The 143,226-nt window shown below is 44.2% G+C and overlaps 4 protein-coding genes across 5 annotated transcripts; 2 read left to right on the top strand and 2 right to left on the bottom strand.

Annotated features, from left to right (window-relative positions):
- Nucleotides 1–27,847: 27,847 nt before the first annotated feature.
- On the top strand, nucleotides 27,848–44,814 carry SPOUT1 (SPOUT domain containing methyltransferase 1). Its single transcript, XM_054997910.1, has 12 exons — nucleotides 27,848–27,927; nucleotides 30,106–30,148; nucleotides 32,168–32,284; nucleotides 33,189–33,348; nucleotides 34,904–34,993; nucleotides 35,696–35,745; nucleotides 38,056–38,186; nucleotides 40,359–40,431; nucleotides 41,616–41,714; nucleotides 42,012–42,114; nucleotides 43,246–43,393; nucleotides 44,327–44,814. Exons 1-12 carry the CDS (start codon nucleotides 27,892–27,894, stop codon nucleotides 44,435–44,437), a joined length of 1,161 nt encoding a protein of 386 aa, XP_054853885.1. The 5' UTR covers nucleotides 27,848–27,891; the 3' UTR covers nucleotides 44,438–44,814.
- A 904-nt stretch (nucleotides 44,815–45,718) lies between these two features.
- ENDOG (endonuclease G) lies at nucleotides 45,719–51,581 on the bottom strand. Its single transcript, XM_054997935.1, has 3 exons — nucleotides 50,970–51,581; nucleotides 48,368–48,477; nucleotides 45,719–46,781 (listed from the first exon to the last, which is right to left on the bottom strand). The coding sequence occupies exons 1-3, from the start codon at nucleotides 51,498–51,500 to the stop codon at nucleotides 46,496–46,498; spliced, it is 927 nt and encodes a 308-aa protein (XP_054853910.1). The 5' UTR covers nucleotides 51,501–51,581; the 3' UTR covers nucleotides 45,719–46,495.
- Nucleotides 51,582–53,601: 2,020 nt separating this feature from the next.
- Nucleotides 53,602–80,904, bottom strand: TBC1D13 (TBC1 domain family member 13). Of its 2 annotated transcripts, XM_054997554.1 has the most exons (13): nucleotides 80,771–80,904; nucleotides 75,116–75,189; nucleotides 72,123–72,163; nucleotides 71,431–71,492; nucleotides 68,902–69,001; nucleotides 68,601–68,683; nucleotides 68,284–68,443; nucleotides 67,386–67,596; nucleotides 66,840–67,003; nucleotides 62,340–62,500; nucleotides 61,810–61,867; nucleotides 59,693–59,781; nucleotides 53,602–59,381 (listed from the first exon to the last, which is right to left on the bottom strand). In XM_054997554.1, the coding sequence occupies exons 1-12, from the start codon at nucleotides 80,791–80,793 to the stop codon at nucleotides 59,716–59,718; spliced, it is 1,203 nt and encodes a 400-aa protein (XP_054853529.1). In that variant the 5' UTR covers nucleotides 80,794–80,904; the 3' UTR covers nucleotides 53,602–59,381; nucleotides 59,693–59,715. The 2 variants fall into 2 exon arrangements, with proteins under 2 accessions (XP_054853529.1, XP_054853528.1); XM_054997553.1 differs by having other exon boundaries at nucleotides 53,602–59,781.
- Nucleotides 80,905–95,103: 14,199 nt separating this feature from the next.
- On the top strand, nucleotides 95,104–142,743 carry ZER1 (zyg-11 related cell cycle regulator). The gene is made up of 16 exons (XM_054998278.1): nucleotides 95,104–95,212; nucleotides 113,764–114,057; nucleotides 115,511–115,661; nucleotides 118,082–118,512; nucleotides 122,154–122,330; nucleotides 123,200–123,314; nucleotides 124,783–124,929; nucleotides 126,200–126,373; nucleotides 128,181–128,396; nucleotides 128,825–128,866; nucleotides 131,700–131,819; nucleotides 133,493–133,608; nucleotides 135,901–136,089; nucleotides 137,135–137,232; nucleotides 138,143–138,245; nucleotides 139,374–142,743. The coding sequence occupies exons 2-16, from the start codon at nucleotides 113,900–113,902 to the stop codon at nucleotides 139,429–139,431; spliced, it is 2,295 nt and encodes a 764-aa protein (XP_054854253.1). The 5' UTR covers nucleotides 95,104–95,212; nucleotides 113,764–113,899; the 3' UTR covers nucleotides 139,432–142,743.
- Nucleotides 142,744–143,226: the final 483 nt, after the last annotated feature.

Raw genomic sequence — 143,226 nt, 5'->3', positions numbered from 1 at the left:
ATTCTCTTTCATGCATGGAGACCGCAGGTCAGAGTCTTTCTCAGTTAAATCTACCCCACAGGGTGGTTGTGAAAATTGTATTGGAGGAGAGAAGAACCATTTGTGTTCCCTTGAGATTGCTGGAGGAAAGGCAGGCAGGCTAAAATGATGGAGCAACAAGTATTCCAAAGCTTGGGGACCACCTCCAGATTTAGCCAAGCCGCAGTAGAGAGAGAGAGATGAGGACAAACCCTGTCCCTTCACCTTCCCTCCATATTTTGGCAGCTGCCCAAGAGGGTCTTCCTGATCCCAGCAGAGCCTCCGTCTTTGCCCTGCAGAGGACCTGGCCTCCTGCCCCTCCAAAGACACAACCACGAGGGGCCGTTCTGGACCGGCCAAGACCGACATGCACTGCCTGATGAAGGCCGTCAGCTGTACGGCTTCATGTTCGGCCTGTCAATGCGCCTGACTCTGCTGACCCTCATTGAGAAGCCACTCATGAGGACCCTCCAGAAGATCTAGGATGCCCATCACCTGCTGCATTGCTTGGGCGTTGTCTGTGGGAACAGGAACCCATTGGGGCATTTGGGCAGCATGGATTAACGCTTGCCGGGAGGGATGGATACTGTGCAGAAAGTCCTACATATGTACGTACTGACAAGTCTCAATTAATTTACAACAACTGCAGCAAGGGGCTTTCAAGGCAAGAGGGAAGCAGAGGTGGTTTGCCCCTGCCTTCCTCTGCAGAGTCTTCCTTGCTCCCAGCCAGATACCCACCCTCCTTGGATTCTGAGATCTGACAAGATTGGGCTACACCATGCCTACTTCCCTCCTCTGGAAATTTGACACAGACTGAAAAACACCTGTGCAAAATTTGCAAAACTACAATATGGGTTCTTGTTTAAGAAACCCCAAGGAAGACTTGGGAGGGAATCCTATACCAATCATGGGTATTTGCATGGAGGAGGGCAGTTCTGTGCTTCCCAGATCTGGTTTCCTCAAGAGTTTGGGTTCTGGTGTGGAGGGGGGGGGCGTGAACAGAGGTGGAGCGTAAAACCCAAATGAGAACACAGGGAAAGGTGGTATGGCATTATTGTCACTTACGTGTCTGCATCTTCTCTTCCCACTAGCAATAAGAGAACAGAAAGACATCCAACATAAGATCTGTGCATTTCTCCAGTTTGTAATCTTGACCTGCCACCGGCTTCTCCCTGCAGGTTCTCCTGCAGGCCACCCAAGAATCCCTGGTGTGCTTCACCGTACATGAAACATTCATATCTCCGGATAGCTGCAAGTTTGCAATATTTTCAAGCAGTTCCTGGACTCGTTCTTTTTTTTTATTGGGGGGGGGCAGCTCTTGGCTAATGTGCTCTTTGAATGACAAGTTTTGATTCACCAGGTTAAAAGGGGAGGGAAATAAACAGAAATTTTGAAAATCAAATGGTAATCAAAGACCATGAATGATTTTGGGATCTGGAATTCGTTCGACAGGAACAATTCTTGAAATAACCCATCGAAAGTGCGATCTGAAGGGCTCTAATTTTGGGTCGGAGGCAAAGCCCAGACTGATCCAACCAACATACCTTCCTCCACTCTACAGGCCTCCTCCGTTCTTCCGGCTCCACGCGTCCCCTGCAAGAAAGACAGCTTCCCCTTAGTTCACTCCGCACCCCTTTTGGAACCCTACAGCACAGCCGTCAAGGCTTAGGTGGGAGGGGGTCCGATTGGTTTCCTTCTAAAGACTGTTAGCCAGGGCATATATGCTATTTAGCTGTAGTACAGGCACCTCCCTAGCGCTAGGGAGTTTTGAGTTCAAATCCTGATTCTCTTTCATGCATGGAGACCGGAGGTCAGAGTCTTTCTCGGTTAAATCTACCCCACAGGGTGGTTGTGAAGATTATATTGGAGGAGAGAAGAACCATTTGTGTTCCCTTGAGATTGCTGGAGGAGAGGCAGGCAGGCTAAAATGATGGAGCGACAAGTATTCCAAAGCTTGGGGACCACCTCCAGATTTAGCCAAGGCGCAGTAGAGAGAGAAAGATGAGGACAAACCCTGTCCCTTCACCTTCCCACCTTATTTTGGCAGCTGCCCAAGAGGGTCTTCCTGATCCCAGCAGAGCCTCTGTCTTTGCCCTGCAGAGGACCTGGCCTCCTGCCCCTCCAAAGGCACAACCACGAGGGGCCGTTCTGGACCGGCCAAGACCGACATGCACTGCCTGATGAAGGCCGTCAGCTGTACGGCTTCATGTTCGGCCTGTCAATGCGCCTGACTCTGCTGACCCTCATTGAGAAGCCACTCATGAGGACCCTCCAGAAGATCTAGGATGCCCATCACCTGCTGCATTGCTTGGGCGTTGTCTGTTAGAACAGGAACCCATTTGGGCAGCATGGATTAATGCTTGCCGGGAGGGATGGATACTGTTCAGAAAGTTCTACGTATGTACGTACTGACAAGTCACAATCGATTTACAACAACTGCAGCAAGGGGCTTTCAAGGAAAGAGGGAAGCAGAGGTGGTTTGCCCCTGCCTTCCTCTGCAGAGTCTTCCTTGCTGATCTCCCATCCAAATACCCACCCTCCTTGGATTCTGAGATCTGACAAGATTGGGCTACACCATGCCTACTTCCCTCCTCTGGAAATCTGACACAGTCTGAAAAACACCTGTGCAAAGTTTGCAAAACTACAATATGGGTTCTTGTTTAAGAAACCCCAAGGAAGACTTGGGAGGGAATCCTATACCAATCATGGGTATTTGCATGGAGGAGGGCAGTTCTGTGCTTCCCCGATCTGGTTTCATCAAGAGTTTGGGTTCTGTTGTGGAGGGTGGGCCGTGAACAGAGGTGGAGCGTAAAACCCAAATGAGAACACAGGGAAAGGTGGTATGGCATTATTGTCACTTACGTGTCCGCATCTTCTCTTCCCACTAGCAATAAGAGAATAGAAAGAAACCCAACATAAGATTTGTGCTTTAGTCCAATTTGTATTCTTGACTCTGCTACTGGCTTCCTCTGCAGGCTCTCTTGCAGGCCACCCAAGAGTCCCTTGCATACTTTGCTGGCACGGTACACAAAACATGCCTATCTAGGGATTCTTTCAAGTTTGCAGAATTGTCAAACAGTGCCTGGATTCCATGTTTTTTTACTTGAGGGGGCAGCTTTTGGCTATCTGATGAAATGATCGCTTTTCTCTACTATCTCCTTTAACTTTTTAATCTTATCTACCTCCTTGAAATCCTGAACAGAGTTCCTCTAGTCTGAATCCATTGAAAACAACGGAGTGACACCAGTTTGCGGAGGAGGGCACTGGTCATCGGGCATCATAGCTCATTTCCTAGCTTTTGCTGTCTCTTTTTTAATGTGCTTTGTTATAATGAGAAGTTTGGACTCACCAGATTAAAGGGGGAGCGAAATAAACAAAAATTTTGAAAATCAAATGGTAGTCAAAAGGTCGTGAAATATCTTGTGATCTGGAATCTATTCGATATGGACAATTATTAAAATAACCCATTGAAAGTGCAATCTAAAGGGCTCTAATTTTGGGTAAGAGGCAAGGCCCAGAGTGATCCAAGCAACATACTTTTTTCCATGATGCAGACCGCTTTCTCGCTGCTGGATCCACAGATGCTCTGCAAGAAAGAAGTCTACTCTTTATTTCACTCAGCATCACTTTTGGAATTGTACAGCACAGCTATCAGAGGTTAAGTGGGAGAGGGTACATTTGGCTTTCTTCTAAAGACTCTGGCAGAGTCTCCAAAACGGGAAAAAGACCACCACGCTTACCGCATATTTTGTTTGGGAGAGCAGCAGAAGTCAGTAAACCACAAGACCCCATCCCCAAATGGAAGATGCTGCAGTGGGCCAGAGAGGGTCCCAACTGGAGGGCCCTGCTGCTATGGGGCAGTCCGGCTGGGTCACCAGAAACAGACATGTCCTTTTCCCCCCTGGTATCCAAGGGGAATGTATACATGCCTTTCCCTGGGAGATCACCATCCAGGTCACAGCTTAACCATTCAACTGTTTTTTTCTTAAACAGAGGTAGAATTATTGACCTCGAATATTGAGGCAGTTCACTACCATTTCTCTACAAGTTTAAACCCTCAAAGAGAGGGCTCTAGGGACGATTCAACAAGTTTGAGAAAAATTGGCCTTCACCATGCGCAAGGTGATCAGGATCCCAGGTGGGAACTCAGAGCCCCACTATGTGCATTTGGAGCTGGTCGGGAACACTTACCCATCTGCGCTTGGGGCGCTGGGCCACCTGTGGCCTTCTTTCCATCTTCCTTCTGAAAGGCAAAGAGAGCCTCCTGGGTAGAGTCCAGAGCGCCACGAGGCCAGATGGTTCCTGGCACTCAGTTTCTCTCTACCTTCCTCCGTCCCTCCCTCTCATGTGCTGATTTCTACTGATCTGTGTGCACAGACAGGCACCCCATATCACACCAGATGTCTGTCTATGGCCTACGTGGCGTTTGGGATAAAGCCCAGGCATGGGGTCTGTGCTTGTGGATGTCAATCGTGTTCCCTTTCTGGGACTCCTCCCATCACTCGGCCATGCCAGTCTCCATTTTTATTTGAATATGCAGCCATTCTAGGGCTGACAGAAAAGCCCGAACCCATTTCAAGTCAAACCTTGAATGGATGTTGTAGGTTCAGAATCAGAATCAGAATCAATGCCTGAGCGTATCTGCCGCTAACGCAGGTTCAGGCATTCATCGGCATGAATGCCCAAAATGCTGAATGCGTCTACAGTCCATAGGCCACTGCAACCAGGACTTTCCAAGGTGTTGCACTGTCTCAGAAAAAGCCAACCCAGGCAGAGTTCCACAGGCATGCTTCACAGTCACGCAGCCTCCTCGCCTCGGCACTGACTGTACTTTGGAGGGGCTTCTGCTCAGTCAATTAAGCTCGCATGGGAGACATTCCCCATAGATTCGGTCTGTCCATGGGAAGCCATATATGGAAGAGCACATATTTTATATGCAGGTGACCAACCTCCAGTTAAAGGATTGCAGGTAGGAGCAGTTGGATTACACATTCATTTATTGACTTAATTCGTATTTACCCCACCTTCCTCCCCAAATAGATTCCAAAGCAGTTTACACTGTATGTGAAAGGAAGGGCAGGCAAAGATCTCACTGGACAAGAAAGGCTTCTTAGACATCTTAAAAAACAGAGAGGGAAAGATAAAACATGGTACCCTTTTTTTGACAAAGCCAACGCCCCCCCCAGCTCCACCTCCAGATCTCCAGGAGTTCCCCAACCCACAGCTGGCAAGACTGGCTTGTGAGCCTTGTGCCACACGTCCTCTTAGAGATGACTGACCTGTGACAAAGGTCCCTGCAGCAGACGGGAGGCTGAACTAAGTGCTTTGGCTCAACTATGCACTTGCAGCTATCTGCTGGGGACTCCATCCTGTGTGTGTGGGGCCAATCTGGATCACACAACATTTGTGCATTTTGCTGAGCTGGAATGGCCCCAGAGAGCTACTAACTGCCTCACTGGGTGCTGATGGTCTAAAAGCGAGTTCCACTGGGGGGCAAATAGCAACTCTTGGGAGTTTTTCAGGTCAGATAAATTGGGGGGGGCACATTCTCTCATGTGCATGGCATGGTCCCAATCGCAGGTGGCTTCCAGCACTCAGCTCCAGGCGCAAGTCTGTTGACAGGCCACAGGTGTGTTCTGTGAACATGGTTAACAGGGAATAGGCTAGGCTTGCCAACTCTGGGTTGAGAAATTCCTGGAGATTTGGAGGTGAAGTCTGGGGAGGCACTCCAGTGGGGTATAATGCCATTGAGGCCACCCTCCAAAGCTGCCCTTTCCTCCTGGGGAACTGATCTTCCATGTCTGGATGTCGGTTGTAACTCTAGGAAAATTCCATGTCCCCCCTGCAGGTGGGCAGCCTTAGAATTTGCTCACAGAACTTTCCTGCTTCTTTAACTCTGCCTGAGACTCCTACAAGTTTCTTGACTATTCCGTAACATTTTGATCACTGAAAAGAGATCATGCTGGGGGGGCGTGGCGTCGCAGCGGAGAGGAATGGACGCATGTTGAGAGCGCTCCAGCCCTCCCGACCCAAAACCTCGATAATAATCACTACAAAGAAAATTAATCTGGAAAAAATAATGCTCACAAACTCTACAAAGAAAAAGAAAAACAATCCGAAGGCGGTGAAAGACTTACAAACGTTTTTTGCGGCTTCAGGAGGGCCGGCGGGGAAAGAACGCAGCGGAACGGAGGAGAACAAAATGGCGGAACTCACTGCAAACGAAGATATTATTAAGGTAAACCCCTCAGAAAGCTGTCTAGACCCCCAACTTGCGAAATTAAGGCAAGATATTGTGGACCAAATGGCTAAATTAATCAATCCTATCACTACACAACTCACGGACATAAAAAGAGATCTACAAACGGCTAATCATAAAGCCGATAAAGCTTTGGATGTGAGTGTGAAGACCCAACAAGATGTCGCCGACATGCAAAATATAATTACGGAACAGCAAGACAGACTAATGAAACTTGAATTAAATGCCAGGCAAAATCATGTTAAGATACGGGGGATAGATGAACAGTACACGCACAATACAGATCTTACATGTTTTATTGCTAACTGGCTAGCTAAACAATTAGAGCTTGAGGAGGGAGTTTACCCTTACATCACAAAAGCCTACCGAGTGGGACCTTACCAACAAAACAAAAATAAGGATCGCCCGAGGGATATAATTATCGAGATACCCGACCAAAGGACAAGAATGAAAATAATGGAGACAGCCAGAACACGGGGATCATTCAAATGCGAAGGCAAACTGATATACATCTTCACTGATCTTCCAAAGGAAATACTTGCTAAAAGAAGAGATCTTAAGCCAATCTCTGAGGCTCTGCAAAAAGCGAACATGAGATACAAATGGCAAGATCAATGCAAACTTATGGTCTTTCACCAAGGCAAAAGATACATGGCAACTGATATCGATACGGGACTAGAGCTACTGAATGCAATCGGACTGGAAACTCCGATGGAGACGAGCAAACAAAATCAGAAAAGAAAACCTTCGGAACTATTATCTCCCCAGAAAGGGAGCAAGATCCCAATTAGAAACACTTAAATCTTCTTATTCCGGACTCTCAGCAAGTTGGTAAAAAGGAATAATAATTAAGTGACTTGATTAAATATATGGTAGTGTGCTTGTAAATAGAAGTATAAATACAGAGGTTTTTGGGGAAGGGGGGAGGAGCCCTTAACAGAGCTCACATAGTTTCTTTTAGCTCTCATAAGTGGATGAAAAGGGAGGTAGACGTCCACAACCGGTGAGTGAAGGTAACTCACCAGTTTGAGAGAGCTAAACTTGAAAAGTCTTTAAAGTATAAAGGTGATTTTCGGGAGGGAGGAAGGGTGGGAAGGGGAAGGGGTAGGGTTAGTTAGTTAGTTGCACATATTAGCTAAATAGATTTATATAACATTAATAAAATCAATAATAGAAAAAATAAAAAAGACAAAAGAAAATAAGAGGGTAAAAAAAATCAAAAATCAATAAAACAAAAAAAATCTATATAGATAATTATTATAGCTTATTAGCATAGAAGAGAGGAGCGGAGGGTATAGGACAAGGTAGAGGGTTAGGGCGGACATAGGGAAGGGGAGGGGAAAAAAGAAAATTATAAAGTAGAGTAGAGATTGCAACAAGCTAAAGGAAAAGGAAAGGAAATAAAATAATAGCAGGGAAAGAAAGGAAGGGGAGATAGTATAATAATACAGTGTGCAAACACAGAGAGAAGCTGTGTTAATACAAGGAGGTGAAGAGGTATAACTTGTTAACATCTGAAAGGATTGAACTCTAGGAAAGATCTATTGTGTAAGAAATAAGAGAAGTCTTTAAACTTTGGTATTTGTACATAGACCTAAGGAGTGTGGTTTAAATATAGAACTTAAGAAAAAGCTTTATAAGAAATATTATTGTGATATTCTAATTATTATATTCATAGCTATATCGTAGCAACTACTTAAGGAATTACAAGTTAAGTTACGAAATTGGTACATTGCTTGTTTGTTAAAACTGACATTGAACACTTACAAACCACTCAAAAAAGGGGGGGGGAAGAGAAGAGAGAAAGAGATCCAGAAACTATCTCTTCTGCTGTTTATTAATTAAACAACAAACAAACAATCAACAACAACAACAACAACAAAAAACAAAAACAAAAAAACCAGTATTGAGAAGAAAAACTGCATACAGCTAAAAGGATCCCATTTGTACTAGGAATTTAAATCTAACACTACTTAAGACATATAGTGAATTTAGAATTTATAGAGGTAAGGGGAAAAGGGAAAAAAAAGGGGGGGAGAAAAAAAAGCACTAGTAATTGTTACAATCAAAACGGAAAATGTGCTTTAAAATCAAAGTTTTAACTTTTAATGTTAGAGGTTTAGGCAACCCAATTAAACGAAGGAGAGTAATTTCAAAATTAGCCCAAACTAGATCACAAATTATATTCCTGCAAGAGACCCACCTACGATATAACAATACAGACTCATGAAAAGCTAGGTGGCTACAAACTTTGCTTTTATCTTTCCCCAGGATTCAGTGCTGCTTTCTTCCACTAACAGCCACATTATGTATATAGCACTGTGGATTTTTGGCTCTGAGCATTTGGCACTATGTATATGTTGGTCTTCAGACGTACCCCCTTCCTGCATTGGAAAGTCATCAAATTTCAGACAAATATTTAAACTCTCCTAACCACCTTCTCATTTTCAACAAATTCTGTCTCTTTTTCTTATTACTCAGCATTAGTTTGAGAAACAAGAAAGGGAAATGGATGAGAAATCTGACACTCTTGTAAGCCCTCTCGGGTTCTTAGGCAGTAACTTAAGCAGCTGACTGAACATTCCGATATTTCTCCCTGCCCTCGCATAGATTTTGGGGGGGGGTTGTTCCTTTAAACTTGGCTTTCTAAACACTGTGATCGCCTCACTGTAGGCATACTTTTTCTGTCCACACAGCATGACCCTGACTCTAAGGGCAGATTAATATGTTTATATTTTATATTCTTATTGTTTTATATTTCTATGTTTTATCTTTGCTGTACACCGCCCTGAGTCCTTCGGGAGATGGGCGGTATAAAAATTCAATTAAAGTAAAAGTAAAGTAAAGTCAATACCACGCAGCTGGAAACTCCAAATCAAGGGGAGTAGCCATATTGATTGCAAAGGATTTACAATTTCAACATATTAAAACACTCAAAGACAAAAGAGGCAGATATATCTTTGTTAAAGGGAAAGTAGGGGAACACACACTTACGTTGGCTGCATTATATGCCCCCAACATGAATCAATTAAATTTTATAGAAGAAGCAATGCAAAAATTGATTTCATTTCAGGAAGGATATTTAATAATTGGAGGAGATCTAAATTATATAGTGAATCATCAATTAGACAAATCAAACTTCAACAAAATACACACGACAAAAAAAAATAAACCAACAAAATTAGCAGCTATTCTACAGAAATATCATTTAATAGACACATGGAGGCATTATCATGAAGGACAAAAGGACTATACATATTTCTCACAAAGACACAACACATACACTAGAATAGACTACCTTTTAAGCTCTAGTAATATAATAGATAAAGTAGAGAAAATAGAAATAGGGAGCAACACAATTTCAGACCATGCATGGGTGGCCATGACATTCAATCTAGGCGTTAGAACACAGAACAATACTCAATGGTGCCTACCAAAACACTTATTATTCAATCAATTTGCAACTAGAGAAATTGGGAAAATAATAGAAACAGCTATTACAGACAACTTATCACAAGAAATTGAGACACACATATTCTGGGACACAATTAAAACAGTGACTAGAGGTCATACAATTGCCCTCGCAGCTAAAATTAATAGAGAAAAAATGAAACAAAAACGTGAGTTAATGAGTAATATAAAAGCATTAGAAAACAAACATAAATTAACAGGCAGTAAAAAAATATATAGGGATCTCTTAACACAAAGAAAAATTCTAGAAACCTTGGAAAGTCATACTGTATACAAAAATTTATTAGCTATCAAACAGACACATTGGAACAACACACCTAAAAATCTACGCATTCTAGCAAATAAAGTAAAACAAAAGAGAACACAAAACAACGTCAACAGAATACATAACAGTAAGAACGTAATGCAGTATAAACCAGAGTCAATTCTTAAGGTCTTTAAAGATTTTTATACACAATTATATTCCTCAAAAAATCCGGACCAAACTAAAATATCCCAATTTTTAAATTCACTAAAAAATCTTAAGAAATTAGAGGTAGAACACCGTAATCTCCTAGAAAAACCCATCACTATCCAGGAGACAACAGATGCAATTAAAGCTGCTAAAAATAACAAAGCTACAGGGCCGGACGGATTTCCGGCAGAATTTTATGAAAAGTATATGAGCTTGTTAGCAACTCATCTAACTGATTTAGCCAATTCGATTCTGGATAAGAGTATAATGCCACCCACATGGGAGAGAGCCGACATCATAGTAATCCATAAACAGGGAAAAGATCCTCTAAAAGCAGCATCATATCGTCCTATTTCATTGCTTAACCATGATTATAAAATCTTTGCCTCCATTATAGTAAATCGTTTAAATACATTTATATCCAAATATATACACACAGACCAATCAGGATTTATACCAAAAAGAGACATTACAGACAACATTTTCAAAACACTAAACTTAATAGACCACTGCAACCAAAACAATACGGAAGCCATCTTTTTATCGCTAGATGTCGAAAAAGCCTTCGATTCGGTAGAAACATCATACCTATTTAAAACATTGAGACATATGCAATTTGGAGAAAATTTTTTGAATATAATAAGAGCAATATACCACCGACCCATAGCAAACATCAAAATAAATGCTATGAACTCAGAAAATATCTTTATTAAAAGAGGTACAAGGCAAGGCTGTCCCCTATCCCCTCTCTTATTTGCAATAGCCCTAGAACCCCTCTCAACTGCCCTTAGAGAACACAGCCAGATAAAAGGAATACATGTTGACTCCACAGAATTTAAAATTAGCTTGTTTGCAGACGACATGATGTTATATTTGACCAAACCACTTAACTCATTGTCCTATCTTTCATCTTTACTCATAAAATTTGGAGAAATATCAGGACTACTAATCAACCAAACAAAATCTTACTATCTTGCCATTAACACCCACAGCAAAATGATCCAACAAATTAATAAAATATATAGTTTCCAATGGTCCCCAACACATCTTACTTACTTAGGAGTTCAAATCACCCCCAACTTGACAGATCTGATAAAATTGAATCACCTCAAATTAATAAATCAAATTAAACTAGATATTATCAATTGGAATAAGATAAAATGTACGTGGTATGACAGATTCCATTTAATAAAAGCATTTATATTACCAAAATTTCTTTTTATGTTCAGAGCACTCCCTCTCACTATTAACAGAACTCAAATAGCTCAATGGCAAATACTAATTAATAAATTTCTTTGGCAGAACAAGCATCCGAGAATCGCATTCACCACTATGAGACGGAAATCAGTAAATGGTGGTTTTAATTACCCAGATTTACATCTGTATCAATCAGCAGCAAGACTGGTCAACCTCTTGCAAATGACCTCAAACTCCCCTCAACCAGATTGGGTTAAGATCATACGACCTCCTTCACAACTCTGTGACATAAAAGATATGGTTTGGAATAAACCAAGTAACAGGCCACAAAACTTCAAAAAAAGCTTCTTGATCCCATCTATCTTAAAGACATGGGACCAAATCAAGACCAAAATCGTTCCAAAAATATCCAGATTCTCTACGTTTATTAATCAAGAATGGTTTAAGCCAGGTTGGGACCAATCACTTATCACAACTTTACAGCAAGCAAAAATGACTAGATTAATTGACATCGCCACCAAATCGGGTCTCCTAGAGAAAGTGGATATAGAGAATAAAATGAAACAGACACTACATTGGTTTAAGTACCTACAACTTTCACACATGGCAGAAAATATGGTCGTCTAGAATATTCACCTCAAAAATCATAGTAACTAAACTACAAACATTTAAAGTGATTCACAGATGGTACCTGACACCCAAAAAGCTAGCACAAATATCAGCTAGATCATCCCCAAAATGCTGGAAAAACTGTGGAGAAGAGGGAACCTTTGCTCATTGTTGGTGGGAATGCAATGGAATTAGACAATTTTGGGAGGAGATACTAATGAAAATTAAAGACATCACTAATTATAACATCCCCTTTGACCCGAAAATGATCTTTTTAGACTTGTGGGAAAATGTACACATCCCTACAATCAGAAAGGAACTTGTTGCCTCATTCTTTATAGCAGCTAAGAGTGCTATAGCGACAGTATGGAAATCAAAAAGACTACCAACTATTGAGTCCTGGTTCTCTAAAGTTTGGAACCATTTCATATTAGAAAAAATAAGCAATGACATACAAAATGCAGAACACTTCATAGAAAATACTGGTTTTATTGAAAAATGGCTCCCATTTCTGGAATACATAGAAGAGAATAATCTGCAACCTAAATCAAAAATTTTACAAGTTATGACAAACAATGGATATCTCTCTTTCTACTAAATTAATAGTATAATAATGTAAACACATGGTTATATTTATGACAACTAATAAGAATACAAGAATATCTCTGTAGTGTATACTGATCTTATAATCAGCTTTGTAATGATGTTTACTGTTTGTAAGCTATTAGTTGCAACAAATGTTTCAATAAAATTTATTATATTTCAAAAAAAAAAAAAGAGATCATGCTGTCAAGGCTGTTTGAAAAATTTGACGACCCGGGGCCTCTACTCCCAAGAGAGATGGCTGTACAAGTAAACCTATCTAGGAGGATCCTTTGCCCTCAAAGGTGGGAGGCAGGGTGGACATCTGACTCTGGGAAGGGCAATCTGCAAATTATGCCAAAGTAGTTGAGTTTTTGAAAATGGAAAGAAGCCTTCGGCTACTGAAATTCTGGGCAGAGAAGCAAAGAGAAAAATCAGTCGTTGTCTCTGGAAATTTTTTCCTCTCAAAGTTTCCCATTAACACACAGGTGTTTTTTACCGGTACTCCAGGTCTCTCCCTAGGGCTAGGGAGTCTTGAGTTCAAATCCTGCTCCTCTTTCATGCATGATGTCTGGAGGACAGAGTCCTTCTCAGTAAAACCAACCTCACAGGGGTGTTATGAAGGTAAAATTGGAGGAAAGGAGAACCATTTGTGTTGCTTTGAGATCCCTGGAGGAAAGGCAGGCAGGCTAAAATGATGGAGGGACAAGTATTCCAAAGATTGGGGGCCACCTCCAGATTTAGCCAAGCCGCAGTTTACGGAGAACGATGAGGACAAACCCTGTCCCTTCACCTTCCCAACTTATTTTGACCTCTGCCCAAGAGGGTCTTCCTGATCCCACCAGAGCCTCCGTCTTTGCCCTGCAGAGGACCTGGCCTCCTGCCTCTCCAAAGTCATAACCATGATGGGCCGTTCTGTACCGGTCAAGACTGACACGTCCCTACACTGCCTGATGAAGGCCGTCAGCTGTACAGCTTCATGTTCGGCCTGTCAATGCGCCTGACTCTGCTGACCCTCATTGAGAAGCCACTCATGAGTACCCTCCAGAAGATCTAGGATGCCCATCACCTGCTGCATTGCTTGGGCGTTGTCTGTGGGAACAGGAACCCATTTGGGCATTTGGGCAGCATGGATTAATGCTTGCCGGGAGGGATGGATACTGTTCAGAAAGTCCTACATATGTACGTACTGACAAGTCTCAATTAATTTACAACAACTGCAGCAAGAGGCTTTCAAGGCAAGAGAGAAACAGAGGTGGTTTGCCCCTGCCTTCCTCTGCAGAGTCTTCCTTGCTGGTCTCCCATCCAAATACACACCCTCCCTCGATTCTGAGATCTGACAAGATTGGGCTACACCATGCCTACTTCCCTCCTCTGGAAATCTGACAGAGTCTGAAAAACACCTGTGCAAAATTGGCAAAACTACAATATGGGTTCTTGTTTAAGAAACCCGAAGGAAGACTTTGGAGAGAATCCTATACCAATCATGGGTATTTGCATGGAGGAGGGCAGTTCTGTGCTTCCCAGATCTGGTTTCGTCAAGAGTTTGGGTTCTGGTGTGGAGGGGGTGGGGGCGTGAACAGAGGTGGAGCGTAAAACCCAAATGAGAACACAGGGAAAGGTGGTATGGCATTATTGTCACTTACGGGTCTTCTTGGGCACCTCCTCTTCCCTCTAGCAATAAGAGAATAGAAAGACATCCAACATAAGATCTGTGTATTTCTCCAATGTGTAATCCTGCCCCTGCCCCTGGCTTCTCTCTGCAGGCTCTCCTGCAGGCCACCCAAGACTGCCTGGTGTGTTTGGGGGTCATGGTACACGAAACATTCCTATCTAGGGATTCCTGGAAGTTGGCAGAATTGTCCAACAGTGCCTGGATGAATTTGTTTTTTTACTAGAGGAGGCAGCTCTTGGCTATCCGATGAAATGATCACATTTCTCTATTTTAACTTTTTAATCTTATCTACCTCCTTGATATCCTGTACAGAGTTTCTCCAGTCTGAATCCATTGAAAACAATGGAGTGACACCAGTGTAACTCTGCTGAGGAGGGCACTGGTCATTGGGCATCACAGCTCGTTTCTTAGACTTTTGCTGTCTCTTTTTTTAAACATGTTTTTTTAATGAGAAGTTTTGATGCACCGGAGTAAACGTGGAGGGAAATAAACAGAAATTTTGAAAACCAAATGGTAGTCAAAGGCCGTGAAGTATCTTGTGATCTGGAATCTATTCTTTATGGACTATTATTGAAATATCCCATTGAAAGTGCCATCGAAAGGGCTCTAATTTTGGGTAGGAGGCAAGGCCCAGACTGATCCAACCAACATACCTTCTTCCGCAATGCATCCCACCTTCCGAGCACTGCGGCCCCAGATTCTCTGCAAGAAAGAAATCTTCCTTTTATTTCACTCAGCATCGCTTTTGGAATTGTACAGTACAGCCATCGGAGGACGGGTGGGAGAGGGTACACGTGGGTTTTTCCCAAAGGCTCTTTGCCAGAGCCCCCACAACTGGAAGACGCCCACCACACTTACAGCATATTTTGTTTGGCACAGCAGCAGCTGTGGGGAAACCACAAGACTCTGTCCCCATATGGAAAGTGCTGCAGGTTCAGGGGGGCAGAGCTGGGCCCAACTGGAGGGCCCTGCTGCTATGGGGCAGCCAGGCTGGGACACCAGAAACGGACATGTCCCTTTCGCTCCCAGCATCCAAAGGGAACGTATACATGCCTTTCCCTGGGAGATCGCTATCCATGTCAACTGTTAATTAATTAAACAGAGGTAGAATTACTGGCCTCTAGACTTGAGGTATTTCACTACCATTTTCCTACCATTTTGAAACCCAAAAGAGAGCCAGGACCTGAGGGGGGCTCTAGGGATGATACAACTGGTGTGAGAAAAACTGGCCTTCTCCTTGTGCAAAGTGATCAGGATCCCGGCTGGGAACTCAGAGCCCCACGATGTGCATTGAGAGGTGATCGGGAACACTTACCCATCTGCGTTTTGGCTGCTGGGCCATCTCTGGCCTCTCTTCCTTTTTCCGCCTGAAAGGCAAAGAGAGGCTCCTGGGTAGAGTCTCCTCGACATGCAGCCTCCTCGACATGGGCACTGACTGTTCTTTGATGGGGCTTCTGCTCATTCAATTAAGCTCACATGGGAGACATTCCCCCTAGATTGGGTCTGTCCATAGGAAGCCAAATGTGGAAGAGCATATATTGTATAGGCAGACGGGTCTCCTCCTGACCAACCTCCAGTTAAAGGGTTGCCAGTAGGAGGAGTTGGGCAAGATATTCAGTTATTGGCTTACTTCGTAGGTACCCCACCTTCCTCTCCAAAGAGTTCCCAAAGCAGCTTACACTGCACTTTATCCTCCCAACAACCTTCTAAGGAGATGAGACTGAGAATGTGTGACTGGCCCAAGACCACTTGGAAAGCTCCCGAGGCGGAGTGAGGATTCGAACCTGGAACTGATGTAATGGATTTCCACCATATACTTAGTAAAGGGGTGGCACTGTGCTTGGTTGGAGGTGGGAAGGCAGGCAGAAGGCTGCTTTGGGCATGCAGACTTCAGAGAGCCTGGCAGTCTGGTGTCCTGCCCTTTTATGCGAGCCTTAATTTTAAAATAAATGTTGCTCACGCAGGGGCAGGAATGAGAGTTTTGCCAGCCAGTGCAGAGAGTTTGGGGCATGGTAGGGTGAATTTACCTGGTAGAAGGACTACCAGGGCGATACCAAAGTTCTAAACTGTCTAGAACACCCACAATTGGCTCTACCTTCTTAGGCTCAAAAGAAATTGACCGGGTGTTACCAGGGCAACCACCGAGTTCTAAACTGTCTAGAACAGCACCAATGTCTGCCTCTTCTCAGGCCAGAAACCAAATGACCAGTATGTGAAAGCTCAGGCAGGCTGGCAAAGACTTTACTTTTAGACATCTGATCAAACAGAGAGGGAAAGATAAAACCTGGTAGCCTTATATTCACAAAGTCACCGTTCCCCAGCTCCAGATCTCCAGGAATTCCCCAACCCTCAGCTTGCAATACTGGCTTGTGAGCCTTGTGCCACACATCCTCTCAGAGCTGACAGACGTGTGAAAAAAGTCCCTGAAGCAGACGGGAGGCTGAACTGCGCGCTTTGGCACACCTATGCACTTGCAACTATGTGCTGGGAACTCAATACCGTGTGTGGGGGGCCAATTTGAATCACAGATTCCGTGCAGTTTTCTGAGCTGGAATGGCTCCATAGTTCTACTAACTGCCACACACAAGGACATATGCAATTTAGCTGTAGTCCTCAAGACTTAGAAGTCTTGAGTTCAAATCCTGCTCCTCTTTCATGGACGGTGAACAGAGGTCAGAGTCCCTGGCCCTTTTCACACTGCTTACCTGCTCTTGGAACGTTGCAAAATATCGCTCCAAAAACGCAGAAGATAACGTCTTCTCACGAGAGTTTTGCATGATGTCGCGCAAAACTCTTGCGAGAAGATGCTATCTTCTGCGGTTTTTGCCCAATATTTCGCAATGTTCCGGGAGCAGGTAAGTAGTGTGAAAAGGGCCCCTCTCTGTAAAACCTACCCAACAGGGTTGTTGTGAAGATAAAATTGGAGTAGAGGGGAACCATTTGTGTTGCCTTGAGATCCGTGGAAGAAAGGCAGACAGGCTAAAATGATGGAGGGACACGTATTTCAAAGCTTGGGGGCCACCTACAGATGTAGTCAAGCTACAGTAGAGAGAGAAAGATGCGGACAAACCCTGTCCCTTCACCTTCCCACCTTATTTTGACCTCTTCTGATGGTTCTCCAGAAAGTCTATAATGCCCCTCACCAGCTGCGTGGCTGGGGTGCTGTCCACTGGAGCAGGAACCCATTTGGGCGTTTGGGCAGCGTGAATTAATGCTTCCCTGGAGGGATAGATACCGTTCAGAAAGTTCTACATATGTATGTACTGTCAAGTCTCAACCGATTTACAACTCCTCCAGCAAGGGGCTTTCAAGGCAAGAGAGAAGCAGAGGTGGTTTGCCTCTGCCTCCCTCTACAGAGTCCTCCTTGCTGGTCTCCCATCTAAATACTCACCCTCTGTAGCTTCTGAGATCTGACCAGACTGGGCTACACCATGCCAACTTCCCTCCTCTGGAAATTTGACACAGACTGAAAAGACCTGTCCAAAATTTGCAAAACTACAATATGGATTCTCCTTTAATAAATCCCAAAGAGGACTTTGGAGGGGAATCATATATCAATAATGAATATTTGCATGGAGAAGGGCAGTTTTGTGCTTCCTGGATCCGGTTTTCGTCAAGACTTTGGGTTCTGGTGTGGAGGAGGGCCGTGAACAGAGGGGAGAGTGTAAAAGTGGGGACACAGGGAAAGGTGGTAGGGCATTATTGTCACTTACGTGTCTTCCTCCGCTGCATCTCCTCTTCCCTCTAGCAATAAGAGAATGGAAAGACATTCGACATAAGATTTGTGCATTTCTCCAGTTTGTAATCTTGACCCGGCCACTGGCTTCTCTTTGCAGGCCACCCAAGAGACTCCCTGGTGTGCTCTGGCGAGATGGTACACGAAACATTGTGGCTGCCCTCCAATTGCCCATGGGTCTCCTTGTAGTCCGGCAGGGCAACCTCCACTACCTCCTGGGCCGCTCGGGGTGATAAGAACGTGTGAGGTTTGTACGAAGAAGGTCCCGGTCCTTGGGGCCTGACAGCCTGGACAACCGTAGAGGAGTGGAAAGGGAAAGGAATGAGAAACGCTTGACTGGGGGCTGGGGCCTCCCCTGCCACGGGGCTGCTCACTGGGGCTCTTGGGCACATTTCTTTTGGTTTTTAAACTGAATCCAGACCTCCCACGTGGAGGCAAGATTCGGGACTTGGTTGGTGTGGGGACAGAGTCTCTCGCTCTTTGGCAGACACAAGGGGGACTTCTGAGGACTTGGGGGAGGGGCTAAATCCCTTTCCCCAACCAGCCCTCCCTCCAGAGACCGTTTCCTCTCCCCCACAAGGGGCTCCACTTCCCTCCTTTCTCTCCCTGCTTCTCCCCTCCTCTGCCTCCTCCCCTCTCTGTCCCTTGTAGCTGCTGGAGATTTCCTGCCTGGTTCCAGCAGCTGCTCTCCTTCACCATCACATCTTCCTCCTTCTCCTCTTCCTCTTCTGGGTGCTATTTTGGGTTGCCAAGTAGCCCAGTATGTGGGGACTTCCTTGCACTTTGGGGGTGTTGCAGGGGGTGGCGTGCCGAAGACCCATCTGTTCTGTACTTTGGGTGCCATTTCCTAAAGAATCAGCCTGAGTACAACACCGAGTTTTCTTCTTCTTATTTTTATTTCCACTTTTCAGCAGGCAGAGGGTACAGTCATTGGCCGAACACCCACCGTTGGCAGGAATGTGGCATGGCTACCTATGCAGCACCTGAGTTCTGGGGGTTTATTTTGCAAGCTCTGCTTATCCAGAAAAACAACTTTTAATGTCTGGGGAAGGGTAGCCCCTTTTTAGCAATTCAGATGTTTGTTCATATCTAGAGATCCCTGCAAGTTTGCAGAATTATCTAGCAGTGCCTGGACCATTTTGGTGTGTTTTTTTTTACTAGATGGGGAGCACTCGTTTATTCAATGGAAGGATCACTTATCTCTACTGCCCTCTTTTTATCTTATCAATCAACTTGCAATCCTGTAGAGTTCCACCAGTCTAAACCCATTGAAAACAATGGAGTGACACCAGTGTAACTCTGCTGAGGAGGGCACTGGTCATTGGGCATCGCGGCTCATTTCTTAGCCTTTTGCTGTCTCTTTTTTTTAACAGGTTTTTTTAATGAGAAGTTTTGATGCACCAGAGTAAAGGTGGAGGGAAATAAACAGAAATTTTGAAAACCAAATGGTAGTCAAAGGCCGTGAAGTATCTTGTGATCTGGAATCTATTCTATATGGATTATTATTGAAATATCCCATTGAAAGCGCAATCGAAAGGGCTCTAATTTTGGGTAGGAGGCAAGGCCCAGACTGATCCAACCAACATACCTTCTTTCGCAATGCATCCCACCTTCCGAGCACTGCGGCCCCAGATTCTCTGCAAGAAAGAAATCTCTTTATTTCACTCAGCATCGCTTTTGGAATTGTACAGTACAGCCATCGGAGGATAGGTGGGGGAGGGTACATGTGGGTTTTTTCCAAAGGCTCTTTGCCAGAGCCCGCACAACTGGAAAACACCCACCACACTTACAGCATATTTTGTTTGGCACAGTGGCAGCTGTGGGGAAACCACAAGACCCCATCCCCATATGAAAAGTGCTGTAGGTTCAGGGGGGCAGAGCTGGGCCCAACTGGAGGGCCCTGCTGCTATGGGGCAGCCAGGCTGGGACACCAGAAATGGACACGTCCCTTTCGCTCCCAGCATCCAAAGGGAATGTATACATGCCTTTCCCTGGGAGATCACTATCCATGTCAACTGATAATTAATTAAAGAGAGGTAGAATTAATTACGGGCCTCTAGACTTGAGGTATTTCCCTACCATTTTTCTACCATTTTGAAACCCAAAAGATAGCCAGGACCTGAGGTGGGCTCTAGGGATGATACGACTGGTGTGAGAAAAACTGGCCTTCTCCATGCGCAAGGCGATCAGGATCCCGGCTGGGAACTCAGAGCCCCACGATGTGCATTCAGAGGTGATCGGGAACACTTACCCATCTGCGTTTCGGACGTTGGGCCATCTCTAGTCTCTCTTCCTTTGTCTTCTGAAAGGCAAAAAGAGCCTCCTGGGTAGAGTCCAGAGGGCAAGGATTGCAAATGGATACCTCCCTGCGTCCCTCCCTCCCTCTCATGTGCAGTCTTCCACTGATCTGTGCACACAAACAGGCACCCTATACCACACCAGAGGTCTGTCCACGGCCTACATGGCATTTGGTATCAAGCCCAGGCATGGGGTCTGTGCTTGTGGATGTCAATCGTGTTCCCTTTCTGGGACTTCTCCCATCACTCGGCCATGCCAGTATCCATTTTTATTTGAATATGTAGCCATTCTAGGGCTGAAGGAAAAGTCCCTAAACATTTCAAGTCAAACCTTTAATGGATGTTGGTTCTGAATCACTTTAAACCACATTGGAAATGCATCAGAAATGCAGAGCTCCCGAGGGGCACCCCACTGGCCAAGTCGCATGTCCCCTGCCTGTATGGGACTGTCTGAGTGCATCTGCTGCGACCGCAGGCTCAGGCACTCATTGGCATAAGTGCGCAGAATGCAGAATGTGTCTACAGTCCATAAGCCACTGTAACCAGGACTTTCCAGGGTGTTGCACAGTCTCAGAAATAGCCAACCCATGCCGAGTTTCACAGGAACATTAGACAGTCACACAGTCGCCTCGGCATGGGCATTGACTATGCTTTGGCAGGATCGTTCAATCAAGCTTGCATGGGAGACATTCGCCATAGATTGGCCATATGTGGAAAAGCATATATTTTGTATGCAGGCAGTCCCCTGACTAACCTCCAGTTAAAGGATTGCAAGTAGGAGGGGTTGGGTAAGATATTCAATTATTGGCTTACTTCATAGGTCCTCTCCAAACAGTTCTCAAAGCAGCTTACGCTGTACTCCTTTCCTCCACTTTATCCTCCCAACAACCTTCTAAGGAGAGGAGGCTGAGAATGTGTGACTGAACCAAGACCACTTGGAAACTCCCGTGGCAGAGTGAGGATTCGAGCCTGGAACTGATGTAATGGATTTCCACCATATACTTAGTAAAGGAGTGGCAGTGTGTTCTGGAGGAGGTGGGCAGGCAGGCAGAAGGCTGGTTTGGGCAGGCAGGCTTCAGAGACCCTGGCAGTCTGGTGTCCTGCCCTTTTATGCGAGCCTTAACTTTTTAAAAAATGTTGCTCACGCAGGGGCGGGAATGAGAGTTTTGCCAGCCAGTGCAGAGAGTTTGGGGCAGGGTGAATTTACCTGGTAGAAGGACTCTCTTGAACAAAACCTTCTGACTGCTCGCTTTGTCCGATCAGCCAAAGTGAAGCGAATGGGTTTGGATGCTGCGTTACCAGGGCGATACCAAAGTTCTAAACTGTCTAGAACACCCACAATTGGCTCTGCCTTCTTAGGCTCGAAAGAAATTGACTGGGTGTTACCAGGGCAACACCCAAGTTCTAAACTGTCTAGAACAGCACCAATGTCTCCCTCCTCTCAGGCCAGAAACCAATTGACTAGTATGTGAAAGCTCAGGCAGGCTGGCAAAGCTTTTACTTTTAGACATCTGATCAAACAGAGAGGTAAAGATAAAACATGGTAGCCTTATATTAACGAAGCCACCCCCCGCCAGCTCCACCTCCAGATCTCCAGGAGTTCCCCAACCCACAGCTGGCCAGACTGGCTTGTGATCCTTGTGCCACACGTCCTCTTAGAGATGACAGACGTGTGAAAAAAGTCCCTGCAGCAGACAGGAGGCTGAACTGCGCGCTTTGGCACACCTATGCATTTGCAGCTATCTGCTGGGAACTCAATACCGTGTGTGGGGGGCCAGTTTGAATCACAGATTCTGTGCAGTTTTCTGAGCTGGAATGGCTCCATAGATCTACTAACTGCCACACACAAGGACATATGCAATTTAGCTGTAGTCCTGGTACCTCCCTAGGACTTAGAAGTCTTGAGTTCAAATCCTGCTCCTCATTCATGGACGGTGAACAGAGGTCAGAGTCCCTCTCAGGAAAACCTACCCAACAGGGTTGTTGTGAAAGTAAAATTGGAGGAGAGGGGAACCATTTGTGTTGCCCTGAGATCCGTGGAAGAAAGGCAGACAGGCTAAAATGATGGAGGGACACGTATTTCAAAGCTTGGGGGCCACCTACAGATGAAGTCAAGCTACAGTAGAGAGAGAAAGATGCGGACAAACCCTGTCCCTTCACCTTCCCACCTTATTTTGACCTCTTCTGATGGTTCTCCAGAAAGTCTATAATGCCCCTCACTAGCTGCGTGGCTGGGGCGCTGTCCGCTGGAGCAGGAACCCATTTGGGTTTTTGGGCAGCGTGAATTAATGCTTCCCTGGAGGGATAGATACTGTGCAGAAAGTTCTACATATGTATGTACTGTCAAGTCGCAACCGATTTACAACTCCTCCAGCAAGGGGCTTTCAAGGCAAGAGAGAAGCAGAGGTGGTTTGCCTCTGCCTCCCTCTACAGAGTCCTCCTTGCTGGTCTCCCATCTAAATACTCACCCTCTGTAGCTTCTGAGATCTGACCAGACTGGGCTACACCATGCCAACTTCCCTCCTCTGGAAATTTGACACAGACTGAAAAGACCTGTCCAAAATCTGCAAATCTACAATATGGATTCTCCTTTAAGAAACCCCAATGAAGACTTTGGAGGGAATCATATACCAATAATGAATATTTGCATGGAGAAGGGCAGTTTTGTGCTTCCTGGATCCGGTTTTCGTCAAGACTTTGGGTTCTGGTGTGGAGGAGGGCCGTGAACAGAGGGGAGAGCATAAAAGTGGGGACACAGGGAAAGGTGGTAGGGCATTATTGTCACTTACGTGTCTTCCTCCGCTGCATCTCCTCTTCCCTCTAGCAAGAAAGGAATAGAAAGACACCCGACATAAGATTTGTGCATTTCTCCACTTTTTATCTTGACCCGGCCACTGGCTTCTCTTTGCAGGCCACCCAAGAGACTCCCTGGTGTGCTCTGGCGAGATGGTACACGAAACATTGTGGCTGCCCTCCAATTGCCCATGGGTCTCCTTGTAGTCCGGCAGGGCAACCTCCACTACCTCCTGGGCCGCTGGGGGTGATAAGAACGTGTGAGGTTTGTACGAAGAAGGTCCCGGTCTTTGGGGCCTGACAGCCTGGACAGCCGTAGAGGAGTGGAAAGGAAAGGAATGAGAAACGCTTGACTGGGGGCTGGGGCCTCCCCTGCCACGGGGCTGCTCACTGGGGCTCTTGTGTACATTTCTTTTTGTTTTTAAACTGAATCCACACCTCCCATATGGAGGCATAGGTGTGGACTTGGTTGGTGTGGGGACAGAGTCTCTATCTCTTTGGCAGATACAAGGGGGACTTCTGAGGAGATGGGCTAAATCAGTGGTTCTCAACCTGGGGCCATATGGCCCCTCAGGGGGGCTCAGGATATTCCAAGGGGGCCACAGGTAAAAATTGCATAAAGGCGGGGCCACGGCACGAGACGAGGGGGCCACAGAGGGAAGTGAGAAGTGAAGAAAACAGAGAAGTGACCGAGAAAAGAAAACAGAAAAGACAGTGTGTGGGGGGCTGTTTCTTCATGCAAGTGTAACCCTGAGTCCACTAGGGGGAACTAAAGAGCAGGGGTATTCCATATAAGGAAGAAAAAGCGCCATTTCCCCAGAGTTATTGGGAGGCCTGAAGGACTCCAGGTTTTGTTATAAACCTACATATTTGATATTCTATGTATGAGAATTCCTATACTTATGTTGATTGGCTATCAGTTGGTATTTCGATGGTTGTTGTGAATGTTTGTAATGGATGTTATATGAACCTTCTGAGAGGTATTGGGGGGCCTGAACTGCCCTCCAGCTTTATTATAAAAGCATGTATTCATAGGCCAGGGCTACGTGGAACTCTTGAAGGAGGAACCGACGGACCAAGACAGCGCAGAGGGTCAAGTGTGTTCCCCTTCAAGGGACTGTAGAAGTCAGAAAGGACTGAGCCCCTGGTCTGGCTGAACACAGCAGGCCTGAACTGTTACATGCAGGGCTCATTTCGAGGGGGAACACGCCGGCAGTTCCCCAAAGAGGTCACATGTCAGGTGGCCCCGCCCACCTGACTTTTGGTCATTTATGGCCTGTTTCAGCCTGGATTGGGGCTGAAATGGCCCGGATCGGGCCTCTGATGGGTGGTGGATCACTCTCCCACTCTGCAGCAGCCCAATCCTGACCATTTTGGGCCCCTTTTCGGCCATTTTCAGCCCCTTTTTGCCATTTTGGGCCCAATTTCGGCCCTGAATGGCCAGGATTGGGTCCAAACAGCCAGGATAGGTGATGTCAGGGGGTGTGGCATACGCAAATCAGTTATGCTAATGACACACTTCCAGTGATGGAAAGGGGCGTGGCATATGCTAATGAGTTATGCTAATGAGTTCCTCCAGCTCTTTTTCTACGAAATGACCCCTGTCCATAGCCACAGACTGAACTACAAAAATCATGCACCCACCACTTTGCGGCAGCGCCATTGTGCAAAAATATGGTTGGAAAGCATGGATCCTCTGGATTTTTACACTGGGTCACTCAAAACACACCATACAATACAATGGCATGCCCATAGCTGTGAAACTTCTTTCAGAGTTTAGCAACAAGCAGCATCTGTTTGCAACTGCAGTATGTTGGGTGACTGGAATCTTCCTACCTCTACTAGTCAGCGATTGCAGCGCATCTTCCCCTTCCACCGCTGCCCTTCCTCTGGTGAGCAACTAAGGTTGCCAACTTTGATTTGGGCTATTACTGGGGTGGAATCTGAGGAGCACGAGGTTCGGGGACGAACCTCAGCAGGGCGTAATACCATCGTGTCCACCCTCTCAAACAGCCATTTTCTCTAGAAGTCAAAAAGAGCAAGAGTCCAGTAGCACCTATAAGACTAACAAAATTTGTGATAGGGTATGAGTTTTCATGAGTCATAGCTCATTTCTTAAGCTCCTACCCTACCACAAATTTTGTGAGTCTTCTAGGTGCTACTGGACTCTTGCTCTTTTCTACTGTTACAGACAAACAGAGCTACCCATCTTGATTATCTCTAAAGTAACTAATTTCTGTAGTCCAGGAGTTGTCCAGGGCCCACCTGGGGGTTGGCAACTTCAGCCTCGGGGCAGCATATACAAAGCCTACTCCTGGCTGCCACTGTCTTGTGAGATAGCCCGGAGGGTTAGCCAGTGAGCTTCACAGCTGAATGGGATTCTGAACCAAGTCTCGGGTCCAGTAGTACATTAAAGGCCAACTAGGTTTCCAGGGTATGAGCTTTCCAGAATCTGAAGGGAGCTCTGACTCTCGAAAGCTCATACTCTGGAAACCTAATTGATCTTTAAGATGTTACAGGACCCGAATACTACAGACCAACACGGCTACTCACTCATCAGTTTGCTTCTGATGATGAAATCAGTTACTTCTGATTATGAGACAACCATTCATAGTCTCTATTCAGTCCCAGCCTGACTGAGTCAAATTTACATATGAATTCCAATTCAGCAGCTTCCCCTTGGATTTTGTTTTTGAAAGGTTTCTGTTGAACTACAGTGACCTTTAAGTCCTTGATGGAATGTCCTGGTAGACTGAAGTGTTCTCCCACTGGTTTCTGGATGTTGCCATTTTTAATGTCAGATTCGTGTCCATTTATTCTTTTGTGCAGAGGTTGACTGGTTTGTCCAATGTACAGAGCAGATGGACATTGTTGGCACATGAGGGCATATATCACATTGGAGGATGAGCAGCTGTAAGAGCCAGAGATGGTGTAGTTGACGCCATTGGGTCCTGTAATCGTATTTCCTGGGTAGATATGAGGGCAGAGTTGGCTTCTGGGTCTGTTGCAGGGCCTGGTACCTGTGCTGGTGACTCTGCTAGCCGATTCATGATTGTAAGTGAGAAGTCGTTTAAGGTTGGGGGGCTGGCTGTAGGCAAGGAGAGGTCTTCCACCCAGGGCTTGTGAGAGTGAGGTATCATTTTCCAGGATGGGTCGCAGGTCACTGATGATACGTTGGATGGGTTTGAGCTGGGAACTGCTTGGGGGAACGGATGAGAGGAGAGAGATGTCTAACTCTGGATGGAGCGGGAACGTAGTCAGACCCAAAGGGGTACATGGCTTGGAGGCCAGTCTCTGGGAGGCCTGCAAGCAGCTCAAACCTGTAGAGTTAAGATTTTTAATATTCCTTTTATTAGAAGGGCTTATAATTTTTCATACTTTCATATACATATTCTTAGAATGAATTAATAGTGCTTGCAACCCCCCCCTTCTCTCTTTCACCGTTCCATCTTTGCTGAAAGTTGCTTCAGAACATAACGCCAAAAATGTTTCTCTTTTCTCAGTTGCCTAGGGAACTTAGATAAGGCCACACATTCTTTAGGCTATTGTCTCATGAGAAGGAAGAAATAGATACAAGAAGAGCACATTCACTCCCTATATCTATAACATTTGATTCTAAGGTTTGGAAGTCAGCAAGAAGTGAGAAATTCAAAGTCAGCAAAGGATAGTGACCAAATAAGGGGAATGAAAAGGTTACATTGATCGCGAGACTAGTTAGAGAACTGAGTAGTAGCCAATCAAAAGAACTGTAGAGATCAGATGTATGGAAAGGACCAATTGCAAATTGTTCAGCAGGTAGTGTTCCTTTTGTACTAGAAAAATGTCTTTAAAACTGCTTGTAAGCTTTATGTTCTTTGGTACTCATGGCTCCTTTGAAAGCTGGGTACCCATATTGCAATATTCAGTACAATCATTGAAAAGATCCAGAGGAGTTAGCCGTGTTAGTCTGTAGTAGCAAAATCAAAAAGAGTCCAGTAGCACCTTTAAGACTGACCAACTTTATTGTAGCATAAGCTTTCGAGAATCACGTTCTCTTCGTCAAATGCATGGAGGGCAAGAAGAAACTGGTCAGATATATAGGTGGAGAGGGGAGGGCGGAGTAGATGCAAACAGCAGCTTCTGATATGGAGTAACCGACTTCCTTAACAGAAGCAAATCTGACGAAGAGAACGTGATTCTCGAAAGCTTATGCTACAATAAAATTGGTTAGTCTTAAAGGTGCTACTGGACTCTTTTTGAAACTGATCTCCCTATCAGAAGCTACTGTTTGCATCTACTCCGCCCTCCCCTCTCCACCTATATATCTGACCAGTTTCTTCTTGCCCTCCATGCAGCTGACGAAGAGAACTGTGATTCTCGAAAGCTTATGCTACAGTAAAGTCGGTTAATCATTGAAAAGAAGCACTTGTCTGTCGCCTCCTTTTGCTTTGAAGAATCTGGGTAAGGGCAGAAGGGCACTTTTGTGTAACAAACCCATCCCACCTTCGATAGGTTTGAGCTGGGACTCTATCCCCTAAAACTATCAGCCGTATATTACAGCCCACTTGGATAACAAAGGCAAGTTTTTCCCCCAGGCAGAAAATGAGCGGCCCTTCCTTCCCTGCACCCACAGCGCGGAAGAGACAGAGCTGGAAGCAGGACACGCCCCCCGCCTTTTATCGCGTCTTTTAACCTCCTCCCCTACGTGACGTCACAATGCGGGCGGGACGACGTCGCGTTCTACTCCGCCCTTTGATCTAATCCGGCCAAGCCGCCAAAAGGCAGCCGAGACGGAAGCGGCAAGAGTCGGTCGCTGGGAATATGGCGGAGAGGCGCGGCGTGAAGCCCTTGCGGGAGGTACACGTGGGTTCGAGGCGGCCGGAGGGTGCCGCTGGCGCTCAGCCGGTTAAAGGGGTGGAGGGGGGAGCCTCGGTTGGGGGAACGGATGAGAGGAGAGAGAAGCCTTAACTCTGGATGGAGCGGGAACGTGGTCAGACCCGAAGGGGTACATGGCTTGGAGGCTAGTCCCTGGGAGGCCCGCCAGCAGCACATGGCGTATGAGCCCTGCTCGCCGCGGCTGGGCTTGCGAGGTAGACTGCCCTGGGACACGGAAGTTCCATTCTCAGCTAAGAGCAGTAAACGGGTTGCGAAATTATCTAAGGCTGAAATGGCTTTCTATGGGGAGAAGAGATGCACCGTGTCCCGGCGATCTGTTTTCTAACAGTGCCCAGCCTTTAGCTCAGCCCGTACGACGGCAGCAGCTTCTCGCTCTTGTCTGTCTAACAGCAACTGGTCATTCAAGGGAGAAACAAAAGAGGTCTCAGGGTATGATCATAAGGCGTTTTCTTGCAAGCCTATTTAAAATAGTACCGATGTCGGGTTGCCCTCTCTTTCCTTCCGAGGAGCACCAGCAAAACATGGAAGGATCCCCTTGAAAATACAAAAGCAGTCTCTGTCCCATCTGGCACCTTCATTTTAGTGGAAAATTACCAACCAAGGAGTGTGACTTTCCTTAGAGTGGTTGTGAGGATAGAATGTGGGAAAGAATCATATGTGACGCCTTAACTTCTTTGGAGAAAAGTGGGATAGATATGTGGCAGAATTAGGGTTACCAACCTCCAGGTAGTGACTGGAGATCTCCCGGAATTACAACTGGTCTCCAGGCCACAGCAGTCAGTTCACCTGGAGAAAATGGCTACTTTGGGGGGTGGGCTGTATGGAATTATGCCATGCCAAGGTCCTTTCCCTCCCCAGACCACACTTTCTCCAGGTTTCACGCCCTATATCTCCAGGAATTTCCCAGCTTGGAGCTGGCAACCCTAGGCAGAATTGCATATTTTAGAATTGCGTACCACAGAACTCCAACTGTCATTCTTATCCAAGGGTATTCTAAATACCAGATCCTTCAACTGAATAAGGTAGATGAGAGTAGCAGGCAGAGCATAAATTTAACCACAATAGATAAACCTTCACATGCAGGGACAGCCTGCCTTTAAATAATGGGGAATGGCTTGATGTGGATGAAGGTGGTGGTTTTGTCTGAAAGCTACCCTAAATCTATTTTTTTTGTATGTGTTTTACTAGTTTTCCATATAGATAACATTAGAAAATAGGAAAAAAGAGAAAGGATACAAAAAAAATTCATTAAGCTTGCTTACATTAAAATTCTAGTTCTCCATATCTCATACTTTATCCTACCAGATATTTGACTGTGGTTACTGATACTTCATTAAAATATTGCCTTACTACATTTTAGTCTCTATATTTATCTTTAATCCAGTTGTAGAAGGGAGTCCATAAAGCAGAAAATCTTCTTCCATTTGTCCTTTCATCAATGTGGTTAATTTGTCCATTTCATTATCCATTATCTTCGCTATTAATTCTTCTTGTGGAGGTATTATTTGACATTTCCAGTAAGATGCTAATAAAATTCTGGCCTCTGTTACACCATGAATTGTGAAGCAGTTCTATTCTTTGTTCATATCTGGCATACAGTTTAACAAAAATGTCTCTGGTTTGAAGGTAATTGAAGTCTGTAGAATAGTTTGCAACAATGTGTGCCCCATTATCCAAAATCTATGCACCTCTTTACAGGACCACTACATATGAAAAAATGTCCCTGTATGTTTCCCACATTTCCAACACTTATTTGACATGTTGAAAGCTACCACAAATCTATACAGCTCAGGTTTGTCTCCTCTGACTGGTAGAGGCTTTCAGGGGTCTGAGGCAAGAGAAAGATCTTTTTCAGCTCTATCTACTTAAGATGCTGGGGATCAAACCTGCGACCTTCTGTGTGCAGAGCCACAGTCTGAAAGTGGAGCTGCTTGCAATGTGGAAATAAGGAGATTTGAATTTCCCCCTACCATTGCAGGGATCCGTAGAGTGCCCTAGTTGTAGGGCTGGGCAATGGATCACCTTCCTTGATGCACAACAAGTGAACTCATCCAAGTGGGTGTGCCAGGAACACCCTTGTATTGCAATTGTATTCTATTGCACCCTAGTTATTGCACTTTCTACCGTTGTCTTCTCTAGGGTGAAGAAAGAAAGATTGACTGGCGCAAATGGAAGCAAGAAAGTAAGGATGTTTGTTGAGTCCCTGGAGCTGTTCTTAGATTTTAAATTTTTACAGTTGCAGTTTGTTTTGTTAAAAGCAAGCTTATTTTTCTTACGAGGTGGCCAGTCCACCATGAGGCACATTCAGAACCAGAAAATGACCTTTTAGGCAGTGTTGTGGGTTTTCCAGAAGACTTGGCTTTGTTAAATTTTAGAGAAAATTATCCAATGCCCTTAGTAGAGTGTAATGTAACTTTTTAAACTTATATTTCGTAAACAAAAATGTAGAAGTTCCCCGTGTAAATTTTATGTTCCAGCAGCAATGAAGATGTGATCTGAAATATTTGATTTGGGGAAAAAAATTAAGTGTGGCTTAAATGTTCTATTCAAATAAATTCAAAACTTTATGTAGAAATGATAATAATAATAATAACATTATATACCGTCCTTCAGGACAACTTGATGCCCACTCAGAGCTTTTTACAAAGTATGTGATTATTATCCCCACAACAAAACACCCTGTGAGGTGAGTGGGGCTGAGAGAGCTCTGAGAGAGCTGTGACTAACCCAAGGTCACCCAGCTGACTTCAAGCGGAGGAGTGGGGAATCAAACCTGGCTCTCCAGATTAGAGTCCCGCGCTCTTAACCGCTACACCAAACTGGAATGATACCTGTAAAAAATTAAAGACAATATAGCATGTACATTATTTAAACTTAAGAGAGAGAGAGAAAAGACCAAAGGCACAGAAAACTGTCGCCACACTAATTTTACACTTCCAAAAAACTGTGCTTGCTGTGTCTTGGCAGGGGTTGTCTTATTCATCTAATTCAACAGAATGTAACTCTCTTCCCTGGAAGTCATTTGGACCCCTTAGTTTCACTGTCGCTCTCCACAGCATCACTTGCTTTACTAGTTAGTTCCATATCAGATTGGTGACTATAATATCCTTTTCCACCATGTGAGAAGATTTTAGCTTTGGGTTTGTTTTGACCTTTACAGTTTATTGGATGAATGAATAACTTGATTTTTAAATTTGGGTTGTTATATGTACTTGTGGTTTCATTCCCTCCAACTCCCGTTTTCAGAGCAATACATACATGTCTGTCGCTCACAATTCCTAGGGATAATCACCTAAAAACATTCATTACAATTTTGAAACTGCAGGCTTGCCCAATGTTGTATTGACCTTGACACCTATTCACTGTTATTAGTTTTATCAAACTGTGACTCTTCAGTATTGGAAATTTTTCTGCCCCACATTTCTTCTTTTGAGTATATTTTAAGTAAAATTTAGGAAAACAGTTGCTATTCGATGTTCTTTGGTGCCGTTAGATAGAGAGGGGAAAGGTGCCGAAAAGGGCAACCACAACAATCCAGGAGCCAGTGTGTCTTCCCTGTGAGGAGAAGCTGAAGAATTTGGGGGTTCTCAGTTTAAAAATTGGATGAGGAGGAAACAACATAGAGGTTTATAAAATGTTAAATAGTGTGGAGAAAGTGGCTAGAGAAAACTTGCTTTCCTTTTCTCAAAGTACTGAAACTTGGTCAGTTGATGGGCAGGCCAAAAAGTACTTTGCATAACGCAGAGTTAGCCTGTGGAACTCACTGCCACATTTATTATTTTATTTTTTACCCTTTTATACTGTCTGTCTCTCAAACAATGCCTGAAGTGGTTTACAGCATTAAAAACAATAAATATTATTTATTAAAACTAAAAAAAAACACTACAACTGAGGGGTACACAAAAATGCAACCAATCGTAAAAGAAATTAAAAAAAATGGATGATGTCTGCTAGCTTGGGTGGATTCAAATGGGGATTACACAGATTCATGGATGAAAGATCAATTAGTGGTTTTAATCAGGAGACATTTGCGGGGGTTGAGTGCTTAGACAGAGCATCAGATCCTTGTGTGTGGGGGGGGGAACCCTAGTCTTAAATTTCCTGAGTCCCATTAATTCCAGTATCCTCTACCTTTTGAGTAGTGTTTAAATCCCACTCTCTATCTTCATTTGTTTCTTTTGCCCTTCCTTTCCTCTCCTAGAAAAGGAGGAGAAGAAAAAATGGAAAGAGAGAAAGCTGTTGCGAAAACTAGAAAAGAAGAGAATGCAAGAGCTGACAGAGAAACAGAAAGAAGAGGTGAAGCCGGAGGAAGAGAAAGGTAGCTCTTCTTATGAATATGATGGAGCTTGGATTGAGTACCTGTTTATTTAGGGGAGGGGCTGCCACTCAGTGGAAGAGCATCCGCGTGGCATGCAGAAGGTCTCAGGTTCAGTCCCTGCCATCTCTAGCTAAAAGCCTCAGGGAGCAGGTGATGAGGAAGTCCTCCACCTATAACCCTGGAAAGCCACTGCCGATCTGAGTAGACAGGATTACCCGTGAGGAACCAGGGGGCTGGTTCAGTATAAGAGAGCTTCATATGTTCATCACCTCCTGGAGAGAGCGGGGATAGTATAGTGGTGCAGTGGAATAGTACAGCCCTTCCTTAAATCCCTCTGTTGGCTCCCCATCCTCTCCCAAATCCAGTGTGAAGTCCTTGCAGAGTGCTCCATGGCCCTGCCCTCCCTCTCCACTTGAATCCCAATGTATCCCGATCAGTATCCTTTGCTACATCCGTTTCACTTCCCTCCAGCTCTCACAGAGGACTCTGCCCTTTGCAGACCCTGATGCCTCAAACTGCCTTCCAGAACGTTTGCACGAAGTGGCTTCTCTTGCCTCTTTCTCAAAATTCTCCTGTTCTGGCACTACCCCTTGGATCTCACTCCCCTATGCAAGCCAAGCTGAAATACATGTGTGGCTTGAATGAACGCATTGCCTCAAGCCTCTTTATTCCTGCCTTCACCTCTTTCCCTTCTCTTACGTCAAGTTTTAGATTGTAAGACGCTCCGAGGAAGGGGCCTGCCTCATACTGGTCTGCAATGTGCCAAGCGCATTAATGTGCTTCCTAAGACACTGCTTTGAACGGAATGCCAGTGTGAATGGTCTTTTGGTGACTGGCTTGAAAGGCTGCTGTCATCTTAATGGGGATTCTGACTTTGCAATCTTAACCACATCTTGTTTCCTAGGGCGCCACTATACGGTCAGCGTCGCCCTTCCAGGCTCCATTCTCAACAACGCGCAGTCGCCAGAGCTCCGGACATACCTCGCCGGTCAGATTGCCAGGGCCTGCGCCATCTTTTGCGTGGACGAGATTGTGGTGTTTGATGAGCAAGGAGAAGATTCAAAGTGAGGAGCCACCCTGTTTAGTTACTGAGGTGAACCTTGGTCCCAGCCCATGTCAGTTTTTTCGTTCCTTTCTACAGTTTTCTGCACGGAACACAGAAAGGAAATGGAATCTATGCTCCAGTGTGCACAGCAGGCATGAAACAAGATTCCATATGGTCAGAGGCTTCTGGCTGACTGTAATCTGTTGGTTCCATGAAATGCTATGCATTTGTTATGAGCCTGGGCCTTTGTAGTGAGGCCTTCGGGGAAGCCTGTGCTGGAGTGATTACGGGGCCTATATTTCCCAGGTCCCGTTTGGACCCTGTGATTGGTTAACGGGATTTAGAGGGGGAAATTGCACCAATAGAGAAGTAGGGGGGTGGAAGGGATAAAAGGCCTTGCCACAGTGGGAGGGGTTCACTGCTAGGGAGTACAGCTGAGGAGAGGCTGCTGCAGAGTTGCCAGATCCAGGTTGGGAAATTCCTGGAGATTTGGGGGGTGGAGCCTGAAGAGGGTGGGGTTTGGTGAGGGGAGGGGCCTCAGTGGGGTATAATTCAAAGCAGCCATTTTCTCCAGGGGAACTCATCTCTGTTGCCTAGAGATCAGTTGTAATTCTGGGAGATCTCCAACTATCACCTGGAGGCTGGCAAGCTTAGGTGAGATGGTTTAAAGCCAGTCACCAGGAGACAGCTAGGAACAGTCTAGTTAGACGAGGTAGGGTGTTTTGTTTTGTTTGTTCACCAACCTTTATTGTTCTCCTTATTCTACAGAGTTTGGAACATCAGTTATTACTAAACCCTTTAAATAAAATTGTTTATTATTCTGCCTGGGTCCTCACACCTTCCGAGGAAACCTGTACAGAGTGGTGGCAGCCCACAGAGAGCTTCCCTGGTCCCTGCCTGCTGTGACAGCATTGGTTGGAGAACCCAGTTCTAGACCCCCCTTTGTATTGCTGGTGACTTGTTCCCTTACTTATTTGTTCTCCCTCTGGCAGCATGGGGATCTTTCTTGCCACTGCAAGGGGGAAACAAGGAAGTCGCTGCTCTGCAACTTGTTGATACTCTTGTTTGGCATAAGAGGAATCTCCAGGATGCTGGAAGCCGGGAGGGGGCGGGGACTGGAATGAGGACTGGGAATGATTTGTTAGAACCAATAGCCACTACAGAGTGGTGGTGGCTTCCTGTAAACTGGTCCTCTATTTTCCTTCTGTTGTATCACATTGGCTACGCACAAAAATCATTAGGAAGTCTTGGATCTGAATATAACCTTGGCCACAAACCAACTAGATAATCCTGAGACAAGCTGCTTTCTCTCCGCTCCCCGCCCCACCAATCTGTGATGGCAATAATGTCCTACCGTATAATACATGTGGTGCTTTAAAAATGAAAACGTGCTGTATAAATGAGATTAAATAATATAATATTTCTCTGCCAAACGGCCCAGATTTGGTTATGTGCCAGATAAATTTGGAGCTTGGCATTTTCTCATGCAATGGGCTCCATGATGGAAACAATCTCGGTGTGTGGTTGGAACAGAGAACCTGGGATTCAAGGGTTGTGCTGTTTTGCCCTTTCAGGACTACAGAAGGAGAGTTTGAGGGGGTCAAGAAGAGGGGGCAAGCCTGCGTGCAGTTGGCCCGGATTTTACAGTACCTGGAGTGTCCCCAGTAAGTCCCGCAGGAGAGCTATGAATAAACAGTTTCAGTATTACCGAGGGCTGCTGAGCTGAATGATGGTTCCGGACGGAAACTGGAAGAAATTAACATCTTGGGGCAGAGAATGGTGCTGTTTCAAAGGTTTGGTTGGTTTGCCAGATGATCTTGGTTGCTGTTTCTATCAGTATAAGAAGAGTCCTGCTGGACAAGACCACAGGAACATTTGTTTTTTATGGAGCTCAACCAGATACCCCTGGAAGTCTGCAGGCAGGGCGTGAAAACAATAGCTGCGGTTTGTTTCTTGGCAGCTGGTTTTCGGAGGTGCACTGCTTCTGAACACGGAGGTTTTATTTAGTCATCGTGGCAACAGATCTTTTGTCCCATCTCCTTTTAACAACCTCTAAGTTAGCAGCTGTCACTACACCTTGTGGCAATGAGTTTCATATGTTCATTATCCATGCATGATGTATCATGAATTGACTGCCCATCAATTGCATTGTATGGTGCTTTAAGTTTCTGTCATATGGGATAGGGAGAAAAAGTCCTCCATGCTGTGCATAATTTTATAACCCTCTATCATATCACCCCTCTAAACTGAAAAGCCCCAAATGTTTAAGCCTCTCTTTGCTAGAACCGTGCTCTGACCCTTTTGCCACTTTGGTTATCCCCAATAAATGAAATGTGGCTTGCTTGTTCTTTTTTTTTTTTTAACAGATACCTAAGGAAGTCTTTTTTCCCAAAACACCAGGATCTACAGTTTGCAGGTAAGGTTTGCAGTCTTTGCTCTAGGCTTTACACCAGGGTGGATTAGATTTAAATCACTAGTCAGTAAGGCTAGATTTAAATCATGGTTTTCTACATAAAGACTCCTCACACTTAGCTTCTTGTGCTGATCTACTGCCAACAATCTTCTATTCATTGAATTTTTTGAAACAGCACTTAAGAGGTAAGGGGTTGTTTCCATGTACAAAGATTTGCAAAGGAACAATGGGATTAAGGTCTTTTTCTTAACTGTGTATGTTTATTTTAAAGTACAAAGATTTGCAAAGGAACAATGGAATTAATGTCTTTTTCACAACTGTATGTTTATTTTATAACCTTTTTGCTATGAAGAAGAGACGTGATATCTGCAGACACAAATTCACAGCTTTGAGAACTGTAAAACCAAGCATCTGTGATAAAATCTTCTAGATAGAAAAATTGCCCAATAATCTTACAGAAACCTCTGGACATTGTGAATGGGTTAATGGAATTTGTTTACCAAAAAATGTAAACATTGCATGAGGCTACATAATTAAAAACTAATCCTTATTTCATGATGATAACCTTTGGACTATAATGTATCTTAAACAGAAAACTCTTTAGACAGATTTTTCCTCAAAAAACATTTTATTTAAAAAAATACAATTTAAATAAAAAAATCTGATTTAAATAAAAAAATCCATTTTTAATTTTTTTTTAAAAAATCATTGATGTTTATCCACCCTGCTTTATGCAGTCTCGAACATACATCTTACTAGACAGTGATAATAATTCCAAGATTTCTGTTCCGGTTTTGCTTCATGGGCACTCGCCAATCTTGCCTCCTTCCTGCCTTGGTTTCCGCACCAAAGTGCCCTCTTGGCCCTTCCCAACTCTGATCTCCACCTAATTCCCGGATTAGGCCCCTTTTCTGTGTTAATTCTTTTTTCCCTCTGAGATTCAGGTTTTTAGTAAATTCTTCTATTCGTGACCCAGCTTGACCGGCTCCTCTCTTGCTCGTGATTCTCCTTTTCCCTCCCTCTCTGCATGTTTATCAATCTCTGACTGCCATCTCACTGGCCAGAGATTGGGTCATTTCAGGGTACAGGCACAGCAGTTACTAAACTGTAAGCTCACTGTGTTCGTAGCAGGAATCAGCAGTAGTCCTTCCCTAGAGAGCATCTGGTACCAGTGGGTAACCTCTGGTTCCTGGCCATGCGATAAACCTAGGGCTGCCAGTCCCCTGGTGGTGGCAGAGGATCCCCCACTCTCAGCCTCTACCCCCTGCCACCACTCACTTGGCCGGTGGGGGGAAAGGGCCAGGGAACCGGCGCCAGAGGCAAAAACCCTCCTGGGCCACCGTGCCGTGGGCATGCTCCCAGTGGGCACGACAACTTCATTTCCAGAAATGATGTCACCGCACCTGCTGGAAGCGTGCACATGTTTTGCTCTCGCTGGGAGTGTGTGCATGGTTTGCGTGCATGCAAGAAGATCAGCAGGGTAAGTGCCAGGTCATCCCCGCCTCCTGCTAGGAGGGTAAGAAGACCTGGAAACCCTAGATAAACCAAAGGTTGCCGACATGGCAGTCACCAGCACCTATCCTGGTGCCCACCCAGAGTTTTTAGAAAGAGGGGGGTCAGGTGGGACACCTGCCCAGCAGGCTTTTGATTGCTCATTGGTGATCTGATTGGTTGTGCAGATTAAAATAACATTGTTTTGGTGGCAGCTCACTCTTTCCCTGTAAAATTCTTTCCCCCTCTCTGGCTTTTCTTTCCCTGTAAAATTATTCCTCCTGTCCTCTGCACTTGGGCTTCCTCTGTGTATGTGATTGGCTGCACCTCCCACAGCGGCCATTTTGTGGCTGTGCTCCCCAGCCTGTGTCAGAATTCCAGAGGTGCCCACAGGTTCAAAAAGGTCGGGGACCCCACCATAAACTTGTCTCTTCCAGTTAATAGGCTGAGTGATCAGTTCTTTCTCCTGGGGAGGGTAAGGGTAGAAGGTTGATCCGGAGTATTTTGTCGCCCCAGGCTAGGGACACCAGCCCTCTCCTGGGCTTGCGCCGCTGACAGCCAGGTCCAAGGCAAGTCCCTGCAGCAACTGGGCCTGGCAGCTAGCAGCACCTCCTCTGCTGCTGATGCCCGAGAGCAAATCAGACCCCTGTGGAGAATCGGTGCCCTTCCAGCGTGCATCCAAGCAGTTGCTTGAGTAACTTGGCTGGAGAACGAATGCACAGTGACTGTGGGATAACACTGAGGCAGTGTCTGCCTTGTACATTATGATTCATAGCCTTCAAAATCCATTTGCACGGCTACATATTTCTGTTCTCGTTTCAGGACTCCTGAACCCTTTAGACAGTCCCCATCATGTGCGGATAGACGAGGAATCGGAGTACCGTGAAGGGGTGGTTTTGGCGCGGCCTACCAAGCCAGGCCGAGGGTCCTTTGTTAACTGTGGGATGCGGAAGGTAACGCACGGTGCAATGCTCTGGCCCCTGATTTTGAACCCTACAAGCCTGCCCAGCCGTGATCTAAGATGAGTTGCTGGTGCCCTGCTTTGCACACTCACAGTAGCACAACTGAGACTGGCAGGTTTGCAAGATGCGGCTTTTTTAGTATTCCTTGCCCCAGGAGATCTTTCAGGCCCCCCAACTTGGGCCTTCTGGACACTGGCAAAAGCCATTTTATTTTGGAAAGCCTTTGGAATGTTTCATTCCCCAAAGCTCTTTCCATCTGTGGATAACTGCCGATATGGCAACTGCTGCTTAAAAAAACAAACTTTGCTGTTTTTTAAAACTATTAACTGCTGATTTGATGACTGCTTTTACTGTAGTGCTAGCTACTGTTCTGAATCATACAGATTTTTTTTTAAATGCTTCATGGTTTTATAATATTTTAATCACTATTTGGCCTGCTGGGGATACATACATTAGGCAACCTGTATGCTTCCTTCAGTGGGACAACTGGGGTGGGGAGTCTGAGACTGGGGAAATGGCACGGTGGGGAATAGCTGTGGTCCCAGTTTGAATGGCGTGGTTGGCCTGTAACTGCTATTTACCTGTTTAAAAACAACACTTGACCCGTTTGCTGATCCAGCATCTCATTTTACCGATTGTAACCTTCACTGCCTGGGTCCTTAAGACCAGCCAAAACAGGCCTCCTACTGGGGAAGAGTGTTGCCCCCCCAGACTGTTGTCATCTGGTAGCTGGCCCCCCTGCTTCACAGATGTATCTTTTTTAAAAAAATAATAATTTTTATTGATAATACTTATTCTCCGTACAATGATTAAACAGAATTTGTACAATGTAAAATACAACTAACACATTACAAAATTCTAAACTTTTAAAATTCCCAGTTTCAAAATTACAACATTCTAAAAATTTCAAACTGTCAGACTTTCATAATTACAAAATTTCTGAGAGAGTTGATAACTAGTACATAACTATGAAAAAGTTTGCAAAGTGATGAAATACATGCAGAGGAGTTAGCCGTGTTAGTCTGTAGTAGCAAAATCAAAGAGTCCAGTAGCACCTTTAAGACTAACCAACTTTATTGTAGCATAAGCTTTCGAGAATGTCAGATGCATGGAGGGCAAGAAGAAACTGGTCAGATATATAGGTGGAGAGGGCGGAGTAGATGCAAACAGTAGCTTCTGATATGGAGATCAGTTTGCTTCTGTTAAGGAAGTCAGTTACTTCTGATAATGAGATAACCATTCAGTCTCTATTCAATCCCAGCCTGACTGAGTCAAATTTACATATGAATTCCAATTCAGCAGCTTCCCGTTGGATTTTGTTTTTGAGAGGTTTCTGTTGAACTACAGTGACCTTTAAATCCTTGATGGAATGTCCTGGTAGATTGAAGTGTTCTCCCACTGGTTTCTGGATGTTGCCATTTTTAATGTCAGATTTACAAATATTTTAAACCTATTCTGAAACCTGAAAGAACTTTAGACCTGGATGAGAATTGCTACTTTCTAGATACTCAAAAAAATGGAAACTACTTCTCCACAAAATTTGTACTATATGGAAAATGCTCTGCCTGATAAATCTTATCAGCCAATTTTTCAGAGATAAAATTATCCCAAATTTTTGTGAGCCAATTTTCAGGGACTCGCTTAGACTTCCATAAGGTCGCAATGGCACTCTTTGCAGCAACCAATACAGTTGCTATAAGGTCCCTACGTACCAAAGGAATGTGGACCGGGTTTGTTTCCCATTGATCAAGGAAAATGATTTCTGGTGACAAGAATGGAATAGCCTGTCATTATTTGGATTTCTTTAAGGATGTATCTTATAATATGCAATATAAGCACGACCGTCCTTTTCAGACTTTACTGCACTGATACGTTTTAATCTAATTTACGCTATCTCTTTTTATTGTATTTATTACACTCTGAGCCCGCTTGCAGGGAGAGTGGAATATAAATTGAATAAAATAAATACCAATCAAGAAAAAAAGCTGCAAACCCAATGGTGCCAAATGGCATTTGACCAAAGCCATTGGGTAGAAAAGTTATTAAAATAGTTGTGACAAATGTGACACGGAACAGAAAGTGTGTGTTGTTCTACAAAAGAAGATAAAAATAGGTTGGTTTAACATCTGTGCTGTCTCAAACATACTGCATTTCTTTTTGCAGGAGGTGCAGATAGACAAGCAGCTGGAGTCTGGCCTTCGGGTCACGGTGCGGCTTGAGAAGCAGCAAAATCCTGGTAATTATCTACAGTCTATCCAAACCCTGTGCACCTGGCATGGGCTTTCGGGGACCACAGTTCTCTTTGTCAGATGCATCTGACGGGGAGAGCTGTGGTTATCGAAGGCTTATACTGCATTGGAATTGGATGGTCTCGCTGTTTTACTGCTACAAACTAACATGGCAAACTCCTTTGAAGCCTCACACCAAAAGGAGATGTTTACATTTACTAGCAAAGGAATGTTTTGGTTGCATCCTCCCTCTCCCCCCCCCCAATTGCATCTTCTCTCTCCTCCCCTCCTCCCTCCTCCTCTTCTATATTTGACCAGTTTCTGTACCATGCATCTGACGAAGAGAACTTGATTCTCAAGAGCTTATGCTACAATAAAATTGGTTAGTCTTAAAGGTGCTACTGGACTCTTTTTGATTTTGCTACCACAGACTAACATGGCTAACTCCTCTGCATCCCAAACCCTGTGCACACCCAATCATTTGAAACTTGAAATATAAAATGTGTGGGTCAGATAGACTGGAAATTTAGTTCAAGCTTGGAACTAGGAGTAGGGAGAACTTGATTCAAATCCTGATTTAAGTTCACTGGGTTTCCTTGGATCAGTCACTCATAGATTAATCTGCCTCACAGGGTTGTTGTGTATAAAATGGAGGAAGGGGAACCACCCAGATCACTGGGTGAGACGCAGAGCCACCCTGAGATAGTCGGAAGATGGCAGCACACAGCAGGGTCTTTTCACTGGTGGCTTCAATACCTTGGATCTGGCTCCTTCCTTTTTGTCTTTTAGGAGGAGAGTTTAAAGTGTTCTTCTTCCCAGAATCTGGGTTGGCTGATTTGATCTTTGGTTGCCAGGTGGGATTGACTGGATTGTGTGTTCCTGCCAGTTTTCTCTTTTGATGCCTGGGTTGTTGCTCTCTCGGTTTTATTTGGACATTTTTCATGGATTGTAACAGCGTTTGACAATTTAAGCTGCTTTGACAATACTCCCTGTACTGAAAAGAAGGCTGCAGATATTGCAAGGAAGAAATATAAAATAAATGCATTGTGACAATGTGGCATGGGGTAGAGGGAAACGAACTGGTGTGCCAAGGAACAGGCCATGCTTATTGGCGTCCAGTGATCCATCACTGCTGCAAATTCTGGTGCTTTTGGCTAATTGCACGGTGCTGATCTGTCCACTTCCCTTCCAGATAGCAAAACACAGAAGGGCACAGTAGTGTCCTCGCACCAACCCCGAACCGTTTCAGGCCTTTACTGGGGTTACAGCGTTCGTTTGGCTTCCTGCCTGAGTGAGTACGCATCTTGTTTGACTTCTCTCAAATTACCATTCATGTCATAATAAGGCTGGCATATTTGCCATACTTTCTTTGCTTCCCCTGGCAGGGGAAAACACCCAGATATTTTTAGGAAAAGCTGAAACCGTAGTGGCCTGTATCTGACTGCTCGGGAGGGGTTGGAAGCCTTCCTGCAGCCTAAGGAGCCATCCTCTGACTTCAGTGACTGATCTGGTCACCGGCTCAGGGGGTCAAATCTGTTGAACATCATTGCCCGACAAACGATTGGAAGGCTTCTGTCCGTTTCTCCAGGTGCCGTGTTCGCGGAATGCCCTTTCAAAGAAGGCTACGATCTCTCCATTGGGACCTCTGAGCGGGGGACCTCTGTGGACCACGCCACTCTGCCTTCTTTCAGGTAACCAGACGGGGTTCCTTGGTTATCAGCTGTATTCCTCGTTGTGTCCTCAAGCAGGGCCGGAAGCCTTAGTGTGTCTAGCAGGCCTCTTTGTTTCTTTTTATTTATTTATTTTTTATTTTCAGAACAAAGAGGGGTACAAAAGAAGAAAAGGGAATAACAGGGTCAGAGGAACATTAAGATTTTGCACTACAAGAGTTATAATGCACTACAAGAGTAATAATAAAATAGAGAGTACACAGAACATACCTTAATCGGAGTTCATCAATTTTATATCTCCTATTTCAACTCATGTGTGTCTTCTCAAACTAAATACGATCTTTTCCCTATAAAGTATTTAATTGTAGATCAACTAAAGGTCAAAACAAGTGGTCTCCCTGTACATTCTAACTGTTATATCTTAGTATGGTCTAATACTTCTATACAGATCGTTTGTCTAGCTTGACTATTTTGCCAAAGTTCCATATCATGCATTCTACCTCATCACTGATATTTAACCAATTTCATCTTATCAAAACCTATCCAATCTATAACAATATAGCAGGATGCCATCTTATTCTGGTTTCTAAAACTAAGACAATTTATGCATTTGATCCTTTGTAAGCAAAATCCCCATTTCTCTTCGAATTCTCTCATTGGTCTTCTGTTTAAATAGCTTGTTAATTTTGCCATCGCTGCATATTCTGCCATTTTCTCTCTCCAGATTTCCTTAGTTGGGCATTCATTTTCCTTCCATCTGGTTGCAAATATCACCCTTGCCGTAGTAGGCCTCTTTGTTTCTTCTAGGGCTGGCTGCAGATTTTGACAAGGCACAAACCGTTCACAGACCCTTTCCTACTCGCCTCACATCATAGACATGTTTCTTGTGGCTCTGATCTGGCCACCCCATCACAGATCCACATCAGGGAATGAAATGCAGCTTCCTTCTTGTCATGTTCCCGGGGCTTCTGGACCAGTGGGGGAGGGAGTGCCTAGAGCAGGCAGCGGAATGTGGTTATTTTGTGCGGTTCTTCTGTGCGGTGCTTCCTCTGCCGCCTCTAGTCAAGGGACCAGCATCTCCCGTCAAAGGTGGGCCCTCTTGCCTTGCTCTGGGAACCATCCTGATCCCAGAATTTTCTGTCTCTCTTCCAGCCATGCTCTGATCGTTTTTGGTGGTTTGCAAGGCCTAGAAGCTGGTGTGGACGCCGACCCAAACTTGGAGGTCTCTGATCCGAGCACCGTGTTTGACCTTTATTTGAACACCTGTCCGGGACAAGGCAGTCGCACCATCAGGACTGAGGTATTGCATTCTCTGTCTTACCCTCTCTTGTGAGCTTGGGGCGGGATGTGGAACAATCTGTCTCTGGAAGGACTCACAACAGTACTAAAGATTGTCACCCTTTTTGGAGTAGGCCACTTAAAGGTAAAGGTGCAAGCACGGAGTCATTACTGACCCGTGGGGGGATGTTGCATCACGACGTCTTCTTGCAAACTTTTGTTACGGGGTGGTTTTCTTCAGTGATCTTTATCATGGCCAGGGCTTTTTTTCTGGGAAAAGAGGTGGTGGAACTCAGTGGGTTGCCAGCACAGGGGGCAACTCTTGGCGGGAGGTGGTGCCTCTAGTACCACATGTGCGCTCGCAAAGTGCACGCATGCTCCCAGGGCCAGTGACGTCACTGACGCGGAGGGCAATCTAAACTCCCCTCTGTCTGGAGATCAGGGGGTGGGGCCACCAGCCATGTGTCCATTATCAAGAGGTTCTGGAACTCCGTTCCACCGCATTCCAGCTGGGAAAAAGCCCTGATCATGGCTATGTAAAACCTGACAATATTACTAGCCCCATACTGCAAGTGAGGGAAGGGAGGCTGAGAGGAAGAGAAATTAACTTGTCTAATGCAACCCTGCTGACTTTTGAAGTGAGCAAAGCAAAAATAAGGTTCCTCCGAGTCTGGAAAGCTACCCAATGAACAAGAAATACCTCCGAGGTACACTAAAGATAAATTGAGTATTTTTTTTAAAAAAATGTCGAACCACTATAGTTTCACCACAGGGTGGTTACTTGAAACCTCCAGAGATGCAGTTCACAATGAATCAATCCTTTTTCTGTTGTTCTCTTGTAAATTGTGCCTCTTGTAAAGGCCGTAATCCTCTGGGTCTTAGCTGGGGCTGAGTGTTTCGCACATCGCCTGTACCAATCCATTTCTCAAGGCTGCTGTTCTGAATTTCCTTTTAGGAAGCAATACTCATCTCTCTGTCAGCGCTAAGGCCCCGGATCGATGAAACAGCAAAGAAAAGCAGGGGCAACGGAAATGAAGCGTCCCAGCCAGAAAATGTGACAAGTTGAATGCTTCCTGTCTCCCCCCTACCCGTGTCTTTGGTGGCTAAGCTGAAAAAGAAGGCAGTGGGGGACTTAACTTCCCCCAACTGCTTGATCATCATTCCCACCACCTCTAAGGGCCAGGAAATAGGCCAAAATGGGCTGGTATGGTGGAAACAACGGATCATCCAGATGCAAACCGAGGAGGAACTGGGTGAACTGTGAAATCGGCCGAAGAAATGAGAAAGGTTCTGTTTGGAACAGCAGCCTGTACTTCTACGTCTGTTATTCAGGCACCGCACTCATATTTTGCATAGTCTGCCATGCAGACTTTCAAGGAACATGGAGTTTTAAAATAAAGCATTTTTGGCATAATCAAATACGGTATTGCAGAAATATCTTAATAAAATGGGCAACTTTTAATATACGTGATGTTTTGGGATGAACTGTTTTCTGACTTGCAAGAAATGAATGATACTCCGTTGTTTCCTTTAATGAGGGAAAGGCATGTACATTTCTCTAGTTGTTTTAAGACCAAAGTTTGATCTCGTGGGCTGTCATGGATGCCGTCCAGAGAGGACGGGATTGAGATGAGAGAATTGCACTGCTATTTTATGCAGAGTTACTCTGGTCTAAACCCACTGAAAGCAATGATGAAGTAACTGCCTAGGACTGTCCTGTAATCTGGTGCAGGACATTTCATCAGTTGTGGCAATGGCTTCAGTTTGTTAAATAAAGCCTCAGAATTAACCAGGAAGTCTTCAGGGCCACGTCTTTCCTCTCTCATACTGAGCAGAAAGAGAGAAGGCCCATGTGGTTCTACTGTTTTTGCCTGATCTAGACATCAAGCCTCACCGATTTGTTCTGTTGCCAGCAAACTGAGGATTCTAAACTACTGTTTTTAACACTGCTTTATTAGGTACGAACCACAACTTTGTCGCTTCATTGGATGTCATGACAAACTGGTTTGTCCTGGGCTACGAAGCCCACGCTAGGTGCATGGCTCAGGAAGCTCGGGATTCCTGGCTTGTTCTCATATGGATGCAGCTGTGTGTGAACATGAGCAAGCTTGCAGTGCTGCCCCCCAGCCCCACTTCTACCTTGTTTGGGGGCAGAAAGGCAATCCCACCTTCAGCTCTTTCACAGGATGCTTATTCATGGCTTGGCGTGTAGGGAAGGGAGTTCTCTTATGTGCCTGAAATCATAATGTAACATGTTGGATAAGACTCATGAAAAGTAATATACACTACTCTAAAAACATATATTTTTTTTAAAAAGTAGACTCTTTGCAGGCCAACTGAACCCATGTTCAGCATTTTCACTTGATTTTATTTAGAACAGCATTTGCAGGAACTGGTAGCAAAATCAACTTAAGTTCTATGGGCAGAGCTGCATGCTCCCTTGGCCAGTTTGCTACGGTCACACAAATGCAAAGTCCAAAGACATATGGAAGCTTTGGCATGTCTTCCAGGTCTCCCCCTAGCTAGCTGCTTTACTTCCACCAAGCTTATTTTATGATTTGGAGACCAGCTGCAATAAAAATGCACAGGGGGAGGGTGTGTGTGTGCTGAGCAGAAGCAGTGAGAGGGAGACAGAGTTCAGCACTCCCCGCCTGAGCTGACTGGCTCCTGCAAAAACTCACGGAGAGTTCAGAACTGCAGCTGCGTCTCATGACATCTACTTCTGCCCTGCTGTCAGCCACTAAAAACAAAGTTGCTTTCATCCCCCTTTCAGTGGTACCCTTAAAAGAGCAAATTGCTGTTACATGGGGAGCAAATCCCACCATGGTACAGCTTTCTCAGGCCTGCCTCCTCCACTGCTGTAGAACCCCAGACACCTTCCTGATAGGGAAGCCTGACAGCTGACACCACTATCTTGAAGCCTGTGCCAGACGGAAGAGCGATTTCCCCCCTGCCCCGCCCCAACAGATCCCGGGCAGATCTGGGACCAGCAGTCGCATGTTGCAAGGTCTCTCTAAAGGGCAGCTGGACAGAAAATTAATTCCACATTAGTACCAAACCAAGTGCTACAGCAAAAGTGTTTGGCTCAGTGGCAATGGCTGTCCGCCATCAGTTTTGGGGAAGATTAGGTCTTGCTGCCGGCAGTGATAGCTTTCAGGTTGCTCGTCCTCTTCAGGATGTTGGGGACAAAGAGCAGGCCCGACGCCCGTTCAATGCTCTCGATGGGAACCAGAAACCGCTCGAGCGGGAGCGTCTCATCCACAGGGCTGTTGGGCATGACGTAAGAACGCAGCTCTATCTCCCCGCCGGGCTTCTCCAGAATCAGCACTTTGAAGAAGTGAGTGGGGACAGCCACGTGGCTTTTGCCGATCACCTGGTACTTCACGTACATCTTCCCGTCTGCCTCCATCCTGCACAGACAATAGCAGGTGAGAAGCCATGGACTCAAAATCCTCACTGCTGTCAATATTGTGGAATTAGAATTATATATACTATAAAAATCTTATATAATTAAAAGGTATATAGAATAAAAGTTATGGAGTTAGAATAAAATAAAGTTGGAAGGAAGTAGAAAGAAAATATACTTGTTGGAGATTTCAAACCATCTGCTACGTTTAGGATAAGTGACCAGGGGAATGTACCAGCCTGTAGGTAGTTGGTTAAAATTGCCTTGGTTATTGTACCAAGATAATCAGATAAGGGGAAAGTTAACGAAGTCATAAGGAGAAAATAGGTCAGTTTGAATATATTAGTTAAATAAAGATCAAAAATATTAAAAGGTTAAGGAGTTGGTATATTAACATAAGATGACATAAGGGTTTGTGGTTTATGTATAACTGATATATTAACATAAAATGTGTAGGATAGTGTAACGTAAGAAGAAATCGACTAATAAGGAAAGGACAACCAATAGGGACTCAACCGATGGGAAAGAGACACCTCTGATTCAATACTCGTGTCCAATAATAAATAAGTGGTGACTGTGCTATTGATTCTTTGAGTTCCAGGAACCGAATGACGACTGGAACGCCATTGGTTGCAATAAACTTTGCCCTCTTAACCTACAAAAGCTGTGTGTCCCTTAATTGGGGAGGGTACCCACGGTAGAAAGGCAATATTTTTCCAACAATACGACTGGATGAGAGGGGTGAACTCATCCTATTCCACAGCACCTTCATAAATAGCTAATGTGTCATTCTAGAGTGAAACTGATTGTGTGTTTTCATCAAGTCAGTGCAACTCAAAAGGACAGGCCAGCATCAAGGCTCAGCTTGATCAGGGATCTGCTGTGACCCACAGCCTAGCAGAAGGGCTACTCCGATGGGAAGCAGCACGGTACAGAGGTTAGAATTTTGGACTAGGATCTGGGAGGCCCAGGTTGGAATCTCCACTTTGCCATGGAAGCTCGCTGGGCAACCTCAGCCTAACCTTCCTCACAGGGTTGTTGTAAGGATAATACAGAAGAGAATGGTGTGTGCTGTTTGGGGTCCCCATTGGGGGGGAAAGGTGAGGAATAAATAAAAACTTTTGTCAATTAAATTATACAATTTCAGTGTGTTAGATTGTTCATCAGCATCAGACACAGGGCTTTTTTTCAGCTGGAACGTGGTGGAACGGAGTTCCAGAACCTCTTGAAAATGGTCACATGGCTGGTGGCCCCGCCCCTGATCTCCAGACAGAGGGGAGTTTAGATTGACCGGCGTGGAGGGCAATCTAAACTCCCCTCTGTCTGGAGATCAGGGGGCGGGGCCACCAGCCATGTGACCATTTTCTCCGAGGGCAACCCACTGAGTTCCACCACCTCTTTTCCCAGAAAAAAAAGCCCTGATCAGACATAACCCCTTAGCTGGTTCAAAAGAATGGTTTCCCTTGAACGTTGGTTTCCTGGTTCTGTGGCAGGTCTTGATGATGCCTTTGCATTCTGAGCCATTCTAGAAGATTGCAACTAATGCGATTGCTTGATAAATTAGCTATTTAAAAACAAAGTCATTTTTACCTGGGGAGAAAAAGTGGTCCAGTGCAGACATAGACATTCTTGTTATATTTAGTCAAGCTCCTGCTGTACTTCTCCAGGTTGTTCCAGGCATTCTGGTTCAGATGAGGATTCTAGAAACGAAATAAATTCCCAAATTGTCTAGCTGAGTATCAAAAGTAGAAGTGGCACCAATAATTTAAAGAAGGTGAAGAGTAAAGCTTGATCTACGGGTGTCAAAGAATAAGATGACAGAATGGACTATACCATCGTGTGGGGGGGAAGGCCTCTGCAAATTGAAAGCTAGCTAGCAGGGTAACAATACCGGCTGCAGCGATGAGTCTATTTGTGGAGGAACAGAGATTTTAATCTCTCTTCTCTTCCCAGATGTTTTTACTTCTGAGCAGGTTTGCAAAGTTTGTTGTATCAAGCTTATGATGAGTTTCAAAAGAGTTAAAAGTTATTCATGTTTTGAGCAGAGAACTTTCCAACTGCCCTTAAGATAACATTCTGCCACTAAGGACAGATCTGAATTAAATTTCTGGGGCAGACTCAGGTGGACGGGGGGTTGCCCTTTATACATTCCATCTGTGAGAGCTGTGGGCTGGAAGATTTTCTCAAATGGAAATATTTCCTATGCTTAATTTACCATTGATAAAGATTGTTTTATAAAATTGGTAACAATGAAGGAATGTCATTGCCAATACAATGACAGTTGCAGTAAATGGTTTTCAGGTGATTGTCCCCGGGATTGGTTTGAGAGAATACATGTGTATTTTATTGCTCTGTAAATTGTGTGTGTGGTTGATGTCAACCCCAGTACCTATATAGAGCTGGAGCACCCTCCCTATGAGAAAAGAGGGCTAAAGGGCCTTGTTTAGAAAGAAGACCAGGGCTTTTTTTCCTGGGAAAAGAGGTGGTGGAACCCAGGACCGCACAAAGACGTCACTTTGGGTCAGCTGGAACAAGGGGGGAGTTTTTTAAAGTTGTGCAGAGGGCAATCTCAACTCCCCTCTGTCTGGAGATCAGGGGGCGGGGCCACTGGCCATGTGACCATTTTCAAGAGGTGCCGGAACTCTGTTCCACCACGTTCCTGCTGAAAAAATGCCCTGAAGAAGACAATTAACGGGGGATATCAGAGAGGTTTATAAAATTATGCACGGGGTAGAGCAAAAGGAACTTTTCCCCCTCCCTGTCTCACAATAAAACAACCAAGGAGAAGAATCTGATGGACACAAAACAAAAAACATCTTTACTCAACAATAAATAAAATTGTGAAATTTAATTACAGCTAACGGATTAATTTAATTAATTTAATTACAGCTACGGATTAGCTACTGAACGTAGTCATATAGGATGGATTGAAATTTGATTTCCCTTCATTCTAAAAAAAATTAAGTATTCAAATCCTGTAGCCACTTTTTAATGAGATCTGTGGATTTTTATTATTTTTAATGATGTTCATTATTTATTGTATTTAATTGTGTTTTTTATGATGTTGTGTGACCCACCCTGAGCCTGCTTGAAGGGAGGGAAGGATATAAATCAAACTAAATAAATAAAGAGCCAAATCCTTGCTCCCCAGCAAGGAGTTTTGCCAGCCAGAACTAACTGCTGTAGATTTTTTCCAACAGTCCAACACAGCTCTTAGCAACTGGTGGGACTTTTGGCCGTTCCTCTTAATAAACCTTCCAATTGATCAGAACTGATCTAGACTTGATGTGAGTGGTAGGGCAGAATGGGCTTTATCATTTCAGGAAACGGGGGGGGGGGGGTTAAAATATCACAAACAGCGTTCAAAATCTAAAGAACCATCAGTTACTGACCCAAGACAGCTCATGGCTGAATGCTGACCCCCCCCCCTCCAGTAGCACAGCTCATTCTAAGAGCAGGACCACAAGTGACAAAAGGCACAGATTGGACACTTGTCAGCTTCCCTCAAGTTTTGATGGGAAATGTAGGCAGCTTGGCGGAATGTTGGACAAGTGACAGTTGAAAAGTCCATTGGACAGCAGTCGGAGAGCCAAGCTGCAAGACCAGGACGCCTACATTTCCCATCAAAACTTGAGGGAAGCTGACAAGTGTCCAATCTGTGCCTTTTGTCACTTGTGGTTCTGCTCTAACTCTTCATTCAAGTGGTGCAGACCAATGAGGTCCCACCATTGCATTCTATGACGCTTTATGGACGGACATGTGGGCACTTCTCCGAGCCCATGCAAAACCCCAGTGAGGTAGGCTAGGCTTAGTGAGAGTGGCTCAAAGAGTTTCTCTACACAGAACATCTTACACAGGGAAGCTCAGGGACACTCAAGTGACTTAAGAGCCAAGCTACAAGTGACGCCTGACACAGGTTGGACACTTGTCAGCTTCCCTCAAGTTTTGATGGGAAATGTAGGCGTCTTGGTCTTGCAGCTGTAAAACCAGAACATTTCCCATCAAAAGTTGAGGGAAGCTGACAAGTGTCCAACCTGTGTCAGGCGTCACTTGTAGCTTGGCTCTGAGCGAGAACAGCCAGCCCCATTCATCAAGAACTTTACCTTCCACCAGAGTTCGCTCTCCACCAAAGCAAAGGGAACAAAATCTGGTTTGTCTGCCTGTGGGGGAAAGGAGCAGCTCCGCGCCATACCTGGGGGGCGATATTGCTCAAGTAGAAAGTGTCCAGCATGGCTTTCTGGCTCCACTTGTGGTTGGCGGCGGCGGCCAGATGGCCCCGGTCGAAGCCGCTGCCCCGGTAATCGGCGTTGGTGGCCCGGTGGTACTCGTGCACAGAGTCGTCCTCGCGGAAGTCGCAAGCGGCGCGGTCGGAGCCGCCGCTCAGGCCGGCCGCGTTGAGCTGCTCCACCACCCAGAGGGCGCTCCGGTTGCGCGGATCGTAGCACAGCACGTAGGAGTCCCGGCTCCGCAGCTGCGACAGCCCCGGGAGGCCGTACTTGGTGAGCTCCCCACCCCGCGTCGCGTCCGCGGGCGCCAGCGGCAGAGGGGTGGCGGCGGCCACTACCGGCAGCACCGGCAGCCGAGCCAGCAGCCCCGTCGCTGCTGCTGCCTCCTCTGCCTGGCGCTGCTGCGGCCGCCGCCCGGTCAGCCCCACTCCGAGCCCCAGGCCGAGGGCCAGGGAAGCGGCCGGCGCCAGCCACCGGCTGCTCCAGAAGCGCTTCATCGCGGCTGCCGGTTGCAACCCCTTCCGCGAGGCCGGGGGCTTCTAATTAGAGCGAACGGAACGCGCAGCCTCCAACGTTCTCACCGGAATAAAAAAGGATACAATCTCACCACCTTTGCTAGGAGGAGGGCGCCCCGTCTCCTCTCGCGAAGCCGTCTTAAAAGGGCAATGGCTCTCAGTGGTGAGCTGCTGGGGCCCCTGCTTGGAGTTGACGGAGAAACTTTGGGGAGAGAATGAGCGCGGGCTACTTTCTTACTTCCAAGGAAACGCGCGCAGGATCGGGCTGCATAGTCAAAACCTCATGTTGCCTTGTGAAAGAGTGCCAGAGCGTTAACCTGGACAGGTTGCCAAGCGCGGGGGCAGTGTCTCTAAGGCAGCATTGCCCCGTTAAGGCTCCTGAAATCGGCCCAGCCCGGTGACTCTTTCTGTCCTTGCAACACTTACTAATGGGGGGAAAGGAAGAAAACTGATTGACCTGAAGCGTGCTAGAATGGGTAATTCCAAAAACCCCAACCCAAAATTGGTTTTTGTACCAACATCATAGTCTTACTGTTTACAGTAAGCGGGCCTTTCTCTGAAGTAGTCCTGGAAACTGAAATTTCAGAAAGAACTCGTAATTTGTTATGTATAGCTTTTTATGTAGATCCCTGTCAGGTAAGGATGAAGGAACCGGCTTATGTTTAGCATACAGAAAACTGAAAGGAACTCTGTGGGAAGGGCCGTCCCATGGAAGAAGGAGTTCTGCTGCTCTGGAGGGCAAGCCTAAGTCAAACAGGGTAAAGTTAGAGGGTGTTTTCTTCACTATGCTGGGGGTTGGACTGGATGATCTATAAAGCTCCTAGCAAAGCACTTGCCTTAACTCAAAAAGTTCTTATTTTGGTTCCTCCAAGTTGGAAATTTCTTTCCCTGTGAATTAACGTGCCTGTTTATAATTTCTGTGGGAATAGTTAAAAAGTTCCTAACAACCTCCTAACCTGTGCAGCGTCCTAAAGCGGCTCAGAAGAATTGCCTCTCCTTTGCAGATTTGAAGGTGTGGGCGGAAGGTGAAGGCTGAAGCCCAATGCTGGTTTTGAAGAAGCAAGCCCCCCTGGGAGCAGTAGTATTTCTAGTAAAGCAAAGACAGGTAGAACTACAGTCTTGGCAACAGCACGGAAGATGCCTGCGTCTAATAAGGGCTTTCCTGGCTTACACGCTATTTATGCTGCTGATCCCATGCTTAGCCGCTTCAACTGATATAGCTAGAATTTCCCATTCTGAGAACACTAGCCTCTGGCACCTTCAGGGAGATGTGGACCGACTGTAGGCTTCTGGAGGTGTTTTCTGTAAAGGTCATCCTTGTCTCATGTTTTTGAAATGAGAACGCACTCCGTCTTAACAGTTGGACACAACTTATCCAGGAACAGACCGTCTCCAGTTCAAGTAACTCAGGCGGGTGGCTGAGGAATCACTTCTTGTCCGAGTACACCATAGTGAGCTGTGGAATATCCCACATGCCATTCCCGGGTATGTTTCAAGCTCAAGAAAACATTATGCGCGGCTGGAGGGGGAGCACTTCCTATGCACAGTGATCCTGAGATGAACTGTGGCCTTATGGAGCTCTAAAAAGCAGCTTTCTGCACCTGCTGTGTGCCCGAGGAGACAGCGAGGCCCACGGGAACCCAGAACTGACTCATTCAAAACTTAACATGTAGTCTCTCAAATAGCGAAGACCTGTCGACATGCAAGAGATGTTCAGTGTACATTGTTAAGAACATGTGAAATTTAAAAACCAGCTTGCTGGCCTAGATCAATGACCGTTTACTAAAGCATTTTTCCAGAAATCAAGAGGTGTCAATTGGACCACAGGATGGAGATCAGGCAGGGATCCAGCAGTGGAACATGATCTACCTTCCAGCTACCCTCACCCCTGCCTCTTCTTCACTTGCAGGCTCTGCTTGTATTTCCTACTCCAGAAAAAGGGAGTCCACATTGGTATTTCCTGCTTGCTAAAACTAAACATGGTGTAGGAATTATATTGTTCTGCTCGCTATTCAAATACTAGGTAGCAGCTGCCCCCTCCTCTCAAAATAAAAGCAAGCCACAATTTATAAAAGATGTTTATTCAGAACAAAAACAGTAAGGATGAAGCAGAATTCTTGACAGTATTGTGGCTCATCAATTAACAGAAACAAAGCTGCATCTTTAGCAAATACAAAACACATACACATCCCAGAACTACTTTCATAGCATAAATGGCTTCACTTTCTAGTCATCTCAATCGGCACTCAAACCAACCCCAAATATTACCTGCACAAGTGCCAGCATTTGAGATGTGACAAAATATCCTACCCAGTAAAATGCACTGTCATGATGTTGCTCATACAGGTTGAAAGTTGACACTTCCCTGAGACAGACAACTAATTAACATCTGCAGGTGGGAGATCTGTCTCCATGCCTTGTCACTCCAGAAAAAACTCAAATTCATGCAATTGGTGGATACCCGGCAGGCCCTTACAGTTTCTCTCAAAAAGGTTCCCCTTTACACCCCCCTCCCAACAAAGAAGAGGCAACTGGAGATCTGGAAAGACATTCCCGATCTGTGGTTCAGTCTACTGAGCGTTTCCCACCTAAATTAAATGCTTGAGAACTTATTTTTGAACCAAAGATTCCCATACCATGCAACTCATTCCTCTTAAAATAATATTGAAAGTCTGGATCTGCCAAATTTCCCCCCAATCATAAACACACACACAAATTAGATGTCATTTGCACATGCCACAAATCCTGGTTTACCATTGGCATACAGACCTTAAACGCTCTACCTAAACAGCACGTATCTTTCTGTTCCACATGTGATAGACTTCTGAAATGTTTACAGTAGCACCTTTTACAAACTTGAAATGTGGAAATGCAGCCACACAGACTGAAGGAACGGCGGAGGGTCTTCATAGTTAAAAAAAAACACTGCAAGCAGACTTGATATAGAAAAGTGGGGAAAAAGGAGCAACACCTCCACTGAACTCAGAACCACTGCTCTTCAAAGAAAAATGTTTCTTAAAAAACTGTACAAAAGAAAGACCCACCGTAAGTCCCCCTCCCCCACCACAAAACATTTTAGAAAAAAAATCTTTTTAAGTATTGAACATTATTCTTGGGTACCTCATCCACGTGTTACAGAAACACCTGAGTTTTTATTCTGTTCGGTGGTTGAATCCTGAACAGTTCTTAGGCCACGTACTGGCTGTCTCAAGACCCTTTTTACCAAGACCAAAAGTGCACATGACACAAAGTGCATCGTCTGCCACCCAAAACAACCACCCTTTTCCCCACCCCACCTTATCTGATACAACTAATCTATGTTTTAGTGTTGCAGTGCTGGAAGCCCCCCACCAGCCAATGACGTGCAGCTGTGGCAGCCACAGATTCTGGCCCACTCATTTCTTCTTTGCCTCAAGGGTCAGTAACCCAACATAGCACATGCATTCTCCTTTCTCCTCTGGTTTAAATTTAATCCCCTCCCAAGGAAGAAGGTGGGGCAGGGGGGAATCTGTAAAAGTGGCAGTGTGATCATGTTTTGTAGCGTTCCAGGACAAGGCCAGTGGATCCATTTTGAAAGCAGTTCAACGGGCCTAGTCCTTCCATCCCCCTCAAGAGCAGGGTGGTTGGCTTCTCCAGAGCTAGAAATTTCACAAGGCACTACGCAATACTAGCTAGATGGAAAGCAGGGGCGAAACCTGCAGGGAAGAGTCCCATACCGATCTAGCCAACCTGCTCCCACAGCAGAGCAAATCTGGAGTCGGGTCAGATTTTCAATCATCCATGATTATTTCACCAGCCAATGAGTTAGCACCGTGGCTTTTAGGAAAAACCACAAGCACAGTTAACTGAGGAAGACTCGCAACCGATGAAAAATGCTTGTGTGCTCTCTGCAAGTTTCTAATTCTGTGACAGACTATCAAATCACTTTACAAATATACCCTGGGAGATTCTTAAAGCAATGATTTTGAGGTGGGAGTGGGGAAAAGGGAGAACAAAACTGATCATTTCAGCAACTTCCCTTTCAAAAGTGATGAGAACTGTAGTCAATAGCCTTTTGAACCAAAAATGGAGACATCTGTTGCTATTTAAAACTTGCCTCTTAAAATAAAACTAATTGCATCAGATTGAAATTAATTCAGACACTCCTTTTATTACCCCACCATTTTCTTGTGACATTCAACTTATCAAATGAGTTCTCTAAATGCTGAAGCACAGTTTCTAAGTCTCATAACACATCCTAGAGCGACTATCCAACAGAACCAATGATGAATCAAGATTTAAAATGAAACCTAGTTAAACCTTCATGTTGCTTCTGGAATTTGTTTTCAACCAAAAACAAAACGCCAAAGGGGCAAACGCAGATCTCTTCACACAGATGGCTCGAGTCATTCTCTAACCCAAAACGAAGAAGGGGAACCCTTTCTGTAGCTTCTCTTCTCAACCAGCCATTCAAAATTAGGAACAGGTGCTTTCGTCAGGGGGCTAAGATTTCTTTGTCAGTTTTACATTGCACCCGTCTTCTGAACTCACCCACTTCCCATTCCTTTGTTCTTACACTAACAAGCGTTTTTTTAAATCCCCAAAGCAGTTCCTGTACAAGGCACGGCAGTGTGTTTGGCACCAATAAAACTTCCCTCCTGGCCCCATTCATAGGCTTTGTTTTCTACTTCTTCTCGTGTGCTTTTAGATCAAATCCTGTCATTGTGGTTAAGGAAAGTCTTCTGGACAAACACCTGCTGTGTAACAATTCAGAAGGACCATTTCATGACTTCTGAAGTTTCTCCAGGACAAAGCCTCATGCCCATATTACCAAGAACTTGGCTGCAAAATTGGAACCAGATGCTTGAGGAAAAATTGGGGGGGGGGCTTTACCGTACACATCCTGGTTTGTAGTAAGCCAAATGAGAATGTCACAGCAAGCATTTCTGCGACAGGTTTTTTTACACAAACAGCCTGCAGTTAAACAAATTTCAGGATTTGGGAGTGTAAAGAAGTTCTGCCCAATGACATGATCTCACCAGTTTCCATTTTTCTGCTACAGAATCCAAAACATGGAATTCTCCATTCCATGGGAATTCTCCATTCTCAGGGAAAATTAATAGCTGGTCCAGGAAAGAAATGAAGCATGGAGAACAAGCTGGGTATATACTTTTTAGCAGAAATTTGATTTCAGCAAAAAAAAGGAAGCAGGTTCAGTATTTTTTCAAATATTACCTACAGATCTTGTTAGCAGCTGATTTCACTCAGAACAGTTTCACTCAGAATAAAATGAGGATTTGGAAGTCCAAAATGTCAATAACTCACCACCTGACCTAGTTCTTACAGAGTACCACTTGAGACTGCAGGTGGCAGCTCACATCAGAATGCTCCTCTATACAAGAACGGCCTCCATATCAGGGAGAATGATACAGGCCAGAGTCTGTCTCCTGGACAAGCTAGTGATCAATTGCAGGGTTTCCCCTTTCTGCGCATGGAAAAACATTCCGTATATGAACCGCACCTGCAGTCTCAGATGCCAGGCACGGGTCAACAACCTCAGTAAAAAAGCAGTTCCAAACTCTGTTGCTTCAGGTGTTGATTTTGACACCCTCCATGCTCATCTTTTGTTTCTGATTTGCAACCTGCAGTGCAGGCAATATCCCACTATACTCATGGGGGCATTTAACCCACCCTGGGACCTCCAGTTGTTGTCCTCCAGCATAAAAACCTTAACTAGCCCCTTATTAACAGAGCATGCTGTTGTGTGGCTGGACACAGGCATCCACCCCCTTCAAAAGAGGTGTCTCACTTCCCTTGGTATACACAGTCTTTTATCATTTCAGTTTTCTGCCTAAGCAGAGTTTTTGAAACATTACAAACATTTATGAAAAGGGAGAAGAGAAAGGTGCCCCTTATCCTAACTCTTTCAACTCTCTCTGTAAAGGGCTGTCATCTTGCCTGCAGCCTGAGGCTTATAAGAGTGGCCAGGTACTAAGCTCACATTAACTCCAAGCACAAAGACAGAATGCTAATCAGGTCCTTGATCTTCACCAATTTCCTTAAACTTTTGCAACCTTTGTCTAAGCAGAGCAATGTTGGAAACAGGAAACCAAGCTTAGAAGGTAGTGCTACTGCTGTCTGGTACCAGATATGGGGGGGGGGGACGGACGACTACACAACAGGTGTTCCCTCATATCAAAGTGCAAGGACATAAAAGATTCAGGCTGTATCAGACGAGGACACAGAAATGAAGCCATGCTACCACACTCGTGGCAAATGTCTTCCCTTGCGAGAGGGTAGCTTTACACTTAATCAATAAAGGCTGTCCCAACTTCTCTACACCATCAAGGGCAGTGGGGAGTGGGGGGTTAGAAAGACCTAGAACTGCTCTAAACTCGTTTGGTCATCCCTTCAAAGCATCTGCTTTTTATATAAGCAGATTTAATGCTAATTATATTAGGAAGTTACTGTGGTTAACAGATAACAAGGGAAATCATGCAGAATAGCTGTCAAGGAACCCATTATATGTATATCAAGAAGTAAACTTTTCAGATTTTCCAAAGTTGTGTGGGACTACTGAAGGGCAGGGGGAAGAGTGCTGAGATGTGATATTATTTTGAAACATCTACATCCTGCATGTGAGCGTTAACACCTGCCTGTTTTCACTCGGGGTGCAATCTTCTAGACCCTTCTTCTAGCTGTTAGCTGTCTTCCCAAATACCCTCAGCAGGTTACCTGTGTAGCCTCCCACTTATGACCACACATGGCCATGATCTTTAACAGAAAAGCATAGGAACATCCTTGATTAATGCCATACAAACCTGAGGCAGAGACTTAACTTTAAAAAATGTGATTGATTCTGTGCCCACTCCCAACTCAAGGCGAGGGAAAAAAATAGTTACAGCAACCTTCCCTTTAACGTTGCCAGTCCGGTGAGTGATCCACCACACAGACACTACAGGCAACAGCTAGCTCAAAATTTTTCAACAGCAACGGTCTGATGGTTGTTCTAAGGCAGGGGGTGATAAAGCTGATCCAGCTTCATTCTACCCACATCTGCCTTCTAAGAATAGCCAGCATCAAAAGAGGAAAGAAAGGGGTGGGGGGTTCTTCTGAGGTCCAGATGGTCCTATGATAGCTGGGGACTAAGGACTCCTTCTGTAAATCAAGGAACTCCAAGTGTTTGTGAAACATGACCAAAACTTATTAAGACAAACAAAATGGCCTTCCAGATGTTTAATGCTAGTTGGAATCCCAGTATTTTCTAAGGGCATCTGAGAGGGAGAGAGAGACCCATGTGTTTCCTATTTATCTTTTCTTCTTATTCTCCTCAGCAGTCAACCTAGGGCTTTCTCTTTCGTCACCTATAGTGACTCAGAGAACAGGGACTCTCTCTGAAATGTAGTGGTGGTGGTTTCTTTTCTGTGGCTGGACTGGGACTTTCTACTTGTTGCTGCTGATTAATAAGCTGTCCATATACCTTTTTTTAAAACTGCTGTTCCTCACTCAGTTGTTAAGGGCTTCTTTTGTCAAGACTGACATTTTGGCCCATGTTTAAATGATTCAGGGAAGCCAACAAATAAAGCATCACTTCTGCACTGGCACTGTTGTCAAAAAAAAAAAAGGAGAGGAGAGGAGAGGAGAGGAAAAGATACATCGGAGGCAATCAGCTTTCCTTGGGGAAATGCAGTCATGCCACCCCTTTTCAAAGTTTGGGAGGGGAACCAGATTCTTTTTCACACAGAAGAGGATTCCTGCAGGTCCTCAGACAGACGATGCTCGCTCTTTCCTCATCCAGTCAACTTCCGCTGGTTCCCAGCCTATCCCACGCAAACTCCAGAATGTGTTGTGCCTAAGGACTTGCTTCCGTATCACCATTAGCTGCTGTAGATTCCATAAAAGATTGAAAAACAAGTAGCTTGTTTTCTGTCGTCTCCACACCTGGAGACATTTTTTAAAAATTACAGAAAAAAATCTTTTGCTCAACATGGAGTCATTTCAGCAGATAAGATCTGAGAGACCCAGAGTGCAGAGTTTGACTAAACTGAAGATCACTCTTTCAGTAATTAATAAATAAGAGTGGAAGGAGTCTTCCTCCGGAGGCAGACAGTTGAAATACAACGCCAGGCATTCCATGGATGCAACAGCAGCTTCCACCTACACAATCAACTGTCAAACACTTCTCTCCAACATACCATGAATCCTGAGGAACTGGGGGCTACTTGGAATCCTGAAGGTCTTTTGCCTTCTTCAAAATCAGATGAACATCTGAGATGGGGTAATCCTGCATTTAAGACAAAGGATTAAAATGAGAAGTCACATGAGGGGATCGCTTTTCATCAGCAATATTCTAGGATTTGGAAGTAAAGCCAAGCTGCCCAGAATTCAGAATAGTCCCATTTGCTGTGAGTAGAACTAAGCCAAAAAGGGGATGGAGGGAGCACACCCTTCAAGAACGTTTTGGAAGCATCATAAAGTGCATCACCTGCTTCTGTGATTTTTCAGGATTGCACTGAAAGGGGGCAAAAGTGTCAGATCAAGAGCAGGGGCAATAGGTGACTACATTGGCTGGGGGAAGCACTGCCTGCCGTCAACCATGCCTAGCCAGATCGTATTGATTATGCTGAGCTGTGACGTTACTTCTATAAGAGATTCCTAATTCACTGGGATTATTCTAGGAATTAAAAACGTGCCAAAGTAGCAAAAGAAAAAACTGCAGAAAAGTGGTGGCTTTGTTTGACTGTCGTAGCAGAATGAGAAGAACAAAGAGGTTCTTGTGGCTCTAAGAAAAAAAATTATTTCTGCATTTGTTTTCAAGGGCCAGAGTCCACTTTGTCAGACGCAGGGCAGCAATGCACGTTGTGGGGCAGGGAAAGGGGAGGTGACCATGAATAATCTTTTCAGGAAAAAAAATCTTCCAGCCTGAAAGCTGAAATAAGCAAACACTCCATGTTGCCTATGTTATGGAGCTGGAGTTAAAGCATCTTTGCCACCTGTACCTTGCATTAAAAATGCCCCGCTCACTTCAAAACCAGGGCTTTTTTTCAGCAGGAACGCGGTGGAACGGAGTTCCGGAACCTCTTGAAAATGGTCACATGGCTGGTGGCCCCGCCCCCTGATCTCCAGACAGAGGGGAGTTGAGATTGCCCTCCGCGGTGCGGAGGGCAACCTAAACTCCCCTCTGTCTGGAGATCAGGGGGCGGGGCCACCAGCCATGTGACCATTGTCTCCGAGGGCAACTCACTGAGTTCCACCACCTCTTTTCCCAGAAAAAAAGCCCTGTTCAAAACTATCTGGTATTTATGGCCAGGATATATACACAAGAATTGCTTGTGGCTCCACCACTATTGACTATTGGAGGGTCCTTGTATTACATCTTTAAATTGATGACCGAGCCATCCTTTGCTGTGGTTGACCCTCCATTTGGAAATACTCCTCAAAAGATGCATTTTGGCATCTCCCTTACCACCTCTAAAAATGACTTAAGGACATTTTAATCTCATCAATGCTTTACAAAAAAATCTACTGCCCCTTTCCTTTATGCTCTCATTAAAAAAAATACAGCAATTTCACAAGCACTCATGATTTTCACGATTAAGTTTCATTCATTTAAAAAAAAATCAGAGTGGGTTGGGGAGGAGAGGAGAGGGATGGGGAAGAACTCTGTTTAAATAAGACCAGCAAGAGAGACCCTGGCGGTTTAGGTCATAATAACCTGAGTGGTTGGGTGAAGCTTCATTTTAATGGATTATGCCTGAAGTTCTAGTTTGTCTCACTACAAAAACCTACAGGCGCATCAAACATTTCATTGGCACAGAAAAGGCACAGACAGATGCCATCAAAGGGCAGTATCCAATGCAACACTCTCTTCCCACAAATCTTCAGTATAAATATATGCAATTCTGCAACCCGTCCTCCTGTGTTTTAGCCCTTTGTAGCCAGTTGCTCTTTTCCCCTCTACAGCTGAAGGGCTTGACCGCTGCCTACCTACTGCTACCAATAGTATGCACAATTGGGAATAATCACGTAACTCCATCTGCAGCCTCTCTTATATCATCCTGAGTGACACTCTTATGTCACTGGACATTTTCATATCTAAAGTGAAGAGACAGAATGGCATCCTTTTGCCTTTTAAAAAAAGACGCATTAAGTTGAAAAATAAAGCAAGCTCTGGAATTCACTACCTGAAACGATTTCTTCAAGTTGCTTTGTACTAAGGCCAACTATCCCGGGGCGGGTGTGCCCCATCAACTATACAGAGGACAGCCATTTAAAACGTTACCTGCTCTTTGATAACTTGGCTGCATTTTACCTGTAAAAGCCGCATGTTCAGAGTAAAATCTCCTTCCAGTAATTGGTCCCGGATGAGCCTAAGGGGACAGAGGGGGTGGGGAGAAACCCTAGCGTTATATTCTTGTGTAATATTCAACACATTCTTGCTTCTTTAGAATCAACAAGATGGCTTAGAAAGAGAGTGGAAAAAAAGAGTGGTGGGAGTGGAAAAAAAGACTTTGATTTCTAATAATCTGCTACTGGGAAGGATTTTCCTTTTTTTAAGATTCAAACTGGGCCCCCAACGGCCATTTGTCTGGGACATTCACTGTGTATCTCCCACTCTTCTAAAACAGGCCCCCTGGCAACTTCCCTTTTCAGGAAGCAGGGGCTGGGGAAGATCTTTTCTCTCTGCAGGATGCTCTGGAGAGCTGCTGCTTGTCAGAGCAGACAAGACCAAGCCAGATGGGAGCAGTGAGGGCTAAGTCTTTCAGGAACGTCCTCCGAGTTACGTGGCTACTGAAAGGGCACGTCACGAGAGCCATCCACGAGGGGTCTGCAAGCACTCACGTCAACATGGCGCAGCAGACAAGCAGCAGGAAGTCAAACCGGCTGTCATCGGCAAAGAGGGAGTCCCAGATGCGGATGACGTCCGGCAACAAGAACTCTTGGGACAGCAGCAGCGTCAACCAGCGGAAGGCAAAGAACTGGGGCTTGATGTTCTGCTCTTGCTATTTCACAGGCAGGAGAGAGAAAGGGATGGAGTCAACAAGGCGGTTCAACTTAGGGGGGTGGGGCAGGCAACGTCTGAAGTAGAGGCAGTGGATACCAAGAAGAGAAGGGGCTTTTCGGTGGTGGGGCCCAAACTAAGGAACTCTCTCTGTAGGCCAAGGTATTTTGCATAGCGCCACCATTGCTAACATGTAGATGCCATCTGATGGTCATTCTACTCTTTTGTAAGATCTTGCTGCTTTTATCTTGTACTTTAAAGGTTTACAGCGGAGTTTCATATACAACACAAAAATCTTTTACTCTGTAAGCCTGCTTTGTGTTTCAAAAGGCAAGGCATAACTCTCCCAAAGAAAGATATACTTACTCATTCTTGGCTGATACTCAATAAAAAAGCCACATCTTAAAACAGGGGGAATCAAAACTCTGATTACTCCCAACAAACTCTTCACATGCCAAGAGGCACAGCCTCACTCCAGTTAGTCCTTCCACATTTCCTCACAATCTCTCTAATAGTCAGACACATCCAGCCCCCCCCCCTCTACTACTTGACTGAAGCTGACTCCTTACAGACCTCTCTGTTGCTTCTCCTTCTGTCTAAACTCCCCTTCTTCTCTCCTTGTAGGCATGCCCTACCATAGCCAACTCTTCCGCTTTTTAGTGCCAGGCTATGACTGGCACTAAACACATAAACTAAACTTTGACTTTCCTAGCATACACAGACACTGTTGACTTAATTTTGCTGTGATTTCTTTGAACTAAATAAAAGCCATAGTTTGGCTTGACAGCCAGCACTGGGCTAACCTCACCACCATCCCTCCTCATCCCAACATTAACCATGGATCCTCCAATCATAACCCACAGTTCTTTCCTACACTGGAAATTAATTTGCAAACATAGTTGGAGGGAACCTAATTTGAGTTAGATAGAGTTTGTGTATCAATGTATATGCAATGCAGAACCAACACCGAGCACTGTGACAAGCAAAAGGGGGAAATTATTCTGGAGAGGTCAGAAGAAGTGGGGGGAAGAATGGATGGGGCTGTCTCCCCATTTGCAAACCACTGCTTGCATTATGCCTGCACTAGATTTTTGGATTGCTTCCCTCAATTAAGTTTCAGAGGACATATGCTGAACCCCAAAGGGCTCTCTCAACGGTCTCCAATTCTCACTGTACTAAAAGGCAATAGCAGTCAGTGGCTGGAGAGCACCCTCTGCTAGAATGCCTAAAAAAAATCTGAATTTGTGCACAGCTGAAAGTCAGCTACCATTCTATTCTGCCTGACGAAGAGTTCCATGTCACTTGAAAACTTTGCATCCTCTTTGAGGTCCCTTTTACTAAAAATGTTCCTGGTCCTCTTGAGTTTCTTAAAGACTGCACAGAACTGCTGTTCTCCACGAGCTATTCTCTACGCAGTTAAACTAAGTTTCCATTTAACCACTACACCTCTTGAGAGGAAGCTTGTGGTTTACAACCAGTAGCGTTTCCTTCCCCCTCAAGCTTTGAGAAAAAAAATAATTCTAGAGATCACTGGACTTTTCTCTGCATGGTAAAAAGAACCTTTGGGTCAATTCAAATCACATTCCCCTCACCATGCCACAGAGAAATGTTGCAGCCAAGAGATTCAGGCAAAACCCCTTTTTCAGAGAAAACTCAACACATTCCAATTTTGGTAAGGTAAAACTTGCCATCTTCTAGACCATAGGAGTCTTCCCCTAAACTAGAAGGGAGATAGTGAGGCCTGCATTATACATCCAGGAAAGTAAGGGGGAAGGATCAATAGCACCACTTCAGAAAGCGGGGGGAGGATCACATTATGGAATATCTCCCCTCCCTTAAGAACTCCCTGCAAACAGAAAGCCTGCACAGCAAGCAAGAAGAGCAGGTTAAACCTTTCTTTATGCTGTGTTAGTTTTCTATCTGCAGTCAGGTTTTTTTATGCGAAGGAACCTTCAAAACTGGAATCTACCACGCACTGACCATTCTGCAACTTTATCCTTCTGCATGTACTAACTTGGCCTCATATTATCTTGTGGCAGAACTAAGTGGAGCTTCCCCCAGAGCCGGTTTGGGGAGCCCTTTGCAGGATGCCTCCACCCCCAATAGAAGGCAGGTGCAAGGTTCCAGTGCCCCATGGCTGAGTGAACAAAAAGAAGTACAGCTGCTCCTAGCTGTGCACATGCATACCAATGCTAGCAGTGGCATGTAGCTCCTGCTCTTCCTGCTCGGAAGTGGCAGCTTCTTTTTCCTCTGCCCATCACTCTAAGGAAGGGGAATAAGGGAATGGTGGTGGCTGTCACAGGGGGCAAGTCACAAGTTGACAGAGGGATCACTGATGGCACCAAGGGCCCAAGGCAACCCATTCACAGCAACGGGCATGGCTGCTTCTAAAGAATGGCTTCAGCTTGCTACACGTAGGCCAACAGCATAAGCAGCTACTTTAATATCCTCACACTGCCAAAGAGGCTTGCTGGGTGACCTTAGGCCAGTCATATACTCTCTGCCTCATCAGCCTTGCAGGGTTGTCATTAGGATAAAATGGAAGAGAGGAGAATGAGGTAAGCCACTTTAGGTCCTCGTTGGGGAGAAAACTAAGGTATAAATGAAGTAAACACACTAGGTGGCAAGTGTTCATCTGAATTCATGTGGCAGCCCATGGAGATGAGTACTGGACAATAAAGACTAAGTGGCAAGGATGTTAACAAGCCATAATTACGGTCTCCATTCTAAAAACATTTATGTGTCTAGCCGATCAGGTGTTTTCAATGTCCTTGCGTCTTTCTACATTAAGTTGTCCACCAAGGAACCTCTGTACATCTATTACGGAAAATCTGCATGCAGCAGAACGGCATGTAAAGGATTCAAGGGCACCCCCTTCTCAAGCTGGGTACTAGCAATCACTGTGAAGCCTTATCACTGCTCCATGGGAACAGCGTACTCAGAACTAGCATGTACCTATCAACTTTATCCTTTAAATGTAATTCACCATTACCGATTGTCATTTGAGGAACATTCAATAAGCTTCTGAGGAACTCCAAAATTTACCACAACAGAGTAGGTAAAAGGTAAAGGTAAGTCCCCTGTGCAAGCACCAAGTCATTACTGACCCACGGGGGGACGCTGCATCATGCGGTTTTCTAGGCAGACTTTTTACGGGGTGGTTTGCCATTGCCTTCCCCAGTCATCTACACTTTACCCCCAGGAAACTGGGTACTCATTTTACCGACCTCAGAAGAATGGAAGGCTGAGTCGACCTTGAGCCGGCTAACTGAACCTAGCTTCCGCCAGGATTGAACTCCAGTTGTGAGCAGAGCTTGGGCTGCAGTATTGCAGCTTACCACTCTGTGCCACGCGGCTCCTTTATAGTTAACAATTTATCCTTTACAGTTAACAATTGAGTTACAGAGTTCTGTAACTCAATTGAAACATCGCAGTACAACCTATGGAAGCTATTAGCCAAGATTTTTAAACAGGACTACCTCTGAACATGGAGGTATGTCATCAGTTGCCAAGAAGGAACAGCTGTTGGCTTGCTTGTGGTTTTCTAGCTGGCATCTGATTGGTACTGTGAGAAACTGAATGCTGGACCAGCGATCAGATCCAGTGGGACTCTCCTTAGATTTAAGGAATTTATACACACATTTCAATGCCGTTTTAATATTTTAAAGGTTCTAATGCTTTAATGTTTGCCACCTTATTTGGGTGGAAAGGCGGAATATAAATGTTTTAAGTAAATAAACAAGGAAGCGTAGCTATGATTCAGAGCCATGTCTGAAATGACAAAGCTTCGTTTGCACTTTGCTGATAAACCAGAATCAATAACCCCAATTTAAAAATGGTCTGCAAATCATGGTCTGCGCTACCTGTGGCGTGAAGCAACAAGATATATTTATGGCCATCATTCTGCCTCCACAGTCTCCCTGTTTCACAGACCTGCCAGGAAACGTATAAAGCTGAGAGGACAGAAACTGAATGAGGACAAATGCTTTGCCTCTTTTATGTTCAGAAGATCAAACTAAGTTGGGGACAGGCAACATTTTTAGCCCAAGAGCCAAAACTTCAACAACTTCTCCTTGTGAGAATGTTGGCAGGCCAGCAAATGAAGGGGGCAGGGATGAGGACCACGCTTGCTCAGACACACTGGGAGCAAAGTGAGCTCCTGCAGTACTGCTGGCATCTCAGGGATTTGTCCTGTTCCCTCATGTAGTGACCCGGCCATATAGACTCAGCCCAGCATGTTTGCCTGCCAAAAGTCTGGGTACAGTTAACACAAACCATGATTTGGTGTAACATCTGAACTATGAAAGCCACGGAAGTAGTAGTTTGGCATCATTCCTTACCAATTTCATATAAAGCTCCATATCTTTCTCTTTCAAAGTGGAGTAGACCTTCTCCATTTTGTAGGTGATGCCACACTGGGAGTCATCCAGACTTTTGATGAAGTTATCCCTGATCTCAGACATGAGGTTGGTGAAACAGAAGAAAGTATCTGCCTCTGCATGCTCTGTGCAGGAAACAACAAGTGTACCTTTTAACTTACAAACAAGACATAACTGAGGTCCCCGCTTCTGGACTTAACTAGCCAGGCCACGCCAATTCATGCTACTAAAGCATCCTTTTTGGACTACTGTAATGTGTTCTATGCGGGGTTGCCCTTAAGGACAGTTTGGAAACTTCCTTTAGTGCAAAAATGCAGCTATTCATTTCTAGAGTGGGACAAACATCTATGAACATTAGTCCCATTCTAAAACTGCTTCGCTGGTTGTTTATTTCTGGGCAGATAAAGGTATTTAAATAAATATTTCAATGATAAAAGGAAACTGTTAGTTTTAATTTATAAGTGTCCAAAAGAAAGACTATGCCAAGGAAGAAGCTGTTCCTCTTACCTTTCCAATCGCTGTTGGTGTCTGTAGCAAAGGTATAATAAAGAGGCCCTACTATTTCATTCATTCCTTGGACATAGGCTATTCCTGGGTTCAGCTTAGCGTAGATGAACAAGATTCGCTCCACTACTTCCCAGTGAGCCTCACAGCCATTGGGCAAAACCTCATACTCACTCAGCGAATGAGGTGCCGATGTTTTAAGAGGGGAGCTCACCTGAGAAAGAAAGGGGGAGAGGAAAAAAGTAAGTTTACACTACAATAAATCTTCAATTTTTAAAGTGGTGTTTTCACACCAAAATGAATGTGTTAATCTTTAAAATGATACAGGAATGTGTTTTTTAAGCAAGGGGAATCATGCTGACCATCCTTGGCTTCTTAAAAGTATTTCTCAGTCTGGCATGTTTCGCAGATGTAACCTAGAACCAGTTCAGAGGTTGCTGAGAAGGTACTATTTGTGTATTTGAGACAGCAAGGAGACACACACATATACCATGACTCTGAGGATACAAGGAGGCCTACCACCAGCCGCCACTGCTGCATAGGAGAAGGAAAGCAGCTCTCTCAAAGCAAACAATAAACATTCCTCCTAAGGACTGATTTTAACATCTCAGGTGCTTCTCACCAAAGAAAGCCAAAAGTTTTACATTTCCGGTTTGTATTTCCATTAATCCCCCTGCCTTTGCTTTTCCACATATAGTGACAAGTCTGAGGCACAAAAAACATTCCGCCCAGAAATTTCCATATCCAAATACGGGCATCATTTTGTCCAGGAGGGCCCCCCTAAAAGCGGGAAAGCCAGCCAGCCAGTCCCCAGGCCAATTGTCCAATAGAACATCCCTCCTTCTGCTCCTTTATCCACCTAACTGCTGCTCGGCTGTCTGCAACTGAAGATCCTTCTTACATTGGTCACACCACTCCGGTTTCGTGCCACTGTCTGTGACTTGAGTGTTGTCTGCTCCACTCGCTTGCGAAGGGTCTCAAACTCATTCTGGGGGTCCAGGATCAACAGGCAGGGGTATTCGGTTGGACGCTGGAAGAATGCCATATCGGGATATAGTCTCCTGGACAGGCAAAAGAATTAATCACTTTTGGAAAGTGTGGATGCTGGAACTAGAGTAAGGCTGTGCGCCACCAGACAAACGGTGACTGTAGGATTCAATATTCTGACACTACATGTGGCAGAAAAGCCCACAGTTCTCCCCAGCTGCTCACACACACCTGACATCTTTGTCTATCTGCAGCAGCACCTCGTTGTCCTTGAAGTAAGTGTTCCACCGACTATCTGGATTCGGGTTCAGTGGCTGCACAGGAGTATTTCAAAGAGGCAAATTGCAGAAAAGACTGTCACATGAAGCTGTCCTATACTGAATCAGACACTCGTGGTTCTCTTATTCCCTCCCCAAATTTAAAAAACAACACTGTATTCTTCATGCTCCAACAGGCTGTTGTATTGGTGTCACATAATTAATTGTACAATTTAGCCCTAATTTGTACTAAAGTTAATGGGCACGTCACTTACGTGATCTTCTAAGGTTACATCTTCCCTGGAGACCCCAAGGTTGGCTTTGGCTATCCCAGGCTGTATAATCATTTCCTTCAAGAACTGGGCGTACAGCTCTCTTAAAAGAGAAAAACAGAAGAGTGTTTTGGGGCCGGGGGGTGGGGGGAGACCCATAGCAGATTTTAATCCAGTATCATCAGTTCTCTCCTTGTCAGTCTGCCAAGTACAAAGCAGCTCAGACCGAAGCATGGTTTATTACTGTAATGTACTCAACACTATTTAAATGTCAGAGATGCTAAATGAAGCAATGTGCCATGACGGAAGTGAGCTGGCCAATGCTTCAATATAAACTGGGTAATTATTTTTCCACGCAAAATCCAAAATACAGTGTGTCAGGATTTGGGGAAGGAGGCGCTTATCAAAACCTACATTATTTAGATCATACATGCTCAAACTCCCTCATCCCTTGGGCACTATCATACAGCTGGGGCCAAAAGCTACCTTTTTACAGTGCAGCACCCTGTGACAGAGTATGCAAAGAGAGACCTTCTCATCACTTGTACAGGCAGGGAGCACAAAGGCTGTGCCCAAGTATAGTCCTAGTAGCACGGCACACCTCTTATCTGGATAGGGATTGAGTGGCCAAAATTCAAAATGCATAGTACAATACCTTAATTTTAGAGCCATTTCTACTGGACAAAACCATTTATTCCCTCTTGAAGCCACCTGTGTTAAGTCAGCCAATCACCCTAAATACTTAGCAGCATTAAATGACTTCCATATCCTTCCTGTACCTGCTTCAGCTGCCAAAAAGGTTGTTAACAGCCGCTCCAAAGCTCTGCATTAGCAGAAACACCAAAATGTCTGTACTACAGCCAGGACAAATGCTTTAGAGATAACACCAATGCAAACTGGCCTTGGAGACAGGTATTAAGAATGACTCTACAATATATATTCACCTTTCAAAGTGAGAAAATTGAGTCATTAGATTTAACACTTCCATACCGCCTTCCTTCACAAAACTGTGACCTCAAAGCAATTTATGCAAGCACATGAGCCAAAGACTTTTAAAACAATCCAAGTAAGAAACTAAAACTATCTAGAAAGTTTAGCATGCTGACCAGTGGGGAGGAAGACTCCTCTCCTTTGTGGCCAGAGTTCTAGGCCAGTTCCATTAGCCCCCAAAGGGCAGCTGTCAGTAAGTTCACAGGAGAGGCAAACACACACTCCCCTTCCAGAGAGGCACAAATGATGCTTCCTCTCTATTCTTCTCTGCCATTTCCTCTCAATTACTGTGGCATCTGGTGCAGCTCCAGCAAAGCAGCATTTAGGATTAAGAGCTGCTCCTCCAAGAGCTTTGGTGGCCTAGTGCATTGCAGTTGGTTCAAGGGAGACTCCTACACTTAGGGCCACACATCTGGACTTCTAACTCTTATCACCAATGTCACTCAACCAAAATGCTAAAAGTTACTGTAATGATTTCAGGAAATGGGTGCATGTGTCTTTAAATGCTTGGTTTGGGATAGGTGAAGAGTGGGGGGTGAAAGAGAGGAATGAGTGAGCGATATGATTGGTTGACTGAGATTGTGGGCGGAGTGAATGCAGTTTAGATGGAGTGAGAGAGAGAGAAAGGTTGGGAGTCAGAAAAAAGCAGGCTAGCTGTGTGCTGCCTGAATATGTTGAAGTGTTTTATGAAAGAAATATAACCTGTGTGGAACCTGAACTGAGCATGTTTGTGAAAGGACACTCAGTCAGGGAAAGAGAGGCCAGCTGTGTGCTGCCTGAGCAGGTTTCATATTTCTGTGAATGAGAGTCAGAGAAGGAGAGGCTAGCTGTGTGCTGCCTATATTGGAAGTATTTGTGAGAGAACTATTGAGTCTAGTGAAGGAGGCTAACTGTGTGTGAAGCCTTAGAAGAGATCTGTGTGAATGAGTTTATACGAAGTAACATTAAGGACTAAGAACTACTTTTATGAAACCAATACGCGTCTTGAAAAATAAACATTTCTTTTGTTTTGTTATATCCCAGAGTAGCTGTCAGTGTTATATCCCATTCCTACCCTCAGGGCCACATAGAACCACGAAGAAGCCTGACGCTTAGTAACGTTACCAAAGGGAAAACTTAATTAAAACATATTGGAATATAATATTCCTGGTGGCAGCTAACTACCCAGAGGGTGTAAGGGGAAGATTAAAAGAAAAATCTACCCCCCAAAAGTAAAGGTCATAACAGTTACCTTTGCTTCTAACTATTTTTATAAGAGCTTTGGTTTATTATTATTTTGTTTATCATGCCCTCCTACCGTGATTCTTAAAAACACTTAAATTTCACTAACAGATTAAAACTCAACTGATGAATCAACTAGAAATTCTATCAGCTGCCCTAAGAAAAATTTACCTAATACTCTTCTGCTCAACTTCTGAGGCTAACTACAAAATTAAGACTGCAGCTGTGCCTGTATTCAGGGGGCCAGTGTGCTAGCCTCAGCGCTGCACTCCTATCCATACGCCAAGAAGAGAATGGAGACGACAGAAAAGATTAGCTCACCTCTGTTTCTTCAACAGAGAACTCCATAAGGCCCTCTCCACAGGGAGGTAGTTCAAGAGGATCTGTGCAGGAAGAACCACACAGGGCTACATTCAGACTTCACAATAAACCCTGGCTTGCAAAAATTAGTTTACTGTAACAATTGTGCATAACAAAACATGGGCTGTGGGCACTTCCTGGTTTGCCTGCTTCTTGCCTCTCGGCAGGAAAGATCTTCCCTATACGGCTGTGCCTTTGGCCAAAAAGCATAGTGCTAGTCAATAAACTGTAGCCTGTGAATTTAAATGTCACAATAAACCACAATCCATAGCAATTGTGATTAACAATTCATCTACAAACCCTAGTTTGAAATCCTGGCTTGGTGCCAACCAACTACGCCCACTGTCCGCATTCACATATCAGAAGCACTTTGCATTTGATCATACCTCAGTTTATACACTGTGGCTTACTGGAATTTCTGAATGCAGGTTTTTTTTAAAAAAAAATGCTGAAAACAAAACTGGTTCATTCAGGCAAGGCCCTCTCTCATAGCCTCATTTATAAAAATGGAGTGTGTCTGAGGATTAACTCAGAACTTCATTAAACCCTTAGAAATGGACAAAAAAATACCTGCCCACCCCTTTACTAAACCTTCACAAAATACAAAGAGATACTCATTCAGGATACAAAGCAAGGCCTCCATTAAGGCCCACCTTCCAGCACAGACAGCGCAATCCACCTTCAAAAGGAATCCCTACAATACAAAAGAAATGGCATCAATTAGAAATGGATACACCTTGCCATTTCACGCTACTATGTTACTACAGGCATTACTAACAAGGATGAAAAGTTGCGGTGGATAATGATCGTTTTAGAAGGGGGTTCTGACAGTAATCTGCTGCTGTGCTTAGCAACTGCGAAAATTCACTTATTAAAAAAGCTAAGCGGGGAGAACAAGAAATATAGTGCTCAGGCAAGAGGAAATATCATTAACTAGCAGCAAAGCCCATTATGGGAAAAATACAACTGGCTCTAGAAAGGGCAGGGTGAGCAAGTGGGCATTCTGTCCTCCTCCATCACTGATCCCGGCCAGATGAAGGCGGGGTGGGTGGGCATGGCCACCTCCTCTGCGCCTGATCCCAGCCAAGTGAAGGGGAGGTGGGCATTGCCTCCTGCTCCATGCCTGATCCCGGCTGGGTGAATGAGAGGCAGGCACTGCTACCTGCTCCACTCCTGATCCCGGCCGGTGAAGTGGGGGTGGACATTGCCACCTGCAACTCTCCTGATCCTGGCTGAGTGAAGAAGGGACAGGCATTGTCTCTCTGTGCCTGATTCCAGCAGGTTGAATGGGGGTGGACATTGTCTCTTGCTCCAGCTGGGAGAAGGCAGAGGATGGGCATTGCCACCTGCTCCCCTCCTGATGCCAGCTGGATGAAGGTGGGGGGTGGGCATTGTCACCTGCTCCGCTCCTGCTCCATGGGTGAAGGCGGAGGTGGGCATGGCCCCTTCTCTGCTCCTGATCTCAGTGGGTGAAGGCGGGGGTCAGCCATCACCCCATCTGCTCCTGATCCCAGCTGATTTCAGCCTCGGCTTCCCACCACGGAGTGTTCTCTGGATAATTTATATGCATTTATCACATTTTTATCCAACCCTTCTGCCGAGGAACTCACAGCAGCATATGTGGATGGTTCCCTTTTCATCCTCACAGAAACCTTTTAAGGTAGCTTACGCTGAAAGAGTGACTAGCCCAAGGTCAGTGGGGATGTAAACAAGCGCCTCATTGGTCTAAGTCCACTAATCTAGCCATGTCACCACACTGGCTTGCTCTTAGATACAAACTCAGTAGGGTAAGGAACATGTCCATTTCTTCAGACAGTTTTAAAAAGCAGAGATTAAGCGCAAGAGCTTAAGTTTGTAAAATGTTTGGGGGTTAAATATTTATAGAAATAGTAACTCAGTGACAGATAGGATGGTCTTTGGAAGATTTTGGCACCTTACACAGATTTTTAGATTCCCTGTTAACTCTCTGCTAAGTGTGTGCAGGGGGAGGGTAACAGTTGTCAATGAAGCCAATATCTAAACAGTTCCTGTGTGCAACAACATTTAGAATAAGGTGGCCAAACTATACAGCCGGCCTATAATTCTCTTCTGAAAACATTTGAATCACCAACATAGATTAGGTAAAGGCTTTGAGAACAGACTGGTGTTTCTTAACTAAGTAAATTGGGACACGGAGGAGAAAGAAGGAATAGTACAGACACAGACATCAACTCCCTGGCTACTGAACTGATGACCAAATACACACCTAGTTTGACTAAAAAATCAGCTAGGCAGACCAAGCAGTTTTGCAACAAGGAGTGGAAAATAGTTTGGTTTATTCCAAACTCAATTAATTTTCCATGAAAGCAATAGTCACACATCACTGCCTCTCACCTGGTGAATCCTTTCCACTTTGGCCAAGGGAACAACAATAATGGCCTCCCTCCCTGGCATCTGTTCTGGAATGCTGCTTTACTGATGTCACAGATGCATCTTTAATTAATTAAATTTATACCCCCCCACTTTCTCCTCAATGAGGTCCTAAAGCAGCTTCCATGGTCCTCTTCTCCTCCATTTTATCCTCACAACAACCCTGAGAGGTAGGTTGGACTAAGTGTGTGTGGCTGATGCAAGGTTATGCAGAAGACTCCATGGAAGAGTAGTCTCCCAGATCTTAGCCTGACACTAACCACCACAGTACTCTGGCACCCTAGAAAGCAGTCTCATATTCCATTGTAACTAGGCTGCTGCCAAAGTCATATTAAAGCAGGAACTAGTGGGAAAGGGCATCCTCCTCCCCCACCGCCCCACCTCCCCTGCCATAGCAATCGGCTGCCGAAGCCACCAAATAGGTGGGTGAACAGAAGGGAGTTTTTCAGACTGCGTTGCAATAGAGCTGGGGAAGTACTCTTTGGTCAGACTGCTCCCATTGGACAGGATGCAAGCATGACACGGTACGTTTTCTAAACCAGGAAATTACAAACATCAGCATTTCAGTAGAAATGGCCTGTACCTTTAGAGGCTGCACTCCTTTTGCAAGAGGTCTACCCACTTGACCCTCCTTTTTACAAGAAAGCAATTTTCAGAATTATACTAAGAAATTAGTTTCCAAGCTTTCTTCAGGAAATAATTTCCACATCTGCTTGTCTGACATGAAAATCTTGCATGCGGGCCTTAGAACTTTCTGTACACTCTTGGGAGTGCATGCTCCATGCAGTAACAGGCCAAGCCTATCAGGTCGCATCTCATATGAACTCAGCCAAGCATACATATTCATTATTTTGTATTTTTGGTGGTGGTGGGGAGACCTACAGTAGTGGGCAAAATGCCTTTTCAGAGGAAAAAAACAAACAACGCTCTGTTAAGCCATCAGACAGTTACCTTCTACATATCACAACACAGTCCAGGCCCCATCAGTATCTGTAGCCCCAAGGCATGGCTCATAAAAACCACAGATAGTTATCTCCAAACCCTTGTGAGAGTTATTTGTGAATCACTAGCATCTCCAGAAAAACTGTTTCTGTTCTGATTAAAGCATCATCTTTGTGAGGATAAAACAATTGCAACTCATATCTCCTGGCAAGTGATCAACCCAGCCTTAGGCTGAGCACTGAAACCTGATCTGTGCCACTGCCTGTAACAGCAGGAATATGCCAAAGTCATTTACCGCTAAAGCAAAGTTCACGGAGCTTCTGCGGCGTAATCTTGGGTTCACTAAGGATGTCTTGAAATTCTGCAATTCTAGAGGAAGAGGAGCACAAAACAAAGACAAAAATATAAAAACAAATGCATGAACTGCCTGCTTGATAAGGAGAACAATGAATTGTATTTGTGCAAATGTCTAACACATTTTTAACTAGAAGATGTTAGATTAAGAGCCATCATTATTAAGCAAATTTATGATTTGAGCTAAAGGCAAATACGGTTTTCTTCAAGTCTATATCTTTCTGGGATAAAAACCAAACTTGGATGGCGCTCAAAGATTAATCCCCCCACGCCAACCTCCAGGACATTCAAAACAGTCAAATCCACTTTAAACAACTAGAAAAACATGCAGTCCAGATAAAGACTTTTATCAGAACAAAGGCAACACAAGTACTAGCCAGACCACATGAACAAACAGTCACATGTACAGCAACGGCTCCACTATCTCAACTTCTCACCTGATAATTCTTAATTTTCTTAAAGACTAATAACTGGGTGGAAACCTATCTGAAAGGACTTGGGGGAAGAAGTCTGTAAGGACACACCACTGTGGGACAAAGTGAGATATTTAATTTGAATGAAATGCTCCAATTTTGCCTTAATTACACAGTCATTAAAGAGTAATTGTAGCAGCATGTATGAAGGAGTTACTGGCAATTTGACCCCTGAGCAATGTACAGTGAAATCCTAAAGAGAGTTACTCAAGTCTAAGCCCACTGAAATCAATACCCTTAGATGGGAGCAACTCTTCTTAGGATTGAACTGTAAGATGTGTCTTCTCTGGGTACAGCAGTTAGAACTAGAAAGGTTCCTCCTAGCCCTCATCAAGTACTGAAAAGCACCTCCAGAGCATTTCAGCACCAGAAAACCCACTTGGACATGTTCATAAGAAATTAAGTAAAGCCTGCTGGACCAGACCAGAGGCCCAGAATCCTGTTTTACACAGTGGCCGAGTAGCTGCCCTGAGGCAACAGACAGGTCATAGAGGCCGAGACCCTTGCCTGCTGCTGCCATTCAGTGCTGGTATTCCAAGGAGGCTCCCTTCCTTCAGTCACCATGGCTAGTAGACTTTGATGGGCCTCTCCTCCATAGATCTGTATAACTCCCTAAGGATAAGTCAGCCGGGACAAAAAATTAGGGAATTTGTTACTGCAGCACGAAGATGGCAACTTAGATTTTTTTAAAAAACGAAAAAAGCTTGGTTTGGACACAATGAGAAACTACAGCTTGCTGCTGCATGGTCACGGTTTGAAGGAGCTTCAGGATTGCAAACACAATCCTCACGTGTGTCCCCCTTCCTTATGTGGGGTGAGATTATTATTTTCATTTATGCAAAAAAAAAAAAAAACCATGTCTTTCCATTGCAGCCAAGCCATCAAACTATTGTTTATCCTGAAAACCAGGATTGCAAATTGGGAACACAGAATAGCATGACAATGTTGGATGAAACAGCAAGCCATGGTTTGTCAGAGTAATCACTAATTAGCCCACCATGCATGCGGAAAGGCACTGGGAGCAGCAGAGATTCCACAAGCAAGGCTGAAACGCCTTCAAAGCTCATTCACACAGCTGCGGTCTACAGTCTGTCATTACCTCTGTACCAAGCCTTAGGATAACTCATATTCGATATGACTAATATCGATCAGCCCAAAAAAACCGAATTGGGCCTCCTTTAGAAGAAACTTATCAGCGGGGGGGGGGGGGGGGGCTGCAAAGATGGCCACAACATTTTGTATTGTCTACAAACTACCATAGGATTTGGCTAGAAAGGAGAGCACAAGCCTTTATGGACTCTTGGTTTGATCAAGCAAGGCAATTATTTTCTATTAATAACTTGAGAATTAATTTCTCAACATTCACCACAAACAGTAACATTCTGACTAGAACTGTAGTGCATCAGCAGTAAAAGCAATCAATCTGATGCAAATTAGTACTGAGTAAGTTTAAAATGCACGCAAAATACTTCATTCTTAAAAATGAGAAATGCTTGGTAACAACACACACTGACTAGGAAGCATTTCTTCCTCATTCCACATGCTCTGGTTACTCAGTTTGTGAAGGAAATATACTGTTCTTGCACATTCTTTCTTTACGGGTTGCAGGGTCATGTCATGGCACCACAGATTGTAGGGCTCAAAACTTGTGAACACACCTTCCAAGAAACTCCATAGGCAACCACTCATCTGCTTGGCATTTTAAATATTAAGTGAGAAAAACAACATATAAAAGCAGGTTTCTGTCCAACAGGAAGGAGGGTTTGTTGGCAGTCGAGAAGATTCCCCCTCCCCCTACGGTTTCATTCTTTCCAGTGTTTTAGATACAGAACTCTCTGACAAGCATCTGACAATAACATCAGCTCCAGCTGAGAGTGAGCATGCAAAATATATTGTCCACAGCTTGTATCTCAAAGGAATCCGCCTACCAAGGAGGAATTTCAACTCCGCACAGACTCCTAATGGATAACAGTAATAATCGCACAAAAGGTTAAAAAGTTACAATTCAACAGGTTGGCAACCAGTATAATAAAAAGGTGCATTGTAGAAACAAGGAAGAAAATACAAACATTTGTTTTAAAAATCTGCAGGGAGAGTTGTCTGGCGGTGGGGTGGGGAGCAGTTTTATGAGACCAGAGGTTATAAAACAAAAGATTAAGGTTCACCAGAGGGAGCAACAAACACAAGACCACGAAACCTTAGAGACTAACCAACTTCGTGTGGCACAAGCTAACTTGGACTACATACCACTTTGTCAGATGCATGAAGTGTTAGCCTCACACTGTACATCCACAAGTGTACAATGAGAAACTGTAAATAGGAGGGGCAAAAGGCCCCAACATGCAAGAGATGGACCTACAACATTTCTATACAAAGTTCAAACGTATTCCAAAGAAGCACAGCACCAATTCACAAGAGCAATGATTAGTGATAAAACCATCGTTTGAGCTCTGCTATGTTGTTTTAACACCTGCAGGAAGAGAGAAAATCCTGGACTTGATTGACAGTCAACCAAATACACCCAGATTGGTTTGTCTCTTTTAGCAAAGGCCAATACAGACGCTGCTCAGCCTCAAAACCCACTGGGCCAGGGATTCTGGGCCAACCACAATCTTTCCATTTAATCCACCCCATACACATCATTAGGATAACCTAAGAGAATGCTGAAGTATACTACCATAAGCTAAATCGAAGAAGGGTGTAAAACAGATGGTAAAATAGATGCAGGGAGAGGGAAGGAAGCAGTTTTCTTAAACATATGATAATCCCTTCGACCTTTCGTCTTCGCAAGAGAGAATCAGGGTGCTATTTGGTCCCCTCACCTTTAAACTTTTTTATCGAGGGAAAGGGAAGAGAAATGGAAGAGGTTCCAAAGACCTTAGGAGGCAGCTTAAAACTGATTGGGGCTCAAAGGGGGAGGGCAAAGCAAAATACAAGAGTGTGCAGCCATTTGAACAAGCTCCTGCCAATTTCATGATGGGGATAGAAAAGAGGTGTTGCTGGCCATCCTCTTGTAAAGAGTCACAACTTATAGGAGGAACTGGAGGTGGGGTTTTGCAGAACATGGATACTGTTTTAACCAGAAAGCAGTTAAAAGCAATGGGGGGGGGGGTTGAAGGAGACTTTTTGCCTATTAAACAGAGGTTTTTTAAACTATACAAGGAGGAGAATGGTTCACTCTCTAGAACATGTCAGGGGCTTAATTCAAACAGGGTCAACTCGTCCCACCTGAAAGGTCTTTTTCAGGGCTTTTTTTCTGGGAAAAGAGGTGGTGGAACTCAGTAGTGGAACTCAGGAACACACAATGACGTCACTTTCAGTCAGCTGGAACAAGGGGGGAGTTTTTTAAAGTTTAAATTGCCCTCTGCGAAAATGGTCACATGGCCGGTGACCCCGCCCCCTGATCTACAGACAGAGGGGAGTTTAGATGGCCCTCCGTACAGCTGGAGTGGCGCGGAGGACAATCTCAACTCCCCTCTGTCTGGAGATCAGGGGGCGGGGCCACCAGCCATGTGACCATTTTCAAGAGGTGCCGGAACTCCGTTCCACCGCGTTCCTGCTGAAAAAAAGCCCTGGTCTTTTTATACATTACAGAGAACACAAGTTGGATCTGAGGTGCCCATTCTACATTCTGTGTAATTTCAAATAGTTTTATACCCACCTTTCACCTAAGCTTTGCAAGATACTAGGTAGGTTCTTCACAGTTCCCTTTCACACGGTGCTTGATTTGAATCACAACTGCAGCACACATGGAGAAAGTACCACTACCACCCCACCCCATTTTCCTGACCTGAAATTATCCCAGAAGAGTTATTTGGCTGGTTGAGGAAAGACACGAGAGTCCACATTGGATTCCCCAATGGGACTGGCAGCAAACACCCTGACACTACTGCAATTTGGGATGGAAAATATTGCAGGGGAGAAGGCTGAAGCCTTTCTGCATAAGCACCACCGTAACCATCTAAACTGGGCCCTGTGTCCAAGGCATATGTGAGTGATCTATATGGGACACAGGGTGGAGACCCCAAACCCAACCTATGCACTCCAGGAATGAAAAAAAACATTCAGATTAAGAAAAGTCAAGAAAGCCTTCTCAGGTGACAGGGTAGGACAAAAAGAAGGGTTGTGGAGAAAGAACCAAGAATAAGGATAAACTCCCTTCATTTCAGAAACATGCCAGAGTTGGGGGTAGGGTTGCCAGCCTCCAGGTAGTGGCTGGAGATCTCCTGGAATTACAACTGGTCTCCAGGCCAAAGAGATCAGTTCACCTGGAGAAAATGGCTACTTTGTGGGGTAGACTCTATGGAATTATGCCATGCCAAGGTCCTTTCCCTCCCCACTTTCTCCAGGTTTCTCCCCCTAGATCTCCAGGAATTTCCCAACTTGGAGCTGGCAACTCTAGTTGGGGGTGGGTGGCTGAGTTCCATCATAGTCTGCTAAGGAGAGACTGCAAGAATGTCATAATTAGGGTGATCCAAAGTTTCTCTTGATAAGCATTAGCTCTTCCCACCCTCCTCATAAAGAGGAACAAAGAGCGGCCCCAAGAGAAAATAGGTGCCCCTCCAAACGAAAAGACGGGGGTTAAGAAAAGTAAGATACAAAAAGAACAAAAAAAGAGTGCAGAAAGTTGCTTTAGAGAGGGGGAGCTGAGGATAGAGCTGAGCAATGAAAATCATTTTCAAACGGGAAAGCTGTCGCTGAGGGAAGCCACTTTTGGATTGCAAATGGGAAATGGAGGGTGAGGGTCAAAGGAAACGAGCTGAGGAGCGAAAGCAAGAGAAGCTGTTTTAAAAAAGGGGGCTGGGGTTGGGGCCAGAAACAAACTAATTTTAAGAAAACGAAGAACAACAAACTGGGGTGTGTACAGGGAAAGAAGAGGCCCATGAAGGGAAGGCCGGGCAAGGCTGGCAAGGAGGAATTCCCGACCCCCAGCAAGAAAAGGAGAAGAAAGATTAGGCGGGATGAGGCTTGTTTTCTAGCGGGAAAAAGGAGGACCAAACAGGGGCCGCTGCCCAAAGGAGGAGGCCGGGCGAGACTTCTCCCCGCACAGCCCCCTCCCCAGTCCAGGAAAAAGGCTGGGGGGCCACAACCAGCCTGCGACCCCTCGCCCCCGTCCGCCCCACCTGCTCTTGTGGAGACTCGACATGGTGGGCCGCGCCTCCTCTTCTCCCCGCTTTCCTTCTCCCCTCACGGGCCGACGATCCGCGGCGGCCGCCCCGACATAAGGCAGCGAATTGGCGGCTGGCGGAAACCCGGCCTCGCGGAGGGGAATCGATAAATGAGATAAAGCGGGAGGAGGAGGAGGAGGAGGAGCCCGGCCGGTCTCCGCCTCGCCTCGCCGGCCCGCTTTCGAGGCCCGCCCTGAGGGAATCGTGAAAGGAGCGAGGAGAAGCGGCGTTTGGGTTGAGGGACTGGAAGGGGGAAGGTCTCGAAAATGTGCGAGGGTGTGGATACCGGAGGACTGGGCTCGACACCGGGAGGTGGAGGGGGACCACCTGAGAGGGACCAAAGTTATAGGCAAGCGGCCTTGGAATGAAGCCCTGCCCTCAAGTCATAGCTGACTTATGGCGGACCCCCCCCCCCAGCCTCCAGGTGGTGGCTGGAGATCTCCTGGAATTACAACTGATCTCCAGGCCACAGAGATCAGTTGCCCTGGAGAGAGCGGCAGCTTTGGAGGGGGCACTCTATTGCTTTATATCCAGCGGAGGCCTCCCAAACCCCACTCTTTCCAGGCTTTACCCTCCAAATCTCCAGGAATTTCCCAGCCCACAGCTGGCAACCCTATGGGGTTTTCATGGCAGAAGACTAACAGAGGTGGTGGTTGTGGGTTTTCCGGGCTGTATGGCCGTGGTCTTGGCATTGTAGTTCCTGACGTTTCGCCAGCAGCTGTGACTGGCATCTTCAGAGGTGTAGCACCAAAAGACAGAGATCTCTCAGTGATCGCTCAGATCTCTCATAGATGCAGAGGAGTTAGCCGTGTTAGTCTGTGGTAGCAAAATCAAAAAGAGTCCAGTAGCACCTTTAAGACTAACCAATTTTATTGTAGCATAAGCTTTCGAGAATCAAGTTATCTTTGTCAGATGCATGATATCTGTATCATGCATCTGACGAAGAGAACTTGATTCTCGAAAGCTTATGCTACAATAAAATTGGTTAGTCTTAAAGGTGCTACTGGACTCTTTTTGATTCAGATCTCTCAGTGTCTCTTGGTGACACTGAGAGATCTCTGTCTTTTGGTGCTACACCTCTGAAGATGCCAGTCACAGCTGCTGGCGAAACGTCAGGAACTACAATGCCAAGACCACGGCAATACAGCCCGGAAAACCCACAACAACCATCGTTCTCCAGCCGTGAAAGCCTTCGACAATATAACTAACAGAGGTGGTTTGCCATTTCCTTGGTCTGTAGAAAAATCCCCTCCTCAAACCCTCTGGAAAAGTCTGTTGTAACCCACCCCCCTTGATTTATTAAGTCCCAACCCAGCAAACAATAATCTCATTCATACAAAACAGAGAAAATGCTTTTCCTATGCACAGCAGGGTCTTTTGGATGGTGGCCCCCAAAGCTGTGGGGAATGCCCTCCTCTGGGCGGTTTACCTCTATTCCTTTCCAAGCGTTTTGGAAGAGTTTATTTCTGCAATAGCCATTGCACTTAATATCTTTTCCCTTCTGATTGGCAGGATTCCTTTTATGTGTTCTGCAGTTCTCCTGTTATCAGCCATTAAACTACTACAACTGCAACAATATCTAAAATGTAGAAAAGAGCAAGAGTCCAGTAGCACCTATAAGACTAACAAAATTTACGGTAGGGTATGAGCTGTGAGTCCCAAAAGCTCATACCCTACCACAAGTTTTGTTAATCTTACAGGTGCTATTGGACTCTTGCGCTTTTCTACTGTTACCAACAGACTAACAGGGCTACCCATCCTGGAATATCTAAAATGTTAAAATTTTAGCACTACTCATTCTGTGCCTGTGAGATTTCCATATACATGCATCTCTAGTTGGCCACTATGAGGAAAAGGACACTGGACTACATGAGCCATTTGTCTGGTCCAGCAGTGCTCTTCTTTATTTATTTATTTAAAGTATATATGCCTTCCTTCTACACAACTGGGACCCAAGGTGACTAACAAAAGTAAAACAATTCAAAACAACTCAGAAATCATAATAATAAATCACTAGCCAATAAAAACAGAATTAATAATGCTCTTTTAACAGATCCCTGCCCAAGAAGTCTCAACAGACTATCATTACAATTAGCGTTGCCAACTCTTGGTTGGGAAATTCCTGGAAAGTTGGGGCTGAAGCCTGTAGAGGAGAGGGTTTGGGAAGGGGAGAGGTATAATGTCATACAGCCCTATCTGGAAGTTGAGAATCCTAATTACATTCCTAAACATTACACCAAAATCTTTTGAAGCTTTTGTATTGTAGGGAGGGGCTCTCAGATGCTTCTCTAATGTGTTAAGGACCATAGACGTCACCACTATGTTGCCTTATGTACTATCTGTTGTCTTAAATATGTGCTCTTATGAGCTACCTTTGCTTCATGTCAGCCCTAGAATTGCTTATGTTGTTTCATCATTCTTCAACTCTATATTGGATTCTTACTAATGCTATTACTAATCCTATTAGTAGTATTAGTCTTTGTAAACTTGTGTTTATTTACCTTATGGCATTATTTATGGAAATGTCCTTGAAACTGACTGTACTAATCTCATACTCTGTAATCCACCTTGAGTCTCAGTGAGAAAGGCGGACTATAAATGACATGAAATAAACAAACAAACAGAAGTCAATGTATGAGTCTTCATATCTGTTCCAGTATCATGGCCCTCGAAAGGCTCTCTTACAAATACTCTGTTTTATATCCCTTGTGAAATTCCAAACAAAGTAGAGGCCTTCTTGACTTTGTAGGGCTGTGTGTGTTCCCAGTGGGTTTAGGGAGCCACTGAAAAAACTATAACTGGATGACAGGAGAACGCACCCATGAAGGAGATGGCACAACCAAGTAATTTTGCTTTGCTGAGTGATATTGGTGCATGGGACCATATCAACAGAGAGTCCCTCAAGTAAGTGTGGCCGGGACACGAAGAGCTTTCTTATGTTTTTACAGCACACAGGGGGGTGGGGCTTTATGCTTGGACTGGTCATGTTTAGGGGTCAGACCTGGGGCTGGCCTATCCCTTCCTCCTTGGTTGAGGTAAGAGACCCTGAGTTGGGGGTGAAATCTGTTCTTCTTAGATTGTGTCCCAAAAATATTAAGCTTAGTTGTGTTCTATTTACTAAGAAACATCCCAAAAGTGCATGTGTCATTTTTTAACCAAAAGATCATATATCCCCCTCCCTTTCTCTCACTATACATAATCTGTTATTTAATCCATCTCCAGTGGGCGTAGGGTTTGAATCCCTGGAGAACCATCCCCTGTCACGGAAGACAACCAATCAGCTTTGTGTGTGTGTTAAAGTATCTAATAATCAAACTTTATATATTAGGTTAAAGTATCTGGATAGCCCAGATGAGCCTGATCTCGTCAGATCTCAGAAGCTAAGCAGGGTCAGCCTTGGTTAGTAGTTGAATGAGAGACCTCCAATGAAGACCAGGGTCCCAGAGTCAGGTAATGACAAACCACCTCTGTTAGTCTCTTGCCATGGAAACCCCACCAGGGGTTGCCATAAGTCAACTGTGACTTAAGGGCATGATTTCATTTTTTCATCTCTATTATAAGCATTGTAAATATAAAAATGTAACATTTCATATAATATTTTGTTATGAAGTCTGGTGTTTTGTTTTCTGTATCTCAAATATAGTTTCTGTAAATTTGTTCACTATCAGAATATTGCGTCATTTAAAGATCTAGTTTCTTTGATTGACTGAAGATAAAATAAATAAATAAAATTACAATATCAAACCACTGCCTCCAGAAAGGCCAAAACATAAAACTAGTGGTGCTTGGCACCTCCCAGTAGTGGCAGGGTGGACAAAAAGCCTAGATGGACCACTATAAACCTAACTTGTGGTTGATACGGCACACTGTAATCATGGTTGATTGGAAATGTGCAAGTATTGCATGTGAAGGTACATTGTTGTATCCACGAGACGAACATGGGAACAGAATATGCAAGGAAAAAAGGAGGGATGCCCTGATGTGTTTGTACACGTGGACATGATACATGTGTGAATATGTAAATATACCTGGGAAGTACATCATGTCTGGCTAGACCCTTCATTATTTTCCTTGTTGCATGATCAGTTTACATGCAGCGAATCGTTCATGTGAACGTGTATATGTTTTAATAAGAAAAGGTTGCAGTTCCAGTTGTGTGCCTATTTTATTATTAATATTTTTGTACAGCTATCAGACCAAACCACTAGACAGGTACGAACAGCATCAGAACATTTCCTGCATAAAAATATCTTGTGGCACTTGAAAGACTAGGATATTTTTTTTGGTCTCTATTTCATCTTGCCTTTCCTTCAAGGGTATTAAGGAAGTATGCATGATTCTTCCTTCCACATTTATTCTCACAACAATCCTGTGCGTTAGCTTAGTCTATGTGAACGACTGCCTCACGGTTACCCAGTGAGGACCTAACTACACCATACAAATTTCCTGGGTTTATCCTCAGGTCAGGTCAATAGACCCAGATTAACATGCTTCCAAGGCCCAGTTTGCATGGGACCATGGTGTCCAGCTTAAGCTTTCTCTCTGCACCATTTTCCTGACTTGTTATCCCCAGGAGACGGCTATTTGCCTTACTGGAGGGACTTAACATGTACTGATTGGATAACACTTTGCTTCTCCCCACTAGGGCAATTAGCAGCACCATAAAACCATTTCAGATGGCTGCAACCCCGTTTCTGTGTGTTATGGTCCTGATCTGAATCCAGTCATGGATTTTTTTTCTCTTTCTGTTTTTTAAACTACTGCTGACTTTACTGGCCTTTTTCAGTTGCGGTTTCTTTGGTGGATTGTTAGTTTTTAGCTGTTTGTTTTAATTGCTGTTTTTTTCATATGGGATTGATTATTTGAGACAGGGCTTTTTTTCTGGGAAAAGAGGTGTTGGAACTCAGTGGGTTGCCCTCGGAGAAAATGGTCACATGGCTGGTGGCCCCGCCCCCTGATCTCCAGACAGAGGGGAGTTTAGATTGCCCTCCGCGCCGCTGAGCAGTGCGGAGGGCAATCTCAACTCCCCTCTGTCTGGAGATCAGGGGGCGGGGCCACCAGCCATGTGATCATTTTCAAGAGGTTCCGGAACTCTGTTCCACCGCGTTCCCGCTGAAAAAAAAACCCCTGATTTGAGAACTGTTATTGATAGTTCCTATCTTTTCTCCTTCGCATTTTTTAAGTATTAAATTTGTAAGCTTCCCTGAGGACATTTGTACAAGGATAGGGTATCAACAAAGGCTAGGATACTCATTTACTTATGTATAAATATAAGTAAATAAATTTTAAAAACTTTTAAAAGCCCTAAACAACAGGACTGGAGTACTTGGCGGGACCGCCTTCACCCATATGCACTTTCCTGTAACAAGGTCAGCTTCTGGTACCTTGTTCTGCTGGCTTACATTAGTCAAGGCAAGGCTGGCAGAAATGCAGGCTGGGGCAGTTGCCCTCAGCCTGTGGGACTCCCTGCTCCAGGAGTCTGGTCAGGCCCCCTCTCCTTTATCCTTCCAAAAGTTTAAAACCTTCTTGTTCCAGAGGGCTGAAAGGGGATTTATTTCAGAGTACACTGCATGCCAATTCAAAGCCCCCTTCAGCCAATAACCTCACACAGAATTAAGACACCAAAACAGTGATCTATAAAGCGATATGAGCTTTATTTGTCAATAAACCTCAGATGCATATATTTTCTAGAACATAAGCATAAAGACCAGTTACATCAGAGGATCTTATATACCCTTAGCACTAATTGTTTACAGAAAAATTGCTAACTCTTTACAGAATAAAAGAACAAGAGGGTTAATACAAACATCTCTTCAGAATTACTTTTCCCAGGATACATGGCACCCAACAGCCTGATTGACAGGACAGTCAGATTTCAGTGTAATACTAGCAACAAAGCCCGTTGTGGGGGAAAATGCAATGGGCTCTAGAAAGGGGAGGGTGGGCAGGCAGGTATTGCCTCCTCCTCCATGTCTGATCCCAGCCGTGGGAAGGCAAGGAGTGATCATTGCCACTTCCTCCGTTCCTGATCCTGGATGGGTGATGGGGGAGGGCATTAACTCTTGCTCTGCATCTGATCCCAGGGGGGGGGGGTGAAAGGGAGTGGGCATTGCCACCTGCTCTGCTCCTGATCCTGGCTGTGGCGGCGGACATTGCCAACTGGTCCACTCCTGATGCCAGCCGAGTAAAGGGGAAGTGGGCATTGTCTCCTGCTCCAAGCCTGTTTCTGGCCAGGTGAAGGGGGGCATTGTCGCCTGCTCCCGTGCCTGATCCCAGCAGGGTGAAGGAGGGGCAGGCATTGCAACATACTCCACACTTGACTCTGGCTGAGTGAAGGAGGGGTGGGCATTGCCTCCTGCTCTGTGCCTGATCCCAGCTGGGTGAAGATGGGGGCGGGCATTGCCACCTGCTCCACACCTGATCCTGGCTACATTGCCTTCTGCTCTGCGACTGATTCCAGCCATATGAAGAGGGTTGGGCATTGCCACCTGCTCCCTGCCTTATCCCGGCTGGGTGAAGGGGGGGCAGACATTGCCACCTGTTCCACTCCTGATCCAAACTGGGTGATGGCAGGGGGCGGGCATTGCCACCTGCTCTGCTCCTGATCCCAGCTGGTTGAAGGAGGTTGGGCATTGCCACGTGCTCCACTCCTGATCACAGCTGGGTGATGGCGGGAGTGGTCATTGCCACCTTCTCCGCTCCTGATCCTGGCCTGGGCTTCCCTCTGCAGCAGCGCCCTCTGGTGGCACACTAAGGTAGGAAGTGAGTCATCTAGAACACGCTTACTCTTTTATATAGTAAGATAAACCCCTCAATGCTGAAGTCATAGTTTTGTTATGGGTTCAAAATGATTCTGGGAAATAACACATTCAAGCTTAAAATCTTAGTTGTGAAGTGAAAACAATGAAAAATGTTTATAGTTGAAAGGAACTTGCCTCTTGTGTGGGTGGTCAGCTTTAATAATGCTCACATAGGATTTTAGGAGAGGGATCCTCAGAAAATCCCTTAACAAAGGCCTCTAATGTTTCTTTGCCATGACATGGCTTGAATATTCACTGGCAGTTTTCAGTGGTGGTTTCAGTATTTAAATCATTACAAATTGTTTTCTTACTGGCTTGGGGGTTTAATTAGGTTGCTTTTACTGCTCTTTAGTTGCTTTTGTGTTTTAGTTTTCTGCTGTCTGCTTTTTTGCATTTTAGATGTTTGTATTAGACTACTGCTTGTTAGTTTGATAACTTGTTTTGCATATGTTTTGGTTTGTGTGTGATGACATTGGCCTCTCTGAGAATCATTTAAAGCAGAGGTAGAATATAAATCTTCTAAATTAAGGAATCAGTCATGAAAGCACCTCACCTCTGTAGAAAAGAGATTGTGCTATGCAGGTTCATTAATTTCAGTGAGCTTAGGTGTATGTACACTTGCAAAAGCTCAGGTTCCAGCAAAAAGCATAAAGCTAACTCCATAGATGCAGTCCTTCAGACTGCCCTGAACAGGTTAATATAATTTCACAGGTTTAAAAAAAAACAAATCATACAAAGCAGACAATTCCAGTTGTATACAACCGCACAGAACAATTCCAAATATCACGTAAATACCCCTTTATTAAGCGTAACCAAAATATCACCAAACAGTGAACGAGCTTTCTGTTCTCTAGAACTCTTCATCAGGCTAGAAGGTCAGTACAAACAGTAAAATAAAAGGAGAGGGGGGTGGAAAATGTTTTTGCAAGTTTTCTGTAGACCAGTACAGGTGCAAAACAAATTTTCATATCTACCAACTGTAGGCATTACTTATCCTGTTTAATACTGTTCGAAGACAAAGTGTGGCAATCATGCCCTGCGGTGGGTTCTTTATATAGGAGTAACCCAATGTGTCCAGTGGGGTTTCTCTCAAGTAAGTTGGGAGGCTGTTCACTGTGTTTTCACTCCACTTTTCAGACAAAACATTGGCCCCCCAAAGCAATAGACAGAAAGTCAGTACAAATATCTAAGGGGTTTTTTTTTAGATGATACACACCGGTATTACCGGCATCTCTTTCTGTAGTACCAGTATCTCTTTCAGCTAGTGGGCTTGGGCCCAATTGGAAAACATGAGTATTGGGCACCACTTTTTTTAAGGAAAAAAAGCACTGCAAATACCCATTACAATATAATTTAAAAGCTGCTCAGGGATGGAGTGCCTAGTGAGTATTCAATCGAAGTGTGTTTGCTGTTCTCTGACAGATGGTAACTGAGAGGAGGAGGCCCTGTACCAGACATGATGGAGAAAAAACCTAGCTATTACTAGCAGCGCTCTCTCTGATCTCAATGATGGCTGGTATAGGGTTGCCAGCCTCCAGATGGGGGGCCTGGAGATTTCTCGGAATTACAACTGATCTCCTGATGATGGAGGTCAGTTCCCCAGGAGAAAACAGCTGCTTTGGAGGGTGGATTCTATGGCAACCCATTGAGCTCCCTCCCCAAACTCCACCATCTAGATCCAGAGCCTCTGATAAAAGAATGGTAATCTTTCTTAACGATTACAGATATATAGATAAATAAATTAGTTAATTGCATATGGGCCCTCTGTTCTGAACCAGGGCCTTTACTACTCAAACTCTGTGGCACTGTATGAGCACCACATATATCTCCTCTAGTTCCAGAGTAGAGTGCCAGATTTTGGTGAAATTAATCTAACCCAACATATAGAAAAACTTAACTTGCTGAATTTCTCTTTGCTAGTAAGTATAGGAGCCCCACCGGAAAAAAATACTTAGGAGCTGTGCTCTAGAAATCTCCAAAGAATAAGTAGTGTGTATATAAAGTGCATCAAGTTGCAGCCAACTTATGTCAACTCCATAAGATTTTCAAGGCATGAGACGATGGTTTGCCACTTTTGCTAACACATAGTGACTAGGGTTGCCAAGTCCAGGTTGGGAAATTCCTGGAGATTTTGGGGGTGGAGCCTGGAGAGGGTGGGGTTTGGGGAGGGGAGGGGTCTCAGAATGGTATAATGCCATAGAGTCCACCCTCCAAAGCAGCCATTTTCTCCAGGGGAACTGAGCTCTCTCACCTGGAGATCAGTTGTAATTCCAGGAGATCTCCAGCCACCACCTGGAGCCTGGCGACCCTAATAGTGACCCTGGACATTCTTGGTGGTCTCCCTTCCAAGTACTAACCAGGGCTGATCCTGCTTACCCTCCAAGCTAGCTTGCACCACCCAAGTCAGGGCACAGGCACCCTAACTCTAGAAATAGAATAGAAAATTTTGTACTGGAAAACTTAATAGGACTAACCCCTCTTTTTCTCTAGCATTGACAGGTCAAAGAACTAAACAGATAAACGGCCCCTTAAAGTCATTTGGATGAATATTCTCTTAAGCTGTTGAGTTTTCAGACTGTGGGTCAGGACAAAAAAGTAGGTTGTGCCTCTCTTGCAGATATATTGCAAAGCCAGGAGGGAGGGGGAGGGGAAGGAGGCTCTGGGAGGCTTGCTGGCAAATTTGGGTTTGCCTAGGCACAATGTGGGAGATGGCCATGAAATACAGTCTGTTTTTCAGCACTGCAGATTAAAAATATTGAACGTGGAAAAATAAAATATAAAGTTGTTCGATGTAAACTGATGTGGCAGTTTTGCATTTTATTTTGCAGGGACAGCAAAATAAAATGGGTCCTGAAAAGAAGGGTAAGTTTAGAAGCGAGGCACACTTTAAAACGTTTGAGAACCAACCACCAGCTCCCCGGGCAATCTTAAGCAACATTATACCCTTCTAAGTTCACTGAAGTAAATGAGCTTAGAAGGCTATAACTTTTGGGGGGATGGCATTGCTAAGCACTTTGTTTGAGACCAATAGAACATGGAGTTCCTTTACACTTCTGATAACACATTGTTTTTGCAATGTTCTTATTTTGCAGTGATATCATTGCTCCTTCACCTCCACCACCTCAGCCATCAAAGAGCCTCCTTTTCCCATTGATTATTCTACCCATTTCCCCTTTCAACTCCTTTTACCTGTTTCCTCATGATAACATTTCTCTCACTTCCTTTTGGTCCCCTTTACAAACCCACCTTTAATGTAGTGGGGAAGAGTGCTGTAAAGTCAAGCCTGACTTATGGCGGCCCCTAGTGGGGTTTTCATGGCAAGAGACTAACAGAGGTGGTTTTACATTGCCTGCCTCTGCAGCCCTGGTCTTTGTTGGAGGTCTCCCCTCCAATTACTAACCAAGGCCAACCCTGCTTAGTTTCTGAGTTCGGGCTTGCCTGGGATATCCAGGTCAGGGGACTTTTCCTTATATCCCCAGCCCCTACAGAAACTAAGCCTCAGTACATACAAGAGAAATACAACAGATTCTTCCCTTCCTTATTCCATCCATATGTCACAAATAAAAGACATTGTAGAGTTTCATATCTTTGCAAGCAACATAAGAAAATGTATTTGAAATACTGATATCCCATATATTGATATGATACATAAATATCTGCAAGCCAGCTTACAACATAAAATAGACAGTAAAACATTGCAATAAAGAAATAAACCTGCAGCAAAAGACTAAAATAAAAATTGGCAGATTTAAAAAGCAAGAGATTAAATCTAAAATAGACAGATATGTAGCAAGTAATGTAACATCAGTAAAACCACATTTTAATAAGTATTTGTAATATATATTTTTTTATAATCTTCTGCTTGAATAATTGGGCACAGCTTGTAATCAAGTGTTAGTTACTATTTTACTATCAATAGCAAAATCTATCCTTGCGCTTCGTTGGAAAAGTAAACTGCCTGCCTTAGTCAAAATTTATTGTATTCATTGCATGTTATTTATTTGCACTTTGCACTTTGCACGTTTGCACTATTGCAACATTTATATAAAAGTCAGCATTAATTGCATATTTCTGGACTTGTTGCTTGTACTCCTCACTATCCGGTTTTCTCCCCTTGTTTGGCTTAGTCAAACTTTGGCAAACTAGATTATGGGATTATTTCATTTTAGGGAAATTGTCAGACAAAATGTGGTGTACGATGTGTAGCAACTATAAATCTACTTTTGTAGAAACATGGCACCCTTTAATAAACTATATGATAGAAGCTAACCTTCTCTCGAAAGATCCAATTTATCGAGATATATTTTAAGAATTATTGCTTCCTGGTATTGATGTGGTTATGTTGTGTGGTGTCATTGGTTGTATTTTGGAGGTTCCTTTTTGTCAATTTCGGGTTGTGGACTTGCTTGTTTTAGTGTGTTGTATTTTTTTTACTACGACAAATACATTTTAATTACATTTTTTAAAAAGTTAAGTGTTTTAACTCTTTTAACAAACTTTAACATTGATGGGCTTAGACGAGTAACTCTGCTTCGGATTTCACTGTCAATTTTGCGGGATTCTGAATGTAAGCATCTAAATAGTGAACTAAAAGAGGTATCACTATTATTGATTTTCAAGATTTGCTTTACAGTGAACCCTTCTGTTCTAATTAGCACCAGAGACTGAACCATGTAACAGCCAGTGTTTGTTTATTTTACTTCATTTGTATTCTGCCTTACTCCCCGGTTGGGGCCCAAAACAACTTATATTGTTTCCTCTTCTCTGCTTTATCCTCATAACAATTTAGGCTGAAAGTGCGTGTTTGGTCCAAAGCCACCCGTCAAGCTTTTGTGGCAGAGGGGATTTGAACATAGGTGTAGTCCAACAGTCTAACCACTATGAACTCAGCGCAATCCTAAGCAGAGTTACTCCTGTCTAAACCCATAGATTTTAATGGATTTAGACTGGACTGTTTAGGATTATGCTGACTGGTTCTCTGGCACACTGTTTATACACGCTTGAGGGAGAGTGGCCATTGTGTTTTGTCCCAGCCTTGATGTGACATTTGGGGGGCGGGGGGAAGCTCCCACTATGCTCAGTACTCCCTCTTAAGTATGTCAGGGTCTGACTGTGTTTTCAGTGTGTCCAAACCAAAGAGACTCCATTTTAATCCTGTCAGTATCTTAAGTGCTTCTTTTGCAGGTGGCAAGCAGTTCGCTGGAAGATCACAGGGAGAAGAGGAATGTTATGTCTACATATGTCTGCCTTTCAGGCATCCTTGAGAAACTTTCACTTTCTCACCCTCGGGCCGATTGTTTTGAGAACTGTGGGGGAGGATGGGGCCTGCAGGGAATTGCTATTCTGTACCTCAGCTTTGCCTGTCATTTGTAACAATACTTCTATTGCAGCCAAGATCCTTGTATCTCCGATTGTGGACTATAATGGTTGTTTATATTCAGTAAACCTTTTGAAACCGATGGACTCATGTCTCATTGCAAGGGGTAGTCTGGATTGCAACTTTTAGCAAGCCACACTCTGACAAAGTATACATAGAATTATATAGTCTTAATCTGCAAAATGCTTCTTGACTCACCATCTCATTACATAGTTTCTAACATAGTTTCCACCATGGTTTTTTACTATTACTGTCAACCCTGCCTACTTCAGAAACCATCTTATGTCAATGTAAGCCTAACCTGACCTCTGCTAGAAGAAACAAGTCCTTCAGGAGGCATTGTGGAGTTTTGGACTTCCTTTCCTCAGATTTATTTTGCACCATCAGTGCTGAACTCATTTATTACAGGCGGCCTGTTTTTTAAATATAATTTGTTTTACCACTCAGTATCTCCAAAATATGTTCAAGGAAATATCCAAATACAATCACCTAACACAATAAAAACAGTACAACACTATAAAACACTAAAATCCATGTAAACATAGAACAGCAAATCAGCAGTGTTACAAACTAAGCTAAATTAAAACCTGCTCCAGAAATTCAATTACAATAGGTCTAAAAAGCCTTAAAAACCTATACACGATAGACTCTCCTTATTTTCCACACCCTGTTTCATGGGCCCAGTCCTGGTCAATCCTAGGTTGCCAACTCTGGGTTGAGAAATTTCTAGAGATTTGGGGGTGGGGCCTAGAGAGGTCAGGGTTTGGGGAGGGACTTTAATGGGGTATAACACCATAGATTCTACCCTCCAAAATAGGCATTTTCTCCAAGGAACTGATCATTGTTGTCTGGATAGTAGTTAAGTACTCTGCTGGTTCGAATCCCGCTCCTGCCATGAGCTCAGCAGGTGGCTTTGGGTAAGCCACTCCTCTCAGCCCAGCTCCCCTCCTCTATGGAGATAATAATATTATTATCTCTATGGAGATAATAATAATGACTTTGTTCACTGGGGCACTAACCTATCTAGAAGAGTGGTATGTAAGTGAAGTTATTAACAGTAATTCCAGGAGATCCCCAGCCTCACCCAGAGATCAGCAACTCTGTCTCTGTTTTTTGCGTTTTGAGGCAGGCCTTGTTAAAACTTAGCTATTTCACATGCTGTGGCTGCTTAGAGCCAAGCTGCAAGTGACGCCTGACACATGTTGGACACTTGTCAGCTTCCCTCATGTTTTGATGGGAAATGTAGGCATCCTGGTCTTGCAGCTGTAATGGAGAGCCAAGCTGTAAAATCAGGATGCCTACATTTCCCATCAAAACTTGAGGGAAGCTGACAAGTGTCCAACCTGTATCAGGTGTCACTTGTAGCTTGGCTCTGAGATATCTTTTTCAACTGTAGTGTGCTGCTAGTAGAGACAACACGCATCTTTCCCCCAGCTCTCAGATTGAACTCTGCTTTAGGAGACCCTGGTAAAAGCTGAACCCTGAACAATCAGAAGCGCAGCAATTAACACTAGCAATTAAGGCATTCCCCCGTCAAAAGTGGATATAGGCAAAGACTTCCTGAAAACGTAAAACTGCCAGAAAATAGGGGTTGTCCTAAAATATAGGGAAAGTGGTGCACATGACACTCACGGCTGCTTTGGTGATACTACTTTTCAAAGACAGTGTATATATATTCAGTCTAAACAGGATTAGCCCTTTACCTGCATTATCGCTTACTTTTAAGAATTTTTATGAACGGCTTTGCAACCATGGCCTAAAGCATCGATGTCTTTATTTGTAAAACAAAATGGTGCGCCTGTCGTCCTGGCGTTTGCATTTATTTGCTTTTCTCCTTTCCTGCGTCCAGGGTCCAGCAGCTTCGTCGCCCCTAGCGCCTGGCAGCAGCTCTTGAGACTCGGGGCTGGACGAGGAGCGAGACGAGGAGTCTCGCCCAGACCCCGGAACTCTTGTGTCGCAGCCCTCGTTTCCGGGGGGGAAAAGCGAACTCATTACCTGGATTGTGATTCCCTGAGTTTGGAAGGGAGGCCGGCTGCCGGAAGTGACGCGTTGATTTGTTGACAGCTGGTGGTGCCGCTGCTGGGGGTGTGTGTGTGTGAGAAAGAGAGAGGAGGGGGAGCGGACCCCGGTGTAAACTAGGGACTCCCCCTCTCCTCCCGGAACCGGAACCAATTCCAACCCTGACAACTTTCCTTCTCAGCCAGGGAGCAGGCTAGCCAGGTGAGTGATTGATGCGGAGGGGGAAGGAGAATGTACATGGCATCTTGGGGATACGGGAAGGCAAGAGATCGTTGCTGCAAGCTGAGATCCAGCGAGATTCACCCTGCTGCGCTCTTGGGGGAAGGGGGAGCGGATTGATACCTCCGTCCTGGGATCTGTCCGTTGCAGAGGTGCATGGATCATCCCCAATACGAGCCCCTGATGAATGTGCTCTGGCACCTCAACCTTGGGATCCACCTGTTGAAACAGAGAGCACTGAAATCCTCCGGGCATTCTGGGATCCATTTGTTGCAAGGTGCTCAGGCTGATTCAAGTAGGTTGAGTGTCTATCTTGCTTTGGGGTGAGGGCTTTTTGCCACACACTGGAATCTACGCATTAGAAAGGAGGCATCCCGGTCCTGGAATCTCTTGCAAGAGTGTTGGTAGCCTGATCTTTGGGATTCCACCCGATGCAAGTGAGGATGTGAGATCTACTAATGGCAGTTGAGTGTGTGTGTGTGAGAGAGAAACAAGAGAGTGAAAGTGAGCTGTGGCAGCTCTAAATCAAACTCTCTGGAAAGGACAGTCTTGACAAATTCTCTTCCCCATATCTGTTCTCTTGATTTATTTAAAATATGTATGTTTCATGTTTCCAGTTGTTACACCCATGAGGGAATTTGAGCCACTGCTAAAAATTCTGCAAATCATTTTCAGAAGCTGCAGAATGCAATTAATTTTTGAAAATTGCAATGTGTGCGTAGACAGACGAGTTTTGTACAATACTCCTTTCACAAGAGTGATTCTTAGGTTGGATCTGAAACAGGAAACACAAAAGGAGGTGCTCATCGGCCACCTGTGTGGTGTGAATTGACAGGTTGAGTTGTAATCTCCAGGACAAGAGCTTTTCAGGGATTAAACAAAGCAGAAGATTCCAGTGAGGCATTAGCAGGACTGTGGTTGTCTTTACCAAAGTAAAAGTTGGTTCAGGAATGGGCATAGTGACTGGATGGAGGGGCAGATAATTTTGCATGTAATGAATATAATTTAGTGAGGTATACTGTCAGACTAGGATTGGTGAAATCTAGATTGAAATCCCCTCTTCACTATGAAGCTTGCTGGTAAGATTGGGCCACTTACCTTCTCTTTATATGACTTATGTCAAAGAGTTGTCAGGCGGTAAAATGGGAGCAAGGAGAACCACATACACTGACCTGAGCACCTTAGAAGAAGGAGGGGATAAAACTCTAATAAATGTTGACGTCACAAGAGGTAATGGGACTTCTATAAAAGACCTGCCTTTTTATTGAACTAGGACATATGTAAACCAAATAGATATACATAGGATTGCAGAAGTTATATGGAATAGTTCTTGTTAAATTCAGTTGCCCTTCCTTCTGAGTTGATTTGTCTAGGTTTGTGCTTTCATCATGACTGCTGTTGTGCCTGGCAGGAACTCTCCAAGATCTTAGAGGTCTTCTCCAGGCCTACAACTTGAGAGCAGTTAAATGGAAATGTCAGCAAAACGGCCTTGGACCATCTAAGTGCCAAGCAGGGCTTTTTTTCTGGGAAAAGAAGTGGTGGAACTCAGTGGGTTGCCCTTGGAGAAAATGGTCACATGGCTGGTGGCCCCAGCGGCGCGGAGGGCAATCTAAACTCCCCTCTGTCTGGAAATCAGGGGGCGGGGCCACCAGCCATGTGACCATTTTCAAGAGGTTCCCGAACTCCGTTCCACCACGTTCCAGCTGAAAAAAAGCCCTGGTGCCAAGAATGTATTTTGCCAGTCAAATATGGCTTTATAGTAATTTTATATAGTGCTTTCATATGTTCAAAGTACTTCATATACATTATCTTAGTAATAGTGTGATGGCCAGAGTGTTTTAGGGTTGGAGTGTTAGAGTTAGGGAACTCCTGAGCTCAAATCCCTAACAACAATAACAACAACAAGATTCAATTTATAAACCGTCCTTCAGGATAACTTAATGTCCACTCAGAGCAACATCTACTCAGAGCAGTTTTCAAAGTATCTTATTATTATTTCCACAACAAGCACCCTGTGAGGTAGGTGAGGCTGAGAGAGCTCTGAGAGAGCTGTGACTGACCCAAGGTCACCCAGCTGGCTTCAAGTGGAGGAGTGGGGAATCAAACCCGGCTCTCCCGATTAAAGTCCCATGTTCTTAATCACTACACCAAACTGGCTCTCTGTTTGGTGTACTCTGCCTCGAAGCTCACCATGTGACCAATGGGCTACCTGAACCTTCTCTCTCTGTGCCTAACCCAACTCACAGGGTTGTTGTAAGCATCAAATGGGAACAATGATCATGAATGTTGGTAGTTCCTTAGAGAAAACGTGGGCAGGAATTGCATAAATAATCTTTACAAAACCCTCTTAAGGTGGATCGGTATTATTAACCCATATTGTAGAGGTGTAGGTGAAAGACAGCAGTTTATTTAAGCTCAGCTAGTGAGTTCTTATGAGAGCTGAGATTTACAGTGCAATCCTAAAAAGAGTTACTCCAGTCTAAGCCCATTGATTTCAATAGGTTTAGACTGGAGTAACTTTTCTTAGAATTTCACAGTTAGACTAAGACTGGGGAGACACAGAGCTAAATCCTTGTTTGCCATGAAATTCACCAGCCTTAAGCCAGTCATTCTCGTTTGACCTACCCTACCTCACAGGGTTGTGGTAAAAATAAAATGGAGGAAGAAAGAAGCTCCTTGGAGAAAGGGCAAATTATCAATGTACCTAATAAATAAATACAGGAAAGTTTGGGTTCAGATTACACAAAGTTCACTCATTCCTCAATTTTTTTAACCCGTTATTTTTCAGGGTGGCATACATGGATCCTTTTCCCCACATTACAACCACTCTGTGAGGGAGGTTAGGCTGAGAGAGGAGGATAGGCCCTAGGTAATCCAGTGATAGGGCGGCAAGGTCCTCAGCACCTCAGACCTGAGGCACATGGGATGTCCCATTGAAGAGCAGAATGAGCGGCAGCCCTTCCACGCACCGTTCAGAATTGTTCCACTTAATATCTGTGCAAGTGTGCAATTGCACTCATGAGGCCTTGAAGAAATGGACTGTACACACTAACACGGGAAATAACTGTGTGCTAACCAGAAGGTGCACTGGAGCTGTCTCATGCTAAATAATTGCTTCCCATTTCCAATGGACGTGTGCAGTTGTGGTCACAAGCAGGTAGGCATAGAAGTCTTGTAAGAAGCCGTCCGGTGGGGGAGTGAGCAGGCAGCCCTGAGATTTCAGCCTGCTACTATGAGAATGATCCCCAAAACCCAAGACAGAGATCTAGCAACCCTACCCAGTGAGCTTCCTGGTGTGAATGGAGATTTGAATCCAGGTCTCCGTTCTGACTGCTGTGGTGTGTTGCTTCTTTCAAGTCATTGGCCTTAAAGCACCATTTTATTTTAAAAGAATCTAAACTATAATGCCCTATCTTACAGAATTGTTTTTTGAAAACCATGTTATATTTTGTATAATTGAATAATAATGATTAATATATATACATAAATGCCGGAGAATAACTAACATTGGCATGGAAAGGGTACTTGGCTAAGACCCTGTTCCTGCACTGCCAACTCTTGATTTTTGCAGTCACCTGTCTGCCACTCAATGATGCGTAGCAGAATGGGTCAACTTCCTGTTCGGAAAAATTAATTGAAAGCTCACGTTACTGGATCTTGATTGTTGACAGCTCAGTCACACCTGCCAGCCTTCACTGGGTATTAAGGATGCCAACTTTTCAGCCAGCCCCTATATCTGAGCTTTTATCAGTGATTTGCCCTGCAGGTGACTGCGCATTGCATGGAGATAATAATTGTGTCAACTGGTGGTTGCTCTGAATGATACTGCTGTTATAAAGGCACAGTTGTAGAGTTTGGTTGTAAAGTGGGCAATGAACAGGCATGTAGGAACGTGTTGCTTTTTGAGAACAGCACAAGCGTAGAATCCCCCATGAGCTTAACTATAAAATACTTACCAAAGAATTATCTGTCAGATTCAGGCAAAAGAAGAAAAAGAAGCACTTATTGACATCCAGATACACGTCGTCCCTAGCATGCTCTTTAGCAGGGCTTTTTTTCAGCAGGAACACGGGGGAAGGGAGTTCCGGAACCTCTTGAGAATGGTCACATGGCTGGTGGCCCTGCCCCCTGATCTCCAGACAGAGGGGGGTTTAGATTGCCCTCTGCGCCGCGGAGTGGCGCAGAGGGCAATTTAAACCCCCCTCTGTCTGGAGATCAGGAGGCGGGGCCACCAGCCATGTGACCATTTTCCCCAAGGGCAACCCACTGAGTTCCACCACCTCTTTTCCCAGAAAAAAAGCCCTGCTCCTTAGTATTGCAGGAGACTGTAGGAAAACTGGCTGAAACTGAAGGCACTGTGCCACTATTGATTCAGTGTTGCGAAGCTGCCATAAACCAACTGCTGAACATGCAGTAATGTGCAGCTGAAATCTTCTGACTGTGTGTGTCAGGTTGCTTTCGACTGTATGAATTAACAACTTCCAGAATGTCCTATCATTATCACCCTTGCTCAGATCTTGCAAATTGGATTCTGTGGCTTCCTTTATTGAGTAAAGCCTCCCATTTAACTCAGTTGCAAGAAGGCCTGCATGCCAGGACTGAAGGAATCCTAAATCCTATCCGCCCTGAGCCTGCTTGCGGGGAGGGCAGAATATAAATATGATTAAATAAATAAATAAATTGTGGGCTTAACTTTGTCGTAGAATAGATTTCGTCCTTTCCCTCTTAATAGCTCGATCGTTTATTTGGAGGTCACACACACAAATTTCAATTACTTCTACATAAACACATGAAAGATGGTGTCTTAAAATAGCTCTGGCGGCCTCTCTCCTATGAAAGGAAGGCACATTAGTGTATTGCCAGCTGTTTCTTCTAAAGGTCCACATTTGTGGCAATTTGTGGAGGCGCAAGCAAGAATGACAAAGCATTTTCTCTTTGAAACCAAGCCGATGCTACAATTGAAATTTTTTATTCATCCTTCCTTCTCTTCACCCTGCCTCTCCAACACTCTCTTCTTGATCTGTGTGAATGACATTCAATATCCAAGGCTAGGAAGATTGTGCCACTTGTACTGGAGTCACCGTAAATTTGGTCCAGCCTTGCGCACTGGGATATCAGAAGAAAACACAAGGGACTTGTCAAATATACACTTTGCTCAGGCTTGGCACGGTCCTCTTTGAAAACTTGCAGCCGCAACAGAGCCAAGCCTTTAGGGAAACAGAAAGTGAAAGTGTCTTTGCCTGAGTCAGCCGTCGGTCTGTGTTATCCATGCTTGCCTAGCCGGGAGGTTTGCCAGTTCTGAGTTAGGAAATTCTTAGAAGTTTGGGGGTAGAGTCTGGGGAAAGAGGGTGGGGTTTGGGAAGGGGAGGGAGCTCAGCAGGGTATAATGCCATAGAGTATACCCTCCAAAGCAGCCATTTCCCTCAGGGAACTGATCTCTATAGTCTGTTCACTTGTAATTCTTGGAGATCATCAGGGCTTTTTTTCTGGGAAAAGAGGTGGTGGAACTCAGGACCACACAATGACATTACTTTGGGTCAGCTGGAAAAAGGGGGGAGTTTTTAAAAGTTTAAATCGACCTCGGCGAAAATGGTCACATGGCCGGTGGCCTCGCCCCCTGATCTCCAGACAGGGGAGTTTAGATTGCCCTCCATGCCATGCTGGAGATCAGGGGGCGGGGCCACCGGCCATGTGACCATTTTCAAGAGGTGCCGGAACTCTGTTCCACCACGTTCCATCTGAAAAAAAGCCCTGGAGACCACCATGTCTCACTTGGAGGTTGGCAGCCCGACTAGCAGGACTTTTCTAGGCTCGATCTGTCTACTTTTTATCTTGCGCTTCCTCCACAGGTCTCAGGGTACGCATCTCTTCCTGCTTCCATTGTATCCTCGCAACAACACCATGAGGGAGATTAGCCTAAAAGAGAATGATTGACTTAAGGTCACCCAGTGAGCTTTATGATTGAATGGCAATCTGAGTTCAGGAGCCCTGGTCTGATACTGGAACCATAACAGCACACTAGATCTCAGTCAAAGGTGCCCGACATCTGCTATCTGTGGTTCTTTGTTTAGAGATGCCAGGGAATTAACCGGAAATGGTCCATGTGCAAAGTGTGTAATGTCTCACTGAAGTATGACTAGATTGGTCTTAGAAATCAGAAGGGAATTGAGTGAAGGAGACCGATTGGGATGTCCATGCTCTGGGCAAAAACAAATTTATGAGTTAAAATTCAAATCCTGTACTCTGAAGAAGCTCTGCACGTGGATACAGCATATCCAAATGTGTTTTGACTTGAATGATTTATTCTCTTGCGCATGTGACCAAAGAACTGCATGCAAGTAGTTCAACATACTCAAGGGAGGCTTTGAGTTCGTGTTTCTCAGATTAAAGACTGACCTGACCTCCCCTTTCTGCCCAGAGAAATGTTTTTCAAAAGGAAGCTTTCCAAAGCAGATTTTGCTATGGCATTGAGGGTGGAGGAAAACAACGGGCGACCCCGGTGTCTATTGGGAGAAGACAACAAGACCAGGGAACCACAATAATATACAAAGTTGTTATTAATCGTTCAAAGTGCAAACGTGCAAAAATTGTCAGTGTGAATAAATACAATACAAAATTACAGAGTCCATCAATGTATATCACATACAATTCAAGGTCAATATTCAAAGTCCGTAGAGTTCATTCAACAACTTTAAAGTGCAACATGCTAACAGTAAAAAGCCGCCAGTAGGTGGGAATCGGTGCAAGATGTTGTTCCTTTAACAGTCCATTAAATTAATATAATGCATTAAAAATCGCCGACGGGAATATGCAGGCAATTTTTCATTAACCCGTTTCGTGAGTAAAAACTCACTTCATCCTGGGCATGTAGCAATTTGGACTGGACACAAAGTGCAACGCTTGTTCAAAAGCACCCTCTCCTACGGCTCATGAAATGGTGGTATGGACGGACCAATGGTGGTTTGGTCCGTCCATACCACCATTTCATGAGCCGTAGGAGAGGGTGCTTTTGAACAAGCGTTGCACTTTGTGTCCAGTCCAAATTGCTACATGCCCAGGATGAAGTGAGTTTTTACTCACGAAACGGGTTAATGAAAAATTGCCTGCATATTCCCGTCGGCGATTTTTAATGCATTATATTAATTTAATGGACTGTTAAAGGAACAACATCTTGCACCGATTCCCACCTACTGGCGGCTTTTTACTGTTAGCATGTTGCACTTTAAAGTTGTTGAATGAACTCTACGGACTTTGAATATTGACCTTGAATTGTATGTGATATACATTGATGGACTCTGTAATTTTGTATTGTATTTATTCACACTGACAATTTTTGCACGTTTGCACTTTGAACGATTAATAACAACTTTGTATATTATTGTGGTTCCCTGGTCTTGATGGCATTGAGGGTGGCAGCTATGCTCATCGAAGAAAAATGCAGAAAAAAATTTCACTGGAAAATGTTGAACAAATCTTTGGTCACTGTTTGGGTTTTTGGTCTGTCTGTGGTGTTTTGGAGTATGTGTACGGGATTCCCCCCCCCCCCCGCCGGAGTAAGGTAATAATAAAAGTAAATGTCAGTTGTCCCCAAATAGAATATGTGAATCTGTACCCTGCTAAGGTCAGTATCTCCACATGCCCCCACATTCAAAAAGTGTTTGGGTGAGCCCCAGAGTCTGGGGTGTTTCCATGGTGGCACCTTGACTTTGGGTATCCCTTTCCACAGGGGCTCTTCTGACACCTTTCCGAGCCCTTGTGGTTATTTTTAGCTATCCCGTTTTGTCGTCACGGCTTTTTGGCTGAGGTTTTAAAGGCTCTTTCGAAGATGTTTTGTGGATATTTAAGATCTTATTACATTTTATACATTTAATTGTTGTTGTTTTATCTGTTGCTGCCATTTTCACTTTTTATTTTATGCTTTGTTGTATTGTTTTATTTTTTGATGCATATCTTAAGCTGCCTCAAATGTGTTTATATAGAGAGGTGAGAATTAGGTATTTTTAGATAAATGTGTTAATTTTTTAAAGTCTTATTCCTCTAATCTGATCAGTACCCTTCTAGCATTAAGGCACAATGAAGGAAGGAAAGGTTTGTTTTATTATTGTTGTTGTTGTTGTTGTTGTTGTTATTTACGTCATTTATAGTCCGCCTTTCTCACTGAGACTCAAGGCAGATTACACAGTATGAGGTTAATACAATCAGTATCAAGTAAGGACATTTCAATACAATACCATAAGGTAAACAGGTACAAGTTTAAAGACATAGCATTAGCAAGGATCCAAGACATAGGAGAGATACGGAAGCAAAACCTAATCAATTCTAGGACTAACATTAGACAACATGGAGCGATGGTTGTACGTAGGAGTACGTATTTAATATAATAATATATGTTTATTGCTTTTCCGGCCGAAGCCATAAGCCATACAAACAAAATATGAACTGTATGCTTGAACATACCCAATTCACATAGACATAACTCGTCATTATCACTTTAAACTATCTAAACTCATGAAAATCTTGTTTCTTTATCACCGTGGCTAAAAAAGAAGCCACTATAGCAGAGGTTTGATTGTCAGGAAAGTTATCAGACAATAACACTGAGATTGCCCAAGGAAGGAAGGGAAGCTTTTCTTTTAACATAATAGAAATAATAAATCTCTCTCTTTCCTTACTCCACTTAGGGCAAAAAACTATTATATGATCCAAGGTCTCTAACTTTCCTTGTCCACAGTCACAAACTCGTTCAGAATAAGGGAGTCCAGAGAAACGACCAGAAAGCACTTTAGAGGGGAAGGAGTTAAGTCTAGCCAATGTGAAGGCTCTGCGTTGAGCTGGAATCTTTAAAGAATAGCAATAAGATGGAATAGCCTCTGGGGGTGAAAGTCCCAGGGATAAGCCCGAACATGTACGTCTGGCTCTCTGGAGAGTATTACTGTAATCGAGATCCTTTAGTTTTAATTTTATACGTATTTAAAGCAGCAGAATATATGAGGAAAAAATGGTGAAGAAGTCTATGATCCCCAACTTGTTAGTGAAGCACCTGAGACCCCATCCCTACAATGCAGCCCTTCCTTTTGAGTAAAAAGCCTTTTTGAATAGTTCGGTTTTGCATCATTTATGGAAATCCAGGAGAGTGGGGGCTCTCCTGACCTCCTCAGGCAGGTCATTCCACAGGGTAGGGGCCACCACAGAGGAAGCCCATGTACAGGCTGCTGCTGACTTCACCTGTGTGCAACCTGGTACCTGCAGGAGACCCTGTTCAGATGAGCGAAGCTGCCGTGGAGGAACATAGAGAGGGAGGCGGTCCCGTAGGTATGCTGAACTAAAGCCGTGAAGAACTTTGTATGTAATAGCTAATACTTTGAACTGAGCACGGTAAACGATGGGTAGCCAGTGGAGCAACTGTAGGATGGGAGTGATGTTCATGCTCCTGCTTGCTCCTGATAACAATTGAGCTGCAGCATTTTGCACTAATTGGAGCCTCCTAGTTAACTTAGATGGGAGGCCAATGTATGTTTAGAGATAAATAGGAAGCCCCTCAGGCCTTCTGTGCCAACATACTATTTGAACAGAAGTCACCCCAAGCTGGGGCTGATGGTTTGATTTTTGAAGGAACAATTTGGGAGAGGAGCAAATTCCTGCCTCTATAAAAGTAGCTTTCCTCGAGCCAGAAGTTGCTGCTTAGGAAAAGGACTGTAGAGTAGACAAGCCCCATCCCTGCCTTCGTAAATGTTAACTCAGTATGCTGCTTTTTCAACCCTGAATAGATGTCTTCAACACAGATTATAATATAAGTGTTCTACTTAGATTTTTTTTGAACTGTCTACACACACACACACACACACACACACACACACACACACACACGGACCTTCTCATACTAAAACTCCTTCTCATTTTCGTCTTTGGTGATGGAAAGTGCCCTCAAGCCATAGCCAACTTATGGTGACCCCCCCACCCCCACTGTGGTTTTTAAGGCAAGAGACTAAGAGAGGTGGTTTGCCATTGCCTGCCTCTCCATCGCGACTCTCATCTTCCATGGTGGTCTCCCAACCAATTACAAATCAAGGCCGACCCTGTTTGGCTTCCGAGATCTAACAAGGTCAAGCTAGCCTGGGCTATCCAAGTCAGGGCATCTTATTGGGTATTCTTAATATAAAACAGGTTCTTCCCAAGTTAAGTTTATATCAGATTTTAATAACAAAAAAAGGGATCATTGGCTTTGCATCGGCAGGAGTGTTGGGGGCAGGACAAGGGGAAGAGATGGCGACGTGCAATGTGTGATGTCATGCGGTCAGATGCCAGTTTGGAGCCAGTTTGGTGTAGTGGTTAAAAGCACGGGACTCTAATCTGGAGAGCCGGGTTTGATTCCCCACTCCTCCACTTGAAGTCAGCTGGGTGACCTTGGGCCAGTCACAGCTCTGCCAAAGCTCTCTCAGCCCCACCCACCACACAGGGTGATTGTTGTGGAGATAATAATAACATACTTTGTAAATCACTCTGAGTGGGCATTAAGTTGTCCTGAAGGGCGGTATATAAATCGAATGTTGTTGTTATTATTATTATGTCCAGAAGAAAACCCAGATGTGACATCAGCACATTGAGTGACACTCAGAGCCCCCCAAAACTCCATGGTGTAAGTAAAAATAACTCTGAGTTATGGCCTCTGGTGTAAAGCAGGAAGAGGCATCTTTGTTGTCCTGAAGGGCAGTATATAAATCGAATGTTGTTATTGTTGTTGCTGTTTTCTGTGCTGGCTGAGCAACAAATTGCTTGGGCCAAGATGATAGACTAGAACTCACTATAGGACTAGGTAGAACCTTATTGGTGCTTGTGTTACCTCCTCTGTACTGAGTCAATAGCTGCAATGCCACCCTTTGACCATCTGTGGCGGGTCTGTTACTGCACAGAAAAGCGCTAGGATGCAGCTTCTCCTCCCGTAAGCTGTCCCAATGGTGCATCTGACCACATGAAGCCCAGATTTGAGATCTCAGCATCTTACAGGCTGATTCCGCACACGTTGGATAATGCACTTCCAATCCTCTTTATAGATCATTTGGAACAGATTTTTTGTGTGCGGAACAAATAATCCATCTCAAACGATTGATAAAGTGCATTGAAAGTGCATTATCCAACGTGTGCGGAATCAGCCACAGTCACCAAATCAACTCCACAAGTAAAGGGCCGAACATATTTAACATTTCATCACACCAATAGCACCATTTGTGATAGCCTATTGCATATCTTTCAAAGACTCTAGTGAGAGAATTGTCTGAAAGTGTTAATCAAGCTCAGTTTCTTGTTTATTTATTTATTTATTATTTATTGTTGTCATTTATAGTACGCGTTTCTCATCTAGACTCAAGGTGGATTATACAGTGCAAGATTAGTACATTCAATATTAAGAACATTTCCATAAATACTTATGTACATAATAGATCAATAGCTGCATTCTGGGAAAAACAGGAGGATTTTTTTTTTACTACTTAGGCAAAAACTAAGAAGAATTATAAGGTAACTAGTACAAAGATAAGGAGATAAAACAAGGAAATGACTAACTGAAGCAGTTGACATTAAAGTTTGTATAAGTAACCAAGGAGAAGGAAGGAGAGCTATTACGTAATTAAGCTTTGTAATTATAAATTTCAACTGTATCTTTCTGTTTGTTTAATCTATTTCAAATGTTGTGCTTGTATAAGTTTTAAAACTAATTTCAAATGTATTGTTTGGATAAGTTTGTATAAGTCTCAAATTAATTTCAAATGTAGTGCTGTATAAGTTACTTTATGCACTTTCTATTATTATATTATTTTTAAATAAAATTTCTATACCATCAAAAAAAAGGACATTTCCATAAACAATGCCATGGAGTGAGGGGGCGGGGCGTCAGCGTGTATGCTAGACGCGTGAGTTTCAGGCTCCTGGATCTTCCCTTCCCCCGACTGAATTATTAGCTCCTTAAAGTGATCCTAACAAGCTACAACTATGGGCAAGACAGGAGGAAATAAAAATAAATCTTCAGAGCCGATTTCACAATCAGTAAAAACCTTTTTTTCGGCGGGAGAGCACAGAAACAGCGCTGCAGCTGAACCCCACTCTACAGCCAAAATGGCCTCCGTCATTGCTGAGGAAATAACTGACACAGAAACCCAGGTACAAGAAACAAACCTAAGTATTAAAATAGATCAACTGGAAGATAAAATTGCCAATAGAATGGAGAGACTTCTGAAACCTATGAAGGATCAATTGACTGCAATATCTGAGTCTCTCCAGCAAGTAACTCGCACTGCAGACTCTGCTTTAGAGCTTAGCTTGTCCTTGCAAAAAGAAACACGCACTCTGCAGGCTAGCGAGAGCTGGATGAGAAATAAAATCATGGACCTGGAAAATAAATGGAAATCAAATAATTTAAAATTTCGCGGATTCTCAGAATCAGAAGAAGGCTCAACTGAGTTAATAGTCTTCCTTTCAGGATGGCTGGCTCAGGAACTACAATTGGAAGACGGTGTGGCACCAAATATTGTAGCTGCGTATAGGATGGGCTCCCTCCGCAACTTAAGAAAAAACACTAACAGAGATATTATTGTTACGTTTATGGACTCACGTACTAAAGAGAAAATCCTTCAAGAGGCTAGAAAAAGAGGCTTTTTCCTTTTTCAAGGGCAGAGAATTCAAGTTTTCCAGGACTTGTCAAGCGAAACCCTTTTGCAGAGAAGAGAGCTTAAACCCATAACCACTCAACTAAACAGCGCAAACATCAGATACAAATGGGTGGCCTCCTCTAAACTCCAAGTAGTACATCAGGGAAGAACCCTTCAAGCAACGGATCTGTTATCTGGCACATCTCTTCTTAAGGAACTGAACTTATCCTCACCGGATCTGAACAAAAGCTCTACTGTCGCACAGAAATCCTCCACTATGACGGGATGGGCCACGATACCGATGAAAACAACTGCCTGAGGGAGAAAATGCATGCAAGCAACCATCATTTCTTAGAGTTTTTCTCTAGCGTTTCTGTCTGTCAATATTGTTCTTGCCCCTAACATTTCTTCTTCTTCTCTATCTGTAGCTTCAGACCTTTCTGTAACTGTAGTCCTCATCTCTTTTCTACTTCTTCAGTCGGGGGGGGGGAGGGGGGCTAAACCTGGTACTCATTTTAGTTCCCAGTTGTATAGGATCCTCCAGAAAAGGGGAGAACCTAACAATTCTCCTTATTTGTGTTAACACAGGCAGTTTAGACCTGTGCCTCTGGAGAGATTGCTCCTTCACACGAAGGAGCAGTATTATGTTAACTGGTGTTTTGTTTTTGTTCAAGGGGGTGGGATGGGGTTATTGTATTAATGTTACAGTTCTGTTTGACAACATATATTATGCAATATTGGAGAAACCATACAGAGTAGCTGAAAATAGGTTATCAAAGACTCAGAGGATGCCTTATTTCCTCATGCTCACAGAGTTTTATCTGTCCATTATATCATTCTATTTAACACATAACTAATGACAGATAGAATCAAAATTATTACTCTAAATTGCAGAGGATTAAACAATCCTATAAAACTTAAACGTGTTACTACAGCTTTAGTGAAGCAAGGGGTAGACATACTGTTTTTGCAAGAAACCCATTATAGGAAAGAAATGCCTCAGGTATTAAAGTCTAATCGTTTCAATGTGCACTTTCAAGCCCCAGGCTCATCCAGTGCCAGGGGTGTTGCAATCTTAATCTCAAAGAATGTTAGATTCCAATGTGAAGACTCAAAAATAGATCCTAGGGGACGCTTTATTTTTGTCAAAGGGGTTCTGGAAGAAACAAAAATAACCTTGGCATCTATTTACGCTCCAAATGACAAGCAAATTGAATTTCTTCATGAAACTCTATCTAATTTAAGGTTGTATGCGGATGGTGAAATTTTGGCAGGGGGGGATTTTAACTGCATAGCAGATTCAGACCTGGATCGATCCCAAAACAACAGGGTACGTCAGAGAAACAAAGTAAATCGATCAAACCTCAATTTACTATTTGACAAATTTGAGTTTAAGGATGTGTGGCGCTCACAGCACGGCCTAGAGAAAGACTTTACCTATTTTTCTGCCCGTCATCAAATCCATACTAGAATAGATTACATATTGGCTTCCCCCAAAATTTATCATAATATAATCTCTTCCACCATAGGCAGTAAAATCTGGACGGACCATGCCTGGGTAGACTGTTTTTTGACCTTTCCGGAAAAAATAAAACAAGACACTCACTGGATACTGAACAAATCTCTTTTATTACACCCAACAATTAAAAAAGAAATTGAATTAGAACTGGAAAATTATTTCAAAGAGAATACAGAAGGTGAAGTCTCTCAAGCAATAATTTGGGAAGCCATGAAGGCTGTAGTCAGAGGTAAAATCATATCATTAGCCTCATTCTATAAAAAAGAGAGAGAGAAGACTAGATCAGAAATTATATCCAAAATCCATGCTCTTGAAAACAAACACAAAAAATACTGCAATAAGAAAGACTATAATCAATTGACTTTAGAAAGGAAAAAGCTGGAGGCACTTGAGACATCTTCCATACAAAAGAACCTACTGTTCTTAAAACAGAGGTACTGGCACAAAACCCCTAAAATGTTACGCCTCCTAGCTTGGAAAGTTAAAAAGAAATCCTCTTCCAACCAAATTTCTTTAATTAAAAGAAATGGTAAATCTCACACTTCCAATAATAAGGAAATCCTAGATATATTTCGTGACTTTTATTCTACTTTATATAAATCAAAGAATCCAACACCATCTGGTATTGAGGACTTCCTAAGCTCTCTTACAACCTTGAAACAAATTACTCCAGAGCATAAAGCTTCCCTAGATCTACCGATCTCCTCTCAGGAAATCACTGAAGTCATCAAAAATCTCAAACTAAATAAAACTCCCGGCAGAGATGGCTTCCCTGCCGAATTTTATAAAAAGTTTATACACATTCTGACAGAACCCCTTCGCCAAACTTGCAATGCAATCCTTTTAAAAGGCAACTTCCCAAAAACATGGTATGAAGCTACAATTATTGTAATCCCTAAGCCAGGGAAGGATGCCACCCTCCCATCTTCTTACCGTCCCATATCATTACTAAATCAGGACGCAAAGATATTTACAGCAGTACTGGCTAATCGTCTGAATAAAATCATAAGTCATTACATACAATCTGATCAAACTGGCTTCATACCAAACAGGAGTATTACAGATAATGTAAGAAAAACTCTAAACATTATCAATCACTGTAAAACCAATCAAATAGAGTCGATCCTGCTCTCATTAGATGCTGAAAAAGCCTTTGACAGCTTAGAAACAAATTATTTAATAAGATTGCTCTCTAGGATGGGATTTGGCCATTCTTTTATTCAGATTATCAAACTATTATATGCTTCTCCTAAGGCCCAAATAAAACTCAATGGATTGAAATCAAAAGACTTTGAGCTCACAAGAGGAACCAGACAGGGATGTCCGCTTTCCCCATTATTATTTGCCTTATCCATAGAACCTCTGGCTGAGGCTATACGGCAAAACAACGCCATTAGTGGCATCACTATTGGAAAACGCGTTTATAAAATTTCCCTGTTTGCGGACGACATGGTCCTTTACCTTGCACATCCATGCACCTCATTACCAGCCCTGGAAAAAATCCTGCATGATTTTGGTTACATTTCAGGTCTTAAAATTAATAAAACCAAATCAGAAATTTACCCTATTCACCTAACTCCAATCATTAGGTCAGAGATGGCTTCTAATTTTACATATCAATGAACCCATAAGCAATGGACTTATTTAGGCATTAAGATACCAGTTGATTTACTGGATATAAAAGAAGCTAACTTTAAACCATTACAAAAAAAGATAAAAGACAAAATTAAAGAGTGGGCGGAAATGAAGTTGTCGTGGGCAGAAAAGATTAATCTGGTAAAATCTATGATTCTCCCACAATTTTTATTTAATTTCCGCATGCTACCAATTAAACTTACAGATCAAGATTTCCAACATTGGCAAAAAATTATAAACAGTTTTATATGGGATGGCAAACGCCCTAGGATAAACTATTTAACCATGAAACGGTCTGCTAAGAAAGGTGGATTATCAGTCCCAGACTTAAAACAATACTACATAGCTGCCCAACTAGCAAACATCGTAATACTATTAAATACTGTAGAAGGTTCAGGTTGGCCACAAATTGAATCATCACACATCTACCCACACGACTTACAGGATGTGATATGGGCTGAACCTAAGAATAGACCACCTCAAATTCATACTAACCCCTTTCTAAGAACCACCTTAGACATATGGGACAAGTTAAGGCAACATCTTGCTCCAACCATCTCGCCATTATCATCTTTTATAGATCAGAATTGGTTCCCACCTGGCATGGACTTAAATTCTTTTAAATTATGGAAAGTAATTAAACAAAACAGGATTATTGATATAACCAAACATGGGATTATCCTGAACAAGGCTCAAATAGAAAAGGATACAAATGCTACGATCCCATGGTTTCAATACCTCCAAATCAGACACCTACTAGAAAGTCAGCCACTTGTAACCTCATTAAAGCGTGAACTAACTGACTTTGAATATTTACTTAAATTAACACAATCTCATAGGAAAGGTTTAATAGCTAAAATATATGCTATTTTAAACTCAAGGAATGATCAGCTCACATTGAAATACCAAGCAAACTGGAGCAGAGACTGTAATACAATCTTATCTGATGCTCAGTGGTCTTCCATCTGGTCAGGAAACTGCTTGCAATCTAAAGCAGTGAGCATCAGAATGACATCCTTTAAAATAATGGCGAGGTGGTACCTGTCTCCCACTCTTCTCCACCACATTAATCATGAAACGAATCCACTATGCTGGAAACAGTGTGGACAAAATGGAGACTATATTCATCTATGGTGGTCTTGTCCTAAAATTCAGTTGTTCTGGGATCGAATCATACAAAAAATTAAAACAATAACAAACTATGCAATTCCCAAGTGCCCTGAAGTAATCCTGCTAGGACTCTGGGAGGATCAGACGGTCCCATCTACTAGGAAAAATCTGATATTTTTATTGATTGCTGCGGCAAAATTGCTTTTAGCCTCAACCTGGAGACAGGAAAAAACTCCAAGTGTATCACAATGGCTCAGAAAACTATGGGACATTTTCATAATGGAAAAAATAGCGGATCACCTTAAAGGCTTAGATAATCCACAATATCAATCGTGCTTTCTTGTACAATGGCTACCATTTTTAACCTATTGTCATAATACCAATCAGTTACCTAACGTAGATTTACATACACTTAGCTTCTTTGCTATAATGTGACTTCTTATACTCAGTGTATTGTTTTCAATGTTAATATTGGCTGTTTGTTAAAACATCAAGGTTTTCATCTCTTCCATGTATTGCCCATTATTCTGTTGTTTAATTTGGTTATTTGTAGTTTTGGAAAAAGTTATATAAAAATGCAAAATAAAAAGTTAAAAAAAAAAAACAATGCCATGGAGTAAATAGATACAAGTTTACATAGATATAGTATTTGTAGGAATCCAATACAACATATTGGTGAGGTCTATGGTTCCTAACTCATTAGTGGAGCATCTGAGACGCCCTCCCTACAATAGAGCCCTCCTATCTGAGTAAAGATAAAGGTAGTCACCTGTGCAAGCACCGAGTCATTACTGACCCATGGGGGGACGTCGTATCACGATGTTTTCTTGGCAGACTTTTTATAGGGTGGTTTGCCATTGCCTTCCCCAGTCGTCGACACTTTACCCCCCAGGAAACTGGGTACTCATTTTACCAACCTCAGAAGGATGGAAGGCTGAGTCAACCTTGAGCCAGCTGCCTGAACCCGGCTTCCACCGGGATCAAACTCAGGTCGTGAGCAGAACTTGGGCTGCAGTACTGCAGCTTACCACTCTGCGCCACAGGGCTCATACCCTATCTGAGTAAAAAGCCTTTTTGAATAATTTGGTTTTGCATTGTTTGCAGAAAGCCAGGAGAGTAGGGGCTGTCCTGACCTCCTCAGACAGGCCATTCCACAGGGTAGGGGCCACCACAGAGAAAGCCTGTGTTCGGGCTGCTGTTGATTTTGTCCATATGTGCATTTAGCTGTGGTAGGTGAGTCAAAGCACTCAGCTCCTTAAAGGAAGGGCAGGATATAAATTAATCAGCCACATATCGGCACAGGGATGAAGTTTACTTCCCACCGCTTTCCTGTCTCTGACCCCAGTCAAACTTTCGGTGTTGGTTGATAGAACCAGAAGTCGACGAGACAGCCCTTTCTTTTTCCCCACATAGTTTTTCCTTTCTTCCTTGTGCATTTTCCAGCACTTCACAAAGCCCTTTCTTTCCAACAGACTTGAGGCAAGCTTGGGTTTTACCTGCCCAAGGCCTCACTCCTTTCTTCTGTTCCCCTTCAGGTAGCTGAAGTAGGTATTTCCTTGCAGTGTTGTGAGTCTCTGCTCTTAACTAGCTTTCGATTTGCTGATTGTGTTACTTGCCTCTTCCTACAGATCTCCTGTTACTACTATAAATCCCATCAGGAATCGCCATAAGTCAAGAAGAGGGAATTCTGAGAGAAAGAAGTGTTCCTTCACCCGACGTTCCCCTCCCTCCCTTTCTCCCCTTCTCCCCATCTGTCACCACAAGATGGCTTCTGACAGCCCCGAGTCGCTGATGACACTGTGTACAGATTATTGTCTTCACAACTTGGAGGGGACTCTCTGCTATCTGCTGGACAACGAGACCCTCCGGCTCCATCCGGACATTTTCCTGCCAAGTGAGATCTGCGATAGACTTGTCAATGAGTAAGTTGGCAGCGGGGGCGTGTCCATGTGCTAGATTTTCTGTTTTGAGATGCATTTGTTTGGTGTGAAGTGTCCTGTTTGAAGAAGCTAAAAATTGGATCAGGCCAAAGTGTTAACTAGTTCAGGATTTTGTTTCCAACAAGTTATAATAACCAGACTCTTTGAATAAGCAGGATGTGAAAAGGCAATAATTCTCCTTTGTTTGTCCTTAGCATCTTGGAATTGGAGGTATACTCTCTCTGAACATGGAGGTTCCATTTAGTGGTCATAACAACAGTTATTAATACTTGTGCTTCCTGAATTTGTCTAATACTTTTGTAAAGCCATCTAAGATACCAGTTTTCACCATATTTCCTGGTGATGAATTAGGATCTAGTTATTTTTATTGATGAAGAGGTCTTAATGAAAGGATGAAGAGTGACTAAAAATGTGCCCCTATTCTGTCCTCAAAACAATCCTGTGAGGTTGTGCAAGATGAGAGGAATTGGTTCAAAGAAGAACTTTCAAAGAGCTATATGGATGAGGGGAGATCTGAACACCAGCGCCCTATATACAAACTCCATGGACATTTTAATTGTATTTTTAATATGTTGTTATCCGCCCTGAGCCCGCTCGTGGGAAGGGCAGAATACGAATCTGAAATCATTCTGTTCATAACCATCATAAAATCTAGGGCTGCAACATTTAATTGATTAGATGTGTTTATTAAAACCCTTTTCTTGATGCACCCAGTTAATCAAGCAGTAGATTTTATAAAGTGTATGTTACTATGCATATACATACAAAACTATCATCTTAAATTAAACATTACTTCCTGTATAGATTTATAAAGGGAATGCTTCTTCTAAAAGGAAGCATCATAGAGAGCATTCCTTCCTACATGAGAGATGTTGCCGAGTAACAACTGAATCACAACCCCATTCATGGGGTGTTCCAAGCAAAAGGAAAGCCGGGGTCATTTGCCATTGCCTTCTTCCATGCAGTAACCCCAGTCTTTTTTGAGGGTCTCCCACCCAAGTACTGGCCATGGTTAGCCCTGCTTAACTTAACAAGTTCTGACGAGATTGGGCTAAGCTGAGTTACTTGGACTGCAACAACTTGCTTGCATCTTCTAAAAACGAAATAAGAATGCTTTCTGCTTCAAATGCGTAATTAACTAACCAATTTATATACCAGCCAGTGCGGTGTTGTGTTTAGAGTGTCTGACTAGGATCGGAGAGACCCAGGTTCAAATCACCCCTCTGCCATGGAAGGTTGCAGCATGATCTTGGGCCAGTTACACTCTCAGTCTAGCCTACCTCACAAGGTTGTTGTGAAGATAGAAGGGAGGAGAGGAAAATGATGTTATAAGGAACTTTGAGTCCTCCCCCTTATAAATATTTAATTAATACTCTACTAAGATTTCCTTACTGGGCTAACAGCCAGTGCCTTTTATTCTCCATTTATTGCACAGGTATGTGGAGCTGGTGAATGCCAATAGCATCTTTGAACACAATGAGAGCTTCTTCTCCCTATTCTCTGATCCACGGAGCACCAGGCTGGCAAGGATCCATTTACGGGAGGACATTGTGCAGGATCAGGATCTGGAAGCCATTCGAAAGCAGGTACTGATCTCTCTGAAGCAGCACCGTAGTGATGGGGAAAGTCAGGCGGTGAAGTGGTTAGAGCTTAGGATTCAGGCCAAATCCTCACTCAGCTAAAATCCACATCTTTCTTCCAATGAAATTAGGGTGGAACATGGGGTAGGAAGCGTTTCCTTTCTCTTGGATGCCAGAAAGAATGCCTCTTCTAATGCTATCTTGGAAGAGAGAGCACAATTCTCTCACGGTGGAGGAAATGATAATACCATTTTAAAAGATGCATTCCCCCTTTCTCTCACCCCACAGGGAATGCCTTTCCTAATACTGACTTAGAAGAAGCATTCTTACTTTTTCTCTCACACTGGGTAGAATTCTTCTTGTAAAGAAAAGATATGCCTCATTCTCTCTCAGATGAGAGGGAATGCCTCTTCTGTGATAGCACCTATAGCAAAATTTGGACACCTTGTCAAAAAAAGAAAGTATATATTTTTTTCCAAGACTAGTTGCTATTCGTATTCTAATATATTTGCTTGATTAATCATCTAAAACTCACACAATCAATCCCTTAATTTAGTAGTTCCCCCCCCCTCCCCCAGATATGTCATCAAAAAAGAGGGACTTGTCTTACATTTGCATATATGTTAAAACTAGATTCAATAATTTATTTGTGCGTGTATAACATTTTAAAGGGGTCGCCTACTTTTCAAGTAAATACAGAACAAGTTCTCTAACTGGGACAATAACCTCCGTCTTGGAGGATCTCCTCCTTTGCCTCGTAATGGATTGTGCCTTCCCAGGGAGGCAGGCCTTGCGTGTGGAGAGCCCTGGGTGCAAACCATTTCTAGATCTTTTCCAATCTGGTTTTAGGCTTGGTTATGGGACCGAAACAGCCTTGGCCCGGTGGATGGCCTGTACCAGGAGATGGACGAAAGGAGTTCAGCCCTGTGGGTTTTCTTGGACCTCTCAGCAGCTTTCAGTGCCAGCAATCATGTTATCCTTCTGGACCACCTTTCTAGGCTAATATTGAGAGGCACTGTTTGCAGTGGTTCAGAAGGTGGTGTTGGAGGTGCCTGCTCGGTCCCTTGGCCTTTGGCCTGTGAGGTTCTGCATCTTGTCACCTGTACTTTTTAACATCTACATGAAACCACTGGGTGAGGTCATCTGGAGATTTGAGCTGGGTTGTCACCAATATGCAGATGACACTCAGCTCTATCTCACTCTCCCAGCTGGTCCCAGGGAAGCTGTGAAGCAGTGCCTGGAGGCAGTTCTGGACTGGATATGAGCTAATAAACGGAAGCTTAATCCAGACAAGATGGAGGTGTTACTGATGACTGGGAAAGTCTAACACAGGATTTAAGCCGTTCCCCCTTCTGGATGGGGTTACACTCCCCTTGAAAGAACAAGTCTGTAGTTTGGGAGTGCTCTTGGACCCAGGCCTACTGCTGGATAAACAAGGAGTGCTTTTTGCCAGCTTTGACTGGTTAGCCAGCTACGGCCTTCCTTGGTTAGGAAAGATCTGGCCACTGTGGTACATGCCCTGGTTGCATTTAGATGAGGGCCGTTTTCACATTGCTTACCAGCCACAGAACATCGCACTGAGCTCCCAGGACGACAGCGTCTTCCTGGCACGATTTCGCCAGCTTTGACTGGTTAGCCAGCTACAGCCTTCCTTGGTTAGGAAAGATCTGCCATTCTCATGCAAAATCGCGCCAGGAAGACGCTGTCGTTCCGGGAGCTCGGCATGATGTTCCATGGCTGGTAAGCAATGTGAAAACGGCCTAGATTACTGCAGTGCATTTTACATGGGGCCGCCTTTGGAAACTGTTCATAAACTTCAGCTGGTGCAAAATGCTGCTGCCAGGACGCTGACTGGAGTGGGTTGGAGGGAACATACCACTCCAGTCTTAGGTCATCCACACTGGTTTCCAGTTTGTTCCTGGGCACAGTTCAAGGTGCTGGCGTGGACATTTAAAGCTCTTTATGATTTGGGACCAACATCCCTATTTCCTTATGAACCCACCCAACCACTGCAGGTGCCCTTCTTTGGGTGCCCCTGCCTTCCAAGACTAGGCAGGTGGCAACCTGGGAGAGGGCCTTCTCAGTAGTGGCCCCAAAACTCTGGAATTCTCTCCCCAGGGAGATTCACCTGTCCCCGTCTGTTCCCGTCTTACACCTGTGGGTGAAAACTTTTTTTGTTTCGCATGGCATTTCCTCTGCGATCCCTCCTTCCCTCACGTTTTAACGGTTGTTTTTATTTTTTATATTCATTTTAAATCTTGGTTTTAAATTTTCATGATGTATTTTGTGTACTGATTTTAAAGCTTCTTAAGACGAGGTTTTAATTTGTTAGCCACCTTGGTGGCCCTCTCAGAGCAGAAAGGTGTGGCAAAAACACTGTCAATGAATCCATACAAATCAATAATTCCTCTGTTCCTTACTTTTAGGACCTTGTGGAGCTCTTCTTAACGAGGTGCAATAAGCTGACCGCCAAAAGCTTGCAGACGCTGGCAAGCTTCAGCCCCACTCTCGTCTCCCTCAGCCTCTTCGGCTGCTCCAACATCTTCTATGAGGAGGAGAACCCAGGTGGCTGCGAGGACGATTTTAACCCTTCCCGCCAGGTCTTGGTCAAGGACTTCACCTTCGAAGGCTTCAGCCGCCTGCGCTTCCTCAACTTGGGCCGGATGACCGCAGGGGTGAAGGTGGAGACTCTGCTTCGGCCGTTGGCCTCCCTCACGGCCCTGGACCTGTCTTACTTCCAGCTCAATGACATCCTTTTCCTGACTCAGTGGAAGGACAGCTTGGCTTCTTTAGTGCTTTACAACATGGACCTTTGTGAGGAACATATTCAAGCGATAGCTCAGCTACGCAAGCTCAGGTCAGCAAATGCTCTTCTGCCATGTTCAGCCTCCATGGGATGTGTCAACTGCCGTGCCAAATTCATTGCCACAAAACGGCGGCTTTGGCTCTTTGACGAAAAGCCATGGAGGACAGATTACTCAAAGTGCATTAGCAACAATAGCTAAAAATAGAACCTCCTTATTCAGAAGCAGTTAACCTTTGATTGCCAGGTGGTATAATCAAAGAACAGGAGAAGGCTGTCAAAAGAATTTTGCTCACTGAAAAAAAATGTGCAGTTGTGCAATACACATTCTGGGCCAAGTGATACTGAAATCAGTGAATGACACATACTGAGCAAATGTGCACTTTGTTCTCTATTTTGCATAACTTATTCTGCATTTTAACTATTTTGCATATTTTATTCTGGTTTGGTTAGTCATGGGGAACACCACGTTGCTACTGAGGTACAGATGCTGTCTCCAGCAACTAGGATTGTCATTTGTCCCCTGTCCTCCCTAGGTCTTCAGATTGTGAACCACATTTTTTTCATCTATAAGAGTTAGGAATTTATTTTTAAAAAAATAAAATCAGAAAGGTGAATTCTGCATGCTGACCAAGTTGTGGCATATTCTCAGCCCTGGCCTTCGTTAACTTATGGAACTCACCATCACATGACATGGTGGTAATCCACTGATTTAGAGGCTAAAAGGTGGATTCATAGAGGAAAGGTTTGTCGCTGGCTATTTGCCGTGACACCTAAGTCTAGCTTCCCTTTTCAGAGGCAGTCTTCTCCTGACTACTAGATACTGGCGGGCAAACAACCTGGGAAGAATTGTTGTCATTTTCTTCATGGGATTCCTGGAAGCATTTGTCTGGACTAGATGAATAGTCAGCCAGAGAGTTCTAAGATTTCCTTAGAGGATGACATATATTTATGTGGTCTGTTCCTAACTGCAATGGATAGGAATGAAACATCCATGTTCAGCTTTCCTCTACCAACCCCACGGACAAGCCTCAAGGGACAGCATGTATGAGCTAGATGGAAGCATCAGGGCGGTCAGTCTTGGATGCAGGATTCTAGGCAGACCTTTGATCCAGGCCACTGGGGTTTTGAGAGACATCAATCTGGCTGGTCTAGGTGACAGAAAAGTTTGGTCTAATTTTACAAGGCAATTCAAGGCATTTAATTTTTAAATATTTAACTTGCCCTACATAAAAGTTCATAATTCTAGATTTTTTAAAAAATCATTAAAAAACATCAATTAAAACCTTAGGGTAAAAGTAGCCACAGCAGTTTAATATGATAAATTTATAACTTTTACAAGCCAGATTGGTTCCGATTTTTAATTAAAACCAAGCTGCACAGTTCACTTTGTTTTTTTTTAATATGTTGGGGCCAGTAGAAATGGTGTCATTCACGTTTTAAATCCCTGCTTGACCACAAAACTCATCGGGTAACTCGCTTTTGGCTAGAGTGTTGCAGGAGGATCTGGGAGACCCAGGTTGGAATCCCCACCCTGCCACGGAAGTTTGCTAGGTGATGTTGAGCCACTGATAGACTCTCAACCTCACCTACCTCGCAGGGTTGTTGTGAGGAAAAATGGAGGAGAGGAGAATGATGTAAGCTGCCTTGGGTTCCCATTGGGAAGAAAGCCAGGGTATAAATGAAGTAAGTAAACAAATGAAAATAATCTACCTCACAAGATTGTTATCAGCAGGGCTTTTTTTCAGCTGGAACGCAGGGGGACGGAGTTCTGGAACCTCTTGAAAATGGTCACATGGCTGGTGGCCCCGCCCCCTGATCTCCAGACAGAGGGGAGTTGAGATTGCCCTCTGCGCCATGGCGCAGAGGGCAATCTTAACTCCCCTCTTTCTGGAGATTGGGGCAGGGCCACCAGCCATGTGACCATTTTCTCTAAGGGCAACCCACTGAGTTCCACCACCTCTTTTCCCAGAAAAAAAGCCCTGGTTATCAGAATAAAATGGGGATGGGAGAATTACGTAAGCCACTCGGATCTCCCAACCTTGTAAGGTAGGTTAGGCTTAGAGAGTATGACTAGCCCAAGTTCATCTAATGAGCGTCATGTCATGGCTGAACTGGGATTTGCATCATACTATGATACCCTGACCATTATATAATACTGCCTCCTGTTTCATCAAAGTCCGTGAATACCTTCCTAAGTTCTTTTCAGAAATGTCTGGAAGCTGCACCTAAAAATCACATCGCAGCTCAGCAAGGGGGTGAATCTTCTAATACTCTTATTTCTTTGTTCTGGGAAAGCTGGCATGGGTATGGTATTCAATTCACATCACAGGTGACATTGCCTTTGTTTACCAAATGACTTACCCAGCGTAGGGCATTTCAGTTACAGGATGTACTGTGTATTGTTTCAAGGCTTCCCAAATTCCACGTCAATACAAGCTAAATTCTTTAACCTGTGTAAATCAAGCCAATTGGCAATGCATCCCTGTTTTGCACAATTTATTCTCCATTTTATTTATTCTGCATTATTTATTCTGCTTTTGCTTGTTGTTGGAAGGGTCAACAATCCATGTAGGCCTAGTCTTTCTCAGTACCCCCTCTCTGCTGAGATTTCTTCAAGATTTCTTCCAGCCTATCAGAAGCAGAGGCTTTCTCTTTAACAAAAAAATAAAAGCCAAGGTTACAAGGATGCATTTTCTGAGCTTGCACAGAGATTGCGGCGTACACACTGCTGTGCTTACGTCTTGTCCTGCCACTCAGTTAAAGAAATCTTAGTTCATTAATTATGAGTTTTAATTTGTTCTAAATAAGTAGTTCGATCTGCATAAAAGTGCAGGCGTTTCTAAAGTAAAAAGCATTCTTTGTGTTTTGGTGAGCCATGCCCTTGCCTGACACAGTTGTCATTTAGTAAAGAGTCCAGTAGCACCTTTAAGACTAACCAACTTTATTGTCACATAAGTTTTTGAGAACTACAGCTCTCCTCGTCAGATGCATCATCAGCTTTTGAGAACCACAGCTCTCTTAATCAAATGCATCATCAGCCTTGGAGAACCACAGCTGCATCTGATGAAGAGAGCTGTGGTTCTTGAAAGCTGACGATGCATCTGACGAAGAGAGTTGTGGTTCTCAAAAGCTTATGCTACAATAAAGTTGGTTAGTCTTAAAGGTGCTACTGGACTCTACTGTTTTGCAACTACAGACTAACACGGCTAACTTCTCTGCACGTTCCTTCCTGTTTAAAAGAGAAATAGGACCTATATTTTCTAAAATGATATTAGAAGAGGGATTCTTTCTTGTGTGAGAGAAAGGAATGCCTCTTCTAAAATGGTACTGGGTTTCCCTCCTGCATGAGAGAGAAGAGGAATGCCTCTTCTTAGATGGTATCAAAAGAGGAATTTCATTTTGAGTGTGGGAGGAGTAGTAGAATGCCTCATCTAAAAGGGCACCTGTTCTTCATGGATTTGTAAAGACATATATTTCAAGTGGATAGCATTTTGACAGGTACCACCTGATTAATCAGGGGCTCATTTTTAATCGATCAAAAGATTTTAATCAATTGAATTAGTTAATTGGCCTTCTTATAACCCACTAAGGATGTCAAAAAATGTCTTCTCGGCGATCTTAATCCTGCAGCTTGTTTTCCATCATTTGTAGGAATAGCAAACTGCAAGGTGTTCCTCCTTTTTTGTTTACAGGCATTTGGACATATCCCGAGACCGTCTGTCTAATTACTACAAATTCAAATTGACCCGCAAAGTTCTGAACCTCTTCGTGGAGAACCTGGTGAACCTGACCTCACTGGACATCTCGGGCCATACCATGCTGGAGAACTGCACTACCTCAAGCATGGAGGAGAAAGTGGGCCAGACAAGGTAAGACAAGCAGGCGCAACTGATGGCACATCAGCTTATTTTTGACCTGTGGCTCCTGCACTATCACAGACAAGCATTGATCGTAGCAGGTACTACGGACTGAGGTGAATTAAGCTGTTGAGTGCTACGGTTTTACTGTTTCTTTAAGAGCAGCAGTGTGCTGTGTAGATCACAGTAGGCTGTCAGGGCTTGTGGGTTGGGGACAAGCTGGTTGTCAGTCAGTCTGTGATTGAGTGGCTTGTTTAGACTCCAGCTTTTGAGTGAATAAATCCTTGTTTTAAAAAAGCATTTTTGTTCATTCTAAAAGAGAGAATATTTCAAAGCAGCAAAGAGTCCAGTAGCACCCTTAAGTCTGACCAAATTTATTGTAGCATCTGACGAAGAGAGCTGTGGTTCTGGAAAGCTTATGCTACAATAAAGTTGGCTAGTCTTAAAGGTGCTACTGGACTCTTTACTATTTTGCAACTACAGACTAACACGGCTAACTCCTCTGGATCTATTTCAAAGGAGATTTTTTTCCCCCCTACAGTACTCTTCCAAATTTCCAATGTTTCCAGTGGATAAACTAAAAAAAAAAAAGTCCTAGGGAAGGGGCTTATTTTTTTCTGGACCTTCACATCTCTATGGTATACTTCCATGGACCTTTGGTCTGATCCAGGGTGGTTTTTCTTACATTCTAAAGTGGTGCTGAAAACCTGAGTCACCTGGGGCTGGTTAGGCTAGGGCGTTTGGGAGGAACTTGTGTGTGACATTTAAAAGAGCGAAAGGGGGGGGGGGTGTCATCAAGATACAGTGGTGGCCAGAACCTGGACGTTAAGGTGGCACAGTCTTCTGGCATCATATAACCTTTTTCTGGTCCCGCTCCCCAGCACCAATCCAGGGAAGAGCAGCATTGCTCCCTTCCGGAATCTGAAGCGGCCACTCCAGTTCCTGGGCCTCTTCGAGACCTCTCTTTGCCGCCTCTCATACATCCCTGCTTACAAGGTAAGTAGGAACTGAAGAGAAAACGGCTGGTCTCTGCCAGTGTTTGGGAAGAATATTCTGGATAGTCTGATTTGGCCACCCCCTCTATTTTTTGTTTTAGTCGACTCTTAATAATAATAATGTTGTCAAGTCACAGCTAACTTAGGGTGACTCCCTTATGAGGTTTTCAAGACAAGAGATGAGCGTAATAACAACATTTGATTTATATACTGCCCTCCAGGACAACTTAACACCCACTCAGAGCAGTTTACAAAGTGTGTTATTAATATCCCCACAATAATCACCCTGTGAGGTGGGTGGGGCTGAGAGAGCTCTGGAAAAGCTGTGACTGGCCCAAGGTCGCCCAGTTGGCTTCAAGCGGAGGAGGGGGGAATCAAACCTGGCTCTCCAGATGAGAGTCCCACTGCTCTTAATCACTACACCAAACTGGCTCTCATAGGTGCTTTGCCTTTACCTTCCTCTATAGCAGCCCCAGTCTTCCTTGGTGGTCTCCCTTCTAAATAGAGATGCTGTAGCACAGTGTTTAAGTCGTTTGGCTGCGAATCAGCACTCCACTGGTTCGAATCCCGCTCCTGCTATGAGCTCAGTAGGAGGCCTTAGGTCAACCATTCCTCTCAGCCCCAGCTCCCCAGCTGTATTGTGGGGATAATAACACTAACTTGTTCTCTGCTCCGGGTGAGGCACTAATCTGTCTAGAAGAGCGGTATATAAGCGCAGTTATTATTGTTATTTATTATTTTCCATAATCAACCTTGCTTCTTTTCTGAGCTCTGACAAGCTCCCTAATCTGGGATATTCAGAGCAGTTTGATTATTAGCTAGTCTTAAGATTCTGAGCTCCAGGAGCATCTCCATTTTCCTCGCTTGGCCACATTTGGGCCGTTTCCACATGGCTTACCTGTGCTCGTAATGTCCCGGTAGATCGCGCAAAAAATGCGGAAGATCGCGTTTCCTCACGCGAGATTTGCGCAATGTCTCACGACATCATGCAAATCTTGCGTGAGGAAACGCAATCTTCTGCATTTTTTGCGCGATCTACTGGGACGTTACGAGCACAGGTAAGCCGTGTGGAAACAGCCTTGGTCCCTCCTCCCCCTTTTTTCTTTTGGTTAATTTACAGGATCATATTTTCCTGAATACTTGAGAGTCTGCCAAGTATGTAGGGACCTTGCCTGGCTTTGGTGCTTTTGTGATCCTTTCATGGGCCGGTTTACTTGTATACAGTAGCTGCCTTATTTGTGTTTATTTATACTCCACTTTTCTCCATAGCATCATACAGTATAATTCTTCCTTATATGTAAAGTAATGTAAGCAAGTAGGTCCCTGCCCCAAGGTGCATGTTGTCTGCAGCTGGCCTCTGAGCTTCATACTGAGGCAGGGATTATTTGAATCTGACTCGCCCCCTTCCCAAATCCTAGACTCTATCCACTTCACTGCACTTTCCTTCTCCTTTCCATTCCCAATGCCAGGTGACTGGGGATAAGAACGAAGAGCAAGTGCTTAATGCCATTGAAGCATACACTGAACACAGGCCTGAAATCACATCGCGAGCCATCAACCTCCTCTTTGACATTGCCCGCATTGAGCGCTGCAACCAGCTACTGAGAGCCCTCAAGGTGAGAGTCTATTGGCCTTGTTATCTCAGCCCTGGGCTTCACACATGGAGGGAGCCCCATCAGAGCTGTCAGAAAGTACGGTGCTTTAGTGTGCGAAATTAGCAGGTACTTTCCTTTCCAAAGCAATGAAACTGACTGTGATAATTTTACCCCAGGACCAGGGTAAAACATTCAGTCTTCAGACCTCTCAGAGTCTTTTAAAGAGGCTGCTCCATGCCCAGTAAGCAGTGGTAAGGCCTGTACCACATCTTTCCTTTGAGGGAATTTCTGGGTGTACAATAGCAAGGCCAAAAGAAGTGCCACTTTAATGTGACGCATATAGACGAATTCACAGAGGAGAAATCTGTCGATGACCAGTAGCCATGCTGGTTAAATGGAACCTCCATGTTTAGAGGCAGTATATCTTTGAATACCAAATGCTTGCCGGAGAAATTATCATGCCGCCCCTGGGAGGTTCCCAAGAGATTTCGGTGGCTGTTTTTAGAAACAAGACCGGCATTTGGTCTGAAGCAACATCCCTATAAACTTTCAGATAAATTCAGGAGCTCGCCGCAGATTTTAAGAGCAAAGAGTAGAAACCGTGTAATATGAACGCTGATTTTTACCTGCTCAGGCCACACCAACACCTTTTTTAAAAAAAATTAACAGGGTAATAATGATGTATACTAAACAGAAGAACAGACTACAGCTTTCTAAAACAATTAACAAATGCAGACATAGACAAGTCAAAGAGTGGACAGGATCGTATTGATCATGGTTTCAGGGATCTGCGACTGGCCCGTAGCAGCGATATAGTTGAGGTATGGGAGCCACATATTGGCAAAAGTAGATTGAAAGCGTGGATTACCTAACGATTGAAGATGATCAGCAAGCTTTTCCAAGGGCCCATACTTTATCGTACCACTTAGTTAGAGAGGGTAAAAGAGCTTTCTTCCATGAGGATGCTATAGACAATTTGGCAGCTACTGGCATAAACGAAGTCAGATCCCTTCTAATTTGGGGAATATTGTCATCCTCCCATAGGCCTAAGAGAACTAGCTCGGGTAGAGGTGGGATTGTATATCCTGTGATTTTCTTGATGTGAAGGGAAATCCCTCTTGATGCCCTGCTTGTGAGCACCCAGAAGCATCTGGTTAGTCACTGCTGGAGACCGAAAGCTGGGCGCAACGTGGACCTGAGTCTGATTCAACCGGGCGTATCTTACGTTCAGCCATTTGCAGATTTCTTTGTTTAAAACGCACTAACAATAGGACGCTGTGCCTTTTTGCAGCTGGTGATTACCGCGCTCAAATGTCACAAAGATGATAAAAACATCCAGGTGACGGGGAGCGCTGCCCTCTTCTACCTCACCAATTCAGAATACCGTATGGAGCAGAGCATCAAATTACGACAGCAGGTTATCCAGGTGGTGCTGAACGGCATGGAGGCGTACCAGGAAGTGACGGTAAGTACACTGCTGAACTGTGCCATGTTCTTCCATGATAGGACATCCCTTAGTGGAATCACTATTCTACATTCCAATGTAGAGTCATAGAATCATAGAGTTGGAAGGGGCCATACAGACCATCTAGTCCAACCCCCTGCCCAGTGCAGGATCAGCCTAAAGCATCCCTGACAAGTATTCATCCAGCCTCTTCTTGAAAACTGTCATCGAAGGGGAGCTCACCACCTCCCTAGGCAGCTGATTCCACCTTTGAACTACTCTGACTGTGAAAAAGTTCTTCCTAATATCCAGCCGGTACCTTTGTGCATGTAATTTAAGCCTGTTGCTTCGGGTCCTACCCTCTGCTGCCAGTTGGAACAGCTCCTTGCCCTCCTCCAAATGACAGCCTTTCAGATATTTAAAGAGAGCAATCATGTCCCCCCTCAACCTCCTCTTCTCCAAACTAAACATTCCCAAGGCCCTCCCAGTGCAGTGTAATTCTGCACTGTTAAAGTAGAAAAACTTTGTGTGGGATCCTGCGATAGCCTTCCACTAAATTGGACCCCAACAACACTCCTCTTCCAAATATTTTTGTTGTTATAAATCTTGAATGCTAAAAATAAAAACGATCAGAGCCAAGAACAAAAAAAATTGGAGCATAAAAATTCAAGAGGAGATCCAGCTAGGCGTTATAATCGAATGCTATCTGAATAGCATTTTCATCTGCTGCCCGAATGCTGTCATAGAAAGGGACACATGGCCTTCCTGGGGAAGAACTTCCAAAGTTTTGGTGCCATTGCTGAAGAGGCCCCGTCACCTAGCGCATCTCCGATACGGGAGGCCCACAAAGTTAAGCCTGTGAAGAACATCCTAAAGTCTGGGGTGTTTTCTGTGGGAGGAGGTTGTTGATGTATCCTGGACCCGAAATGTTTAAAGCTTTAAAAGCAGCACTTTGAATTTAGCCCAGAAACCAGAATGGAAGCCTGTGTGGTTTTTGCAACACTCCTGCACAACATAAGCCATACGGCCTGCTCCAGTAAGTAATGTGAAAAACCAAAAGGGGAAAGAACCCCGCCAAGTCAAAAGCGTATCCGAAATTTACTTAAACAAATTAAAGTGGCAAGTGCTCAGTTTTCTCATGTGCATACAGCAATACGTAAATATTACATATTTAAAGACTATCTGCTGGACTTACATACCTTGTACCTTGGAGTCATTACCTGTGGATTCAATCACACATATGTATTTGCTATGTATTGCTGTATGCACATGAGAAACTGAGCACTTCCCACTTTAATTTGTTTAAGTAAATTTCGGATACGCTTTTGACTTGGCGGGGTTCTTTCCTCTTTTGGTTTTTTGCTACTTTAGCTGGGTCTTGCCTTTTGTTACGTGCCCAGTAAGTAATGTGGCAAGAGGATTTTGAATTAATTGCAGTTTCTAAACACTTGGTAAAGACAACTTTGCCTAGAGTGCATTAGAGCAGAATAATTTGGACACTGGTAGCCATTACCATTGCTGGGTGTCTTGGTCAGGGGAAGCCAGGGGACTGCCTAGATGGGCTGAGTAACCCTTGAGCCTGGAAGGATGTCATCAGCCCTGGGCACCTTTCCATCTCATTTAGGTTTTATTGTTGTTATTATTATTATTGATTAATTACCAATTAAATGAGTTTTTCAAGATACTGAATTCTACCGATTCCATCACTTCTGTGGTGTGGACTCCTGGAATTGTGGGCTACACAGAGCCCTGAGTGTTAGCATCATTGTCCGTGGAACGATCCTTCGGGATAGGCCAACCATCATTCAACCTTGCATCCTTTTGCCAGGTGCAACGGAACTGCTGCCTGACCCTGTGCAACTTCAGCATCCCCGAGGAGCTGGAATTCCAGTACCGTCGGGTCAACGAGCTGCTCCTGAACATCCTCAACCCCACACGGCAGGATGAGTCCATCCAGCGTATTGCCGTGCATCTCTGCAACGCCCTGGTGTGCCAGGTGGACAATGACCACAAGGAAGCTGTTGGCAAGATGGGTTTTGTCATGGTTCGTATCGTTCCAAAGGCAGCTGTTCAAACACTCACGAAATTGAGTGCTGGTTTTTTATAGGCGCCTGTGAATTTTTGTCACGCACCTAATCCAGCAACTGTTGGAAATCACAAATCAGACTCTAGTTACTCTTTCTCTTATACTATTAACATCTCATCAGAGATCCCTCTTTATTTAAGAAAAAGAACCCGGTTGATACTGTCATTCAAAGTACCCTGGAGTTCTGTGATCAGCATTAGAATGAATTGAACTGCATTGTGCGTGTGTTTTAACAACACTGCTGCTTTGTTTAACTTTGCTTTAAGGAACCTTCTGGCTAAAGCAATGCCCGCTGGGACCTCCTTTCTGGTGACGCCATTGGCTTTTGTTTTCTTTTCAACGCTTTCTGAACGTTAATTTTAATTTTGCTTCTTTTTTGCCAACAGACGATGCTGAAGCTGATTCAAAAGAAGTTGGTGGATAAAACGGTAAGATTCAGGTCTCCCAAAGGGCTCAAAGAAGAATGCAGGCATCCCACCAGCTGCAACTCAGAGGCTGGTAGCTGACTCACAACCAATCACAATAAGATTGTTGTGGCTTTAGTGACTGCGCAGGTAGCAATGGCATTCTGCATCACGGGAAGATAGTTTCAGGTGGTGTTGCCACGTTAGTCTGTAGTAGAAGAACAGGATTTGAGTCCAGTAGCGTCTTAAAGACCAACAAAATGTCCCAGGGTATAAGTTTTTGTGAGTCAAACCTCAATTGTCAGACTCATGAAAGCTCACTCCTGGAAGATGTTGGTCTTTAAGGGGCAAGAGACAAATGAAAAGGGGGGGGGACCAACCTAAAATGGATTAGATAACCAAAACGGTTGAAAAAACAAACCAAAATCAATAAAATACCAAAGTTAATACAGAAACTGAAAAATTTATACAAAAATATTAATAGACTGTAGAACAATAAAAAGCTAGAATTAAAACAATGGCCATATATATAGCACCTAAATTTGGCACCTTCCCCTTGTGTAGTACAAATAATGAACAAGATATAACAGCACACACAAGGATATAATATAGGCAGAATGACAAGGCACAGTTCTATAATCACCAGGTATGTTTTTGGATGTGAGCTGTTTTCAGTGGTCGTTAATGAATTGCTATTTGCTATGCATCATTTTCTGTTTATAAAGCAACATAGATCTTGTCAGGCTATGGCATTCCAGTTGGCTAGAGTCTGCCTTCCTCCCTTCCGCAAGAAGACAAGGTCTTTTGATTTCAAAAGGTTTTATTAAAAAGACAGCATTTAGGCCCAGATGTCCACATTCCAGGACCAAGCAGATCCTGGCTGAGCAAAGCGTTGTTAGGAATGAGTTACAAAACGAAAGTTGTTACACTTCAAAGTCTGAGATCCCAGCCTCCCCCCAGAGTTCACATAGCAGGCAGCTTCTCTGTGGGAACGCTGGTTCATCAAGGTCGTCTTAGGAAGAAACAGATAAGACATAGCATCCTCTCCCATGAAAATGTACTTGCAGGAACCTAGAGGGGAGAAAGACTAAACAACTATAGAAATTAATATGGCATTACACAGGCTACAAGTCCCCAGCATGGCAGATCCTGACAGATCTAACCAGGTGCAGAATGAGTTTAAAAAATGCTATATGTGGTAATGGAACGGGTTGATAGGAATCCACATCTTCCATTCAAAATCGGAATGCGTCACCCAGGCACGTTTATAGGAATGATCTTATTTCCTGTATCTCTCTAGGCCTGATCAGGGCAAAATATGTCCACACAGTGTGTCTAGTGACTGCAAAATATTTTAAGATAAATTGCTTTGTGCCTCTGAGTCAAACCCCAGCTGTTTTTCCCTGGTGTATAAACTAACCCTGATCCAGAGGAGTTAGCCGTGTTAGTCTGTAGTCGCAAAATAGTCAAGAGTCCAGTAGCACCTTTAAGACTAACCAACTTTATTGTAGCATAAGCTTTCGAGAACCACAGCTTTCTTTGTGAGATGCATGGAGGGTATGGAGAAACTGGTCAGAGATATATGGGTGGCGAGGGGAGGAGGGAGTAGTTCAGTTGCAAAAGTCATGAAAGAGATGGAGTGCACAATTACGGCTGGGTGTGACCCCTCCCCTCCATAGCTGAATCTGAATGGAATACCTGAAAGGCAGTTACTTCTAATAATGAGATAACCGTATACATTCCAGTTCAGCAGCTTCCCATTGGATTCTGCTTTTTAAATATTTCTGTTGAATTATGGTGACCTTCAAGTCCTTGATGGAGTGTCCTGGCAGATTGAAGAGTTCTCCTACTGGTTTCTGCATATTGCCATTTTTGATGTCAGATTTGTGTCCATTTATTCTTCTGCACAGAGGCTGGCTGGTTGCACAGAGGTTGGCTAACCCTGAGAAATGTCCATTGCTTTCTCACAACAGCCCTGTAATGTAGAGCTTTGAGTGGAAATTCAGGGGTGCAATGCATTTCTTCACACACTGTTTTTGCTCTCCAGAGCTGTGATGCACATGAAAGGTCCTTTGTGCATGGAAAGTGAGCTGTTTTTGTCTTGGGTCACCTGTTATGCAAGCCTGCTTATGCAGGATGTCCTTGGGACCTCCAGAAGGCAGGCACGATGACTTAGGTGCTTCCTGCATTCCCTCTTCTTCCCACAGGGTGTTTACTCCATAAAGCATCCCTGTGCATAGGTTTTCTTAAGCTGTGTTTCTTTTAAAAAATTGCACACCACTTCTCCAGATTTGGTTAGAGGTAGTTTCCACCAAAACCTTTAAAAATACAAGCCTGCAAAACCATCTAACAATAGATCATTATAAAGGAAGAGGACATAAAACTACCTAAATGTGGCAGTGTTTAAACTAAAACTGATAGCTGGACGGGGCTAAAGGTTTAAAAACAAGCAAAGGTCAACCTCATCGAATTAACAAAGGTCCAGGGTGCGGGGGAGATTTAGCTTTAGGTACTGAAAAACCAAAAGATTTGGGGCACCAAGTGGAGACTAGTTCACAAGGAGCAGGGACTAGTTCAGGAGATGACTGAAACTTGACCAGGCTTATAGAAGAAGCAGGCTATCGTTTAGATTCCAACCCGTTGCGGGCTTGAAAGTTAAGTGCCAGCACTTTGAACTGGGCCCAGAAATGAATGGCTGGCAAAGTTCTTTAAGCACTGAAAATATTTACCCAATGGTTGGCACCTGCTGACACTCTTGATATTGATTCTAAACCAACTGAAATCTCTAGACCATCTTCAAGTACATCTGTAGCGTTTGTCCCAAGATGTAACCCTTTTCTTTCCCCGTCTCTGGCAGTGTGATCAGGTGATGGAGTTCTCCTGGAGCGCCTTGTGGAACATCACCGATGAGACCCCCGACAACTGCGAAATGTTCCTTAACTACAGTGGCATGAAGCTATTCCTGGAGTGCTTGAAGGTGCGTGAAGTTTGGGGGGTTTGCTGCCACCAATTCCTGTTGTGCGTAAAAAGTAGGATATGAGCAGGGAATCTGATTTCGTCATCTTGTCCAAAACCTACACTTAAGGTGGACTATTCCACTGCTAAAGCATCTCAAATTAAGTCCTATTTGATACGTTTTAACACCTGAGGCAGAAAATCTGAATGGTTATAATAATACTTAGCAGTTATATGGTGTTTTCAGGTGTTTGGAGGCCTTCCTAAGCATTTTATATTATGGCAACCCCGTATTATTAATTTTTTTGTATCGGAGATGGGTTAGGGCAAAAACTCAGAGGCAGTAGATAATACATCAAGTGAATTCCTGGAACAGGTGATGTTCAAACCAGGCACAGTCTGTTATTTTGCAGTTCATAGGCATCTTGAGTCTACAAAACCATCTAATTCTGGGCAGTCCATCTACCTTAGCTTTGAAGAATCAAGGCAGAGAAAGATCTTTCCAGTAACCTGCTCCCTTGAAGGAGAGATGGCAGGTGTTAAACCTAAGATTTTTTGTGTGCAGAGCAGGTGTCCTGCCACTGAACTCTGGGCCTTCCCTCATTAGGATGCATTCTTGGGCACATTGGGCAGTGGTTCTTCAAGATGTCAGGAAAAGGGTCTTTCTCAGCCAGGCTGCCTTAGATCCATCCAATGGAGATGCCAAGAAATGCCTGCTCTTCGGCATGCAAAGCAGGGCGCTTCCTTTTCTAAAATATAAAGTAACAGTTGGAGAGTTAGTAGCTTCTATAAAGTGACCTTAGTCAGATCATGGGTCCACCCCACTAAGTTTGAGGGGCAGCTGCTCTCCAGGGCCTTGCGCAGAGAAAGATCTTTCCTGCCTCCTGTTGCTACCCAAGACCCTAGAGATGGAGATTAAACATGGGGCCTTCTGTATGCAAAGCTCTTACCACCATACCACAGTCCATTTCCTAAAACAGGGTGGACATATAAAGATGCTTATGCCCAGGGCTTTTTTTCTGGGGAAAGAGGTGGTGGAACTCAGCACAGCACAATGACGTCACTTTGGGTCAGCTGGAACAAGGGGGGAGTTTTTTAAAGTTTAAATCGCCTTTGCGAAAATGGTCACATGGCTGGTGGCTCCAGCCCCCTGATCTCCAGACAGAGGGGAGTTTAGATTGCCCTCCGTGCCGCTCCAGCGCGGAGGGCAATCTCAACTCCCCTCTGTCTGGAGATCAGGGGGCGGGGCCACCGGCCATGTGACCTTTTTCAAGAGGTGCCAGAACTCCGTTCCACCACATTCCACTGAAAAAAAGCCCTGCTTATGCCAAATTCAGCCATTGGTTGGAACTGTGTACTCCATCTTCTAGTAGATTTTCAAAACTGCAGAGTCCATAGTCTACTTTAGACTCTCACCTCTCAGGGAGGAGGGGGCATATTGCCCTCACATGATGGCCGTGAAGGAGGAGGGGGCATATGGCCCTCACATGATGGCCGTGAAGCTCAGGTAGGTTCCTGTGGGAGCAGAAAGTCCTTTTGGTATCCTGGAAACGCCAGGGCTTGAACTGGAAACATCCTGCACACAAGGCCCAGGCTCTACTTCTAAGCCAAGGCCCCTCTTAGCCATGACGCTACCCCTGCGGGCCCTTTTCCCGTAGCCTAGACTACACAATGTCATTCATTGTTTTCCATCAGGAGTTCCCTAACAAACAGGAGCTGCACCGCAACATGTTGGGCCTTCTGGGGAACGTGGCGGAGGTTCAAGAACTCCGCCCCCAGCTGATGACCTCACAATTCATCAGTGTGTTCAGGTGAGTGCGTCCTTTGGGTAGCAGGAAGAAATGAAAGCAGCAACTTACGATCTTTAACAGGAGCTCGTTGCTCTAAAGCTGTTCTCATCTGGTCCAATGGGAGTGGTGTGTTAAACCTCGTAGGATCCATAGGCAATGTCAAACACAGGGGAACGGTTGCACAGTGAGCCTTGTTTGTTCAGGTCAGTGTGCAACAGTTGCTGGCCTGGCCCTCCTTGGCCAGGACACCTACCGGCTGGATCCTGGGACTGCTGCCTCCAGGTTGACATCGTTCCCAGCCCCATCTTTCAGCTATCTCACGTACTCCTTAGCGCTTTCCCGCATTAAGTTATGTGGCTCACCTCCATCCTAGCTGTCTCCCCGTGTCTCTGTGGCACTCTCGCCTTTTAGAGCTGTTGTCACCACCTCCTTTCACGTTCAGTGTCTTTCTCACCTGGCCCCTACTGGCTGCGAATGTGTTTTGATAAAGGGGACAGATGCCCCTACCGCCCAGTCAACAGCATCTTCCCTCCTTCTCCTGGCCCTGGCAGCTTGCTTTCTCCTATCTCCCAGCACTGCGGGATAGTTCAGGACGGGGGGGGGGGTAAAGGGGCAAGGACCCCAACTGAGAGGGGGAATGGGGCGCTCAGAAAGGAGGCAACTTCGCAGCTGTGCTGTGCAAGACCTCCCCAGCCAGAAGTTTTGTATCAGTTGGGGGGCCTGAGATATATATCAGGAGCATCCCAAGTCAGTGAGTGAAAGTGAAAAAGTTTAATTTATGTAAAATTTCAAAATGTATTAAATAGTTTTAAAAAAATAATAAAATTGTGATCAAATTGAAAGCTGCATTCCAAGCAGCACATGGTGGCCCACTCAAAGCCTTGGCAATCGTTGGCTGGCACACCTGGGAAGCGATTGCCGGACATTTGTCTGCCCTGGGCCTGCCAACTTCAAACCAGCTGCTCCTTGCTGGGCAAATGGTAAATCATACCCTGTCCTGTCTATTATTGCAACAAGAACTTCCTCCCAGAACCGTTTTATAAAAAGGTGCGGCCGGAAATTATGGAGCAGGTTGGCTCCTGAATTCTAGCAGCAAATCTCTTGAACTGGATTCTCATTTTAGATGGTATCAGATAACATGGATACTGGACTCTATAAATATTTTCTCTCATATCTGATGATATAATATTAGAAAGGCTTGGGTCCAAATCCAGTTCCAGTCTTCCCTTGACATTTCCGACTCCAAGTGTCTGTTCCATTTATACTGGTAATTGTCTTGGGTATTAATCCAGTAAGACTTTTTGTAACATTCCTCACTAATAACCATTCAAAGTTTGATTGGTTCCTTTTAGGGTGGGTGTTCCATTGCGGTGCTTGACAAATACTTCTAATTTGGAAAAATGGAAAGAGGGGTGGCCTTTGACCGGGGGGTCTCCGGTAGCCCTTTGGCATTTTGGGAGCGGGGGGGCGGGGTGAGCACAACCCCCAAATGGCAAGAGGCAGAGCCAAACCTGCCCCCTCACTTTGCAACAGAATTGCAGAAGGGGAATACCCAGAAACAGAGGAACACCTGCAGGAGGGGGGAATAAAAAGAGGGTAAGCCTGAAGGGGGAATGGAGCCACAAGCCCAAGAGCTTACCTTCTGATCCTCCAGTGGCTGTGGCTGCTCTTGCAACCGTGGAAACCCCTTTCATTTGAATGCAGGCTGCCAATAACAAGTCCTGCCTTCCAATGACCGTGCCGACTTTCTGAAAAGCTCATTGGACATCAGGGGAAGTAGTAGCAGGTACTACGTTGGGGAACCTTGCCTTAAACCCTACATTTTTACAACCTTTTTTTTTCAAATCAGCTTCTCACTGCTAGACAAAATAGCAAAGAGCCCAGTAGTACCTTTAAGACTAACCAACTTTACTGTAGCATAAGCTTTTGAGAACCACAGATCTCTTCGTCAGATGCATTGTCAGCTTTCGAGAACCACAGCTGTCTTCGTCAGATGACAAAGAGCTGTGGTTCTCGGAAGCTTATGCTACAGTAAAGTTGGTTAGTCTTAAAGATGCTACCGGACTCTTTACTATTTTGCAGCTACAGACTAACACTGCTGACTCCTCTGGATCACTGCTAGGCGACACTCATAGTCCAAAGACTAGGAATCCTCATGAGGCAAGTTTGTAGATGGCTTTGCCAACTTTATATTTACTCATCCCCATAAGTCCTGGGAGGCAGGCTGCTAATATTCTCATTTTACTGGTGGAGAACAGAGTCCATCTAACTTTACCAAAACTGTTATTGATTTTTTGTGACGTTTTATGATAGCAACCTGTTGGACAGTGAAGCTGACGGGATCGAGGTATCCTACAATGCGTGCGGGGTCCTCTCCCATATCATGTTTGATGGGCCAGATGCCTGGATGATTCCTGAGCCACGCAGAGAGGAAGTTGTGGACAGGATGTGGGCAGCTATTCAGCGCTGGGACGTTAATTCCAGAAGAAACATCAATTACAGGTGAACAGGAATTGGATCACATGTGAAAAGGAAGTCTCTTTAGCTGATCTAGGATCTAGCCCCTAAGTACAAATCTTTCTTTTACCATCGAATTTAGTTGTTTATTTTTGTCTTTAGAGAAGGGGCAGGCTGGTTTCTGAAGCCTCTTTTTTTAAAAAAGATGGAATCCTTACGGTCCACCAATGTGTTGTACATTTACAAAGCATTAATATATTTCTGGGATCTCTTCACAGTAACAGCATTATAGCTGCCTTATAGTAAGTCATACCATTGGTCTACTCTGATTGATAACAATTCTCCAGGGTGTCAGGTTAGAGGTCGTTCACATCACCTGCTACCCGATCTTTTTACCTGGAGATGGTGGGGATTGAACCTGGGACCTTCTGCATGCAAAGCAGATGGCCTGTCCACTGAGCCACGGCCCAACTCCTGTACTTTGTTATGCGGACCTGTGTATACACCCTTGCTTAAGAACAGTAGACCAGATGCCTCTGGGAAACTCACAGAGGATATGACAGAAATAGCCCGCATCTCCAGGATATCAGAGAGTCTGGAATAATTAATTCCACAATTTCTGATACGCTTGAACCAGGCATCTCTGAAATCAAAGATAGTTTCGAAGTTTATGAGATAAGGAATATGCCTGAAAAAACTATCATAAATATTAAGAATTTTAATTATTACTGAAATCAGGAGGATGTGTCCTATCACTATGATGATGTCCCCCAAATCAAGGGGCATCTTTTGATAATGATGATGATAAATAACATTCGATTTATATACCACCCTTCAGGACAACTTAACGGCCACTCAGAGCCGTTTTCAAAGTATGTTATTATGATCCCCACAACAATCGCCCTGTGAGGTGGGTGGGGCTGAGAGAGCTCTGAGAGAGCTGTGACTGACCCAAGGTCACCCAGCTGGCTTCAAGTGGAGGAGTGGGGAATCAAACCTGGCTCTCCAGATTAGTGTCCTGCCGCTCTTAACTATTACAACAAACTGGCGCTCACCAAACTGTTTTTCATTGGTATTCCTGTCTGTGCAGGTCCTTTGAGCCAATTCTGCGACTCATTCCCCAAGGCATCTCTCCAGTGAGCCAGCACTGGGCAACGTGGGCACTCTACAACCTCGTTTCCGTCTACCGTAAGTGCCTCCTGAGGGAGCTTTGCTGTGGCAGTCAGCATTAGAGCCAGGGTTATTAAACATGTGTCTTAACTAGGGCTACTAAAAAAAAAAAACCCAGCATCTTGCGGTGGACTCTTAAAGACTGCAGACTTCTTTGTTTTGGGATAACAGTCTAACACAGCTATCACTCAAGTTTAAACTGGGCTACAGTGTTTAATTGATGGACCTGTTAATTAACTTAAAGAAACCCATTGATCATAATTTCCCCTTACAAACCAACCTGCCAGATAGAAGTTGTGCTTTCCCTCTTGAGCTGGGGTTGGAAATCATAGTTTGCAGCTGGTTTCCAGACCAGCTTTAGACAAAAAGAGTATATACCACAGTTGGTCACTTGGGAAAGAGCAACAAACTATGGTTTGCTTAAGCCAGGAAGAAAAGAATTAACTCCAAGCACATAAACCCACAGTCCATTCCTGATCTTGGTAAGTTGGAGCACTGGAAATGTTATGTATGACCTAACCTCTGATTTATGTGAAGCTCTTGGAAGAGAAAGGCTAAGTCTTGTTGTTGTTAACCACCTGGAGTTTATTGCTTTGCTTAGGGCTGTAGCCATGGGCGGCCTAATACAGAACCAAAAGTGGCTCATTTCAAGAGAGAATGGAATCTTAAAGTTAAGATCTAGTGGAGAGGTTGGGACGGATGCTGGAATGCCCAGTATGTGAACTGAATGGTAGGCAAAGATCTGTATGGAACTAAATTGCTTCTTAGAGATGTTTTTCAGAAAGGGAGATGATGGAAGTGAATAATGGCCAAGCGTATACCATAAGTCACCATAAGTGGGCTGCAACTTGATAGCACTTTCTGTATACACAGTGGAATGAGGAGAAAATGAAAATCCGACTGCCTTTTTTCTTCCTCCCTTTTGCAGCAGACAAATACTGCCCCCTGCTGATCAAAGAAGGGGGGCTCCTCCTTCTACGAGACATGATTAAAATGGCTTCAGCGCGACCAGAAACGAAGGAAATGGGAAGGTAGGTTTTCTTGGAACAAATCTGCTGCTCCATGAATAGGGGAAGGGGACATGATCCGTAGTAATGCTGTTGCTTTGCATGTTCAGTTTCCAACATCTCCAGTGATAGGATCTTAGCTAGCAAGTCTTGAGGCTGCAGGGCCGTTTGCACCCTGTGCACTAAAAGTACAAATTGATGAGGTTCCAGAGGTTCACTGTCAAACCACACTGTGTGTTCTGTGCTCTGAAAGCTGCCTCCATGTGCTAATTTGTGACTATAAAGCCCATGTGCCTTCAAGTAATGTTTGTCTATCTGTCTGTCTACCTCTACTCATACGGCTATTGCATTAAGCAGAAATTAAAACAGGAAGAACCTTACTTGATATTGTAGACTCAGAGGAGTTAGTCCGTAGTTGCAAAGTAGTAAAGAGTCCAGTAGCACCTTTAAGACTAACCAACGTTATTGTAGCACAAGCTTTCAAGAACCACAGCTCTCTTCATCAAAGGCATCTGATGAAGAAAGCTGTGATTCTCGAAAGCTTATGCCTCAATAAAGTTGGTTAGTCTTAAAGGTGCTATTGGACTCTCTACTATTTTACTTGATATCATGTCTCTGGTGCCTTCAGAACAGCAACAGCACAGGTTCCGTGAAGCCTACCTCTGATTCCAGAATACTGCCCTGCACAAGCAGAGCCCTGCATTTCAGAGGGAATTAGGCATGGCAGCCCTCGTTTAGAATACCAAACAAAGTGGCCACAGCTTTGTAAAAGAGGCATGGTTCCATTCATTGATTGGTCTAGTTTACTTTCACTGGCTGGAATGTGAATTTCCTTGATGAAGGAGGGGGTTTTTGGAGGTGAGGGGAGCCAGAGGGAGATGTAAAGTTTCTTCTTGTTCATGCACTGAAGGTTTATTGTTCTTTTTGTGTCTCTGGTGGCTCTTTATTGCCTTCTGTATTTTATTTTGTAATGTGCTTTTAACATTTTCTTTTTGTAAGTCCCATGGAGGATGGGTTATTGAGAAGCTGGGCATCCATTTTTAAAATAAACAGCGCACCACCTTCCCCCCGCCCCCCCAATCTGTAGCTACCCCTGTTGTAAGGAACCGAGTCTCTGCTGTTTCCTACATGTCTTTCTTGATTCTTTTCTAGAAAAGTCATAGAACACTGCAGTAACTTTATGGATGAGAACATGGACACGTCGAGATAGAGGTGACTGAGGTGGCCGCCTCTTGCCGGCGCTGGATCCAACATCTCTCCAATTCACTGTACATAGGTTGGACTTTCTCACCAGCTTAGCTGTTGGAAGGAGCCTTTATGAATATTTGTTTGGGGATGTGTGTGTGTGCACGTGTGTGTGTATGTACAAAGACTGTCAGCAAATGGAAATGTACACAAGCAGCGGTGGCTGGGAGAACATATTGCACAACAGAATGAGTCTCTATAAATAGTGGTGGGTTTTTTTCCTCCTTTTGTTTAAAAAGTACAGATTGGAATTTGTGTGTGTGTGTGTGTATGATTTCTGTATAAAAAAAGCAATGGTGACATCACATTACCTGTTGACCTTTTCTAGAGCACATGAAAAGCACCCTGTGGGCATAAGCGCAAAGATCTAGCTCTAAGATGGATAGCTTTTGCCTCCTTTCTTTTTAAAAGCTTGGTTAATGTCTAGATTATTGCCCTCCCGTTTCTGTTGCCTGAGGTCTGGTGACTCCCACAAAAGAGCAAACGATTCAGAATCCCTGTGGCTGGATCACGTCGACAGGGAGGGGTACGGAAAGGCAAGCAGAGGCTGGTACCTGTAACGTTGCAGCCAGGGGGCTCCGTTAGTACTTCCCAGCTCACTCTTCATGCAGCAAGAGAAATATGACAACAAATACTCTACAGTGTATAAAACAATTAATATGACACAATAGACGTTTAGATTTTGACTGACCGTCTAATAAAGCAATAAATACAATTTACAAAACTTAATAATAAATATATATGTCAACACTTAGCTCTAATCATTCCACCATGTAATTTCAATACATAATAGACAGTCTTAGAATTTAAAGAAACACTGCTCAGTGAAAAAAGTCTTTTAAAGACTGTAAAACAAGACGTGCTGTCAGACAAGGTTTACAGTTAGTAAATATCAAAAGAACTCCACAAGGTCAAAGCTGCATGTGTACAGTTCTTGTTGGCTGTAAAGGAAGCGCTGAAGAAAAGGCTTGCAGCTTGTATGTGCTAATGAGTCTTGACTAATGAGATTTCCAGGTAGAGTCGGTCCCGTTTCATATCCTTCATCAGAGTATAACTTATATAAGCAAATAGCTTATTGTGGAGCCCATTTCATTAGGCATTCAATGTTCCCACGTCCTAGTAAATGAGCCAGCAAACGTTCAAAACTCGCTCGGGACAAAATGAGCCAGCAAGAACTATACACACGGAGCTTTGACCTTAAGGCTTTTTTTGTTTAACACATTGTAAATCATGTATTGAAATTACATCATCATTAAAGCTCGATGCTGATATATATATTATTAGGTTTTGTAAATTGTGTTTATTGCTTTATTAGTCACTCAAAATATAAACTTCTATTAAAATACAGCAAAGTATTATACTAATTGTTTTATACACAGTAGAGTTGTTGTTTTGTCCCTGGATGTTGTGTTGCCTTATAGTACAAGAGAAATACAGGCAAGTTAGATCCCTCTGAAGATGTGTTTTGGATTTTTCAAATTGAATCCTCTTCCTCCCCTTATCTCTAAAGCGAGCGCACGGAGCCATCATGTTTTAAAAACAAGCATTGAGAGCCTTTTACAAGGTTGCTTTCTGTGTTGTAAGCTACCGAGTGTGAAGTCTCTTTCTTTTCTTGAATTGTTATTTCCTAGACCTCTGCATAAGATAGCAAAAGGACCCCTGGCTATCAGAACGGCAGTGAAACAAGGGAGAGGTTTAAGCATACTTGGGATGCAGGAAAATAATAGTTCGGACATTTGAAACAAACAAAAATGATTATGTCGGTGAGGACTGAGCATGTTCAAGGTGTTGAGGGTAGGTAGATATCGGGGCGGGGGGAAGCAAAACAGAAGAAGGAGGGGCAGTAGATCTGCTCTGGCCCCGAATGGCTGATAATATAGAGGAGAGCAGAGGCATTCATTTCCCCCTCCCAAATTCTTTCCTGCCCAACTCTGTGCTGCTCAGATCTGAGGCTCAATGAGCCACTTCCTAGCCTAGCCATCCTGTAGCCCTGGACCTCAGCAGGCAGAGCTGCAGGGCAGTTGTGCTTTAGCACTGAACAGCTGAGGAGGAGGGGAAACTGCTCATCTGGTCTCCAAGCTCGGCTATGTTACACAATAAGGTTAGGGGAAATCTCCCATGGTTTGTTCTAGCCCACCCCCCAAACCGATACCTAGGCAAAAGTCAGTTCCCGGGATCCCTTTGCACTTAAGTGTAACCAAGAAACAGAAACTAAATTTAGATTGTGCAAATGATATAAAGCACCGTTGCAGGAATGGGGGAGGGGATCTGGCTTCTGTCTCACACACTGGGGGATTTGGCTTGTAACAAGGGGAACTCTACCAGGAGTATCTTAGTTGCACCTTGCAGGACTTCCTTCATTCTCCGCCCCCTTTGTATATCTCCACCCCTAGTCTAGAATGACCATTTTGCTAGCATTTGGAAAGCATGCCCAAGAAGGGCAATTGGTAGCTTGAAGTTCACGTAATGCTGGGTTTTTTTTGGAACAATTCTGCTTCCTCTCTACCAGAGGTAAGTGAATCCTCATTAGCACATAAGACCTCATCCGTCTGTTTCTTGCCTCTTCTCTGCCTCCTTGCAGGGAAGATCTCCTCTCTAAGAGGACAGTGCAACTCTGCAACCTGTGCTTAGTGAATTCAGAACACAGTTAGTGCCCTTTCTGATTCACAAACCAGCCGCAAACCCTAGTTTGATGTCAGCCAACCATCTCTGGTTTGTTCAGCCATCTGCAGTCAGATGTCACAGTTAAGCGGGAATTGGTTAAACCTCAGATGGTAGCTCCTGTTTCTCCTGATGCCTGCCTTAGTGAATAGGACATTAAAGAGAGGAAAAGCCCCCAAGTTTCTCTTGTTGACCTACCCGAGGGCTGCCAGAAAAGACTTGTGGCAATCTCCTCTCTTCCAGCCATCAAGCCAGTTTGGCGTAGTGGATAAGAATGTGAGACTCTAATCTGGAGAACCGGGTTCGATTCCCCACACTTCCACTTGAAGCCAGCTGGGTGACCTTAATAATAATAATAATAGTAATAGTAATAGTAATAATAGTAAAAATAAAAATAACGTTTGATTTATATACCACCCTTCAGGACAACTTAATGCCCACTCAGAGTGGTTTACAGAGCAGTTGAGTCAGTCACAGCTCTCTCGGAGGTCTCTCAACCTCACCCACCTCACAGGGTGATTATTGTTGTGGGGATAATAATGACATACTTTGTAAACCTCTCTGAGTGGGTGTTAAGTTGTCCTGAAGGGTGGTATATAAATTGAATGTTATTATTATCAGGGCTTTTTTTTTCAGCCAGAACGCGGTGGAACAGAGTTCCGGCACCTCTTGAAAATAGTCACATGGCCGGTGGCCCCGCCCCCTGATCTCCAGACAACGGGGAGTTTAGATTGCCGTCCGTGCCACGGCACGGAGGGCGATCTAAACTCCCCTCTGTCTGGAGATCAGGGGATGGGGCCACCGGCCATGTGACCATTTTCAAGAGGTGCCGGAACTCCGTTCCACCGCGTTCCGGCTGAAAAAAAGCCCTGGTTTTAATACAGGTGTTTATGAAAGCTATTGTTGGCACACATCATCTTAGAAGAGTCCTTCCCCCTTCTTTCTTACAAGGGAACTCCTCTTCTAAGTTGGTAGCTGCTGGGACAGGTACGTGAATCATCTACACACAAGTAAAGTACTTTCCCCTCTTCCACTTTGTTTTGTTTTTATGGAGATCTAATTTGTTTAAGTAATCAGTCAGTTCAAACTCATGAAAGTG

The sequence above is a fragment of the Eublepharis macularius genome, chromosome 14, assembly GCF_028583425.1.
Source record: "Eublepharis macularius isolate TG4126 chromosome 14, MPM_Emac_v1.0, whole genome shotgun sequence".
In the NCBI taxonomy this organism is placed as follows: domain Eukaryota; kingdom Metazoa; phylum Chordata; class Lepidosauria; order Squamata; family Eublepharidae; genus Eublepharis; species Eublepharis macularius.
Note: the sequence above shows the minus strand (reverse complement) of the source record. Positions and strands in the feature narration are given on the sequence as shown.

What these genes read in the sequence shown, in the direction of transcription:
- SPOUT1 (XM_054997910.1), top strand. Translation starts at nt 27,892, where the DNA reads ATGGCGGAGAGGCGCGGCGTGAAGCCCTTGCGGGAG. An exon ending in CAGTACCTGGAGTGTCCCCA is followed by an intron (nt 34,994 to 35,695) that starts GTAAGTCCCGCA and finishes TTTTTTTAACAG; the next exon opens with ATACCTAAGGAAGTCTTTTT. An exon ending in TTAACTGTGGGATGCGGAAG is followed by an intron (nt 38,187 to 40,358) that starts GTAACGCACGGT and finishes TTCTTTTTGCAG; the next exon opens with GAGGTGCAGATAGACAAGCA.
- ENDOG (XM_054997935.1), bottom strand. Translation starts at nt 51,500, where the DNA reads ATGAAGCGCTTCTGGAGCAGCCGGTGGCTGGCGCCGGCCGCTTCCCTG. An exon ending in TGAGCAATATCGCCCCCCAG is followed by an intron (nt 48,478 to 50,969) that starts GTATGGCGCGGA and finishes TTTCGTTTCTAG; the next exon opens with AATCCTCATCTGAACCAGAA. An exon ending in GGACCACTTTTTCTCCCCAG is followed by an intron (nt 46,782 to 48,367) that starts GTAAAAATGACT and finishes TTGTCTGTGCAG; the next exon opens with GATGGAGGCAGACGGGAAGA.
- TBC1D13 (XM_054997553.1), bottom strand. Translation starts at nt 80,793, where the DNA reads ATGTCGAGTCTCCACAAGAGCAG. An exon ending in TCGAGTCTCCACAAGAGCAG is followed by an intron (nt 75,190 to 80,770) that starts GTGGGGCGGACG and finishes CTCTTCCTCTAG; the next exon opens with AATTGCAGAATTTCAAGACA. An exon ending in ACCGGAGTGGTGTGACCAAT is followed by an intron (nt 67,597 to 68,283) that starts GTAAGAAGGATC and finishes TTTCTTTCTCAG; the next exon opens with GTGAGCTCCCCTCTTAAAAC.
- ZER1 (XM_054998278.1), top strand. Translation starts at nt 113,900, where the DNA reads ATGGCTTCTGACAGCCCCGAGTCGCTGATGACACTGTGTACAGATTAT. An exon ending in TGGAAGCCATTCGAAAGCAG is followed by an intron (nt 115,662 to 118,081) that starts GTACTGATCTCT and finishes CCTTACTTTTAG; the next exon opens with GACCTTGTGGAGCTCTTCTT. An exon ending in CAACCTCGTTTCCGTCTACC is followed by an intron (nt 137,233 to 138,142) that starts GTAAGTGCCTCC and finishes TCCCTTTTGCAG; the next exon opens with CAGACAAATACTGCCCCCTG.